The sequence below is a fragment of the Doryrhamphus excisus genome, linkage group LG3, assembly GCF_037039965.1.
Source record: "Doryrhamphus excisus strain RoL-2023G ecotype Guam linkage group LG3, RoL_Dexc_Guam_v1.1, whole genome shotgun sequence".
NCBI lineage: Eukaryota > Metazoa > Chordata > Actinopteri > Syngnathiformes > Syngnathidae > Doryrhamphus > Doryrhamphus excisus.
In genome coordinates, this window is record NC_136359.1 from 7,653,334 (window position 1) to 7,783,314 (window position 129,981).

At 45.2% G+C, this 129,981-nt stretch overlaps 8 protein-coding genes and 1 long non-coding RNA gene across 13 annotated transcripts; 4 read left to right on the plus strand and 5 right to left on the minus strand.

Annotated features, from left to right (window-relative positions):
• The first annotated feature begins 4,484 nt into the window (after positions 1-4,484).
• Positions 4,485-7,974, plus strand: LOC131127616 (uncharacterized). Its single transcript, XM_058069676.2, has 2 exons — positions 4,485-4,744; positions 6,239-7,974. Exons 1-2 carry the CDS (start codon positions 4,567-4,569, stop codon positions 7,105-7,107), a joined length of 1,047 nt encoding a protein of 348 aa, XP_057925659.2. The 5' UTR covers positions 4,485-4,566; the 3' UTR covers positions 7,108-7,974.
• Positions 7,975-17,091: 9,117 nt separating this feature from the next.
• LOC131127580 (uncharacterized) lies at positions 17,092-20,950 on the plus strand. Of its 2 annotated transcripts, none has more exons than XM_058069622.2 (4): positions 17,092-17,557; positions 18,439-18,554; positions 19,100-19,148; positions 19,227-20,950. In XM_058069622.2, exons 1-4 carry the CDS (start codon positions 17,308-17,310, stop codon positions 20,870-20,872), a joined length of 2,061 nt encoding a protein of 686 aa, XP_057925605.2. In that variant the 5' UTR covers positions 17,092-17,307; the 3' UTR covers positions 20,873-20,950. The 2 variants fall into 2 exon arrangements, with proteins under 2 accessions (XP_057925605.2, XP_057925606.2); XM_058069623.2 differs by having other exon boundaries at positions 17,093-17,557; positions 19,230-20,950.
• LOC131127776 (uncharacterized) lies at positions 17,582-26,831 on the minus strand. The gene is made up of 6 exons (XM_078789577.1): positions 26,594-26,831; positions 22,611-24,660; positions 22,423-22,481; positions 21,179-22,215; positions 19,074-19,271; positions 17,582-18,944 (listed from the first exon to the last, which is right to left on the minus strand). The coding sequence occupies exons 1-2, from the start codon at positions 26,769-26,771 to the stop codon at positions 23,804-23,806; spliced, it is 1,035 nt and encodes a 344-aa protein (XP_078645703.1). The 5' UTR covers positions 26,772-26,831; the 3' UTR covers positions 17,582-18,944; positions 19,074-19,271; positions 21,179-22,215; positions 22,423-22,481; positions 22,611-23,803.
• Positions 26,832-26,987: 156 nt separating this feature from the next.
• LOC131127584 (uncharacterized) lies at positions 26,988-32,586 on the minus strand. 2 transcript variants are annotated; one of them, XM_078789566.1, is made up of 3 exons: positions 32,307-32,586; positions 29,927-30,562; positions 26,988-27,639 (listed from the first exon to the last, which is right to left on the minus strand). In XM_078789566.1, exons 1-3 carry the CDS (start codon positions 32,419-32,421, stop codon positions 27,629-27,631), a joined length of 762 nt encoding a protein of 253 aa, XP_078645692.1. In that variant the 5' UTR covers positions 32,422-32,586; the 3' UTR covers positions 26,988-27,628. The 2 variants fall into 2 exon arrangements, with proteins under 2 accessions (XP_078645692.1, XP_078645691.1); XM_078789565.1 differs by having other exon boundaries at positions 26,988-30,562.
• A 9,095-nt stretch (positions 32,587-41,681) lies between these two features.
• Positions 41,682-42,939, plus strand: LOC144898266 (uncharacterized). Its single transcript, XR_013627169.1, has 2 exons — positions 41,682-42,100; positions 42,750-42,939. It is a non-coding gene; the product is annotated as an uncharacterized LOC144898266 (long non-coding RNA).
• An 18,079-nt stretch (positions 42,940-61,018) lies between these two features.
• LOC131127582 (uncharacterized) lies at positions 61,019-75,588 on the minus strand. The gene is made up of 4 exons (XM_078789267.1): positions 75,086-75,588; positions 71,328-72,310; positions 66,020-66,200; positions 61,019-64,360 (listed from the first exon to the last, which is right to left on the minus strand). Exons 1-4 carry the CDS (start codon positions 75,261-75,263, stop codon positions 62,616-62,618), a joined length of 3,087 nt encoding a protein of 1,028 aa, XP_078645393.1. The 5' UTR covers positions 75,264-75,588; the 3' UTR covers positions 61,019-62,615.
• Positions 75,589-86,450: 10,862 nt separating this feature from the next.
• On the minus strand, positions 86,451-95,331 carry LOC131127626 (uncharacterized). 2 transcript variants are annotated; one of them, XR_013627167.1, is made up of 4 exons: positions 92,352-95,331; positions 91,245-91,681; positions 87,956-88,610; positions 87,835-87,846 (listed from the first exon to the last, which is right to left on the minus strand). XR_013627167.1 is itself a non-coding variant. In XM_058069693.2 (3 exons), the coding sequence occupies exons 1-3, from the start codon at positions 92,527-92,529 to the stop codon at positions 88,563-88,565; spliced, it is 663 nt and encodes a 220-aa protein (XP_057925676.2). In that variant the 5' UTR covers positions 92,530-95,331; the 3' UTR covers positions 86,451-88,562. The 2 variants fall into 2 exon arrangements, 1 of the variants encoding a protein (XP_057925676.2); XM_058069693.2 differs by having other exon boundaries at positions 86,451-88,610.
• Positions 95,332-95,544: 213 nt separating this feature from the next.
• On the minus strand, positions 95,545-98,644 carry LOC131127589 (uncharacterized). Its single transcript, XM_058069638.2, has 3 exons — positions 98,317-98,644; positions 97,295-97,750; positions 95,545-97,189 (listed from the first exon to the last, which is right to left on the minus strand). Exons 1-3 carry the CDS (start codon positions 98,627-98,629, stop codon positions 96,246-96,248), a joined length of 1,713 nt encoding a protein of 570 aa, XP_057925621.2. The 5' UTR covers positions 98,630-98,644; the 3' UTR covers positions 95,545-96,245.
• Positions 98,645-116,852: 18,208 nt separating this feature from the next.
• On the plus strand, positions 116,853-119,935 carry LOC131127585 (uncharacterized). 2 transcript variants are annotated; one of them, XM_058069629.2, is made up of 2 exons: positions 116,853-117,419; positions 117,818-119,935. In XM_058069629.2, the coding sequence occupies exons 1-2, from the start codon at positions 117,344-117,346 to the stop codon at positions 119,164-119,166; spliced, it is 1,425 nt and encodes a 474-aa protein (XP_057925612.2). In that variant the 5' UTR covers positions 116,853-117,343; the 3' UTR covers positions 119,167-119,935. The 2 variants fall into 2 exon arrangements, with proteins under 2 accessions (XP_057925612.2, XP_057925613.2); XM_058069630.2 differs by having other exon boundaries at positions 116,855-117,293.
• Positions 119,936-129,981: the final 10,046 nt, after the last annotated feature.

Consider the following 129,981-nt stretch of genomic DNA (forward strand, 5'->3'; position numbering starts at 1 on the left):
GTCAGAGAGGTAAGGGGGGGCAAGGTTATGGATGGACTTGTAGGTGTACAGAAGGATTTTGTAGTTGATTCTTTGCGTCACGGGGAGCCAGTGAAGTTGCTGCAGGATGGGGGTGATGTGGTGGAATGAGGGGGTCCTGGTGATGATCCAGGCAGCAGAGTTCTGAACCAGTTGAAAATGGTAAATATGAATCACTGAGGCTGATATTCAAAAACAGAAAAGCACTGAAAATACAGACATTGGAGAACTTTCTAAAAACAATTCATATGAAGAACAAGCTTAAGTGACATGTTTTCTATTATTTTTATTTTGTTGTTCTTATTTTCGATATCCCTCGCACATTCTGTCACGGTTCGGCATGCGGGTGTTGCGATGCAACCCCAGGATGCAGAGATGAAGCGAATGGTGCAGGAAAAAGCTTAGCTTTTATTTTTGAAATACGGCGAATGCAGCACTGGCATACGACACGTAGCAAAGAACAAACAATGCACCAACAAAAGGCAGACGCGCCCGGCTGAACTAAATATAGCAATCAAATTAGAAACAGGTGCGCGTAGCAGAGGGTGTAAATGTAACGGAACACAGGGCAGACCAACACAGAAAAAACTACAAAATAAGAGCATGAAAGCAGGAACTAAGGCAAACAACGTGACACAAGGCAAACACAAAACTGTCACACAGGAGGCGATGCGGATTGTGACACATTCCTTTCTTTGTTATTTATCCATCCATCCATCCATCCATCCATCCATTTTCCTCCGCTTATCCGGGTCCGGGTCGCAGGGGCAGCAGTCTTAGAAGGGAAGCCCAGACTTTCCGGTCCCCGGCCACCTCCTCCAGCTCCACCGGGAGGACACCAAGGCGTTCCCAGGCCAGCTGTGAGACATAGTCCCTCCAGCGTGTCCTAGGTCTGCCCCGGGGCCTTTTCCCGGCTGGGCATGCCTGGAACACCTCACCAGGGAGGCGTCCGGGAGGCATCCGGACTAGATGCCCGAGCCACCTCAACTGACTCCTCTCGATGTGAAGGAGAAGCGGCTCTACTCTGAGCCCCTCCCGGATGGCTGAGCTCCTCACCCTATCTCTTAGGGTGAGTCCAGCTACCCTACGGAGGAAACTCATTTCAGCCGCCTGTATCCGCGATCTCATTCTTTCGGTCATGACCCAAAGCTCATGACCATAGGTGAGGGTGGGAACACTCAGCTCTCTTTTCACCACGACGGTCCGGTACAGCGACCGCATTACTGCCGAGGCTGCACCGATCCGTCTGTCGACCTCACGCTCCCACTTTCCCTCACTCGTGAACAAGACCTCGAGATACTTAAACTCCTCCACCTGGGGCAGGACCTCATTACCAATCCGGAGGGAGCACTCCACCCTTTTCCGACTGAGAACCATGGCCTCTGATTTGGAGGTACTGAGTCTCATCCCAGAAGCTTCACACTCATGCAGACCGTCCCAGTAAACGCTGAAGGTCGCAGCCCGAAGAAGCCATAAGAACCACATCATCTGCAAATAGCAGAGATGAGATTCTAAGGCCCCCGAACTGGACTCCCTCAACACCTTGGCTGCACCTAGAAATTCTGTCCATGAAAATTGTGAACAGAATCGGTGACAAAGGGCAGCCTTGGCGGAGGCCAACGTTTACCGGAAACAGGCTCGACTTACTACTGGCAATGCGAACCAGACTCCTGCCCCGTTTGTACAAGGACCGGATAGCACGTAGTAGCGCGCCACCAATCCCGTACTCCCGGAGCACCCCCCAAAGGACGCCACGAGGGACACGGTCGAATGCCTTTTCCAGGTCCACAAAGCACATGTAGACTGGTTGGGCAAACTCCCATGCACCCTCAAGCACCCTCGTGAGGGTGTAGAGCTGGTCCAGTGTTCCACGACCAGGACGAAAACCGCATTGGACCTCCTGTATCAGAGGTTCGGCCAACGGTCGTACCCTTCTCTCCAGCACCCTGGAATGGACTTTCCCAGGGAGGCTGAGGAGTGTGATCCCCCTGTAGTTGGAACACACCCTCCGGTCACCCTTCTTGAAAAGGGGGACCACCACCCCGGTCTCAAAGTATTCCTTCCACCGCCCGACTACATCCCCAGTTGAGGTCAGCAGGCCCCCGTCTCCACTGTAAACAGTGTGGACTGGGCACTGCTTCCCTTTTCTGAGGCGCCGGATGGTTTGCCAGAACCTCTTTGAGGCCGACCGAAAGTCGTGCTCCATGGCCTCACCGAATTCCTCCCACACCCGAGTTTTTGCCTCGACAACCGCCGAAGCCGCAAACCGTTTGGCCTGACGGTACCTGTCAGCTGCTTCCGGAGTCCCACAAGCCATCAAGGCTCAATAGGACTCCTTCTTCAGCTTGACGGCAGCCCTGACCTCTGGTGTCCACCATCGGGTTTGGGGCCTGCCGCCGCGACTGGCACCGACCGCCTTGCGGCCGCAGCTCCGGTCAGCTGCCTCAGCAATGGAGGCACGGAATATGGCCCATTCGGACTCAATATCCCGGTCCTCCCCCGGGATGCAGGTGAAGCTCTGCCGGAGGTGAGAGTTGAAGACTCGACGAACGGGAGACTCTGCCAGACGTTCCCAGCACACCCTCACTACTCGTTTGGGTCTACCAGGTCTGTCCAGCATCCTCCCCCGCCATCTAATCCAACTCACCACCAGGTGGTGATCAGTTGACAGATCAGCCCCTCTCTTCACCCGTGTGTCCAGAACATGCGGACGCAGGTCTGATGATACGACTACAAAGTCGATCATAGACCTGCGGCCTAGGGTGTCCTGGTGCCAAGTGCACTTATGGACATCCCTATGTTCGAACATGGTGTTAGTTATGGACAAACTGTGGTTCGCACAGAAGTCCAATAACATCACACCGCACGGGTTCAGATCAGGGAGGCCGTTCCTCCCAATCACGCCCCTCCAGGTCACACTGTCATTGCCCACATGGGCGTTGAAGTCTCCCAGTAGAACGACGGAGTCACCAGCTGGGGTGCTCTCCAGCACCCCTCTGATGGACTCCAAGAAGGCTGGGTACTCCGAACTGCCATTTGGTGCGTACGCACAAATGACAGTCAGGACCCTTTCCCCAGCCCGAAGGCGTAGGGAAATGACCCTCTCGTTCACCGGGGCTGACTCCAACACAGAGGCACCAAGCCGGGGGGCTATTAATAAGCCCACACCAGCTCGCCGCCTCTCCCCTGCAGCAACTCCAGAGTAGAACAAGGTCCAGCCCCTCTCGAGGAGTTTGGTTCCGGAACCCAAACTGTGGGTCGAGGTGAGTCCGACTATGTCTAGTCGGAATGTCTCAACCTCTCGCACAAGTTCAGGTTCCTTCCCCACCAGTGAAGTGACATTCCATGTCCCAAGAACCAGATTTGGCCGCCGAAGACCAGGTCGCCTACACACCCGCCCGTGACCGCCACCAAACACACATCGCACCGGACCCTTATGCTTGCCCCCGTAGGTGGTGGGTCTACAAGGGGGAGAGCCCGTGTGGCTTCTTCGGGCTGGGCCCGGCCGGGCTCCACGGGTGAAGGCCCGACCACCAGGCGCTCGCCTGCGAGCCCCTCCCCCGGGCCTGGCTCCAGGGTGAGGCCCCGGTATCCCACATCCAGACGAGGTACTTTGTCTCCTCTCGTTCTTGCTCATATGGGTCTTCTGAATCACTCTTGGTCTGTCCCGTCACCTTGGACCTGTTTGCCTTGGGAGACCCTACCAGGGGCATATAGCCCCAGACAACATAGCTCTTCGGATCACTCGGGCACTCAAACCCGTCCACCACGATAAGGTGGTGATTCCCGGAGAGGTCTTTGTTATTTAATTTATTTTATTTATGTTGATATTGTTCTGTAGAATTGCACTTTTATGTTCCTGTAATTCTGTTTATACTGTTTTATAGTGCTTTGTAATTGAAGATTGTAATAGAAATATATATATAAAAAAATATATATGTCTCAACTCATAAAAATGGCTAAATTTTTGTTCATGATATACTTTATTCTGCCTAAGAGGGCTGTTTCTATGTTAATATCTTCGGTACTTGACTTCACTGTATTGTAATGTCATTCTGTTTATAAAAAAGAATAAAGTTTGCTCCTGAACTCCCGTTCTTCTCGGCTTCACGGTGTTTTAGCTTTTAAGCCCTTACTTGGAGATGAATCTCCTCAAGGTCATTGTCCTTTTATTCATTGCTACTTCACGTTTTCAGGTTTAAACTGTTATGACAGGTTCATTCATTCATTCATTTTCTACCGCTTTTCCTCAGGGTCGCGGGGGTGCTGGAGCCTATCCCAGCGGTCTTCGGGCGAGAGGCGGGGTACACCCTGGACTGGTCGCCAGCCAATCACAGGCCACATATAGACAAACGTTATGACAGGTTTTATTTCATTTTTTAGCCTCAGAATTCCGAACGTGATGTACGAGGGTGGCGCTGTTGCACAAGCGTATTTTGCGTCGACCCTTAAAACATAACGAAGAAGAAGAAGACGAAGAAAAAAAGCAAGGCGACCGGAGGCAAAGCGTCTGCTGGACGGACTGAAATCGAGTTAAAACTCACCAGAATGTTGAAAGAGTTGGTGAAGGAGCGACTGATGGCGGCGGTCGATGAAATATTGGCGCTGTTTGAAAGAACCATAGCGTCGTACGAGGAGGAACTTTGTCGGACGAGAGAGGAGAAAGAGCAGTATCGACAACAACTGGAAGCTGTTAGCAAGACTGGAACGATGCTACACGTTGGTGGTATGTTTACATGTTCGCTAACCGTCGCCTTAAAAAGTTCAACACACTGGCTTTAGCTAATAGCTAGCTACGTTGTAACCACGTGACTGCATGACATCAAGGCATTTTTTCCCTGCCGCAAGAACATCGAGGCGTGTGGGTTGACGTGTACCGTTGGTATTGATCTATATCGGTATTTTCCACTTCACTGCTATATTTTATTTTCACTAATTGTAATGTTTCCGAGTTCCATCATGTGGTGGTACGGTACTAGTCCTTTTGTACACGCAGTGTTTATTTACCCCACAAGAGGGCGCCAACGTCAGTGTTCACATTCAAGGTGGCTGCACGGACACAAACGTAAACAATTGTGACGAAAGGCTGCTTTGCTACGTGATGCAGGGTAGTAATTTTATTATTTACTTGGTAGTTTGTCTTACATTGTTGTACTGCAAGATAGAAATGAAGTGTTTCTTTGAAATCTATTTCCGGAATCAGGAAAAAGCCGGAAGAAACCAGCAAAACTTCAGCGAGAGCCATATTATGTTTTGACATTAATGTGTGCGTTTTTAACAGTTTTGGAATATAACCCGCCTCTGAATGTATTCTTTTAAATAATGTTAATTTAACAATAATAAAATACTTCTTAGCATTAATGCAACTTCTGGTGCTGCATGGTTTTGCACCTCACTCCTCATCGTCTTCCTTTTCGGCCATCTTCTTGGTCAAAAGGCTTGGCCATGCAGAATTAGCGAACTGACTATTTGACCCAGCGAGGCTACCAAATTATCCAGTAATGATACAGTTGTCGTGTCTGACCCAGAAACTATCGGAAGGACAGCTAGCATTGGTTCTGTAGGGTCTGCATTGCTACCACACTATGTGTTTCTATGAGTTCTACTTATGTATAAAGATGGATCACAGAGTTTGATAGCATGAAGTGTCTGCGCATGTTAGTACCCATTAACCGGGCAAAAAATGCTACTATGCTAATGTTAGCATGGAACATGATGGCAGGAAGTGTCTGCGTATGTTGATATTCATTAAAAAATTTAAATGGAAATATGCAAATTTTGGCATGCTACCATACTCATTGGAATGCCAGGATGATAGTGTTAAGTGTCTGTGCATGTTAATACATATGAAAACGTATGTATGTAATACATAATGTATATACTTGTGACAATGTGGGAAAAAATGCTACTACGCTAACATTAGCCTGCTAACATGGTAGTGCTAAGTGTGTGTGTATGCTAATACCTTTTAAAAAATGTTTTAAAATGCTATTATGTTAACACGGTAGTGTCGTGTTAATACTCAGCAAAATGCATAGGTGTCATGTTTGGGAATCGAGCGAAGCGGAAGTGAAATTGGTGATGATTCAACATGATTTTATTTTTTAAAATGTTTTATTTTCAAAATGCTGACATCTGCGATACTGGCAGTGGAATAGATACCAAAGGTAGCAAACTGGCGTGAATGGGCGATATCATATTCAACCTTTTTGTCATGCAGCTGCCCAGCGGGCCGCCCACGTGAAAGAGGAAGAGGAGGAGCTCTGGATCACGGAGGAGGAAGAGTGTCTTCTGGCGCCGGAGGAGGCGGATCTGATCGTCGTCTCCGTAAAGACTGAAGACGACGAACCACACGCAGACGAGCTCTTGGCTCCGCTGTCCGATAGCGAGCACACAACACCACGGTCTACCGGAGGCAAAGACGGGGACCGCAGTCAAGATGCCCCGAGCAACGATACGGATGGCGAAGGCGAGTGGAGGACTCACACCGCTACAAAGAAGATGGCTGAAAAACGTCTGACCTGCTCCGTTTGTCCAAAAAGCTTCTCCAGTAAGCGTCACTTGACTCGACACATGCTGACGCACACGGGGGAAAAACCGTTTCGATGTTCAGTTTGCGGCAAAAGTTGCTCTCAGAAGACAAACGTTCTATCACACATGAGAACGCACACGGGAGAAAGACCTTTCAGTTGCTCAGTTTGTGGAGAAAGATTCTCCTACAAGTGCAATTTGACTCGACACATGCAGACGCACGCAGGAGGAAAACCGGTTCTCGCTTCCGTGTGCAGGACAAAATTCTCGGAAAATTCAATGGCGGCAACGCAGGAGGGAGAGAAACTGTTCAGTTGCTCCACCTGCGGTGAAAGCTTTTCTTACAAGTGCAATTTGACTCGACATATGCAGATGCACACGGGGGAAAAACCCTTTGGTTGCTCTGTGTGCGGTAAAAGATTCACGCAGAAGGTGAACATGGCATCGCACATGACCACGCACACAGGAGAAAAACCCTTCAGTTGCTCAGCCTGTGGCAAGAGTTATTCTCATAAGAAAAGTTTGACGGGGCACATGCTGACACACGAGCAAGAATAAATGTAATCACGTCTTCCTCTGTCTTCATGTGCTGCCCAAATCACATTGACCGGTCAACTTGACAATATCCTAGATGGCCGGACATCGATGGAAGAAAAGGTTCCTGTGCATCACATCATCTCAACGCTGGTGTCACTGTAATAAATGCTCCTCTTTGTAGGAAAGCCAGTTTACTTACATGTTCTCTACTTCAGATTACTTCCTATTCTCTACTTCAGGTTACTTCCTTTTCTCTACTTTAGGTTACTTCCTGTTCTCTACTTTAGGTTACTTCCTGTTCTCTACTTCAGTTTACTTCCTGTTCAATGCTTCTTCCCCGGACACATCTGGGTCCCGTCTGTCTTCACTTCCTTATTCTTGTTCGTTATGAGCAGCAGACTGGCAGCCATCTTGGACGATTCTGGGATTTCGATCCAGCACAGTTCCACCAACAAGGTTAAATATGAATATTGTATTAAATATTATATATATTATATCATCACAAGGTTTAGGAAGTTGTGATATTTTGAGAATAATCAATTCTGAGGAAAAAGTGGCCATTGAGGAGAGTAGGATGCTAAATTGTCTGATTTATGGAATAAAGTAGGACATGATGGTCAGCGTATGACACACGTTGGCCAAGATTCCCACCAGGGTTGGCGTGTCCAAGACGAAACCGGCCAGACCTCTAGGACCCCGTGGAGGAAAGAACGGTCTTCATCTGAAGTCCAGCAGAGCAGGGAAGGCATCATGTTGGGAATCATGCTCCCAGGTGACGCTGACACTGGTGGTCCGCCGACTTTATTCATCATCCTGACACCAAGCACCTGCCCAATCGAAGCACGGTGCTACGCAGCGTTTGCCCACACACAAGGAACTGACAAGCCCCCCCCCCCCCCCACAGACACACTCCCACTTTGACAAGGTGGCAGCAAAACACTTTCATTTAGCATTGAAATTTAGCTAGCTAGCCTTTCTCACTTCCTCCTTCCTGACCCCTGCGATCATCAGACATCCGTCGTTTTGGTTCGGATTTCCACGCATGTCCATTTGAAGTTATAGGTATTATTTTTTATTTATGTCACTTTTAATTGAGTGGATTTTTAGTCATTTACAGAGCTTTGTTTATCATCAATGAATGATTCTCATCATTTAGTCGTTTGTATTGATTTTGTACAATTTCATTTTGTCTTTAACACTTTTATTGTAGTCATCTTATCATTTCTTATCTTATTATCTTATCATTTCATACACTTATTAAAGTCATTTTAATGGTCACTTTCCTTTATGTGACTTTTCTTTTATTGTTGTTTAGCCTTTGACTTCGGTCACCGTTATGCAGTATTTGAAGATGATTTAGTATTTATTTAATAACTTGCATTTGTGCTGGTGTCATTTGGCCGCCATCTTGGATTTCACGTTTTGTGCCTTCAAATAAATCAATTTCATGTTGTATCACTGACTACGTACATTAGCCGCACAAAAGATCATCTAGAACAGGGGTGCTCACACTTTTTCAGCATGCGAGCTACTTTTAAAATGACCGAGTCAAAATGATCTACCCACTACAAAAATGCAAAACATCTATTTATTTTCAAATGTATTGAGGATTATTTGTACGTACAATGTATGTTGATGTGCCTTACATAACCAAATGAGCCAATATTGCAAAACACACATAATTAACTATTAACATTTTTTGTAATTACCTGAGTTTACTTTGATGACTTGCACTGAATTGAATCAGCCAGGGATGCATAGTCCGGACAGTAGCTGCTGATAGCCAGGTTAGCCAGGCAAACGCACTTCGAAAAAGACATTGTGGAAAAAAAAAGTCCACTTCCCATTCCGTATGGAAGTGATATGTTTTTGCCTTTTTAGTTGGTCCAGCTACTTCACTCATTTTAGTGACCATAAACTTTAGCGAGGGCTTAAAATCTGACGCAATTCGCCGACTAGCTTAGCACTTTGCATCGTTGTTTACGCATGAGCGGTGACCTAAAGGTCAAAATTCAGTTGTCATCTGATTGGTTGTCCTGTATGTCAATCAAGTAACGGGGATGGATGATAGGCTGACATCGTAAGTTCTGCTGCACTTAGAGGCGTTGTTTGATTTGATTGGTCACCCGAAGGGCAACATTCAGTTGTCATCTGAATGGCTGCCCTGTACATCAATCAAGTGACGGCTTGATGCTAGGATGATATTTTTTTAATGTCACGCCGCGATCGACCAGCGATCGACCAGTACCACCTTCGCGATCGACCGGTAGATCGCGATCGACTTAATGAGCACCCCTGATCTAGGAGGTTAGTAAACATGGCATACCGTCATTATGTAACGGAAAGTCAGTGCTGCTAACAGCTTCCAATTGTCGTCGATGTCGCTCCTTCTCTCTCGTTCGAGAAATTTCCTCCTCGTAGGACGCTATGGCTCTTTCAAACAGCGCCAATATTTCATCGGCCGCCGCCATCAGTCGCTCCTTCACCAACTCTTCCAGCATTTTGAGTGCTTTTTGGTTGTTTTGAGTAGATTCAACGCCGCCAGGCAGTCGCTTTGTCTCGGGCTGTCTTGCTAACGTCCGCCTTTTTCTTCTTCCGTTGAAGTTTTACGAGAGTCAAGTCTCCCTGGCGGCTGCTGCCATCTGACGGCGGCATTGAAGACTGCAGCTGCATGTTGTAAATATATATTTTCAAGAAGTGCACTTAAAGTGTCATAAAGATTGAAGTGTGTGAAGTGTCATAGAAAGAAGTGTCATAAAACTGAAAAAGCCTACTATTAATATCAACCTCACTCTTTGCTCTTTTAATTCCCAATATTTCCATTTTCCTGTCAAATCCTCTCCATCTGGTAATTTTATTTGAATCTTCATTCTCCTGTGTGTTATATCTGAACATGAGTTCCAGGAGTTCCAGGAGTTCCGGCTCCATCTCTCTTCAATTGCCATTGTGCTGTGGTGCCGAAGGACGCCAACCAGCTCAATGCTTGGGAAAGAAGCCTGATCCAATGGGAAGGCCGACGTGCGCCTTATGGTCCCGGAAGTATAGGATGCACTTGCCACCGGTGGCATCATGACAGACGCTCCGTAGGCGCGGCGCAGCCTTCGGCCTGGCCATCAGGACACCGCGACGACTTCGCCGCCATCTCCTGCTAAGGCAATGTGAAGAATAAATGACATTCATTCATTTTCTACTGCTTATCCTCACAAGGGTGGGGGTATGCTGGAGCCTATCCCAACTGTCTTTGGGGAGAGGCGGGGTCCACCCTGGACTGGTGGCCACATAGACAAACAACCATTCACACTCACATCCATACCTATGGACAATTTGAAGGGGGCTGTTGTGGAAATTTTCATCATCCTAAGTAGGATAGAGAATGCCTGAAATAAATACATAGCTCTGGCAGTTTTTATTACCTTTGCAAAACAAAGGGGTCAGACAACACACAGTATGCATGGCGGTCTGTAGGTGTCTGGCAAAGAGTGGTCTCTTGGCGGGAACTTTTATAGTCCATAGCATGTAAATGAATTACATTACAATAGAAAAGAGACATTCATGTCACTCCCCCGATGCCACCCTCATGCATGGGGGTTAGCCTACACACCCATTCCTCTGGCACGGTTTGTCACACCCATGTGAGATAACCTCCTAACCTCCAAATAACCAACCATTTGGTGGGACCTCTTGATGTCCCCTGTCCCGTGAAGGTAGAGCTGTGATCAAAGAATGACCTCCTCCGACACTGCCCCTAACCACAGGTTACAGATAGCCTCCTGCTGTGCCACCATCCTTGAAGGAACAGCAGGATGTGCTCGGATGCAAACGTTGAAGCTCTACAAAAGGCCGTAAAGTAATTCACACAATGTGTAACCTATGTTATACCTGTGAAATATAAAATTTTCCATCACAGGGCCAATGAAGTTAACATGTTTTTGGGATGGGGGAGGGCATGCATGCACGGGGAGAGCATGCAAACTCCACACAGAGGGAGGTGAGGGTGGGATTGAACTAGGGTCTCCTAGCTGTGAGGCCTGCCTGCTAACCACTTCTCCACCGTGCAAATAAATGACGTTCTATTCATTTTTCATTCATAACTGTCATTTGCAATCGGATGGGACAATAAAATGGGACATTTTCTGTCAAAATGTAGCATGAAAGATGTTGTGTCTTTGACCTGTTTCAGTTTTATGACTTCACTTGGTGAAATTCTTGTTTATATCTTACATTTTGTATTTATAATGTTCGATCATGGAAAATATTATATACTACTTTTTTCGTTATGTAATTTTTTTCATATTTTAGATTTTATTTTTAGATTTTTTTACAGTGACAACAGGAGAGAGGAGGATCTGCCCCCCTGCAGAGAAATAACCACACCACCAGAACCCTCCTTCCAGTTCAACATCAAAGAGCCCTCCTTGGTAGAAGTCAGGAACACCGTCCGAGCAGCACGGACAAGCGCAGCCCCAGGCCCAAGTGGAGTGCCGTATAAAGTGTACAAACACTGCCCAAGACTCCTAGAGAGGTTGTGGAGACTCATCAAGGTGGTATGGCGGAGAGGTAAGGTCGCCAAGCAGTGGCGTCATGCAGAGGGCGTCTGGATACCAAAGGAGGAAAATGCAAGCAACATCACGCAGTTCCGCACCATCTCCCTACTCAGCGTGGAGGGCAAAATCTTTTTCAAGATTCTCGCCAACCGGCTAACTGAGTACCTCCTGAGGAATTCTTACATAGACTCCACGGTGCAGAAGGGAGGAATTCCAGGCATGCCCGGCTGTTTGGAACACACTGGGGTGGTCACCCAGCTGATTCGGGAGGCAAGAGAAAGCAGAGGAAATCTGGTAGTCCTTTGGCTTGACCTTGCCAATGCCTACGGATCCATTCCACACAAACTGGTAACAACAGCTTGACAACACACCACGTTCCAGAGAAGATCACTGAACTCATACAGGACTACTACAGCAGCTTCAGTCTGAGGTTCACCTCTGGGACAGCAACATCGGCATGGCACCGCCTTGAGAAGGGCATCATTACTGGTTGCACCATATCAGTGACGCTCTTTGCACTGGCGATGAATATGCTTGTCAAGGCAGCAGAAGTGGAGTGTAGGGGCCCCCTGTCCAAATCCGGCATTCGCCAACCTCCGATCCGAGCCTTCATGGACGATCTGACGGTCACAGCAACATCAGTGATCGGGTGCAGGTGGCTTCTCCGTGGACTGGAAAGGAGCATCACTTGGGTGAGGATGATGTTCAAACCAGCCAAGTCCAGGTCCCTGGTCCTGAGGAAGGGGAAAGTTGAGGATAAACACCGCTTCAACTTGAATGGAGTCCCAGTATCCATTGTGGAGGGCTTCGAACGCAACATCAGCCAGTACCTGCGCAGGTGGGCTTGCCAAAGAGTCTAAGCAGCATCGCCCTGTATGGGAATACCAACAAGCTGCAACTCCCCTTTACTGGCCTGACCGAGGAGTTCAAAGTCACCAGAGCCAGAGAGATGCTGCTGTACAGGGACTCAGCCGACACCAGAGTCTCCTCCGCAGGCATCACGGTCAGAACGGGGAGGAAGTGGCGGGCGCAAGAGGCAGTTGACCAGGCTGAGGCAAGACTAAGGCATGGCGTCTTAGTAGGATCAGTGGCTAGTTGGATGAGCTGGTTTTGGTAGCCACACAAGACCACGCTACGACAAGGCCCAGGGACGAGAGAGACGTCAGATGGTGCAGGGAGAGATCCGTGCAGAGGTGGAAGAGGAACGCCGAACCAGGACAGTGGCCATGCGCCAGCAAGGAGCATGGACTAATTGGGACCAGGCATTGGCACGGAAGATCACCTGGTCAGAACTTTGGAAGTCGGAACCAGCCAGACTCAAGTTCCTGATTCAGGCAGTGTAATGTGCTCCCAAGTCCATCAAACCTTCATTGCTGGGGGCTAGCAGAAACCCCAGCATGCCCACTGTGCTCGGCACGGGGTTCCCTGGAGCACATCCTGAGCTGCTGCCCGAAGCCCTGGGAGAGGGGAGATACACGTGGCACCATGACCATGTAGAGAGAGGGGCTGGAGGGCCCGCTGTGAGCCAGTAGAAGTGGGCTGCAGAGGCTTTCCAGGGCAGTCGTTACATTGAGCACTCAAGCTCCTTGGCATCAGAGGGCTGCAAGAAAGAAGGGCCACCAAAAACATCAGCGAGGCAGCCGGAAAAGCCTCGAGGTGGCTGTGGATCAAGAGGGGAGACACATGGAGTAGCACGATGCTTGGACACAAACCGGGGCCTGATCACCCCCGGTTGGGTCGCCTAGGTGAGGGTGTCTGAAGATCAAAGACCCGAAAGACCCAATGACCCTAGGTCCTTCACTGAGGATGTGTCCAAGCCGCACCCTTGAGGTGTTTCATCAATCTAGATTCATCAAAATATATTCAGCAATATGACAATAGTTTTACCAAAATATACAAATTATAAAACAATTAAAATGAAAGAAATGTAAATATACACAAATATTACAAAAACAGGGTTGTTATGTCATGTCTTGAGGGCTCTAATAATGCTAAAAAAAGTGTATTGAGAAGGTGGTCTACTATATTGGCTAATGGGAGTGTAAATGTGTCAGGTTGTTATGTCATGTCCAGAGGCTCCATTCATGTTTAGAAGGTGGTAAAGAGTTTTGGAACGACATAACTACAAAATATTCCAGGTATTCATATCGAATACTACTTAGTGGAAAATCAGTAATGCGGTCGGGCCTCAAAGGAGCAATTCCCAAAAGCGTCAATCAAGCTGAGGAAGAAAGACGAGCTCAAAAGAGGTCACCATCTAAACGCTTTTTATTTGAAAGAACGCGTGATGGCAACAAGGGAAGAAGTGTCTTCTGACGTTGTAAAGAATAGCATGCTAACTTGGTATCGTCCCTTTCCAGACCAAACCGGATGGGGGGGGGGGGGCTTCTATTCTCCGCCGTGCGTCAGCATGTGCGCTGCAAAGGTTTTCTTATAAGAATAGTTTTTCCCACAAACGGAGCAACTAAAGGGTTTTTCGCTTTTGTGCGTCCGCATGTGCTGAGTCACGCTGTACCTGTGAGAAAAAGTATCACCGCATACTGAGCAACTAAAAGGTTTTTCTCCCGTGTGCATTCTCATGTGGGACACGAGGAGGTGTTGTGAGAGAATCTTTTTGAGCAAACTGAGCATCTAAACGGTCTTTCTCCCGTGTGCGTTGTCATGTGGGACTCCATGTGAACCTTCTGAGTGAATCTTTTGCCACAAAAGGAACACCTGAAGGCTTTTTCTGTGTTGTGCGTCTGCATGTGTGCAAAGTGCTGTTGTAAGAAAAACTTATCACAGACGGAGCAGCTGAAGGTTTTTTCGGCTTTGTGTGTCTGCATGTGTTGCGTCAAGTTGGATCTGAGCTCTCGCTGCAAGTTGAGCAACTAAAGGGTTTTTCCCCAGTGTGCGTCCTCATGTGCGACACCAGAGTTGCATTCTGAGAGAATCTTTTATCGCACACTGAGCAACCGAAGGGTTTTTCACCCGTGTGTATTCTCACGTGCGACACCAGTGTGGCATTCTGAGAGAATCCTTTCCCGCAAACAGAGCACCTAAAGGCTTTTTCCGTTTTGTGGGTCTGCATGTGGGCATTCAAATTACTTTTATAAGAAAACCTCTTCTCACAAACCGAGCACCTAAAGGGTTTCTCTGGTTTGTGTGTCTGCATGTGTGCACTCAAATTGCCCTTGTATGAAAAGTTCTTGGCGCAGAGTAAACATGGAAAGGGTTTCTCTCCCGTGTGCGTTATCATGTGCGACGCCATAGTGGAATGGTAAGAGAATCTTTTGTCACAGACTGAGCATTTAAAGGGTTTCTCTCCGGTGTGCGTGCTGTGTGTCGACCTCTGAGCAAACTGAGACGGTAGTCTTGCATGTGCAGACGCACACCGGAGAAAAACCATTTAGCTGCGCAGTTTGTGGCGACAAGTTTGCTCAGAGGTCGACACAGAAAAGCAGCAACGGCTTCACCAAACATTTTCACGTCAGCCGATGCCCTGCCCCCCCCCCCCCCCCAACGTCGCGCCACGGACCACTAGATTAGCGAAATAGTGGGTGGGTGGAGTGGGTGAGTGACACAGTGTGTCACGTGCGGTGTGTTCATTTATTCCTGAATGGGTTCGATCAGGCCATCATCATTTCATCAGGAACTAATGGAAGATTCTGAATCTTCTTTTGTGGTTTAATAACAGCAATAAAAAAATCCAAAATGATCTTCAAAGTACCAACCAAAGTCCTGTCACGTGACCTACGAGCCTATTGGTTGGTGGGAAAGCCAAAATGGCTGCCATTTGCGTCACTCCGGGTCACGACAAACCTTTCGGGATGATACCCTATTAGCAAGTGTTGATGAGCAAACCGAGGCGTGCTAACACGAGAACAGCCAACGTGTTAAGTTACCTTGACCTGCTTGGACACTTCCGGTCTCGCTCACCGAGTCCAGTTGTTGTCGTTGTCGCTCGTTCTCCTCTCTTGTCCGACAAAGTTCCTCCTCGTACGCGGCGATCGTTCTTTCAAACATCCCGAATATTTCATCGGCTGTCGCCATTAGTCTCTCCCTTATCAGATTTTTCAACATTTAAAAAAAACCTCGATTAGCCGTCTTCGTCGCCTTCGCTCTTTGTCCCGATTCCTGAAACGTTGCTGCTTCCGCTTTTTTCTTCTTCTGTGGTTCTACGGCCGAGAAGGCACCCGTGATTTACGCTGGTGCCATCTTGCGGCGAGATTGAAAATGACTCCAGACGAGAGCGGGGGAAGAAAGCGTCCATTTGTGACGTGCAGATTATCATCTATAACAGATTATCATCCATGGTATGCAGATTATCATCCATGGTGTCCTCAGCCAATCACACTGTAAAATGATACTTTGATATATTTATAAGATACATACGATATTTTTGAATAAAATTATAGTATTATTGATTATATACTCAACTCCTGACAAGCACTTCATGATCAACACATACGGGGGTCCCGAGGGGACATGGAGGGAAAAATTGATTGATCTGGTAGCAGCATCATTTCATTTCCATCTGCAGCATGATGGTTGCAATAAAAGGCTAACATCCGGGAAGGAAGTACATCGTTTAGCATACGTGGGCTCCTTCCGCTTTTGGGAACGACTTGTCCAACAAGTCAGCACGTCTGCTCTTAATTGGAACTTTCAACGTCGTGTTCCCCCAAGGGACAGTCAATCTGATACACACTGGCCGCCATCTTGGATTGTATATTTACGTTCCTACGATGTATAACGTAAAACTAAGAGCCAACTCGCCATGTAAAGTCTTGGAAGCGGTCGCGTTGGTCACTCAACGTGTCACACGCGTGCTCTTGGAGAACGTTCCTCCTCCTACGACGCCATCTTTCTTTCAGCCGCCGCCATCGTCGCTCCATCGCCAACCCTTTGAGCATTCCTTTGAGCATTCCCGTTAAAACCGTCAAGTAGGCGCTTTGTCGATATGTCGTCTTGCTAACTTTCGCCCATTGTCTTCTTCGACGGACGCTAAAGTTCGGTCAGCCTGCCGTGACGTCACATGTCGGCACTGAAGTGGTGGGCGCTTCACTTTCATGAGTCATACAAAAACAAACACGTGTATGAATAATAACGGGTCAATCGTGAATCAAGAAGAGTTTATGAAACGATGACCTGGTCTTGAGCAAATAAGCGGACAACTCGGGACAAAACTACAAGAAAACGGGTGTTGATGATTGACATTGTTCGACATGGTAGCATCCGATCATCCGTCACTTGAATGAGTCACTCGACTCGCAGGCGAACGCCACGGCTCTTGGAACATTCAAAGTGGTGATGGGAAACTCGATTCATTTTACCGAATCGAATTCTTATGGGTCACTGGCACTTGTGAGTCGGGTGCTCAATTCCCTCGAATCACTCGTCACGGAGCGTATGGACAACAACCCGCGTCGGTCCGGTACTCGCTTCACTGCGACCACTGGATTTCCTTTTTAAAACGAGCCGGAGTGAGCGGACGGGTTGACAGAGATCAATACCCGTGAGTCCCAATCCATTGAACACTTGCGCGTATCGAACGGCTCGTTCAGTAGTCGCGCATCGCGATCACAAAGCGGGGACGGTTTGAGGAAGCCATGTTGATGCCGCATTTGGACTAAGCTGTAAATTCTGCTCCAACGCGGGCTCCTTGTCGCCAAGCGTGTAAGACGAGCACCCTACGATGTCAGCGGACGACTTCCAGACCAAGTACGCCTCCTTTATGGAGGGCATAGTGAAGGGTACGGTCGCGGAAACTACTAAACTTTTTGAAACTATGGTCGACGAATTAAAGGCGGAATTATCCAAGGTCAAGATGGAGAACGAGGTCCTCAAAACGACACGCAGAGAAAAAGAAAATGGTCAAAGCTCGTCGATCAGCGAGTCCTGCCAAAGCGTGGGCCCGGAGATGCGTGACACGGCGGTTCAATGCGGTGAGCCCAACCACAAACCCCCCACACACCGGGAGTCGCCAAAGGCTCACGGAGCCTCTTGGATTTGGCAAAGTTAGCAAGTGGAATTGCGTTCGGGATCAGGGGGGCGGGACTTACGTAACGTTACGTTGCTGCCGTGTGTTTCCCACACGGCAAGACTCCTACACCATTTTCTAGATGGAAGATCCCATCCACGTCACGAACCTGCTTCCATGGCACCACAGGCGTCGTGAAGGCAAATATTCCTTCTTTAGTGGAAGATGAAGCCTGTAATTCCACTTCCGGTAGCAAAGCTTTGTGTCGCGTGAAGGCCGCACCCCTTCCTGTCCGATGACGCCAAGTCTCGCGAGAGAAACCGAGCATCAGCCAGGATTCCTACATGATAGAGGTTCTTTTCTATTCAGCTAATGTAACGCCGCGACTGTTGGTATTTTAGCTTTCATTTTATTTGCCAAACATTTCTACCATCTTATGATGTCACCTTCCTATTGTCTTATCGTAGCGTTATTCCCGTCCTTTTCTAACTTCCTCCCCGACCCGTTTTTCCAGAAGTTGGCTCCCTTTCTTGCCTGTTTCTGCTGGCATCATGGTGTGTCTTTTTACTCCTAAGATATTCCTTTCCCTGACAATGGAACAACTTTATTGGTGGGGCATTGCCACTTTGTTGTGGTGAGAATACGAGATCTTTCTCAGTGTTTGGACTTTATTCCAAACTATTTTATACTATACTACCAAATAATTTATTTATGGACTTTATTATGAACCTTTCCTGCTAGCCATTCTCCTTGTGTTTATCGTATTAGCACTTTAGGAAGACTCTTGACTGTTTCATGTACGCTAGGAAAGCCTTCCCATAATTTTGTGTGTGTTGACGTGTGCAGACATCCTTCCCGGCCCCCCCCTGCTGGCTGGGCTGGACCAAGCCGCCGATCAGGAGGAGATGCCTTTCACGCTGCTGCTGGACCAGGATGACGACGAGCAACCGGACAAAGCCGAGGTGCGTTTCATCACACTGACTCCACTAGCCGTTTTCCTTGGCCCCATGGCAGGTTGTCTGGCCCTGGCACGGACGGGGGTCAGCCATACGTTGTCACAGGGCGGGGGTGTCCACACTTGGTACCGCTGCATATTTCCTCCCTGGCAACGCCTCTTCCCAGACTTGTTTAAAATGTGCTCAGTGGGACCATCAGGTCCAAATAGGCGCCGGCAGGACCACCAGGAGGGCCGGCAGGTACTAGTAGCCGTAAGTCACATAGTGTTGTCTTGATAGGTCTAGAATGCAATATGTGGCACTAAAGGAGGAGATCAAATGGACGTGCCTCGGTTAGCGTCATTAATCCCTTCCAGAAGATCCAACTTAATCCGAGGCAGGTCCCCCATAGAAGACCTTTAGGACAGAGCACATATTGAGGATACGTTCTAGAAGATGATGCGAAAGGAACGAAAAGGAGCATTGAACACGACTTTAGCAAAGAGGTGATGAAATAAGTCGATGACTGAACTGATTATTGATCACCTTACTTCTCCACTGTGACCTTGAAGGTGTGTGAGCCCACAGTCGGCGGCGGGGAGGTCTGGTGTGCCACTGCAGGTAAGAAGTCCACATGCTGCGAGTCACACATCCGTCAGGCGCTGGTCGGCGTTTACCCGCCACTCTCGTCTCGTTCAGCAGCAGAGGACGCCCGGCCGGAGCAGCGATGTTCACCTGGAGTTCCTGCAGGAAGCACGCCGCGTGACCACGGTTCCCATGAGACACGGACACACTCGGCCCAGTCGCTCGCCACGCCCGCGGCACGGCTCCAAAGTCATGTACCGTTGGCGGGTGAAAGCGAGCCAGCAGGCGTCGCCGTGCAGCAGTGCGGCGGTCTTCGTCTTCCACAGCATCTGCAAGTTGATACGCCAGCCAAGGAAAAGAGCAAAGAGCCCTCCAGAAAGGTGAAGCTCCTGCAAAGGACTGCGAGAAGGACGGCGGTGCTTTCACCCTCCAGTGCAGGACACGCCGAGGGGGGGACATCTCTTGGCGAGGAGGAAATGTGTCTGAGGTCAAGTACAAAGACCACACCCCCGCCTGGCAGTCGTAAGCGGCGTATCTCCACTCAGGATATTGACGCACGCTACAAAAAGAGCCTGAGAAAGGATCCCCGCCGGGACGGGGCCGCCCATAGAAGGCACCAGTCCTCCAGGACGAGGCTGAGTGGACGTTTAGCGTCCGTCAGTCGCAAGGAGTCCACTCTGGTGAGAGTTGCCGCCAGACCCAGAAGGCCTTGCAGTTCCACCTTTGCTGAAGAGGAGCACACCCCCCGGCACTTGAAAAGACCGTCCCACCATTCCCTGTTGGAGAAGACCGCCCCCTCAGCGACCCATTGGGTCAAACTGCCTCAAGGCGCTACCAAGCCTGGAGAATCTGCTGCCAAGACATCCAGACTCAAACCCAATTTTAGCATCTCCGAGAACGTGAAGCTCCGCAGTGGCCAGAGATTAGCTCAAGCGAAGATTAGCAAGGTGAAGAAAAGCAACTGTGCTGGCGATGAGGTGGCTGCATCAGCTCCTCCAACGCCAGCCGGAGAGGAGTCCTCCTTGAGGAGAACAAGGTCTTCCTTTTCACCGGCACTGTCCCTGAGATCCCAGAACCATGGCGTGGTCTTTCCCCCCGATCCTCCTCGGCACCCGGCTATGGGCTCAGCACTGCTGCCTTTGCCCGTCACGGGGGGCTCCCTGCTCAAGAACCAGTGCGGGGAATGTGGGCGCGTCCTCAGCAGCGGCGCCGCCCTGGAGAGCCACCTCAGTCTCCACAAAGGCCACAGACCGTTCTCCTGCACGGTCTGCAGGAAGAGCTTCCCTGACGCCAAGGGTCTCAGGCGGCACGATAGAGTGCACCGCAACGGCAGGATCCACACCTGCCAGCAGTGCGGGAAGGGTTTCGTCTATGTGTATGGTCTCACCAAACATCTCCAGATGGTCCATGTAAAGTTTAAACCCTTCGTCTGCCAGATCTGCAACAAGGCATTCTTCACGAAGGGCGACGTGGAAGACCACATACGTCTGCACACGGGGGAGAAACCATTCCACTGCCACTTGTGTGAAAAGAAGTTTGCGAAGAAAGTGGAACTGAAGGTGCACCTGAAGTGGCACAATGGAGAGAAGAGACACTGGTGTCCGTACTGCGGCAAAGGCTTTTTCGACTACAACAACTGGAAAAGACACAAGTACATCCACACCGGAGAGAAACCGCATTCTTGCCCACACTGCCCCAAACACTTTAAGCAGTCCAGCCACCTGAAGAAGCACGTTAGGAATGTACATAAAATCCAATGAGAATTTCTACACGTCGTTACGTCATCACATGTTTTTCCTCAGCATGAGAAAATGTCTTCAATAAAAAATAGAAAACCATCATCTTGCTTCTCTTTGCTTTCTTTTCTTTGTGCCTCGTGCGGCCGCGTTAAGACTACCACATTCTCTTTTATTTAGCACTTCGGATATGAACTTCGTACCATTCTGGACCTGTCTGGACCATCGAAATCTACAATGTATGCACCCTGACTGTTAACTTGTGGAAAGGTTCCCTTAACGTTTTCTTTCTTTCAAATCAGAGAAACTACATTTATGCTCTTCTCTCACCTGGATTCTTTTTGCCAGCTGCATGGAAGCCTTCCCATCCGGGCCACACAGGGAAGGCCCGATCACCAGGCCACCACGCCGGTCTTCTCGACCAGTCTTTGGCCCATGGCCCAGGATCTGCCAAATGCCGCGAGTCGAGCACGCCCTCCTTCAACCACGTCTCTGTGACCACAAGCAGGCCTAGCGTTGGCTCTGAGGTCCTCGTCCGTGTTGACGTTTCCTCCTTTCACTCCCACCGCCAGGCTGGCAGCAGCAGTTCAAGAGCATCCTTTAGACTTCCCTGACGGGGCCAGTGTTTGGGGAAAGGGCCCAAGCCTCAACCATGTCAGACTGGTTGGCGCCATGTAGGACCGGGAGAGAACTTCTACATACGGTATAGCGACAGCAGAGAGGGAAACCGAGTGTGTGTGAAGATGACAGATGAAGACATTGTTGCTGTGGATAGAGCAGATGTAGTACAGATGTGAGGCAAGCCACTCCCCCAAATGACTTCTGAGTCATCCCATCTCCAGACCGGAGGAACACAGTTTGAGAAACAAAGCATAAGTTTCTCCAGGAATGGGACCTGGGTGAGAAGAACTACTGACAGTGGGACTAACCTCACCTGGAACAGTGCCATAGGTCAGCTTTGTAGCCCCAAAATCCTGATACATGCCAAGGTCCACGTCCTCCAACCCCAGCGCCATGGCGGCCTTCGGTCAACATCCATGTCAGGAAAGAAGCCAACTTGGCGAGGACTTGGCGAGTCCTCCATAGACAGGATGACACCACAGACAGTGCAGCGGCCCGGAACACCTCCACCAGACCCCCCAGGTACCAGTATCATATCATACCCACCCAAACGTCTGCTGCTTCAGGTCCATCCAAACCTTACCTGGATGGAACACCGTAGGTCCCAATGACCCAGTGTGAAATGGGTCCGCTGTGTTGGCCCCCTTTAGTTCCCTCGGCACGACGTGGTACTGTCCTTACTCCCACCTTTGGACGGCCTGGTGTGGTCACCTTTGATCATTGGCGTGACGAGTGGTCTTTGGTGCCTGTGAGGGAAATACTTTGGCATGATTCTGTTGAGGGACGCGTCTGGACTGGTATCTGGCACGCTGACTCCAGCTGCATCGGAAGCCAGCCTACGTTCTGCTGCCTTCTTGAATGGAGGCCATGTTTGATGATACTCAAGCCCGGCTTCATGATCAGGTTAGCCGGGTGGTCCCAAACCAATCCAGAGGGGTCAGATGGCATCTTACCTAAAGAAATGCTGACTCGTTGACTGATCTTCCTGCTCTGGAACACTCCTTAGAAGTTCCTGGCAATATGAGCAGGCAGTGTCAGCAGCAGAAGGACTGACGGCTGATTAGATTTTCACAGCGACTTGGGCCACCATCATCCATCGTACAACTGCTTTCCAGAAAAGCAACCAGGCGTACACACATACCTCTTCTGGAGATGTAGTTTGTCCGCGGACAGCTGACCCCCGGGATGGGTGAGAGGCCGCACCCCAAGAGAGCCTGGCCCAAATATTGCTACGTCGGTTTGATGAAAGTGCTCTGGGCTGCCGGTCTAACATTGTCATTATCACTGACATACTACCACTACTACTTCTAGTAGTACTGCTACTAACAGACGGAAGGTGATGGTACACGTGGTGGTCAGGCTTGGCGTTACAAGCGCACCTCCGACTGAATCAGAAGCCGTTTAAGACACTTTTACTTACAAGCTAATCCTGCTAAGCCACTTGGTTACGTCAGTACTGTATGTTCTATGTATCCATGTACATGCTCTACCAGCACTAACCATTATCCCCTAGTCCTCTTATTTCTAGCGAGCCATTGGCTTGGTCTGCAACAAAGCGTCCATCAGCAGGTGAATATTTTGTTGCAGCTAAAACACAACGCTAACAGCTGGGCTTCCATGGACGAGCAAGCAAATTCAATGAGGTTGACATGACATGAAAAACACCCATGGTCCAACGCCGTAGATAATGGATGAATTGCCGCAGCGCTACAGATTTAGGAGTTGCTATCAACTTCAGCCTGACTTCCACAAGTAATGAAAGATGGCGGTGGACCAGACACAGGAAGTTTACAGCAATTGCATGAAACTTTTACAACATTGGATTTAAGATTAGTGGCCTTCAGATGTGAATGTCTGGAGTTCAATTATTCTTTGAAGTCGGCCTTTATATGAGTATAAAGGACAACAGAACAGAACTGCAGGGGTGCATCCATCTGTCTCTCATTTGTCCATTGTTGTCTTAAAGCTTCCTCTTTTGGAAAAGAACCATCCATAACTGGGGTACCATGAACATCCAGCAGCAATACAACATCTTGTCATGACTGCTATTTGGATGACAAATATCCTGAGGCGAGTCGTTGTTCTCTCTGCTTTAGCTGAGATTAGCTGATGACCACTCAGCATGTGCCCTGCCTCTCGTCAGCTGGGATAGGCTCCCGCACACCCACAACCCTAGTAAGGACATGCTGCAGAGAAGATGGACGGATGGTATCACCCACTTCCGGAAAGGAGAGTCAAGTGGAATCTGGCGGTGCGGTGTTCCCTGTTGTAGTCTGTGTTGCCACGCTGTCATGGGGTCATTAGTACCACTTTGCCCACAAGCATGAGGAGCATCTAGAAGGTTTTCTCCCCCCCATGCGTGCTCATGTGTGATTCCATGTTGGACTTTCGGGCAAACTCTCGACCACAAACTGAGCAACAAAAAGACTTCTGTCGCGTGTGCGTTTTAGTGTGTTTCCCCATATTGGTTTTGTCAGAGAATCTCTTCCCACACACAGAACAACTATAAGGTTTCTCTCCGGTGTGTGTTCTCATGTGAGACAGCATGGATTCCTTTCGAGAGAATCGTTCGCCACAAACTGAGCAACTAAAAGGTTTTTCTCCTGTGTGCGTTCTCATGTGGAATATCACTTGCACCTTCTGGGAGAATTTTTTATCACAAACTGAGCAACTGAACGGTTTTTCCCCCGTGTGTGTTCGCATGTGCCGTGTCAAATGGCTCTTCTGAGTAAAGTTCTTTGGACAAAGCGGGCATGTAAAATGTTCTCCTGTGTGTGTTCTCATGTGTCCAGTCAAGGTGCTCCTTTTTGCATAACTTTTATCACAAACGGAGCAGCTCAGCGCTTTTTGACTTGGCTTCTTTTCTGAGCAAATCCTCCTGCCACCTTCGCAGCTCAAAGGTTCTTGGGTGCGGCCGCCGTCTTCATCCTCAGGAGAGTGTGGCGCGGTGTCGTCTTTGTCAGACAGCGGCGCCAAGAGGCTGCACGCTTGCGGTTTGTCTTGGTGGTCTTCAATCTTCACAGAGACCACCGTCAGCGGCAACGTGGTGAGATCAGCCTCCTCCGACCCGAGAGGACGCTCTCCCTCCTGAGTGATCCACAGTTCCTCCTCTTCCTCTTTCACGTGGAGGGGGCGAGGATCCCCCTGCGGCTGAGGGGGGCGTTCTTGACGACAAATTATCTGCTGCTGGTCTGCGGGACACAAACACACTCCAGCTCAGACATGTCTTTTATTCTCATAGTGCTTTTTACTCATCATTAGCTAAAGGGGCTACGCTACATTTCCAACATCTCAGACGCAAACGGAATAAACAGCATGAAGAGCATGAGTCCATCGCTGACTGAAAGCCTTAAAGGAGTTACGGGTGGTCTTGAATGCTTCATCACGCACAAGAAAGATGACAGACGCCAGGCTGGTGGCGGTTCTGCTGCATGAACAAGCGTGTGCGTCTGATGGTCAGATGGTGCATTCATAGTGCTTCCATCATGAAGACGTGATGATTATCATGTGCTAAGTCAGCTCTGCTGTGGCTAACACACACTTCTATCTTTCTGACTGGATGGCACTATGCTATTTCTCCATGGAGAGAGTGAATATTCATGCAGTAGAAGCGTAAATTCCACTACACTCACATATACGGTATAATCATACGTGGACGATTCCAATTATTAGGAATGAAATATGTTCATATTTGTGGCACAGACAACCTGTCTATCACATTCTAAATAATTTTTTAGCATCCCAAGAGCCCTCTAGACACAAAATAACACCCCTATTGTCATCTTTACACCGCTATTACCCAATACAATAAAGATTTTTTAATACAGTTTACCTTGTTGGGGGGCAGAATGGGTGGCTGACAGGATGTGACATGGGGGTGGGGGTGGGGGGGGGGGGGTGTCAGAGTTAAGTTTTAGCTTTTCATGGGTTACGGCCACCAGAGTACTCCATGACATGATGATGATGATGATTATGATGCATCCATCCATTTTCTATGCTGCTTATCCCCACTAGGCTGAAGCCTATCCCAGCTAACTTAATAGCTTACATTTCATTCGGAACTGCGTGGTTGACTACATATTTTCTGAACGAGCACAGGCATTACAGGAAGTGTTTGCAGTGGCTGGCACACCATTAGAAAGGTTAGCCAAGTCACTAACACTTAGCATAATAGTGCAAGTGTTTGTATAAGTGCCAACCTCTGAAAATGCTAAAAATGTTAGTATACATACAAACACTTAGCATAATAGCATCTACCTATGAAAATTGGCTGAAAATGCTAGGCATGCTAACACCTCGCACGTCTGTGCTAGTGTTTATACGTGTCTACCCATGAAAACGGCTAAAAATACGACTATACTGGTATTAGCATGCTATTCTAACGTTAGCATGCTAACACCTAGCATGATAATGCTAAGTGTTGTGTGTACCCATGAAAACGGATAACATACTACTATGCTAGTATTAGCAGGCTAGCAATAACCTGCTAACGTTAGCATGCTAACCCCATGACAGTGCTAAGTGTTCCTACATGTCTACCCATGAAAACGGCTAAAAATACTATGCTAGTGTTAGCAGGCCAGCAATACTAACATTAGCATGCTAACCTCAGTACCATAGTGAAGTGTTTATACGTGTTTACCCATGAAAACGGTTAAAAATACTAAGTGTTTACATACTGTGTGAATCATACTCGCATTAGTATGCCATACAATATTACATTCATGAAAAGTGGTCTCAATGTAGTAGTATCGGTACAAATGGGATGGGGTCTGAAGTACGTATGCGACGTGAGTCCCGATGCGCCAGCCGTATGGAGACGTATCCACCACAGCCAATGCTGGGCCGGCAGCCCAAGGTGCATCCACTACTTACGGAATAGCGATGTGTAAAAGCCTGTTTTTGACGTGACATTTCCTTCTTTTCCTGCTAAAAATCCAAACTACGGTGAGCGTGGCAGCATTCATGAAGCCACAAAGGCTGCCTATCGAGGCTGTACATCGACCGCCATCTTGGATGATACACCAGGGCACCGGGATTTTAAACGGTCGTGCTAGCTCACCGGATCCTTGTTTTGCCGACATAAAGTACTTCCTAACGGTCGTAGAGGGTTTGTGAGCATACCTTCGACGTGTAACATAATGTGCGTCTTGTAAACAGCTTGCAGTTGTTGTCGATGTAGCTCGTTCTCCTCTCTCGTTCGGGAAAGTTCCTCCTCGTAAGCCGCTATGGTTCTTTCAAACAGCGCCAATATTTCGTCGGCCGCCGCCATCAGTCGCTCTTTCACCAACTCTCTCAACATTTTGATGGGGTCTCGTAGCGAGTGAAAGGGACAATCCAGCGGCCGTGCTGCTCTTCTTCTTCGATGTCACGACGTTACACGACTGCCCCCTGGCGACCGTGTTGAAGACACAGGATGACAGCGGTTGCCTGTGTTGATGCTGACATGAACTCAACATGAACGATTAAAAACAACTAAATAATGAGAAAATAACTGGATCAAATGTGATGGAAAGAATGCCAATTTTGGAAAAAATGGCCCATGGTTTTATTCAAAATGTAGTATGCCGTTAGAAATGTTTAATCCCACATTTGGCCGGTCCTTGAACGCACCATCTAACTTGTGTGGTGAAGCTAATGCATTGGGGTATCAGTGCTAATGTATTTGTCCAGGCTGGTACTGTTGAATGCCGGCTCTGGGTTCTTTTCCTGTGCATGACACCAGCCCCCAAAGGGGGGGGGGATACTTTGGTTCCAGACTTTGCTTCCAAGGACATTCCAACATCCAGTAGTAGCACATATAGGAATAACACGTGAGATGATATCATGAGGGCTGCCCTGTGAAAAAGTAGTTAGCATGCAGGCCACACAGCTAGGAAACCCAGGTTCGATTCCCCACTCTGGCATATGTGTGGGGTTTGCATGTTCTCCCCATGCGTGCGTGGGTTTTCTTCATCATTCTCGTCTTCAGCAAGACACCCCAATTATTATCATCATCATCATCATATTCTCATCTTGGATGGTTTCTTTAGTCTCCCTTGGATTCCTCTCAGCAGGGTAGATGTCTAGGAAGTACAGATCATCTTTCTCATCCCAGTAGATGTCTAGGAAGTACAGATCATCTTTCTCATCCCAGTAGATGCAGTTTTTACCATTTTTTTATTGGAGCCCTGAAGACAGGAAAAAACATCATCTTGAACATGTTAGCATTGACAGCATACTTCCTGGTGGCCGGGTTAGAGTTACATTACAAAAGGACAACAGGAGGATAGGACTCAAAAAGCAAACCAAAGGCAGAACTTCGTCTTTTTCCGTAAAGGAGGAAAAGCCGTCTCCGCTCCTTTTATTAACTGGGTCAAGTTTGGCGTTTCCATTCCAAAAAGCATAAGGACATTTGTCATGAGATTGTCTTGCCTGCCCAGGTGTTGGTTCAGTAGATTACACAATAGCTAAGGAATACATGCCTTTGGTGTGATAACTTTGGAGATTTTTCCATCCTACTGCCACCTAGAGAAGCTGGAGAAGAATACTCTGGCCATGCCCCGCACTGGCTTCATGCCAAGCAGAGAAGACACACAGGAGCTGCTGTCTGCCGCTCTCTGCAGTGTTACCCTGCCCCTAGTGCTCGGATAACAGTCAACTCTCGCCAGTTGACGTCACTTCCCAGACCTGGCTTGTTAAAGGGGCGCTATTGTGGCATGACGAGGAGCTGGGGGGATAGTGTAGCTGATGTAAGATAGGCCTGGGACCCTGCCCAAGGCAGACACGGTCATTGGAAGACATTTACTGTACGTACAGGGCAGAGACAAGAGTTACTATTGAGAAAAGATACCATTTACTGCTGTCAGCTTTTCTACACACAATGTTCTTAAAATACAAGAAAGGATGGATGAGCACAGAAACTAAATGCAAACCAGCACTTCCTACATTGTAAACAAGAACAATGATAAATACATAAAAAAACAGCAGCTGGGGGAGGAGTCATGCCAACCGTGGCCAGCGATTGGCTGCCTGGAAGTGAAGTGCCCAGCCAACGCGGGAGGTGCAGCTGGGTAACCGCGGAAAGGTTCTCCAGACCCAACAGCACAGTAGCAACAACAATAATGAAACCTCAACTCTGAACTTGGCATCACTTCCTGTCCTCCATGGCTTCCTTTCGCTGCTCATATCTCATATACGGACCATGCTTCACTGGCTGATACAAATGTAAAGGTGACCATTTCCTGCCGAGTTGTGTTCAACACCGTTGTAAAGACAAAAATACTCAATTTCTAAAGAAGGAATTCGACTTGGGGGAAATGGACACCAACCGCCATCAACGCTCTCGCCATCCTCCCTTTTGCCAGGCTGACTTGTGTTTGTGTCCAGTGCCGTGAATACTTTCCCATTTCATCATCACCTGGGACTGTCAGAAAGACCATTCGAAGCCTTTCTGGTTCCAGTAATGCTTGGGCTGACCACGTGGGGCTGCCCCCTGCCCCTCTTGACCAGCTCTAGAGGGGTTCGTACCCACCTGCCTCCCAGTCAGACGCTCTCCTGCGTGTTTCCGCGTGTGATAAGCCAAGCTGGGTTTGGAGAAATACTTTTTACCACACACCGAGCAGCTAAAGGGTTTTTCTCCTGTGTGCCTTCTCATGTGTGATCCCAGGAGTGACTTTCGAGTGAATCTTTGGCCACAAACAGAGCAACCAAAAGGTTTTTCTCCAGTGTGTTTCAGCATGTGAAAAGACAAATACTGCTTGGAGCAAAAATGTCTACCACACACCGAGCAACCAAAGGGTCTTTCTCCTGTGTGCTTTCTCATGTGCGATACCAGTTGGGAGTTCAGAGGGAACCTTTCACCACAAACGGAACAGCCAAAGGGTGTCTCCCCTGTGTGTTTCCGTGTGTGATAAATCAAACTGGATTTGTAAGGAAATTTTTTACCACATACCGAGCAACCAAAGGGTCTTTCTCCAGTGTGCTTTCTCATGTGAGATACCAGTACTGACTTTTGAGGGAATCGTTGACCACACACAGAACAACCAAAAGGTATTTCTCCTGTGTGTTTCATCATGTGAAAAGTCAAATACTGCTTGGAACTGAAGTTTTTACCACAGACTGAGCAACCAAAGGGGTGTTCTCCTGTGTGCTTGGTCATGTGTGACACCATTTGTGACTTTACAGGAAACCTTTGACTACAAACAGAACAACCAAAATGTTTTTCTGAGTGTTTCAGCATATGATAAGCAAAACTGTTTTTGTGAGAATAGCTTTTACCACAAACTGAGCAACTAAAGGGTTTTTCTCCTGTGTGCATTGTCACATGTGACTCCATGTACGACTTTTGAGTGAATCTTTGCCCACAGACATAACAACCAAAAGGTTTTTCTCCTGTGTGCGTCCGCATGTGTTGGGTCAAATAGCACTTAAAAGTAAATCTTTTAGCACAAACTGAGCAGGTGAAACGTTTCTTACCCGTCTTCTTTTCGGAGCATTCAGAGCGTTTATTGTCAGTCGTATCTCCTTCACAGTTCGGATTGCTGCTCGGAGTTTCTTCATCCTCAGGAGAGTGTGACGTCGTGTGAGCGCTATCTGACAGCGGAGCCAGGAGCTCGTCTGCTTGGGATCGTCCACTGCTGCCTGGAGGCTCCGCCCCTCCGTTCTCCTCACCGGGACTGTGATGACGCCGTGAGGACTCGGGTGGTTTGTCTTCATGCTCTTCAGTCTTCACCTTGGTGAGATCCGCCTCCTCGCTCTCCTGAGTGATCCAGAGTTCCTCCTCTTCCTCCTTAACGTGGGGCAGCTGTGGGTCCTCCTGCTTCCAAGTGGAGCTCCCCCCCTGCTGTTGAGGACCAATCATGTGCTGGACGTCTGAAGAAGACGAGCAACGCAAGGACTCAGTTGGTGTGCCTTCATGCTCTCCAGTCTTCACAGAGACACTAGTCAGAGGCACCTTGCTGAGAGCCGCCTCCCCGCCCTCCCGAGTGATCCAGAGTTCCTCCTCTTCTTCTTTAGCGTGAGGGGGCCGGGGCTCCTCCTGCTTCAAAGTGGGGCTCCACCCCTGCGGATGAGGCGGAAGTCCTCCCTGACGACCAATCAGCTGCTGGACATCTGCAGGACGCAAACGACACACACTTGAGACTCGCTGCACACGTTCCATGTAGCGCATGCGTGTGTTGTGGATGTCCATCATCGGCCTGTATCACAAATCTCCGACATTGGAGCGTCGACAAAAGCAGTGGATTCCAGATTCCCCCCAGCCGTCCATCCAGCAGTGCTGGCGTTTGCTAGCATGCTAACAGTAGTGGGAGGGATATCAGACGTGTGGCGACGCAGAACGGAGGAGGTTTGACTGCGGACTGTTGGCGGTCCAAAATATGCTATGTTACATTTAGTGGCTGAGAGGGGGGGGTGCTTCTTGCGCGGAAAGAAACAACCATCCCAGGTGGAGTGACTGTTTTGTCATCTTCTACTTTCCTCCTTGCTAACACTGAGAATGGCTTATGCCTGGGAGGTGTAACAGTCAAAGGGGCGTCTCTCACCGAGTCTGCAACGGAGCGATGGCAAAATGACACAGTATAAGTGTCTTATAAATATAAGTGGGAATGGAATTTTAATAGTGATCATTCTACTGTCTTGTCATCTCTGCTGGAATCTCTGATTGACTGATATGAGAAATGTAAGAATATTACCTTAATACCTTTGTAACTATAAATTGTTAGAGGTACCTAGGCTAACATGCATAAATATAGAGGTAGTGATTATCATTATTATTATCATTAATTATTATTATTACTTTACAAAAAATTGTAATAATGGACAGCAAGACATCATTGCTTCAAAAATTGGTTTGAGCACAGACCTAAAACCTTGCTTCCTAATGCACAAGACTAGACACACACAAACTAATAAACACGTCTAAAAACCTCAGGTAGGGTTTAACAAGAAGAAACTGATGTTTGGGTTGGTCACCTGTCCAGACACAGTCTCAAGTTCTTGTTTTTTAATGCACAAGATTAGACACAGGCAATCCAGAAAATAAGTAAAAAAAAAAGTGGGCTAATAAATTGACACACAAAGACTGTAGATTTCTGAAAATAACAGATGAAATTTCTACACTCTACAAGAAGCAATGAAGTCTGTAAAATTAAATAATTAAAAATAAAAAATCTCAAAATTTTCAACTACAATGATGAAAATGGTAATATTAATATTAATGATGGTTATAATGATGGCAATAATGATAAAGATTATAACAATAATGATAATAATAATAATATTACAATGATAATAATAACAGGGGAAACAAGACAGTGGCATGAACATGATTATATCTTGCAAAAAGGGGTAGGCATTTTTAAGCTTTTGCTTCAGCCTACTCCTTTTGGGCTTGGGATCAGATAGTTGAATACAAATGTAAATAATGGAAAGTTATATTTTGATTGATGTGGGAAATGCACTGTTGTGATTCATATATTTGCCCAAATAAAGGGGAAAAAATGTTCCGAAAATCAACATATGCTGACAGAATGTACATGGTGGTGTACTGATGAGGTGAATCTGCTTACGTTCGTCGTGCTAGCATTCTTTCACTCTAGCCACAGAAAGAGATAAATGTGTGCTCATGTCCCACTAGGACTATGGACACAAAAGTTTTACTTGGTAACCTTTTGCTTTTCCAGTGTTTTCATTTGTTCAGTCAAATTCTTTGTGAAAAGCTCCGCCGCCTCCGTCAAACTAACCATCATGGCGGCTCTTTGTTTACGTTTGTCAGCAAGGTCGGCTAATTATCACGACGCTCCTGTGGCCTTTAAGGTGAAACTTCCAAAAAGAGGCTGTTGTTCAAGTCGCTCACCGTCATGTGGCGTTTGGGGCTTTTTGTCCGTTGATGGTTTGCTGGGAGTCGGTGGCTCTGATTGTCTTTGACTAGACGTCGCCATGTTACCATAGCAGTTAGCATCGCTCCACATGCTGTCTCGTCTTCACTTCTATCTTGTCTAGCACTCAAACGCTCTACTGTCAACTTCTAGTGTTACGGTCGCCGTGAAACTATACAACTGTTGAATCGCACATTTTAAACGTCTGTCTGGCGCCTCGGAAAGGGACATCCGCTCAGGTCGCCTTGTGCCGCATGATCCCTCTGCGCATGTGCAAAACACGGCGCCAGCCGGCCAGCTCGTACTATGCATGTGCAAAGTATTCAGTCCTGCTATTGATTGGTTTCAGGTGACGTCACATCCGTTGTTTGTCAGCCTCGCCTCAAATGAAGACAAATACATAAGCTAGTTACAAATATTTGTAAGTAGAAGACAAATCAGAGCAGAAATACTTCACACGTGTTTTTATAAAACCAAACTACTAACGGAGAAAAAAAACACTATGGCCAGCTATTTTTGTTGTCATTAGAATAGTAAAAACAAAAGTACCTCTGGTTGTGGCAAAGTCAAGAAATGAAGTGAAGAATCAGGCTGGTCGGATTCAGACACAGACCCTCGTTGGGGCGCAAATTTTGAATGTATCATCATTCTGGGAACATGTTTTATTCATAAATGCCGATTTGCCTCAAATATAGTCCACTATATAGTCTGGTCAGATACAATTAGTGGGAACCCCTAGTTAAGTTATTTATTATTTATTTCCCCTCCCTTATTTGTATTTTGTTACTTTAATTCCCTTTTATCCTTTTGTCTTTTACAATAGCCTACCTTGTCTTTATTCTGGAATTAGTATGTAGATACTCAAGTGCTACCTGACTCCACACGATCTCAGTCACACGGCGGAGGAAGCTCTTATTAGCTGGGTCTGCGAGAAGGTAAACATGGCGGAAGATCGCTGGGTTTGGGCTAAAGGTTCTTCTTATCAGAAAAGCTTGACGCCACGCATGTGAACCCACAAGAGAGAATGAGGCCCTTCCTCCTCCTGGAGTCCAAGGCTCCTCTGTCTTCCTCTGTCCTTTTAGTCAGTGACACCTTGCTCATGGGGGACTTTCTAGCATAGGAGCCACCTCCTCTCCAACGGAAGGACCCCCCTCCGGATGACCAGCGCCTCATCCTAGATTTTATAAATACAGTTTTTCATGACGACTGACCTAACAAGCTTAGATTCCCATACAAACTGTGTTTATGTGTTGTCTTCAATACTCACGTGTTGTCTTCAATACCGCCGCAAGATGGCGGAAGTGTGACGTCACTGACGCTGTAGCTACCGCAAAGCTTCCATGGAAGAAGAAAAGGCTTTAAGATGGAAGGGAGGATAAAGGACATGTCATCGTGGCAGTGAATGCATCACCTTGGGCCACGCGTGAACGGCCTGAAGCATTTATTTGGTTGGATCCACACCTTGCTGCTTCTGGATGAGATGATATCTCGCAAGCAAAGGAGAAGCTCTGCCCCTCACCCCCAGGAATGATGACCTGATAAAACTGGTGAGATAAGATGATATCTCGCAAGCAAAGGAGAAGCTCTGCCCCTTACCCCCAGGAATGATGACCTGATAAAACTGGTGAGATAAAAACCTGATCTCAGCAAAGTGCCATTGATTGGTGTCTCTGTGAAGACTGAAGACCATGAAGACAAACCAGCTGAGTCCTCACCACTTCATCACAGCCCAGGTGAAGACGATGGAGGGGCGGAGCCTCCAGGCATGCCACTCAGCACAGCACGACCACAGAAGCTGATGGAGACCACCAAGGAGGATCCCCAGCAGACAAGCCTATAGCTCCGCTATCCGATAGCAACGACGTAACGTCACACTCTCCGAGGATGGACAAGCTCTGAACAGCGATCCGGACTGTGAAGGTGATACAAGGACTCCCGCTTGCAACAGACGCTCCACAGCGAGGACAAGGAAGAAGGTCACACGCTTCTCAGGTTGCTCTTCTAAAAGGCGCACTTTGACTCAACACAGGTCCGGGCATTTAGGAGAGAAACATTTTGTTTGCTCAGCTTGCGGTAGAAGCTTTTCTAAAAAGGAAACTTTGACCATGCACGTGAGAACGCACACCGGAGAGAAATCTTTCACTTGCTCCGTGTGCGGCCACATGTTTGCTCATCGGGCGACTTTGATGACACACATTAGCACACACGGCGCAGACAAATTGTTCACCTGCTCAGCTTGTGGTGATCCGTTTGCGAGGAGGTGGCGTTTGATGCGGCAAGACACAGCGGAGAAAAACCTTTCGGTTGCTCCGTGTGCGATACGACGTTTGCTCACAGGGCGACTTTGACCAAACACACGACAACACACACTGGAGAGAAAAACTTCACTTGCTCTGTCTGTGATAAAAGATTCTCTCAAAAGGTTGGAATCACGTTGCACATGAGAACGCACGCTGGCGTGAAACCATTTAGCTGCTCCATCTGCACCAAAAGTTTCTCTTATAAGCAACATCTGACTCGCCACATGGGGACACACACCGTCAAAAAATCTTTTGAGTGCTCAGTTTGTGGTCAGAGGTTCTCTCAGAAGTCTCATAAGGCGGTACACATGAGGACGCACACGGGAGAGAAACCTTTTGGCTGCTCAGTTTGCGGCCATACATTTGCCATACGGCGCTGAGGTCCACTTTGACAAAACACCTGAGGATGCACACTGGAGAGAAACCTTTCAGGTGTTTTGTTTGCGGTAAAGGATTCTCTCACAGGGCGAATATAGTATCACACATGAGAACGCACACCAGAGAGGAAACCCTTCAGCTGCTCAGCTTGCGGGAAGCGTTTTTCTTGAAGTTTCAGCATTCACATGCGGACGCACGACAGTGCCCGGTCTGTGCTGAGGGGGTGTCGGGATTCGCTGGTGAGTTGTACTTGGCGTGTTGCCAAGACCAGCAACTCAAGTCGTCTGTGAGCAGTACGTCAAGGAGACTGACAACGTGTGTGACTTTTTCATATGATCTGTTTCTGCTTTTATGCTGAGAGGAGGTCATCGCTCTATCCGGGTGTAGGACAAGCCACGTGGTCTGCCAGTGCAACGCGAAGCCCAGCTTCAAACGTCACACTAAGCTGGACTAGTTCCGCATGTTGGGAGACCACACGGCCAGACTGACCAATAAAAAGGCTTCTACGTCGCACAGAGGAGGCCCCGCCCTCAGCCTGTATATTCCAATGCGTATGGAGACACGCTAAAAATGACTTTGCATCCAAACAGAGAGAGTTGCAAACTAAATAAATCAATAAATGTAATCGATGTGAAAATAAAAGACGACGAGAAGTTCAAAGTTCATCTCTTTATGATCTTCTCAAAGGACTCTGGTAACAAAAGTATCCATATTTTCAATTCAGACTTGATTGCGGCTGTGAAGAGATGGTATGGGAAGTATTGACATTTCCGTATCGATCCTCTTTTTGGCTGGACTCACTAAAAAAAAGCTCCCAAATTACTCCTCCTTTCCCACCTTTCTGACCGATGAATGTAGTTAGAATGTTGGATTCTGGGGGCAAACCATGCCAAAAGTTCATCAGGAGGTTTGGGCATTTGGAAGTGAGCCCTGAAAGAAGTTTGGGATGGCTCTGAACGCTCGCTTTCAGGGGGGGGGGGGGGGGGGGGGGGGCAACAGGGGGACTATAACACAATATTGCAATAAATAATGTGTAATATATGGTTTCTATCTTTCTGTGTTTTTATATTTCATCTCATATTACATGACATTATATTATAAACAGTGCTACACTCAACCCACAGCAGTGGAGGCGCCAATTTCCCAGAGGGAACCCCAAAGGGAGTCATCAAGTATTCCGTCCAAAGAACCAACATGAGCATCTTGGGTCCCCCTGAAGTGAATCTAGGAGCAAATGATGTTATTGGGCTAAATGAACGACCCTTGTAAAAATCCATATCAAATGTTTACGGCTGAAACCTCAGAGCTACAACACGTTAGAAGGGAAAGAAAGGAGAAAAGGGATGAGTAGCTCACTCACCAACCAATCGGCTCAGAGAGAAAGAGAATGGGGTTGTAGTCAAGATTTGATTTATGACCCCCAGGTGGGACCACTTTTTTGGGACCTTTTGGGACCTTTTGACCCCTGGCATGTTTTTCCCACCGGAAACCTCTTGACCTTTTGATCCCGCCCACCCGGCATCCGGAAACCACTTGACCTTTTGACCCTGGTATGTTTCAAGCTTGTACAAGGGAGGAAACCTAGGCACGGTTTCAGCTATGGTAAACAATTCATTTGTAAAACTCTGCCCGTATTTCTTGTCAAATACACCTCTCACTTTAGAGATTCTCACCAGATCCCCTTTTTTGAAATTAAAATGTAACTGTTTTTGACACCTGAGGGGAAAGGTTCCGTAAAGATTTAGAAAAACCTGGAAAGTATTTTCTGAATTAACTTGATTCGGTTTCATTTTTATACTACTATGGTAGGCATCATTGTAGCTATTGACTAAATCCTAGACTATATCTATGTATCTCTGCGTATTGTTAGCTATGAAAAATTTAGCCATCCTGGTCTTAAGACTTCTGTTGAAACGTTCAATAACTGATGCTTTCAGATCGCTGGCTGTGGAGAAATGAACGATGCCGTGCTTTTTCAGCAAAGCCGCTAACTGTTTATTGAAAAATTATTTGTCTAGATCTGTTTGCAGCTTCTTAGGTATTTGGCTTTCTAAAAATATGGACTGAAAAGCTTCCACAACTTCAGCAGCTGTCCTGTCTCTCAGCACGCGCACACAGGCTTTTTTTGAAAACACATCTTGAATAAATATTTCTAGCCGTCGTTGTGATCAGCGAGCGCGTGCATATCGCAAAGATCCGCTTGAAATTGATTTAAAGGTCTTGGTACAAACACTTTGTTCCTGGGAAAGTGAACTCTGGCCGGTTTGTGCAGAGTATACGCATCTTGCTTGGATAAAAAATCTTTCACTTTGTCAAGTTTCACATTGTGACCCACTTCATTCTGCAAAGCTTGATGTAAGCGGTTCACCCCTGCTATTTTGTGCATGCGGCTATCACTTATAGTGGCGATGATAGTGAATGACGTGGTTCGGCTTTAACATCCTAATTTACAGGCAGAGTGAGACACACACACACACACACACGCACGCACAGCCCACACCAGAGGAGCAGACGGGGGTTGGAAGAGGTGGGGGCTACAGTGGTCACACGGTAACAAGTATGTAAAAATGTATATTTTATTCAAACAACCCCTTATTTATTGATTGTGTGATAAATGCACGGCTACATCTGTGCAATAAAAATGAACGGACACATCTGTGTGAGACAATGTGTATATTTTATTACATGGTCACAAAGACATACATGGATTGAATACAATGACAAAACATACATGGATTGAATACAATGACAAAACATACATGGATTGAATACAATAACCATACAATAACAGGAGCCATGCACTCACGGGTAAAACCCGGGGGGGCGGTGTTTGCATCTATACTAATAACAGTTGGTGTAACAACGCTATCCTGGTCTCCAGTCACTGTTGTGTGGACATTGAGTTCATGATTGTGAGATGCAGACCTTTCTACCTTCCCTGAGAATTCACCAGCGTCACCATTGTTGCCGTCTACATTCCGCCTGATGCTAACTGCAAGCAAGCCCTGAATGTACTCTACCTTGCCATCAGCGACATGCAAACCACACACCCGGACAGCGTGTTTATTGTTGCCAGAGACTTTACCCAGGCCAACATGAAGACGGTGCTTCCGAATTTCTACCAACATGTGGATTTTGCTACTAGAGGTGAGAATACTTTGGACTTGACTTACACAAACATCAAGGAAGCATTCAAAGCCGTCCCCCGCCCACACCTTGGCTCCTCAGATCACAGATCTGTTATGCTAATCCCAGCATACCAGCCCCTGCTCACCAGGGGAAAGCCTGCTGTGAAGAAGGTGAGGGTGTGGCCAGAGGGAGCTATGTCTGCACTGCAAGACTGTTTTGAGTGCACCGAATGGGACATGTTCAGAGAAGCTGCAACATACAACCAACACACCAATGTGGGGGAGTATGCTGCATCTGTAACAGGCTACATACAGTGGTGCATGGAGGAGGTTACAGTCACCAAGACGACCATCACACGGGCCAACCAGAAACCTTGGATGACTCAGGAGGTGCGTGAAAGACTAAGAGAACGCAATGCTGCGTTTAAATCTGGTGACGTGATGGCACTCAGATCAGCAAGGGCAAATCTGAACCGTGCCATCAGAGTGGCAAAGCGTGCCCACAGCCGGAAGATCCAAAGCTTCTTCCAGGACCCCGGCAACACCAGACAACTGTGGCAGGGCATCCAGACTGTCACTGACTACAAAGCCAGACCTGCACCCTGCCAGAATGACATCAGCTTCCTCAATGAGCTAAATAACTTCTTCGGAAGGTTTGAGGCTCTGAACAATAACCCTGCGAGGAAGGCTACCCCCCACCCCGATGAACAGGCAGTCAAGTTTGATACTGCTGCTGTGTGGAGAGTCCTGAGGAAGGTCAATGTGCGGAAAGCTGCAGGCCCAGACGCCATTCCAGGACGGTGATCAAGGAATGTGCAGACCAGCTGGCCCACGTGCTCACAGACATCTTCAACACCTCACTGGCCCAAGCTGTAGTCCCCCCGTGTTTCAAGACCGCCACAATAATTCCAGTGCCCAAGAAACCATCTATTACATGTCTGAACGACTTTCAGCCCGTTGCACTCACATCAACCATTGTGAAATGTTTCGAGAGGGTGGTTAAGGACCATATCACCTCCATACTCCCCCCATCACTCGACCCCTTCCAATTCGTGTACCAGCCAAACCGCTCCACTGAAGACGCCATCTCCACTGCTCTCCACCTGAGCCTGGAGCACCTGGAGAAGAAAAACACCCATGTACGGATGCTGTTCCTAGACTTCAGCTCAGCATTCAACACGATCATCCCCCAGGACCTGGTACGCAAGTTGGAGCCACTGGGCCTCAAGACCTCCCTGTGCAACTGGCTGCTTGACTTCCTCACAGATAGAACCCAGTATGTCAGAGTGGGCAACAACACATCCAGTGTCATCTCCCTGAACACCGGCTCACCCCAGGGATGTGTTCTGAGCCCCCTGTTGTTTACCCTAATGACCCATGACTGTCGCCCCAAGTACAGCAGCAACCATATCCTGAAGTACGCGGACGACACAACAGTTGTGGGCCTCATTCAGGATAACAACGAACTGGCTTACAGGGAGGAAGTGCGACACCTTGTGGATTGGTGCAAGGCGAACAACCTGATCCTGAATGTTGACAAAACAAAGGAGATCATCGTCGACTTCAGGAGATCCAGACCCAGCCACACTCCACTCAGCATCAACAGCACAGCCGTAGAAGTTGTGAACACAACCAAGTACTTGGGGGTGCATATCACGGACAACCTCGGCTGGTCACTCCACACCTCCGCTCTGGCGAAGAAGGCACAGCAGCGACTGCACTTCCTGCGGCGGATGAGAAGAGCCTCCCTCTCCCCTCCTATCCTTACCACCTTCTACAGAGGGACCATCGAGAGCCTGCTGACCAACTGCATCTCCGTCTGGTCTGGGAGCTGCAAGGCCTCGGACTGGACGTTACTGCAGAGAGTGGTGAGGACAGCGGAGAAGATCATCGGGACCCAGCTCCCCCCCATTAAGGACATAGCAAACAGCCGGTGTGTATCTAGAGCCCATCGGATCTGCTCTGACCCCACACACCCCCAGCATGGACTGTTCTCTCGCCTGGCATCGGGGAGAAGGCTCTGCAGCATCCGCTGTAGGACGACCAGGTTCAGAGACAGCTACTTCCCCCTGGCCATCAGACTGCTGAATGCCAAATAAGCCCCACTACCTTTACTTACATTATTATTATTTCAGGGCTCTACATTAAAAACCAAAATGACTTGCCCATAGGGAATCCTTAAGGTGAGAACTACTTGCCCGAACTTGCCCCATGTAAAATGAAAAGACTGCCATAATGATATCATGTCATTTTTTGTGGCATTACATGAGAATCTCAAATAAATAAAATAATAAAATAAATAATACCTTACACATCGTAGTCGTAGTAAGCAGTGATATTTATAAGTTGTGCACCACAATGAAACATTGAATAGACACATTTGTGTACTAGTAATGTGTTTTTAATCCAGAAAAAAAGCTCAATGGTCAAACAATAATTTGTGAAGCAAAGGTGAGAAAAATCCACAGAGAAATGGAAGCGCTAGATTTTGTAGCTTGTGCAAAATCAGCACTTGGTATTGGATCTAATGGGTGGTGTTTCATTGTGACCACTTCAAATTGTCACAGCAATGTGATTCACTCACCTGTGCCATCATTTGATTTAATAAAATACTTGTTTTGGAGGCACTGGTTCATCACTTTTTGCTGTTTTCCTTCAGAATTAGACGATGTTGGCAGCGACGCCATGATGGATGTTTTCGTCGTCAAACGATCGCTGATTGGTTGATCGCGAACAACGGGTGTGGGTAAAACGCGGACTGTGGATTACGGACCGCGGTCTAAATAAACGATTCTGATTGGTCCATTTCAAGATTTGCAAGGATTGGTTTGCAAATTACCACCGGAATTACGCAGTCCGTGTTTTACCAACACCCAACAAGAACCGCTTTAAAAAAAACTCTTGGCAGTATGGCATGCCAAAGTGCACTTGCCCGACGGGAATATCACTGATTAGATTTACTTGCCCGAATTTTGTTGTAACTTGCCCCGGGCCATCGGTACATCGTTATTGTCGAGCCCTGTATTTATTTAAATTATTTAAATTATTTGGGCAATTTACTGTTCACGCTGCACTTTACATTATGTTGTTCATATTCTATCTATTTATTCTCCACATTATTATTATTATTATTTATTATTACTTATCTTCTTTTGTGTCTGTTATTATATGGGAGCCAGGCAACGACATTTCGTTGGCAATTTCACGACTGTGTTTTTGTGCAATGACAATAAAGGGAGTCTATGTCTATGTCTATGTTAAAGGCCACAGGAGAGTCATGAGAGGTTAGGAGCCACCATGATGGTTAGCTTGACCAAGTTCTCAGTACACTCCAAAGACTTTTTTTCTTGTTTCTTTATTGGGCCTTTGGTTCTCTAACTGTAACTGTTGTCCTTTGTCTTGGATCTATGTACGTGAACAGGCACAGGAGACGTTTACAGGTTTTAGAACTTCATCTTTGATGATTATGTTTATATTATTTGACTTTGTTGTCTGTGTGTACCGTCATAAGTTTGTGCTTCACACATTCTTTGCCGTTAAAGATTGTCAGCTAATGGCAGCGTCCTCCTCCGCTGTTGTCTTCGATACCGCTGCAAGATGGCGGCGGTGTGACGCCATGCGTGCCGCTAGTCAATACCGCTCCAAGATGGCGATGTGACGTCACGACTACCGTAAAGCCTTCCGTCGAAAAAAGGAAAAGGCGGAAGTTAGCAATAGCTTCCAAAACAAAGCGAGCACGTGACTGACGGGAATTTATTTCACCAAGCGCAACGTTAATACAAATGTCCTTCACCAAAGAATTTGTACGGGAGCGGTTGATGATGGCTGCTGACGACATATCCGACATGTTTGAAAGCACGAAAGCGTCGTACGAGGAGGAACTTTGTCGAACGAGAGAGGAGAACGAGCGACTTCGACAACAATTGGAAGCTGTTAGCAAGACTGGAACCGTGCAACACAGCAAAGGTTGTTTTGGTATTTGGATTTGGACATATTTGCCATCCATTGCAGTGATGGAAACAATACTGCGGTTTTAGCCGGAAACAAACGTTTGATGTCAGTAATTCAGTCCTGCAGATCAGTAGCAATGTGATCATGAAATTATTTATCGGGAAAACATCAACTGCAAACATGGAATATTCTAATATTCCAAAATAAGATGCAGACGTGCTGGAGAGAGATGCATCCCTTCTTTAATTTACTCTCCAGAATTTGGGAGGTTTTCTGTTTTTCCCATAGTCTTCTTTTGCTACTTAGCAACCATCTCTAGTGACTATTTGGCAGCTTGACATTTTACAGCATTCTCTAAGTCTTGATGGCAGCTGGAAAGAACATGTCTTCCGTTCCGTAAGTGGTTATGAAAGGTCACCTGGTGTCTAGACAGGACAGAGATGTGGTTCCAAGTGTCACGGCAAAGATAACAGGCCACCTAGGAGGATGGTGCCGGGTCATGAAGGTGTTGTTTCTGCCAAAATGCTGGACTAGAGTCCACGGACCGGACCGGTGGTCAGCCAGTACCCGATAGCTCCAGTCAAGCTAACATGCTATTATGTTTTTGGTCTCCTGACAGTATGGCCGCTGTGCTAACTCACCTGACGTGTCTTGTGTGCCACAGGTGTCCAGCTGATTGGCGGTCAAGATGAAGGTCCCGCTCGGTCGCAGGGGGGGCCGCAGCCCCGCCACATTAAAGAGGAAGAACTGTGACCCGCTGGGAGGGGGGGTGCTGCTTAGTTTAGGCTTCTGATGCATGGATCCACGGTCCTCCTGTATGGGTGTGTTTGGAATAAACGCCATTTTGTAGTTCCCTCCTTGCGCTCCTCTCTCGTCTTAGTCATCTTTGGTTCGGCCTCGGGCCAAATGCCAGGCTGGCGACGGCCTTCAGCACCTTCGGCCCCACCCAGGTACGGCAGCAGGTTCCCTCTCCACGCTTGGCTCCACCACAGAACCTGGACAACGCAGCGGGGGGCGCTGAGCCAAAGGCCACGCAAGGTGGGACTTGGACTACAAATTCAGGGTACAGTCCTCCCTTGCTTATTGTGGTTCCAGCCTGGACAGTACAACTACCGATGCCTGCAATGAGCGGACCACCACTCCAGACGACCTCAAGATGTCCTTCCATGCTAAGCCAGGGAAACTATGCCAGCAAAAAGGATCAACCACTGAACCTCCAGGCATCACTTCCTGCCAACAGATGGGGGGGGTCATGCTGATGTTAGCATGCTAGCAATGCTAACACCTAAAAAAAAAAAACTAATGTCAGGTGGATGGCTCCTCCCACAAATCTGACAAGTCCCTGTCCTCCATAAACCCCAACCCTCCGCCGTGGTCAAGTTTAGTCATAATAATTAAAGTTCATGATATTCATTGTTGAAGGGTAATATATGATAATAAAAACAATTGTAAAATAAAATATGAATTTTACAGTAAAATGATACAATAAATAAGCTGTGTATGATGTGTTCTGCAGTTGACAGCAGAAGATGCCCAGTCACGTGACCCACACGTCATTGTCCTATTGGATAGTTGTTGTGGCGGCCGTCCGTCTGACTCAAGGTCACAAACTACATCTTCTTCCTCTTTGGGCTTTTCTCTCCAGGGGTCGCCACAGCAAACCAATCTCCTCCATCCAAGCCTGTCTTCTACACCAACTTCCCTCATGTCCTCCTTCACTACATCCAGAAACCTCCTCTTTGGTCTTCCTCTACGCCTCCTACCTGGCAGCATCCTTCTACCAATATTTTGACTTTCTCTCCTCTGGACATGTCCCAACCATCTCAGCCTGGCCTAAAGGACTTTATCTCCAAGGCCTCTAACATGGAACGTCCCTCTGATGTACTCCTTCCTGATCCTATCCATCCTGGTCACTCTCAATGAGAACCTCAGCATCCTCATCTCTGCTACCTCTAGTTCTGCTTCCTGTCTCTGGACCAAACAACATGGCTGGTCTCCCCACACTTTTGTATACCTTTCCTTTAGCTGAAACTTTTCTATCACATCACGCCTGACACTTTTCTCCACCCGTTCCATCCTGCCGGCACACGCTTCCTCACCTCCTTTTCACCATCTTCATTGTCGCCTCAATGGAGTACAAGCCTTGTACGAGCCTTGTTGTGCCAGTCCCAAGCAACCTAAACATTTTGCCAACACTATGCAAACAACGTTTTCACCCATAGTAATGGAATAAACTGCTGAAAGGAGCGGGATAGTGAAAAATAAATATAAAATAAGAGTTGTTGTAAAACTCCACTCTTGTAAACGGCTTCCAGTTGTTGTCCAAGTCGCTCCTCCTCCCTGTGGTTCTTTCCAACAGTGGCAATATTTCATTAAAGTGGCTCCTTCAACAGCTTAAATTTTTTAATAATAAATAATATTTTTTAATAATAAATAACATTAGGGGAGTGCCGCCAAGTGACGGCCACACACACACAACACTTCCGTGCTTCAAAATAAAAGCACATCCCGTGGGGCACAAAATCAGGACGTCACAGAATGTAGCTCACAAGAGTCCCATTCTCCATCTCAGCACACATTGATCTACAACCTCGCCAAACGGGTAGTCCTATCCTAAAATAATTTTCCAATGTTACCTTTTATTAGATGAACGCTGGAAGAAACTTTCCTTCTCCCTTGACAGTCCTGATGGCTTCCAAACGTTCCCACCTGAGATCACACCATCATCATCATCACCCTTCAATGGAACAACAGAGCTTCAGGTTCGTGACCGAAGGCCCTGGTCTTGACAAAGGGCTTCTTCCAGAGGAATAAGCCAACTCTTTTGGACCATCCCGCGTCTTCCCTCACCTCCATCCATTGGATCCAAGATCCAACTGTGCCATTTTGATGAGGAGTGACAGCATTAAGGATCTGTGGCGTTGATGGACGTCAGAAAGACCACTCAAAGTGTTTCTGGTTCCAATAATGTTTGGGCTGAACACGCAAGGCCGACGCCAAGCCTTCTTCACCAGCTTTTCCTCTGTGGTGGGTTCTCATGTGAGCCACCACGTTGGAGCTGACAGAGAATCGCCGACCACAAACCGAACAGCTAAATGGTTTTTCTCCTGTGTGGGTTCTCATGTGCGATGCCATGTTTGACCTTTGAGTGAATCTTCTACTACAAATGGAGCAACTGTCAGGTTTTTTCTCCTGTGTGGATTCTCAGATGCTGCATCAAAGCGGATCTGACGGCAAAATTTCTGCCACAAAACTAAACTAAAATGTTTTTGTCCTGTGCTCTTCTTTTTGGAGCGTTTGCTGTCCGCTTCTTCATCCTCAGGGGAGTCCGACAGCTCGTCGGCTTGGGGTTCGTCTTCACGTTCTTCTGTGTTGACTCGGTGAGACCAGCCTCCCCACCCTCCTCTTCCTCTTTAAAGTGGGGGGGCTGCTTCACAGTGGCACACTGAGGGAGAAGGTCTTCTTGACAGCCAATCAACTGCTGGACGTCTGAAGGACACAGCCCACGTGAGAATTCTGGTGGTTTGTCTTCACAATCTTCAGTCTTCACAGAGACACCTTGGTGTCAGTAGCACCTTGGTGACACCAGCCTCCCCCCCAAGAGATACAGAGCTCCTCCTCTTCCTCTTTCACGTGAGGGTGCGGGGGTTGTCCTGCTTCAACGTGGAGCTGCGCCCCTGCGACTCATGTGAACATTCTTCCTCATGACCAATCATCTGCTGGACGTCTGCAGGACACAAACACATGGCTTATATGTAGATGATCTAAGTCAAGACCAAGACGACTAAGTCACGCTAGGCTGTATAGATACATATCCATACATATGGATATACAGTATGTATATACCGTCACGATACATGATTCACGTTTGAACCACTACATGGTGCTGGGATATAGTGGGCCAGAGTGAAGCACATTAGCTGAAAACAGGAAGTGCCTGTTGTTACAAGCTGAGATCAGCAGAAGAAGTTCGTGTTTTTTCTGTGTAGCACTTTGTGATTCTGAAGAATGAAAAGGGCATTATAAATTGAATCCATTATTATCACCAAAAGAAAAAAATACAAATGTAATTGAATACGAAAAATACGAGAAATCACATGGGAGAAAACTTGTGCAAAAGTAAAGCAGCCACAAAGCCGAAACGAAGTTGTCCTATTGGTTGGTTGCTTAATCAACATGGCGGCCGTCCGTCTAGGTTGCTAAAAACGACATCTTCGCCCACACTGATAAGTTACTTGCTAAGTAAAATGGCCTAAAAGAAGCAGTACATTGAACATACCTCTGAGTTGTAGCAAAGCTCCAGTCTTGCTAACAGCTTCCAGTTGGTGTCGAAGCCGCTCCTTCTCTCTCGTTCGAGAAAGTTCCTCCTCGTAGAACGCTATCATTCTCTCAAACAGCGCCAATATTTCATCGGCCGCCGCCATTAGTCGCTCCTTCACCAACTCTTTCAACATTTTGTTTCCTCGAAGCCATTAGGCAACTGAAATGTTTCCGCTTCGCCTCTCGTCCCCTTGAAGATTGGCCAATAACCTGCTTTTTCGACTTGGAAAGTGGTTTTACGGAAGCTAAGCCGTAAAGCATCCATGATGTCACACCGCCGCCATTTTAGGGCTGCCCAATTTTTTAAAAATATTTTATTTCAAACTTCAATTGTACAAAACAAAAGTGCAATTCTACAGAACTATATCAACATAAATAAAATAAATTAAATAACAAAAAAAGGAATGTGCGAGGGATATTGAAAATAAGAACAACAAAATAAAAATAGAAAACATGTCACTTAGGCTTGTTCTTCATATGAATTGTTTTTAGAACGTTCTCCAATGTATGAAAGGTTTTCACTGCTTTTCTGTTTTTGAATATCAGCTTCAGTGATTCATATATTTTCAGTTAAGAAGAAAACTGTTGAATATTTGGCTTGCATAACATAACTCTAGATTTGTGAATATGGAATTTTCCTAATAAACACAGTCACAGCATTCTGTAAATCTTTATGAAGGTTGCATTGTAGAAATAAGACCATTTCCATGTTGATGTCAATGAGTATATTCAAAGACAAAAAGTAAAATAGAAAGTTTGGTCCAAAACACTTGAGAAATCGGACTTTCGTAGAATAAATGCCTTATTGATTCCTCTTCTATTTTGCATGATGTTAGAATAAAATGTAAATTCAATTATTATAGTGTTAAGTTATCACCCTTATATCCGTTTGCTTAGACAATAGACAACAGTCTTGAGTGTCAAAGGCAGGAACATTCTGTGACCCTGACCAGCAACTCCCAACACCACTAATCTTGCAGGTGCCTGGGAATGCCAGCAGCAACCTTGAAAAGTTTCATCATGCAAAATGTGCCAAGACAAGAACACATGCACAAAAACTAATTATTCTCACATACACACACACACACACATAGACAACAAGTACAGCTTGTGCAACTGCTTGCTTCCCCCTCCCCTTTGAGTTGCACGACCATGTATTAGGGACCTCCTAAAGAAAATTAAAAGAGAGGAGCATGAAAAGCATACTCAGAGTGGAGCGGCATTGGGTATGTTGTTTCACTCTCCTCGCTGCGAGAAACTTTGAAGATTGTTGTCTGTCTCTTCTGTAATTAAGTATTTTTACAAGTGTCACAGGAGTTTGAACCTGACACATGAGCATTGTGACGAGACCCCCTCCATGAATTTGGCTAAACGTGAGTTGCAAGATAAAAATTGTGGATTGTTTTAATGTGAAGTTCTTTCACTTTGTTTGGAATAAAAAACTGATTGTGTTCATTCCATATCTTTTCAAAGGGGATGTGAGGAAAGGAGTTTCTCCAAAATACAAGAGCCGTGGGAGGGAAACCTCTATCTAAACTAAGCGTGTTCCTTATGTGTTTGTTATCACATTTACTGGCAAGAATGTTCCTTCCACGAATCATTAAACTTGGAGAAACTCCTTCCACCAGCCCACCCCGGAGAGATGATTTAAACAGTTGCAAAAGCTGGGCTGGGATTCCCTTAGTCACTCGTTCATAATCAACAGGATCCATGTCGATATTATGTTTTTGAGCAAACATGTTATAGTTGTATGATGTTCCATTTCTGTCAAAGAAATCAGAGAAAAAAAATGATGTTTCTTTCCAGGCATTGTTTGTGGAACATGGACTTGTTTCTGTGCAAGATGTATTGGTTATTCCACATAATCCATTTGTGAGGAGAGAAGTTGTGTTTGAAGGCCAACTTCCATGAATCCAGGGCTTGCTTGTGAAAAAGGGATAACTTAAAAGGTAACTTAGAACATTTAAAGTTACAAGTCAGCAGGAACTTGAGGCCACCACATTTTTCAAAAAAAAAAGTTGGGAAAAACAAACCAATGACTTGTCACACATCAGACATTTTTTTGACCAATTTGATTTTGAACACATGGCTGAGCGTTTCAAAGTCAACGGCATTGAATCCTCCTTCAGAATAATTTCTAATCATTGTGTTCCTCTTAATATACTCGGTTTTATTTCTCCATAAGAATTTAAATAATGTAGTGTGGCAGTGGTAGAGAGTGGAAGAATACTGGCTTACACCAAAGATTTTCGAGGACCAGACAACGCCACCCTGGGAATTTCACCCAGAGAGTCAATTTCTTTTTCTTTTCCCTCTTAAAGCATACACAGGTTCATTATACTCATGAGGCTGGAGACATGGTTCACATTATAAAAAAATTAATAGATTTTATTAACAAGTCTTAACATCTTTTTAAAATACCACACACACAAGAAGGGGAAGAGGGAAACCTAATCAGGTGCTGAGGCTTACCAGGTGGACAATGGTGCGGTTACGACCTATGTTAATAACCCTACATACCTTCTCAGCAGACACATAGGCACATGAAAAGGAGCGAGGGAGGGAGTACACCCAGGCGGCTATGGCGTCTCACCTATGACCACACTAGCATTAGCAAGCTACGAGCATGCACAGCAACCGAGAGAGAGGGAGAGATAACACTCACCACAATACGACGCCGAAAGACACGTATACCCCAGCAGCACACCGATCACTCTGTCTCTGGATATACTCCTATGCTGCTACATTCTACCCCCCCTTCTTGCATCGTCGCCCCGACGATGAACAAAATGAGGGAGACACTACAAACTAGCTCCAAGGTCTAAACAAAGCAGACACTCCATTCGAAACAGAAACAGAAGGGTTGGCAACTTGTGGGTTTCTAGCTGGCCGTGGGAGGTGATACACATTAGTGTGGTGGCCAGCAGTTGACCGAAGGGCCCGACGAGGAGCCATGTGATCCGAACCGGCCTGACCAGCTAAGAGAACAGCCAAAGATGTTGAGGCTTCCTCTGGTGAAGCACTTGAGGGACGACGCCCAGGGGGGTCTGAGTTGGGCGGTGGCACTAAAATCTGGGGTGTGGGACAAGTCATTGTCACTAACCTGGTGGTGGGCATGGCAGCGGGTACCTCAGGAGTCTGGTGTCCCAAAACAAGCAAATCATACTCAAATGAGCACTCATCTTCAACAGGTGGCTCTTCAACAGGGAGAGAGTTATGGGAAGAGGCACGACCGGAGAAGTCTACTCCAACCACGGCCTTCAACATAGTACGATGTACCTGTCTGACCTTAGTCAGGTCGTCTACTGGCCCGATTGTGTACACTGAACCCCCTTGGCCTGGTGCCCTCAACACTTGATACTTTACCGAACTCCACCTATCACGGGTCTTATGAGGCCCCCTAGCGCTAAAGTCCCGCAAAAACACCAACTGACCCTCACCTAACGGTAGATGTCTCACATGCTGGTCATGGGCTCGTCGTCTGCGATCAGCGGCCTGTTGCAAGCGCTCCTTTGCACCTTCAAATGCCACCTGCAGTCGAGCTTGGTGCTCCTGAACCCACTCGTGAACCGAGCCACCAACAGGACTCTCAACTCGACCCAACAGGAAATCTATCGCCAGTCGAGGGTCTTGGCCGAACATCAGGAAAATGGGCGACTCACCCGTGGCCTGATGGGGAGTAGTGTTGTAACAGTAGAGGACCTGGGGCAAACAGGCATTCCAATCCCTCTTCCTGGAGACTGGCAGGGTGCGCAACAGATTGTGGAGTGTACGGTTGAACCGCTCACACTGACCATTTCCTTGCGGATGGTAGGGAGTGGTACGAGATTTCACAATGCCGTACAAGTTACACAACTGCTGGATGAGGGAGCTTTCAAAATTACGACCCTGGTCAGAATGCAACCGAGAAGGAACACCAAATTTGTAGAACCACTCGAACACCAGAACCTTGGCCACCGTGGCAGCACGCTGATCATGGGTCGGGATAGCTACGGTGTACTTACTAAACACATCTGTCATCACCAAGATGTTCTCTACACCATTCTGGGCAGACTCCAGGGTGGTGTAATCAATGGCAAGGATTTCATTGGGGCGTGACGCCAACAAATGCCCCATAAAGCCGCTAGCTTTGGGGTGTACATCCTTGGCAACCTGACATCTCTCACATGTCTGACACCATCGGGTCACGTCTGCAGACATGCTGGGCCAGTAACATCGGGACCGTAGGAGCGCCAACGTTCGCTCCACTCCCTGGTGCCCGTGCTCCTGATGGACTTTGGTCAGGACTTCTTTACACAGCGCACTCGGCAGCAACAACTGAAGCATAGCTTCAGCACCATCGGGGCGGAACACCTGGCGATACAGCACCCCATCCTTTTCAACCAGTCTGTCCCACTGACGAAGCAAGGCCAGTGCAGACTGAGACAGCTGTGCCCGCTCCTACCGAGTGGGACGCTGCTTTCTTTGCCAGAATTCTAGCAATTCCTGGATGACAGGATCAGCCTGTTGAAGGGCATGAAGTTCAGGGGCAGAGCGCTGTGGCATGACAGCGACAGAAGCTTGAGTTACCTCCACCTTTCTCAACCTCAGGGCTTGTTCCAAGGGCTGAGGCATGGCGGTGCCGGGAAGCATCGTTTCCACATCTTGAGGGCCAGGCGGGTGCTGACGGGAGAGCGCGTCTGCATTCCTGTTGCTTCTGCCAGAACGATACTTGAGCTCAAAGTCAAAAGAGGCCAGCTGAGCTGCCCACCTCTGCTCAGTGGCAGCCAGTTTAGCCGAAGACAAATGACCAAGAGGGTTGTTGTCAGTATAAACCACACACTTATTACCCAATAAGTACTCCCTGAACTTTTCCGTCATGGCCCACTTAAGGGCCAAGAACTCCAATTTCATGGAACTGTAGTTAGCCATGTTCCCTTCTGTGGGCTTCAGACCTCGACTAGCGTAGGCTATCGGTCTTACCTTACCTGCCTGCTCCTGAGAGAGCACCGTGCCCAAGCCGCCATGGCTTGCATCCACCTCGAGGACAAAAGGAAGGGAGAAATCAGCATAAGCCAACACAGGTGCAGTGGTGAGCCTAGCTTTCAATGCCTCAAAGCTCTGTTGGCACTGGTCAGTCCAACACCTGATAACACCACGGTCAGACCTCCTACCAGCCCTAGTGTTGCTACACTCAGCTACAACTTTGTGCAGAGGGGCTGCCAGCTTGGCAAAACCCTCCACAAACCGCCTGTAATAACTGGCGAACCCGAGAAAAAAGCGTAACTCCGAGACAGTAGTGGGAATTGGCCAGTTGGCGACCACTTCAATTTTGCTCGGATCGGTGGAGACACCCTCACCAGAAATCACATGGCCTAAGTAACTCACTTCTCTCTGGAAGAAGGAGCACTTACTGAGCTTTGCCTTGAGGCCCTCCTGCTGTAATCGGCCTAGGACCAACTTCAGCCTCTCCAGGTGTTGTTCTATAGTGGAGGAGAACACAACGATATCATACAGATACAACAATAATGACTGACACTGCTGATCACCAAAGATACGCTGCACTAACCTCTGAAAGGTACTGGGGGCGTTACAGAGCCCAAAGGGCATTCTGTTCCACTCAAACAGGCCGAAGGGTGTGCAAAAGGCAGTCTTGGCCCGATCTGCCTCAGTAACTGGGACTTGGTTGTAACCACTAGCCAAGTCCAGGGTCAAGAACCAGCGAGCACCACACAGAGCATCCAGGGACTCCTCTATGCGTGGTAGAGGGAAGGCATCCTTATGGGTTTTACTGTTGAGCTGCCTGTAGTCAACACACATGCGAATTGAACCATCTTTCTTCCTCACTAACACGATAGGAGACGCATAGGGGCCACTGCTCTCCCGAATGACCTGGGATGACAGCAGCTGGTTAATGTGCTCCTTTACGACCTCATACTCAGAGGGTGGAATACGCCTGTAGCGCTGCCGGACCGGGACATTATCAACCAGAGGAATGTCGTGGGAGATGAGGTTGGTACACCCATGGTCTCCCTCGTGGGCTGAAAATACAGGGGTGTACTGCTGAAGCACAGACCTCACCCTACCTTGCTCCTCAGCGGACAATGAGGACAGGTCCATGTCTCCCAGCTGCTGTTGCACACTGGGAACAGCTGTCTGGGAGGACAGAGTGGCCACACCTGATGGCACCTCGGTGACCCCTGCAGGCAGACTGACCACATTCACAAAGTCCAGCGTGCCAACAGCTGTACGGGGATGCAACAACACCTCGGTGGTGCCCACATTAACAACAGGTATGTAGGCTGTACCTCTGACTACTCGGACCAGGGCAGGGGACGCAAGCAACCCAGCAGGCAAACCAGAATCAGAGGGCTCAAAGAGGACAGTGGAACCAGCGTACTGCGCTGAACAGGTGGCAGTCACAACTTTCATGGCTCCGCCAGGGATCCGCCAGGTTCTCTTACCTCTGATCTTTACTTGTCCTGGAACGTCACGAGGGGTCCGAGTGCTGTCAACGTGGCACTGCTGTAGGGCCTGCATAACAGGCCTGGGGGCCTCCAAAACACAAGGCTGCGAAAACAAAGTAGCGCCATGTTGCACAAAAAGCTCGTGGTAACACTTGCGCATCACATTCATCCCTAAAACACCAGGCACCCGGGCAGGTGCACCATCAGGGGGGTCCCTTCCCACCAACACTCCACAGTGGGGCATCAACTTACCACAAAGCTCCACCTCAAGCTCTAGGTAGCCAAGATAGGGGATAGCCAAACCATTAGCAGCCTTGAGCTCCAACCAGTGACACGACCGCAGGCGCTCCTGACCCCAAGGCTCGAAATACTGGCAGAAAAAGCCCTCAGAAATCGTGGTGACCATGGAACCCGTGTCTACCAAACAGGGAACCTTAACTCCACCCATGTCCACATCTAGATGGGGACAAGATGAAATCAGCTTAGAAGACTCAAAGCTATCTGAAACCTCCTGTGGCGGCCCCACCCAAACTGTGGCTCTGCAGTTCGGTGGGCACTAGTTTTCCGACACCGGAGCGTTGTGGGACTGCCTACCAGGGGTAGGAGGGGGTCGGGAGGGGACCTGTGAGCGGGAAGAAACACGCGTTCCGTCACAATGTCGGGCAATATGACCAGGCTGATTACAGCGCAAGCACACTATGGGACCAGTACGAGGTGGGCGGTTGTACTGCTGGGGATTCTGCAGCCGAGCAAGGCTCTCAGTGAGCTGATTGAGCTGCTCTTGCTGATGTTTTAGCATTTCTTTCATCTCACTCATCTCTGATACGGAAGACGAGGGGACAGACACCTGAGGACCACCATGAACCCCATACTGAACACCAAACATTAGGGGGACGGAGTAACTACGGCCTCTTGCGCCACCAGGCAACCCTTCGCGCCCCCACTGGATCGCCTCTGCCCTAACATCAAGCAAGGTGGAATTAGGCTGTCTACGCACCAACTGCTTCAGCTCACGACACAGGGAACTGTTGAACACCTGCTCAACAAACTGGTCCCTCAGGAGGACTTCAGAGTTCAACATACCGGCCGGGGCACGTTGCTTCACCCTCTCCATGAGACCCATCAAAGCGAGGGAAAACTCTTGAATAGTCTCCCCCTCTGTCTGCTTCCTATAGAAGAAAGCCTCCTGCAGTGCAACATAAGAATCTGAACACCCGTACAGCTCCTGTAAAATGGCAAGTATGCGATCAGGATCCTCTCTCTCCGCGCTAGAGCGATACTTTATCTCATCTCTAGCCTCACCCTCTAAGTGATCAAACAGGAAGAATGCCTGGTCAGACCGGGATAGATGCCGGGCTCTCATACACGCCTGCATCTCCTCTTTCCACTCACTCAAACCTATACCTACCTTTCCCCTAAAGACTGGACACTTCCTATCTCTAGGCACAAAAATGAGTCTCTCTGGTACAGAGACACGAGACGTGGAGGGGACAGAAGGTGGCGCAGAAGTAGAAGGAGGAGCACTAGGCCCAGCCTGTTCCTGTCGCAACCGCTCATTGTCAGCTTTTAACTGTGCAATTACATTTCTGAGTTCCTGAATCTCTTCCTCCATAACTACAGCAAAATCAGTATACTACAGGTAGTTAGTATGGCGCAACAGTACCACAAAAAAAAAAAAAAACCTGCTGAAACAGAGTCTCACCAGGACTGTCACAGGGATCCGCTGTGAATTACCGCTGCTTTGTCTCCAAGCTCTCCAATCTGTCAGGACCAAAAACAAACAAAATCAATACACAAGACAATCAGAAAGTAAAAAAAAACAAAAACAAAAGGAACACACGTCTCAGCCTTGCAATTGAGTAGATCCTGCCGACAACGCCAAGTTTGTGGCAGTGGTAGGGAGTGGAAGAATACTGGCTTACACCAGAGATTTTCGAGGACCAGACAACGCCACCCTGGGAATTTCACCCAGAGAGTCAATTTCTTTTTCTTTTCCCTCTTAAAGCATACACAGGTTCATTATACTCATGAGGCTGGAGACACGGTTCACATTATAAAAAAATTAATAGATTTTATTAACAAGTCTTAACATCTTTTTAAAATACCACACACACAAGAAGGGGAAGAGGGAAACCTAATCAGGTGCTGAGGCTTACCAGGTGGACAATGGTGCGGTTACGACCTATGTTAATAACCCTACATACCTTCTCAGCAGACACACAGGCACATGAAAAGGAGCGAGGGAGGTAGTAAACCCAGGCGGCTACGGGCGTCTCACCTATGACCACACTAGCATTAGCAAGCTATGAGCATGCACAGCAACGGAGAGAGAGGGAGAGATAACACTCACCACAATAGGACGCCGAAAGACACGTATACCCCAGCAGCACACCGATCACTCTGTCTCAGTTGGACACTTGACCCGGAAGTACACAGACGGAAGTGCAAAGGAAGAAGCAGTGAGAGGAGCGCTGCTTAAATACTCTCCACCTACACAATGATTGGCCAGCAGTGAGCTCTGTTTAACGGAACACGCTGCATAGGGAGATATGGATATACTCCTATGCTGCTACAGTAGTGTTGATGGCGGAGGATGTTTTTCTGTCAACATATAGTGATAGGGCAGGATAAACCATTCTAGAAATCCCATCAGCCTTGGAGAGCATTATCCTTCCTTGTAAGGTGAGGTCCTTCTGAAGCCAACAGCTGAATATAGAATATATATATTTCCACTTTTGGAGAGAAGTTCTCAGTTAGCCGCTCACTTGTAGACCTATGGATTGCAACACCAAGATGCCGAAGAGAGTTTTTAACAGTAATTCCACAGACCGATTGCTTGTCTGTCTCATGAATGAACAAAATTTCACATTTCTTTCTATTGATGACTAAACCAGAAGTCTTGGAAAAAGCATCCAAACCCTCCAAGGCTGATGGGATCTGCTGATCATTTCTTAGAAATATACACGCATCCTCTGCTAGTTGACTAATTAATAATGAGTGCTCTCCAATACTGATCCCTTGCACATGAATACAGTTTACAATGTGTAGGTTCAACATCTCAGCTGCAATTAAAAACAAAAAAGGAGAAATTGGGCAACCTTGTCTTATACCTCGATTAAGTACAAATCTTCGGGAGGAACCTTCAGATAAAGTGACACTACTATCAATACCTATATACTATATATATAGTCTGGACCATTTTTTAAAGCCACCTCCAAACCCCAGGTGGCCCAGAGCTGTATACAGTGCATCCGGAAAGTATTCACAGCGCTTCACTTTTTCTACATTTTGTCATGTTACAGCCTCATTCCAAACTGTATTAAATTAATCTCTTACCTCAAAATTCTACACAAAATACTCCATTATGACAATGTGAAAAGGTTTTTTTTTTTACTTTTTTGAATTTATTAAAAATAGAAAATAAAAAAATCACATTTACATAAGTATTCACAGCCTTTGCCATGAAGCTCAAAATTGAGCTCAGGTGCATCTTTTTTCCTCTGATCATCCTTGAGATCTTTCTACAGCTTAATTGGAGTCCACCTGCAGTAAATTCAGTTGATTGGACGTGATTTGGAAATATAATAACTGTCTATATAAGGTCCCACAGTTGACTGTGCATGTCAGAGCACAAACACCAAGCATGAAGTCAAAAGAACTGTCTGTAGACCTGCGAGACAGGATTGTCTTGAGGCACAAATCTGGGGAAGGATACAGAAAAATGTCTGCTGCTTTGAAGGTCCCAATGAGCACAGTGGCCTCCATTATTCGTAAATGGAAGACGTTTGGAACCACCAGGACTCTTCCTTCAGACGTCAAAAGCCGTCAGACCAGAGAATTTTGTTTCTCATGGTCTGAGTCATTCAGGTGCTTTTTGGCAAATTCCAGACGGGCTGCCATGTTCCTTTTACTAAGGAGTGGCTTTCGTCTGGCCACTCTACCATACAGGCCTGATTGGTGGATTGCTGCAGAGATGGTTGTCCTTCTGGAAGGCTCTCCTCTCTCCACAGGGGAACGCTGGAGCTCTGACAGAGTGACCATCGGGGCCTTGGTCACCTCCCTGACTAAGGCCCTTCTTCCCCGATCGCTCAGTTTAGAAGGCCGGCCAGCTCTAGGAAGAGTCCTGGTGGTTCCAAACATCTTCCATTTACAAATGGAGGCCACTGTGCTCATTGGGACCTTCAAAGCAGCAGACATTTTTCTGTATCCTTCCCCAGATTTGTGCCTCAAGACAATCCTGTCTCGCAGGTCTACAGACAGTTCTTTTGACTTCATGCTTGGTGTTTGTGCTCTGACATGCACAGTCAACTGTGGGACCTTATATAGACAGTTATTATATTTCCAAATCACGTCCAATCAACTGAATTTACTGCAGGTGGACTCCAATTAAGCTGTAGAAAGATCTCAAGGATGATCAGAGGAAAAAAGATGCACCTGAGCTCAATTTTGAGCTTCATGGCAAAGGCTGTGAATACTTATGTAAATTTTTTGTTTTCTATTTTTAATAAATTCAAAACATGTAAAAAAAAACTTTTTTCACATTGTCATAATGGAGTATTTTGTGTAGAATTTTGAGGTAAGAGATTAATTTAATTCAGTTTGGAATGAGGCTGTAACATGACAAAATGTAGAAAAAGTGAAGCGCTGTGAATACTTTCCGGATGCACTGTATATGAACTCATGTTCCACAGAGTCAAATGCCTTGTAAAAATCTAAAAACAGAATGAGTGCTCCATCATCAACACGATGTGAATAATCTATCATATCCAGCACTAGACGGACATTGTCAGGTATGTGACGGCCTTTCATGAAACCTGACTGTGTAACTGAGATGATCTCTTCCCAACGAGGTCGTAGTCTTTTAGCATATAGGGACGTCAAAATGTTGTAGTCTGAATTCAGCAAAGTAATGGGTCTCCAATTTTCAATATCGAGAATATCCTTATTGGGTTTCGGCAAAACAGTGATGATGCCCTGTTTCACTGTTTCTGGTAATTGGCCTCTAGTTAGAGCTTCATTAAAGACACACAAAAGCAAATCTTTGATCTCATTCCAAAACGTTATGTAGAATTCAAAAGGTAAACCATCAGGGCCAGGACTTTTATTAAGGGGTGCTTTGTTTACAATGTTATCCATTTCATTTATTGTTATGGGGCTGTCACATTTGGCAGAGTTATAAGCAGATATTTCTGGTATGAAGGGATGAATTGTATGAAAAATCATTTACATTCCTCACTATCAAAAGATGAGGAGTACAGATTTTGACAAAAGTTTGACACGTATGTTTTAATTGCTTTGTTATCAGAAATAAGAACATCATTTATGTAAGGTTTATCAATTCTTTTAGTAGACCCACGTTTCTTCTCCAAGCTATAAAAATAAGACTGCTGTTTATCCCTCTCAGAATCTCTTCATATTCTTTAGCAAGATCTTTACTAAAGGCAATAGAAAAAACTCTCCATTCATGTTTCAACAATTCCCACTTCTGAGTGAAGGTAATTATTTTGTGAATGGACTGACAGTACGACTTATTGTTGTTATTGTTGTAATAGGGTACAGTTTAGTTTCCAGTATTACATCTAATCTGTTTGGATTGTGACAGTAGTAAGTAAATCCCAGCATGATCAGTCAGAGGTGCTGTTGCCATGCCACATGAGTGCAGGACATCATGCAAGGAGTCTGAAATCAGCCAAAGGTCAATCCTTGACTTCCTTGTCATATCCTTTTGGAACCATGTAAATGCAGTACCTGTATCTGGATGAAGAATCCTAAAGGGGTCTAGCAAAGACAAGTTACTGCAGAAGGTGTAGATTATTGGATTCATGGTATTATCATTTCTCTGTGGAAATCGGTCAAGTTTGGTGCTTCGTTAAGGTCTCCTCCAATAATAAATGAGGCTGTAATAAATTGTTTGCTAACATGCAATATTTTTTGGGCTATTTTGTCAAAGAGCTTCACATTTGCAACTGAGGTGTTGTAACATTACAAAGAAGAACATACGTGTCATTCTGTTGTATTATTGTTATGATCCACCTGCCCTCCAAACAAAAATGAGTGTCAACAATGTTTCCCTGAAAATTTCTGTCAAACAAAATGGCAACCCCACCAGAGTGATTAGAGCCATGGCTAAAAAGAACTTTACCACCCCACTGTTGTTTCCAAAAAGCTTCATCCTTTTTACCCGAGTGTTTCTTGAAGAAAGTAGACATCTTTCTTCTGAGACTGACAAAACAAAAACAATGCTTTCTTTTTAGAGATGTCACGTATCCCTCATCTCGCATTAAGAGAAAAAAGAGATAGAACCATAAAAAAGAAAAAATGAAAGATTAATAGTACAATGTAATCAGGTTAAAGACCGTTTCTTGAAAAGAGTGCAAAACCACAGTGCACTTTGACATTAGCTTTAAGGTGCAAACATTGCATCAGTAACCATGTGCATCATAATAGTCAATCAAAATAGTAATTATTCCTCAGGAATCTTGGAGTCTGTAACGTCAACATCACACATAATGAAGGATATACAGTGAAGAAAATAAGTATTTGAACACCCTGCTATTTTGCTATTTCTCCCACTTAGAAATCATGGAGGGGTCTGAAATTTTCATCGTAGGTGCATGTCCACTGTGAGAGAGATAAACTAAAAAGAAAAATCCAGAAATCACAATGCATGATTTTTTAACAATTTATTTGTGTGATACAGCTGCTAATAAGTATTTGAACACCTGAGAAAATGAATGTTAATATTTGGTACAGTAGCCTTTGTTTGCTATTACAGAGGTCAAACGTTTCCTGTAGTTTTTCACCAGGTTTGCACACACTGCAGGAGGGATCTTGGCCCACTCCTCCACACAGATCTTCTCTAGATCAGTCAGGTTTCTGGGCTGTCGCTGAGAAACACGGAGTTTGAGCTCCCTCCAAAGATTTTCGATTGGGTTCAGGTCTGGAGACTGGCTGGGCCATGCTAGAACCTTGATATGCTTCTTACGGAGCCACTCCTTGGTTTTCCTGGCTGTGTGCTTCGGGTCGTTGTCGTGTTGGAAGACCCAGCCACGACCCATCTTCAATGCTCTGACAGAGGGAAGGAGGTTGTTCCCCAAAATCTCACAATACACGGCCCCAGTCATCCTCTCTTTAATGCAGTGCACTCGTCCTGTCCCATGTGCAGAAAAACACCCCCAAAGCATGATGCTACCACCCCCATGCTTCACAGTAGGGATGGTGTTCTTCGGATTGTACTCTTCATTCTTCTTCCTCCAAACACGCTTATTGGAATTATGACCAAAAAGTTCTATTTTGGTCTCATCTGACCATAAAACTTTCTCCCATGACTCCTCTGTATCATCCAAATGGTCATATGCAAACTTAAGACGGGCCTTGACATGTGCTGGTTTAAGCAGGGGAACCTTTCGTGCCATGCATGATTTCACATCATGACGTCTTAGTGTATTACCTACAGTAACCTTGGAAACGGTGGTCCCAGCTCTTTTCAGGTCATTGACCAAGTCCTGTCGTGTAGTTCTGGGCTGATTCCTCACCTTTCTTAGAATCATTGAGACCCCACGAGGTGATATCTTGCATGGGGCTCCACTCCGATTGAGATTGACCGTCATGTTTAGCTTCTTCCATTTTCTAATGATAGCTCCAACAGTGGACCTTTTTTCACCAAGCTGCTTGGTAATTGCTCCGTAGCCCTTTCCAGCCTTGTGGAGGTGTACAATTTTGTCTCTGGTGTCTTTGGACAGCTCTTTGGTCTTCGCCATGTTACAAGTTAAAGTCTTACTGATTGTATGGGGTGGACAGGTGTCTTTATGCAGCTAACAACCTCAAACAGGTGCATCTGATTCAGGATGATACATGGAGTGCAGGTGGACTTCTAATGGGCAGACTAACAGGTCTTTCAGGGTCAGAATTCTAGATGATACACAGGTGTTCAAATACTTATTTGCAGCTGTATCACACAAATAAATTGTTAAAAAATCATGCATTGTGATTTCTGGATTTTTCTTTTTAGTTTATCTCTCTCACAGTGGACATGCACCTACGATGAAAATTTCAGACCCCTCCATGATTTCTAAGTGGGAGAAATAGCAAAATAGCAGGGTGTTCAAATACTTATTTTCTTCACTGTATAATAAAGAGTTTCGGTGTGACACTTATTTCAGGTCATCAGCAGAGAACCTCTTTCCATCAATGAAGGCGAAAGCTCCTCTGAATCCAGCTTTCTTCATCTGTCTCCGTGCTTCCTCCACAAGGGGCCACAGCTTGGCTCTTGCTTTTCTGTCGTGCTTCAGCCTTCGCTGATTTTTATCTTCTTCTGCTTGAGGATTTCAGAATTTTTGATATTTTCTGTTCTGCTTCATCCAGCTTCAGCTCCATATTTTGTACTTTGATGTTAATCTCCTCTATTGAAGTTGACAAGTTTTGAATGTACTTGGTATTTTCACTTACGTATTCCACTTTCCATTTTGATGACCTTCTGTAGCATGTATTGTTGTGTATACCCAATCTTATTTATGGCCGCTAGTAGGGTCTGGTTGGAGGTTCGACGCTCTCCCTGAGAACAACTTTCTTCATTGGGCTGTTGGCTGGAGACCCGGACCTTCCTGCAGCATCCCAAATGTGGCTTGGCATCGTCATGGGCTGGAAGCTCTCGATGCTTAGTCGAATGCAGACGATAGTATTTACTTCCAAGGCCCTACCTTCTTGATGCTGTTGTTGGTTCAGTTTTCACTAGTTCCTCGGTGGGGATGTCATAAAAAGTTTACACACCTTATTTCTTCTTATTAGTGCGGCTGTGGAGTGAAAAGTGCGACTAACACCGACGCCATCTTGGCCCGGACGTCCAGACTGCCCAAGATGAAGAGCCGATGAAGCAGGAGAGGCTGTAGTGGAGATTATGCTTCATATTTGTAGAGAAAAGCACGTCATACGTGGCGAGGTCGTGTCAACTCAACAAGGAAGTATCGATAGAGAAAACACGGACAGCACCACTCGCAAACTTAGGAACGCCATTCATCCGTTAGAACGAAGCATCAATGTGTCTACAGTTCACGTTGTGAAGTGCTCTAAAAGTAGCGGGACATTGAACATACCTCCAAGTTGTAGCAAAGCTCCAGTCTTGCTAGCAGCTTCCAGTTGTTGTCGAAGCCGCTCCTTCTCTCGTCATCAAAAAAGTTCCTCCTCGTAGGACACTACGGTTCTTTCAACCAGCCGTCGCCGTGGGTTCCCTCACCAACTCTTTCAGCATTTTCAATGTTTTTTCCTCGATTACACTTAGTCGGCATCACCTTTTGTCTCGCGTCTTCTTTGGGTTTCAGAGCATCTGTGACGTCACACTGCTGCCCTCTTGCTTTAAAAAGCCATCACAGAGATTATAGCTCCTTTTTCTTAACAAAGGCATGTAGTAGTGTTGCTAAACTGCCCAAATCCTGCTAAATAGACAAAAAGAGCCCATAAATATACACTCCTAATCCTGGTTGAATTTATTTGGAACACGCACACAGTTGGCATGGAATTGATCATGGTCCGGTTAACAAAAGAAGCAGGGGAAGCACAGATCGTTCTAAAAGCAAATGAATAGTCTCTGGAAGTGGACTTTATAAGAAAGCTCCATCATAGGAATATTTACAAAGAAAGCTTTGAGAAAAACAGTTTCTTTGTCCCAAACAAGGAGAACTCTCTTGCCAAGGAGAATGGCACAAAGGAGAGCACACCCCCCCCCCCCTTTAGCGGTAGATGGTGACGGCGTGGGTCGTCTATGCACGTCAGAAAGACCACTCAAAGTCCTTCTGGTTCCAGTAATGTTTGGGCTGACTGCCAGATGAAGCTACGTCCTCCAAGTCCTTCTCATCCCGGGCTGAGCCCAACCCTTCCGGACAAGCGTTCTCTCCTCGGTGTGTCCGCATGTGGTAGACCATGTTTGACCTTTTAGAAAACCTTTTAGCGCAAACTGAGCAACTGAAGGGTTTTTCTCCTGTGTGGGTTCTCATGTGTGATGCCATGCTTGACCTCTGAGAGAATCGTCGACCGCAAACTGAGCAACTAAAGGGTTTTTCTCCTGTGTGGGTTCTCATGTGTAAGGCCATACTTGACCTTTCGGAAAATCCTTTCGCACAAACCGAACAACTATAAGGTTTTTCTCCGGTGTGGGTTCTCATGTGCGATGTCATATTAGACCGATGAGAGAATCCTTTACCACAAACTAAACAACTAAAAGGTTTTTCTCCAGTGTGCGTTTTCATGTGTGACGCCAAATATGACCTGAGGGGGAATTTTTTACAACAAACTGAGCAACTAAATGGTTTTTCACCCGTGTGGCCACTCATGTGGAGTGCCATGGTTGACCTTTCAGAGAATCCTTTCCCACAAATCAAACAATGAAAAGGCTTTTCTCCCGTGTGGGTTCTGGTGTGTGATGTCATATTAGACCTGTGAGAGAATCCTTTCCCACAAATTGAACAACTAAAAGGTTTTTCTCCTGTGTGGGTTCTCATGTGTGATGCCAAATATGACTTTAGAGAGAAACGTTTTCCACAACATGAACAACTAAAACGTTTTTCACCGTTGTGCGTCGCCATGTGCTGCATCAAAGTGGACCTGAGCGCAAATTTACAGTCACAAACTGAACAACAGAAAGGTTTTTCTCCTGTGTGCGTTCTCATGTGTCGCATTAAAGTGAACCTTGTAGCAAATGTACCGCCGCAGACTGAGCAGCAGAAAGGTTTTTCTCCAGTGTGCGTCGCCATGTGTTGCATCAAAGTGGACCTCAGAGCAAATTTACTCTTGCAAACTGAACAACTAAAAGGTTTTTGTCCACTGTGCGTTCTCATGTGTTGCATCAGCGTGAACCTGATGGCAAATGTTCGGCCACAAAAAGAACAACTCAAGGGTGTTTGTCCTGCGTGTTGGCGTACATGTTCCGTCAAGCGGCTTTTGAAAGAAAAGCTTTTATCACAAACTGAGCAGGCAAAGCCTTTCTTACCCGTCTTCTGGTCTGGATCACCGCTCAGAGCGTCCTCCTCCTCGGGTGAGTGTGACGTTACGTCATCGCCGTCTGATAGCGGAGCTAAGAGCTTCTCTGCTTGAGGCTCATCTTCCTGCTCTTCAGTCTTCACGGAGACACCAGTCAGAGGCGCCGTGGTGAGACCAGCCTCCTCTCCTTCCTGAGTGATCCGCAGTTCCTCCTCTTCCTCTTTCGCAAGGAGGGGTGGGGGTCCTCCTGCTTCAGAGTGGAGCTCACCCCCTGTAGTTCTCCTTGACGACCAATCATCTGCTGGACGTTTGATGGATACAAATAAGGACTCGGGTGGTTGGTCTTCCTGGTCTTCAGCCTTCACGGAGACACCAGTCAGTCGCGCCGTGATGAGACCAACCTCCTCTCCTTCCTGAGTGATCCACAGTTCTTCCTCTTTCAGGTGGTGGGGGCAGGGCTCCTCCTGCTTCAGACTGGAGCCACCCTCCTTTGGCTGAGGGGAACGTTCTTCTTGACAACCAATCAGCTGCTCGATGTCTGCAGGACACAAAGAGACTATAGCTCAGACACAATCCCTGAGATGTTTCTCCTGGAAGTCCATGCACACGTCCATGCGTTCATCACTCAGACATGCAAGTACAATGAAAAATATATTGATCGTCCACTCCATCATCATTGATTGGGTCATTCTTATGTCGGCCCGCCCCTGGAGTGTACATTCTATGGACAAATAAACTACACACACACAGTGAAGATGAGGAAAGGATGGCCTGGTTGGAATCTGTCTATATTGTCCCTACTCCAAAATAGGCATTATCTAGTTTGTGAGCAGCACTGTTGAGGTGTATGAAAAATGATTTTCCTTTCAAAGCCCGTCCTCACAGAACAAGGCCATAGCAGACCGGAGGTTCCAGTAGAGAGAACTGGCATGGGGGCCAAGACGCCCTGGGTCATAGTAGTTCTAATAAGAAAGACCTTCAAGTGAATGATTTGTTCATTATGTAACGTTAGAAAATAAAAACAAGGAACACTACGTGACAGTTTGTGCATCTGTAAAGACAGGGGTCTCAAACTCGTGGCCCTTGGGCAAACGCTAGTTTGTGGCCCCCGCCTTGATATGAAAGTTCAATGTTTGCTATGGATGCTGTATGGTATCATGGACCCAGAAATTACACAATTGACACCACTTGGCCCCGCCCATACGCAAGGGAGCCCACCTGTTTTGCTTTTTCCCTCATCATCCATGACTGAGATCACCACCGTCACTGCGCTGTACTGCTCTGGAAGTCCGAAGCTCCGCTGTCATTTCTGGGTACGATACCCTCTGGAGGTTCCTAGAGCTCGGCTGGTTCCAACGCTTCTTACTGGAGCTCCGCCTGGTCCACGCAGCTTCCAGTGGCACTTCAGGCTCAGTTGGAGGACCCGCTAGCTCGGGTTTGCGCCATGATTTCCGGGTAGGAAACCAACGCCAGGCGCTTTATTTCAGCTGCTAAGTGCCTGTCCACCTGTCTCTGGTGAGTATAGTGTGTTTGTTGTGTCCAAATCAATAAATAAGGCAATGCTGTCAATGCTATCTTGTCCAACAACTCCAACATCGGATTAGCAGTCAAGATACTGGCTTATGGCCCTGGCTAAGAATAAATGCAGGAAATATTTGAAATAAAAGTGTGAACACAAGTCACAAGATAAAGCAGCCCATCAAACATGTGGTTCAAGTTCCGACGCTGCTAACTGATGGAGCTGAGTGGATGCTAACTTGCTCATTGACTCAAAGGATGACGTTTCATTCATGTTCATGTTAAAGGTTAAATAACTTAATACTGTTCATTTGAATCTGAAAACAACCATTTCTCTACCCACCAACTGTATGTGGTTTCCTAAGTTGTTCTTATTTGCTGTTTTACTATTATTTGATTTATTTATTTATTACCGATTGATTGGAAAACCAGAACCAAAACACTGCCAACGTGCATAATTTTTTTTTTGAAAACCTGATGCGGCCCAGCCTCAACCGAGCTCCAGTGGCCCCCGGGTAAATGGAGTTTGAGACCCCTGTCCTGTTGCTTGGTTGCTGAATCAACATGGCGGCCGTCCGCCTCACTCCAGGTCGCTAAAAACGACATCTTCGTCATCGCTGCCAGGTCACTAGCAGGTCACAAGTAGAATGCCCCAAAAGAAGCAGGACATTGAACATACCTCCGAGTTGTAGCAGAGCTCCAGTCTTGCTAACAGCTTCCAGTTGTTGTCGAAGCCGCTCCTTCTCCTCTCTCGTTCGAGAAAGTTCCTCCTCGTAGGACGCTATCATTCTCTCAAACAGCGCCAATATGTCATCGGCCGCCGCCATTAGTCGTTCCTTCACCAACTCTTTCAGCATTTTGTTTCATCGAAGCCAGTAGGCAACTGAAACGTTTCCGCCTCGCTTCGCTTCGCCTCGCCTCGCCTCTCCTCCCCTTGAAGATTGGCGAACTCTCTGCTTTTACGACTTCCAAGGTGGTTTTACGGCGGCTCAGCCGTAAAGCATCCACGACGTCACAATGCCGCCATCTTTTTTAAAGTTTTGAATTTGTATTTTTTATTGAACAGAACACATACGTTGAACATACAAAATTGGCAGCAATGTCAAAGAAATTCCAGAATAAAGTCAATAAAGGAATAAAGGCTATTGTGGAAGACAAAGGTAGACGATAAATAAAAGGCAATTCATGGAAGCATCAATACTACAGTTCAGTACCCACAAACATATCCTGATACACTGCTGCTACCAAAGTCCGGGCCAAGATGGCGTCGGTGTAAGTCGCACTTTTCACTCCGCAGCCGCACTACTTTGCAAAACCAAGTGCACAGCTTTTAATATCAAGAAATAAGTTGCGTAAACTTTTTATGACATCCCCACCGAGGAACTAGTGAAAACTGAACCAACAACAGCATCAAGAAGGTAGGGTCTTGGAAGTAAATACTATCGTCGGCATTCGACTAAGCATCTAGAGCAGGGGTGCTCATTAAGTCGATCGTGATCTACCGGTCGATCGCGGAGGTGGTACTGGTCGATCGCGGCGTGACATTAAAAAAATATCATCCTCGCATCAATGCCGTCACTTGATTGATATACAGGGCAGCCATTCAGATGACAACTGAATGTTGCCCTTCGGGTGACCAATCAAATCAAACAACGTCTCTAAGTGCAGCAGAACTTACCATGTCAGCCTATCATCCATCCCCGTTACTTGATTGACATACAGGACAACCAATCAGATGACAACTGAATTTTGACCTTTAGGTCACCGCTCATGCGTAAACAACGATGCAAAGTGCTAAGCTAGTCGGCGAATTGCGTCAGATTTTAAGCCCTCGCTAAAGTTTATGGTCACTAAAATGAGTGAAGTAGCTGGACCAAGTAAAAAGGCAAAAACATATCACTTCCATACGGAATGGGAGGTGGACTTTTTTTTTCTCCACAATGTCTTTTTCGAAGTGCGTTTGCCTGGCTAACCTGGCTATCAGCAGCTACTGTCCGGACTATGCATCCCTGGCTGATTCAATTCAGTGCAAGTCATCAAAGTAAACTCAGGTAATTACAAAAAATGTTAATAGTTAATTATGTGTGTTTTGCAATATTGGCTCATTTGGTTATGTAAGGTACATCAACATACATTGTACGTACAAATAATCCTCAATACATTTGAAAATAAATAGATGTTTTGCATTTTTGTAGTGGGTAGATCATTTTGACTCGGTCATTTTAAAAGTAGCTCGCATGCTGAAAAAGTGTGAGCACCCCTGATCTAGAGCTTCTAGCTAGCTTAACGCTAGCTGACGGCCACAAAACACGATGAAGGCAAAACAAAAAAGCACAAGAGAGTCCTCAAAGACGTCCTCTTCAATGGACATTGATATTACAAATATCAAACTAGCCCATGACGATGCCAAGCCACATTTGGGATGCTGCAGGAAGGTCCGGGTCTCCAGCCAACAGCCCAATGAAGAAAGTTGTTCTCCGGGAGAGCGTCGAAGATGTCTCCAACCAGACCCTACTAGCGGCTATAAATAAGATCGGGGATACACAACAATACATGCTGCAGAAGATCATCAAAATGGAAAGTGGAATAAGTGAAAATACCAAGTACATTCAAAACTTGTCAACTTCAATGGAGGAGATTAACATCAAAGTACAAAATATGGAGCTGAAGATGGATGAAGCAGAACAGAAAATATCTGCTATGACAAAGGAGAATAAAGAGCTTGGTTCCACGTTGAATGACCTGGAAGCTTATCAGCGCCGCTGGAACCTCAAGATATCTGGAATTCCAGAACAAGATGATGAAAATGTCAAGAAAACCGCAACTGAGCTCTTCTCAAGCATCTCCCCGAACTTGGCCAACATTTTACAAAGCTCAGTGGACATAGCACACAGATTGGATCCAAAGAAACGGAAAGGCACTGGCGATGTCTCTGGGCACCCTCGTTGCACCACTGCGCAGTTTGTGTCACGCTCGGTTCGGGATCGTATTTGGGTGGATGCCAAAAATTCTGAAATCCTCAAGCAGAAGAAGATAAAAATCAGCGAAGACCTGACACAACACGACAGAAAAGCAAGAGCCAAGCTGTGGCCCCTTGTGGAGGAAGCACAGAGACAAATGAAGAAAGCTGGATTCAGAGGAGCTTTCACCTTCATTGATGGAAGGAGGTTCTCTGCTGATGACCTGAAATAAGTATCACACCGAAACTCTTTATTATATATCCTTCATTATGTGTGATGTTGACGTTACAGACTCCAAGATTCCTGAGGAATAATTACTATTTTGATTGACTATTATGATCCACATGGTTACTGATGCAATGTTTGCACCTTAAAGCTAATGTCAAAGTGCACTGTGGTTTTGCACTTTTTTCAAGAAACGGTCTTTAACCTGATTACATTGTACTATTAATTTTTCTTTTTTTTAATGGTTCTATCTCTTTTTTCTCTTAATGCGCGAGGGATACGTGACATCTCTAAAAAGAAAGCATTGTTTTTGTTTTGTCAGTCTCAGAAGAAAGATGTCTACTTTCTTCAAGAAACACACTCGGGTAAAAAGGATGAAGCTTTTTGGAAACAACAGTGGGGTGGTAAAGTTCTTTTTAGCCATGGCTCTAATCACTCTGGTGGGGTCGCCATTTTGTTTGACAGACATTTTCAGGGAAACATTGTTGACACTCATTTTTGTTTGGAGGGCAGGTGGATCATAACAATAATACAACAGAATGACACGTATTTTCTTCTTTGTAATGTTACAACATCTCAGTGGCAAATGTGAAGCTCTTTGACAAAATAGCCCAAAAAATATTGCATGTTAGCAAACAATTTATTACAGCCTCATTTATTATTGGAGGAGACTTTAACGAAGCACCAAACTCCAACCTTGACCGATTTCCACAGAGAAATGATAATACCATGAATCCAATAGTCTACACCTTCTGCAATAACTTGTCTTTGCTAGACCCTTTTAGGATTCTTCATCCAGATACAGGTACTGCATTTACATGGTTCCAAAAGGATATGACAAGGAAGTCAAGGATTGACCTTTGGCTGATTTCAGACTCCTTGCATGATGTCCTGCACTCATGTGGCATGGCAACAGCACCTCTGACTGATCATGCTGGGATTTACTTACTACTGTCACAATCCAAACAGATTAGATGTAATACTGGATACTGGAAACTAAACTGTGCCCTATTACAACAATAAGTCGTACTGTCAGTCCATTCACAAAATAATTACCTTCACTCAGAAGTGGGAATTGTTGAAACATGAATGGAGAGTTTTTTCTATTGTCTTTAGTAAAGATCTTGCTAAAAAGAAAGCTAAAGAATATGAAGAGATTCTGAGAGGGATAAACAGCAGTCTTGGGAAAAGTGTTCTAAGTGAAAGTGAAAAATTTATATTAAACGAACTCAGAGATAAACTAGATAAGATATTCATTGAAAGGCTAGAAGGGCTTTTATAGATCAAGAGTCAAATGGTTGGAACACGGGGAGAAAAATTCTAATTATTTTTATAGCTTGGAGAAGAAACGTGGGTCTACTAAAAGAATTGATAAACTTTACATAAATGATGTTCTTATTTCTGATAACGAAGCAATTAAAACATACGTGTCAAACTTTTGTCAAAATCTGTACTCATCTTTTGATAGTGAGGAATGTAAATGATTTTTCATACAATTCATCCCTTCATACCAGAAATATCTGCTTATAACTCTGCCAAATGTGACAGCCCCATAACAATAAATGAAATGGATAACATTGTTAAAATGTTGATAAAAATGTTAATAAAAGTCCTGGCCCTGATGGTTTACCTTTTGAATTCTACAACACGTTTTGGAATGAGATTAAAAGATTTGCTTTTGTGTGTCTTTAATGAAGCTCTAACTAGAGGCCAATTACCAGAAACAATGAAACAGGGCATCATCACTGTTTTGCCGAAACCCAATAAGGATATTCTCGATATTGAAAATTGGAGACCCATTACTTTGCTGAATTCAGACTACAACATTTTGACGTCCCTATATGCTAAAAGACTACGACCTTGTTTGGAAGAGATCATCTCAGTTACACAGTCAGGTTTCATGAAAGGCCGTCACATACCCGACAATGTCCGTCTAGTGCTGGATATGATTATTCACATCTTGTTGATGATGGAGCACTCATTCTGTTTTTAGATTTTTACAAGGCATTTGCCTCTGTGGAACATGAGTTCATATATACAGCTCTGGGCCACCTGGGCTTTGGAGGTGGCTTTAAAAAATGGTCCAGACTATATACATAGGTATTGATAGTAGTGTCGCTTTATCTGAAGGTTCCTCCTGAAGATTTGTACTTAATCGAGGTATAAGACAAGGTTGCCGAATTTCTCTTTAATGCTCTCCAAGGTTGATGGGATTTCTAGAATGGTTTATCAGCTTTATCAGTTTATTAGCTTTCTCATATTCACTAATTTTCCGGTGCGAGGATGCACAGAAAAGGGAAAGAAATTAAGAATTGGGAATGCTGGGCAGTGCAGTTCCCATTTAAAGCTGAGCACTTGCCTCTGCCCGCCCACTTGGTCCAGATCCTCCCAGCAAATCCCAAAGGGGTTCACAGGCGAGGAACCTGGGTCTTCCCGAGGCCCCCCACCGGTCAGACTAGCCCATCCGGGAGGCATCCTGACCAGATGACTGAGCCACCAAAGAGACTTTCCAAGTTTCTAAGAGCTCAGTCAGAAGGAATTAAGTTGGGCTCTCCGGAAAACTTCCCAGCGGCTATCAGGTCACAAACGTACCCCCACCCCCCCAAATCTAGCCTAATAATAGCTGAAGGCAGGTCAGGTCCATGTTAGTTATAGAGTTTTTATTCCAGAGAAAAAATGTTAAAAGATGTTGTGAGTGTACATGACTTGATGATTATGCGTAGTGATCACTTTGCATTATGGGATGCATGGGTGTCAGAGAGACCAGTCACCTTGCAGCAGACAGCTTGTTGAAGGTCACACGTCATCATTCGAGGCGGCCCCCAACCCTTCTGGTCCTTCTCTGTGTCTTCTCATGTGAGAGACCATGTATGACCTTCGAGAGAATTGCTCACCACAAACTGAGCAACAAAAAGGTTTCTCTCCAGTGTGTGTTCTCATGTGGGATGCCATGGTTGACTTTTGAGAGAATGCCTTACCGCAAGCTGAGCAACTAAAAGGTCTTTCTCCAGTGTGGGTGATCATGTGTGAAGCCATGTTGGACCGCTGAGAGAAGTCTTTCCCACAAATGGAGCAACTAAAAGGTTTTTCTCCAGTGTGGGTGATCATGTGTGAAGCCATATTGGACCGCTGAGAGAATCCTTTCCCACAAAGTGAGCAACTAAAAGGTTTCTCTCCTGTGTGGGTTCTCATGTGCGATGCCATGTTAGACCTATGAGAGAAGCCTTTCCCACAAATGGAGCAAATAAAAGGTTTCTCTCCGGTGTGCGTTGTCATGTGTGATGACAAATATGACTTTCGAGAGAACTGTTCATCGCATACTGAACAGCTAAAAGGTTTTTCACCGGTGTGTCCTCTCATGTGCTGAGTCAAAAGGCTCTTAAACGAAAAGCTTTTAGCGCAAACGGAGCAGGTGAAACTTGTCCTTCCTGCCTTCTTCCTCCAGCTCCCGGGAGGCCTCATATTGCCTCCACCGTCTGTATTGCTGCTCAAGGCTTCCTGGGTGCCCTCCCTGTCTTCATCCTGAGCTAGGTGTGACGTCGCATTCTCACCGCGTGAAAGGGGAGACGAGAGCTGATCTGCTTGGGGTCGTTCTTCCCGTTCATCGGTCTTCACGGAGACCACAGTCAGTGGCAGCGTGGTGACGTCAGCCTCCCGGGTGATCCAGAGCTCCTCCTCTTCCACCTTAATGTGGGGGGTCTGGGGGTCCTCCTGCGATAACGTGGAGCTCACCACCTGCGTCTGAGGGGGGCGTTCCTCTTGACCACCAATCAGCTGCTGCATGCCTGCAGGACACAAACACGTTTTATCCTGGAGATGTTTCACTTGGGTCTTGGTACACGCGCCCTCTGGTGTCAAATGACAGGGGCCACTGGGGGGTGTAGTTTTAGGGTCAGGTGGGGGGCCCTTCAAGAAGCCCTCTGGATTTCAGATCATGACAAAAATGTAAATATTAGCCAATTAGCCAAATATTTTCCGTATTATTCTTATCAATTGTTCTTATGATTTGACTGTCCTAATAGTTTGACATTCATGTGGTAAAATGGCAGCTTCTGTCCTCCACATGTAAATATATGAAGATATACTGTATGCGTATGTTAGAATGTGCTGGCCCTTTAAGAAACAGCCCAGCGTGTTCTGCTGCTGACAAGCTGTCAACGTCCTTCCATCATTCATTCATTCATTCATTTTCTACCGCTTTTCCTCACGAGGGTCGCAGGGGTGCTGGAGCTTATCCCCGCTGTCTTTGGGCGAGAGGCGGGGTACACCCTGGACTGGTCGCCAGCCAATCACAGGGCACATATAGACAAACAACCATTCACACTCATAGTCATACCGACAGTGCATCCGGAAAGTATTCACAGCGCTTCACTTTTTCTACATTTTGTCATGTTACAGCCTCATTCCAAACTGAATTAAATTAATCTCTTACCTCAAAATTCTACACAAAATACTCCATTATGACAATGTGAAAAAAGGTTTTTTTGACATGTTTTGAATTTATTAAAAATAGAAAACAAAAAAATCACATTTACATAAGTATTCACAGCCTTTGCTTAATACTTTGTTGATCCACCTTTGGCAGCAATTACAACCTCAAGTCTTTTTGAATATGATCCCACAAGTTTAGCACACCTATCTTTAGGCAGTTTTGCCCATTCTTCTTTGCAATAAGTCTTATGCTCCATCAGGTTGGATGGGAGACGTCTGTGCACAGCCATTTTCAGATCTCTCCAGAGATGTTCAATTGGATTCAAGTCTGGACTCTGGCTGGGCCACTCCAGGACATTCACGGAGTGGTTCTGAAGCCAATCTTTTGAGATCTTGGCTGTGTGCTAATGTCTACTGTCTATATGGTGAAGGTACATGACCAGTCTACTGAGGTCAAGAGCGCTCTGGAGCAGGTTTTCATCCAGGATATCTCTATATATTGCTGCATTCATTTTTCCTTCTATCCTGACTAGTCTGCCAGTTCCTGCTGCTGAAAAACATCCTCACAGCATGATGCTGCCACTACCATGCTTCACTGTAGGGATGGTATTGGCCTGGTGATGAGCAGTGCCTGGTTTCCTCCAAACATGGCGCCTGGCATTCACATCAAAGAGTTCAATCTTTGTCTCATCAGACCAGAGAATTTTGTTTCTCATGGTCTGAGAGTCATTCAGGTGCTTTTTGGCAAATTCCAGACAGGCTGCCATGTTCCTTTTACTAAAGAGTGGCTTTCGTCTGGCCACTCTACCATACAGGCCTGATTGGTGGATTGCTGCAGAGATGGTTGTGTGCTGTCAAACTTTTCTTGTAAGAATACCTTTTCCCACAAAGGGAGCAATGAAAGGGTTTTTCGCCAGTGTGTTTTCTCATGTGTGCTACCATGCCGACCTTTTGAGTGAATCTTTTGGCACAAACCGAGCAGCTAAATGGTTTTTCTCCCGTGTGTGTTCGCATGTGCAGTAGCATAGTTGCACCCAGAGAGAATCTTTTTCTACAAACCGAGCAGCTAAAGGGTTTTTCTCCCGTGTGTGTCCGAATGTGTTGAGTCAAATAGCGCTTATGAGAAAAACATTTCCCACAAACAGAGCAAGTGAAAGGTTTCTCCCCAGTGTGTGTCCTGTTGTGCGACACCAACGTTGCATTGAGGGAAAATCTTTGACTACAAATGGAGCACATGAAGGGTTTTTCTCCCGTGTGCGTCTGTAGGTGTCGAGTCAAATTGGCCTTTTTAGAAAAGCTTTTAGCACAAACGGAGCAGGTCACCTGGTTTTTACCCGCCTTCTTTTTACAGTCTTCATTGCCAGCGGGAGTCCTCGTACCTCCTTCACAGTCCGGATCGCTGCTCAGAGCTTCTCCATCCGTGGTGTGCTCGCCATCTGATGGCGGAGCTAAGAGCTTCTCTGCTTGGGATCCTCCGCTGCTGCCTGGAGGCTCCGCCCCTCCCTTCTCCTCACCTGGACTGTGATGACAACACAAGGACTCGGGTGGTTTGTCTTCATGCTCTTCAGTCTTCACAGAGATAACGTTTAGTGGCAACGTGGCGAGATCAGCCTCCTCTGCCTCCTGAGTGATCCACAGCTCCTCCTCTTCCTCTTTAACGTGGGGGGGCTGGGGATCCTCCTGCCTCAAAGCGGAGCTCCCCCCCTCCCTCACCTGCTGGACGCCTGCAGGACACGAACTGAATTGTTGACGGCATGACTTTTATTTACGTGACCCTTATTATCATTCATATGACCATAAGTAAGCTACAAATGATGATGTGTCCAGCTTAAACTTGCATATTGTGTACATGGGCCGCCATCTTGGATTTGATATTAACTGTACTGTGATTTAACAAGGACATCTCCGGGCTTTTTTTATTTACGTGACCCTTATTATCATTCATATGACCATAAGTAAGCTACAAATGATGATGTGTCCAGCTTAAACTTGCATATTGTGTACATGGGCCGCCATCTTGGATTTGATATTAACTGTACTGTGATTTAACAAGGACATCTCCGGGCTGTGCAAACAAAACATTCAAAGTATGTTTAACGTAGAATGTTGGCCGAGTAAAGTAAACATACCATCAACGTGTAGCATAATCCCAGTCTTGCTAACAGCTTCCAGTTGTTGACGATGTCGCTCCTTCTCCTCTCTCGTTCGAGAAAGTTCCTCCTCGTAGGACGCTATGGTTCTTTCAAACAGCGCCAATATTTCATCGGCCGCCGCCATCAGTCGCTCCTTCACCAACTCTTTCAGCATTTTCGATGTCCTGGAGTCGCTTGCACGTCGTAGCCTTCGCCCTTTGTCTCGCGTCGTTGCTAACTTCCGCCTTTTTCTTCTTCGATTGAGGTTTTCACCGCCGCTCCGCGGGCTTGACGTCACACAGCTGCAAGGTGGCACCAGTGTGACGCTACGGATCCTTGGATGCTCTTACAACCTCCGTCGACGAAGAAAAAGATGGAAGTTCGCAACACAGACGCGGGACAAAGGGCTAAGGCGACCCAGTTTCACCGAATAAACAAACATCAAAATGCTGAAAGAGTTGGTGAAGGAGCGACTGATGGCGGCCGCCGATGAAATATTGGCGCTGTTGGAAAGAACCATAGCGTCCTACGAGGAGGAACTTTCTCGGACGAGAGAGAAGGAGCGACATCGACAACAGGAAGCAGTTAGCAAGACTGCTATTGTGTTACACATTCAATGTATTTTCACTCTCCTTGTCCTTTATAGCACATTGTATACTAATATCAAATGTTCAGTTTGATAGAAAATTTGCTTTTAGTCAGACGGGTGGGCGCCATGTTGCTTATACAACCTACCAATAGGAAAACGACCCGCAGGTCATGTGACGGGACGTGTTTTCAGTTTATGGACGCCATCTTGCTGCTTTGATAGCGTTTTTGTCGACTTCAACAGCTGTCTTTGCCCTCTTTGTTACGTTGCTGTTATTCAAAATCTCTGATCTGTAGTGGCTTATTTAGCTGTCTCACTCCTAAGTGACTAAGCATCGTGAGATTGAGTCTTGCCCATTGAAGGATTGTCTGTGTGTTTGTCTCCTAATTTTTGTGTCTCACTCATATAACTATGCACTACATTTAATCAAGTAGAACCAAGCAGCCTCGGCCAAATCACCGGACACATAATCACTTTCAGGTACATACAGTTCTGGAACTCTCCCACTGTTGGAATTTGACCTCCTGTTCTTTAGGTCAGTGATCCCAGTGGGTGTCATTTGGAGGCAAGAGATGACAATGAACTTGTCAGTTATATGGTTTACTCTCAGACCAGTCAGATTACACAGAGCTCCAGGCTCATAAGTCTTCCCTTAACACCTGCAGAGACGTAGGCTTTACTTACAGGTCAGAACAAATGAGACAAACAGACATGAGACAAACACACATGAGACACAAAAAATAGGAGACAAACACACAGGCAATCCTTCACCACACATCCACAATTTTGACTACAGATAACGGGAGTACATGACATATGCAGCCGCGGCCTGTCGATAACGGCTGGCTGCACCCAGCCCGCCCTGCGTTGGTGAGAGGACGTCTGCTGAGGAGAGGAGGGGGGCCACCTGTGATGCGCCAGAGATCTACCGAGCCGGGCAGGGACAGTTAGCTGCACTCATTTGTTCTGACCTGTAAGTAAAGCCTACGTAACTACGTAACGGTGTTAGTGGAAAGACTTATGAGCCCGGAGCTCCATGTAATCTGACTGGTCTGAGAGTAAACCATATAACTGACGCAAGTCCTCACAGCTTCATCTTCATCACAGAGTGAGGAAAATGGTGGGGCGGAGCCTCCAAGCAGCAGCGACTCACCACAGCACATGACCACAGAAGCTGGTGGAGACCACCATGGAGGATCCCAAGCAAACTAGCTCTTAGCTCCGCTATCTGATAGTCACAACGTAACGTCCCACTCTCCTGGGGATGAAGGAGCTCTGAGCAGCCATCCAGACTGTGAAGGAGATACGAGGACTCGAGGCTGGCAACAACCACTGTAATAGGAAGGCGGGTAAAAAAAGGTCTGACCTGCTCGGTTTGTACTAAAAGCTTTTCTTATCAGAGCCTTTTAATGCAACACATGAGAACACGGGAGAAAAACCTTTTAGTTGCTCAGTGTGTGACAATACATTTACTCAGAGGTCCACCATGATGCGACACATGGCAACTCACACGGGAGAAAAACCTTTTAATTGTTCAGTTTGTGTGAAAAGATTCTCCCAAAATTCATAGACTGACACACAACAACGCACACTGGAGAGAAACCTTACAGTTGTTCAGTATGTGGCGATAAGTTTTCTGTAAGGTCCTATTTGACAAGGTACATGACGACCCACGCAGAGAAACCTTTTAGTTGCTCTGTTTGTGATAAACATTTCTTTCGAAGGTCCTACTTGGTATTTGTTAGAATAAAATGTAGATACAAGTATTAATTTGCTAGTTATCACCCTTACATCCATTTTGTGCCTGGATGCACCAACAGCGACTCTGCAGATGCTCATGTTAATCCTGCAAGAATGTGTCAAGATAAGAACTCATAAAACATTAAAAGTAGTTGCTCTCACATACACACACACATAGACAAACAAATACAGCTCGTGCAACTGCCCCCCCCCCCTCCTTAGAGTTGCACAACCATGTAGTAGGGACCCCCGAAAGAGAATAAAAGGAGAGGAGTGTGAACTGCATATTCAGAGTGGAGCGGCATGTCACTGGGTATGTGGTTTCACTCTCCTCGCTGCGAGTATCTTTGAATATTGTTGTCTGTCTCTTCTGTATTTCTGTATTTAAGTGTTTTTACAAGTGTCACAGGAGTTTGAACCTGACATTTACTTGGTCCTTCGAGCCGGATCCCAAGATACCTGAGGAGTCCAGTTGTGGAGCGGACAAGACAGAAAGACCGTGGCCACGGCAGACAAAACCCTTTGATGGGCTGTCTTCTCAGCTCAACAACTGGAAGCTGAAGGTTGACGGGATACCGACGGACGAGAAGACAACAAACAGTAAGACACTTTTGATCAGAGTGTGAGTCCCTTTGTTTTAAAGCAGGGGTGGGCAAACTGAGACCTGGGGTCCGCATGCAGCCCGCTAAGTGTTTTTGACCCTTAGAGCTGAGTGCGGCCCGCAGGTCAATAAGGTTTGTCACCCAGTGCTAAAAGCCTTGTGTATACTAGTCGCTGGCAAGCAAAAGATACGGACTCAACAGTCTTCTGTAGGAAGACGAGCTGGCAGTCTTTTGTGATGAGACGGACTTGCAGTCTTTTTGCAATAAGACGGACCCGGCAGTGTTCTGACTGTAGAAAGGAGTTGTCTTGTGTAATAAGACGGACCCACAGTGTTCCTGCCATAGAAAGGAGTTGTCTTGTGTGATCAGACGGAGTTGGCAGTTTTTTGTATTAAGACGGAGTTGGCAGTCTTTCACAATAAGACAGAGTTGGCAGTTTTTGTACAAAGACGGAGTTGACGGTCATGTCGGAGAAAGGCCTTTTCGAGGTTTGAATGTGAAAACGTTTTCAAAGTACGAATGAGTGTGTGAATGGGAGATTTTGTCACTAGACAGGTCTTCATATTAAAGGGTGAGAAAAAGAGTAAGTCTTTGAGGAAGCAGAGGCAAGAATTCTCCGCCCTCACCGGGGTAGAAGCTTGAGAATTACCTCAAAGAAAAGTTCATTACTCTCTCACTGACAAACAACCCTGTTGTTAGTTTTCCCTTGGAAGCTCATCACAACAGGGACCAAAATATTCCCAAGATGGGAAATAAAAGTGGGAAACCACAAGTCAAAAGGGAGGAACTGAATTGCAAGGATTGGTGTTACGTGTTTCAACACCAACCAACCAAAATAAAACATCTAGAAATATGGATTAACAAGTATGGTTTTGACGGACAATTATCGATCCCTAAATTAATTAAATTGCAACAGGATATTGCGAAAAAGAACAAGAATCAAACCAATAAAATGCAAAAGGAAGGGTATGATGACTTATCATATTGGAAGGAGTTGGCAGAAAAAAGACAGAAAGGCCAGGCTAAAATGAAGAATGAAAGGAAGGCGAGAGAAAGAGCAGAAAGCGAACGTTGTAAAAAGGAAGAGTTACAAAATACAGTAAGGGAAGTTTTACTTCAGGAGTATCAAAAAGATGAAGGAAAAGTAAGTGAGGAGAAAGACTCAGACACATTTTTTACACGAAAGGAAGGTAACGAAAGTAGGGTTATGCCAACTAAAGGAGTGAGCAATAGTAGTCAAAAGGATGGTGTAGTAAGTAGAAAATCACGATTGTATCCACAGTTCGCTGAACCCCCACATTATGACAACCATGATGTCAGACCATCAGCGCCATACCCACCACAAACAAGAGCTAAACCTTTTTCTGTTGAGTGGTCAAAACAGATGGGAGAAGTATTTTCTCCTAAATCACCACCTAGGGTTTCACCGGAAACCGATGCGTTTCCAATGATAGAAGTACCGAATCCTAATGTAGCCAATGATGAACGTCCCACAATCCTTGTGTATCGTACATGGACACAGGATGATGTAAAGAAGGCCTTAGATAGTGTCACACCTGTAAAAGAGGACGCTGTAAGATTTATTACAGACATGAACAACTTGAGAATGTCATACCACCTGAACGGAATAGAAGTACAACAAGTGTGGATGACAGCCTTAGGGCCAGAGTGGTGTCTGTGTAAAGGAAATTGGAGCCCCACATATGGCAATGGCCAACCTGTGGCCCATGATGACCCCACATTGGAGCAAAGAATCAATCAGTTGGAAGAGAGAGTCCTAGCAAAGTTCAGGAAAAGAGCTAATTACACAACAATAGGACAATGCAAACAAAAGCATGATGAATCATTTGATGAGTATAGAGTGCGTATGATTACGGTATTTAAACAAAATAGCGGCCTTGTTGAAGATGATGAACCTACAGGCCCATACCAACAACAGTTAAAGAACGCAATACATGCTAATTCAAATCCTGGCATAAAAGGGTGGTTTGATAAACATTTCATCGGAATGCCATCAGCAACTATGGCAGACTATATCACGTATGCGCAGCATGCAGAAAAGGTGTTAAATAACAAAAATAAGATGCAAAAAACAGACACCTTTGTTATAGATGACGGAGAAATCCTCTTCCAAAGTCAAGGGAGAGTCAGAGGAAAAGGTAGAGGTAGAGGAACAGGTAGACAGAATGTGCGAAGTTACCCCAACACTACTGGATGTTGGAATTGCGGTGAAGAAGGTCACTTCTCCCGTGATTGTGACAAAGGCCAGTTCAAAAGGAACCAAAAGCCATATTCAGCATGACTAGGCGTGTCTAAACAAATACAACCAGAACGAAATGATGAACCAGTAGTAGAATTAAATCTACAAGAGATATTTGCCTTTGAACATCCCCGACCGGAAGTCACATTGGAAGTGAATGGTAATCCAATCAGATTCCTTTGTGACTCGGGAGCATGTAGAACAACTTGCAGGGCAGAATTTCCACATTTCAGATCTGCAGGCAATACATGGCTCAGGACAGCAGGAGGAGATTTGACAATAGCAATCAACTCCCTACCAGCAACTATTAGAGACCCGCAAGGGGGGACATGTAAACTATCCATCCTCCTAGCCCCACAATGTCCAGCAAATTTACTAGGAAGAGACGCAATGGGAGCATTGGGTCTTGCCCTAGTTCCCACAGACAAGGGCCAACTGGTAGTGAGGCGAAAACACGAATTACAAAGTAGCTTCGTGTTGCAAGGGAAAGGGGAACCAAGGTATATCTATTCCCTGGACATCCCAAACAAGCCTCCCTCACTAGCCTCCTTCAGGAAGCGTTACCATTGCTTCAAATAGTACAGGATCAAATGCCACCAGATGAACTGCATGTAACCATTAATTTAAGACAAGACAGCGGACCCGACCTAAACTATGAGAAGAGATTAGAAAAAGCTACACGTGCAAAAATAGTCCTTACACATTTGTATACTGATGGAGTAAGTACTGCAGCAGTGGCCGTGACATTAAAAGAACTTGACCCATTGTATTATGGGTGGACGAAGCCACATGTATCACTCTACAAAGAGTCGGATGACAAATGGGAAGACACAGGGCAGATAATACAAATTGGGATGAATGCCAAAGACTGGACTGTAGACCCACAGGGGTATGAAGTCAGTGAATCCACAGGACTATTGAGAAAACCATTGTTCTGGACAATTCAGGTTAATTTTGGCACTGTGGCACTTAATTTTGACACATAATAGATTCAGCTTGATGAACTTATGTTTTGACCGAAGAGGAAGAAAACAAATTAAAAAACATACCAACAATATTGTGGTCTCTAGATACATCAGACGTAGGACTAATTAAAAGAGCCCAACCTGTACAAATTAAAGCTAAAAATGATTACAGGTCATGTGTTAGGCAATACCCAATAAAACCAGATACATATGAAGGAATAAAACCAGTGACAGAAGATTGTTAAAAGCTAAAGCCTTAGTAGAATGTAACAACTTAAAATGGAACATCTTTATTTTTTCAGTGGGAAAAATCACCACTCTCTGTGGGATGGAGAATGATACAGGACAAGTTGTAAATCAAGCTGTGGTGGCAAGAGCACCTTGTGTGCCTGACCCACACACATTGTTAAATTCTTTACCAACAGATGTCACATAGTTCACCATAGTAGACATCAGTAATGCATTCTTCTACATTCCAATAGAGAAAGAAGGTTTAGGTTTGCAGGAAAAATATACATACACACGCTTACCACAAGGATATTGTGAAAGCCCGACGATTTATTCACAAGCAATGATAGCCATTATGTCTATGTTTAACCCCCAAATGAAAGCCAGATATTACTATATGTAGATGACATCCCACTAGCGTCACCAGATAGGAGATCATGTGAGGAAGACATAATAGCCTTGTTGCATCAATTAGAAAAAGAAGGCCATAAAAGTGGGTAAAACAAATGATGTCCTTTTAGGACTCACTAATTAGATGTAGATGTTGGATTCAGCATTACTAGAAGCAGTGCAATTACCAAAACAAATTGCTGTATGTAAATGCACAGCACATACAAATAATACTAATACTGATACCCTTAGGAAATGCATTTGCTGATAAAATGGTAAAACAAGCGGCACTAAAGGAACTGAACCATCTTGAAACTGAAAAATTACAAGTAGACTTTGAGATATTGGCTGATATGCAACAATAAGTGCAAAACAGGAAATTGACCACTGGCTTAGGAATAAAGCAACCCTGGACAAAAAAAGTTTATATGTCGACAGATAAGAAACCAATCTTGCCAAAAAAGTGTAAAAGTGGGCTGATATTTTGAGCCATGGTGTAACACATGTCTCAACAGGAGGGATGTGTCACACTATTAACACCCACTTTAATTCGTATTTAAAAAATCGTATTAAAAAAATTTTTGTAGAGCGTTTTTAACGTGTGCAAAACACAACGTCCAGGACAACTTGTGACCGAGGCATGGCCAATTTCCAAAACCACAATATTAAGTTCAAGTAATACACATGGACTTTATTGCGCTAAATAAAAGTGAAGGAAAATAAGCCCTGATTCTTGCATCCCAGAGCTGTTGTAGATTGGCTTCAGATGGGATGGAGTAGGGGGTATGTGTGTAAGACGGACCAGGATCCTGTTTCTGGACCAGGATCCTGTTCCTGGACCAGATACTTGCTCCTTCGCCCCATTATCTTTATTACCTCCTGAGTTTAGTTCTCCAATGAGTGAATGGCCATAAATGCCTGAGACCATCCTGGCTTTTTGGTTCTCCCACAATGATCTCTGGAAAGATAACACGAGACGCAGCAGCACAGGATGCTGTGTCCTGACCTTCTACTAACTTTACTAGTGGTTGACAGGTACTGATCACAGTTTAACATGGTATTCATCTAATCTGCATGGAATATATTTTCAATGAAACAGAATTAGACTACAGCAGTCACTTTGTAAATTAACTTGTAAAAAGAAAAGAAAAAAAGGAAAGGAAAACAGGAACAATGTTCCACATGGACTTAAAGAACCATAGCACGTGCCATCCCCAAAGTGGAGGACTAGTAGAACAAAGAATGCATGGAAGAAACAAAGCGTCCAAGGACACAATGTTTAGATCTTGTTAAATTACACATAAACATGACGGCACAAATGGTTTGAGTCCATATGAAACATTGTTTGTTACACCTCATAGGTTGACACAGTCCGAAAATGTGTAGGAAACTGATGACGATTCCACTTTGATAGAAGACATGAGTCTGACACCAGGAGACCAAGTTTTGAGTAAAAGTGGAGAAAGAAAACGCTGGCGCTCTCCCAAGTGGGAAGGGCCTTATCAAGTACTGTTAACGACACCAACAGCATTAAGAATTGCAGAAAGAAGTACTTGGGTACATCAAACGCATTGTAAAGTAGTCATTGTTCAGGAGTCTGACGAGGAAGGTAAAGACCAGTCTGTGATGCAGGGGACTTCAGAGTCCTAGACTCTGAGGCATCGTGCTGAGCAGTGAAGATTATAGCACATACCCTTGGCCAGAAAACCGAACAATGCATCCTAGTTCTAAGATCACTATTGTAACAGGATTGGTATTCCTAACAAGTTGCAGTGTCTTCGTCTTTCCCATACAGTGCCTCAATGTCTCGGAGTGGACCATGATCTTGATCGCACACCTCCACCCTTGCTCTGCCAACATACTGACAACAACATCCTGATTCAACAACATGCATGCATGAGTCCTCTCATCTCATCAGCCATGCCATAGTGTCCAGTTTTATCTTCACCATGACCTGAAGAAGATCCATCACATGAACTGTGGTCTGACAGCAAACAATCACCGCCAGACATGCATTGTGACTCACTTTCCAAGACTACTGAAGAGTTCAGAAGACATTTGCTGACATGGTATTTATGGTGACGACAATCACATCACCAGCCACTAAAGTGGAATGTGGCCGATTTAGAACTGGACAGGATCACACCTGTGATGCAAGGACAAGCCAAGCACCAGAATCTAGAAGTGGCAACAAATGGCCACCTGCAAGGAGGACATCCAGAGGAGAGACTGGAACAGCAATATGACCATGGCATGTGCAGCAAAGGAGACTTTGGACCAAAGACTTGATGGAGGACTTTCTTAACAAGCAAGGTGGAAGGAAGCAAGGAGGTGGGGTGTGATGGGATCATGCCTACTCTGACTCATCTGATGCTAAAGATGACAATGAGGTTGACAGAAACGCACACACACACACACACACACACACACACAAACACACACATGCACACACACAAACAGTACGAGAGAGCAGACGTGTGGTGTTGATGTAGAGACAAATACCACTATGACATCGTATATAACATGAGCGGAACATGTGCAGTAGTGACATAACTGATTCCAGTATCCATTTACCCTATGAGTGTTGACATGTTACTAAATGCTATCTTTGAAGCAGATGAACATCACCTCCCAAACTACTTCCAAACAAAAAGGGAGGTTCCAGACACCGACTAGATGACGCAAGACAATCCCACTTACATCAATGCCATCAGCGTGCCACGAGGGGTACGACCAGAAAAAGACTAGTAAATCAGATTGCATCAGGTTTGGAGGAAAGTATTATCCCATGGATAAGTTGACAAAAATGTGGATAGGATTAACTACCTCCACTATGACATACAAAAGCTTGGGAACTACACCGAGGCCGGACTCACAGCAATTCGAGAACAACTCCATGCCACGTCACTCATGGACTTCCAGAATCGCATCGCCTTGGATGGACTGCTGGCACATCAGCAAGGAGTGTGCGCCATGTTTGGCGACCAATGTTGCATGTCCATCCCCAACAATACAGATTCCACAGGAATACTGATGCGTGCGATCTCTGGCTTAGAGGCGCTAAACACCAAGATGAAGGAACACTGGTGTTAACACTGAGGTGTTTGGTGACTGGTGGAGAGCATTTTGGAGACAATGGTCTCCTTACGTGATGTCCGTGCTTATTGCACTCGCTGTTGCCCTTCTTTTGTGTGCCTTATGTGGATGTTGTATCCTATCTTGAAGGTTACAATCACATGGACTGTGAATTTAACCATGGCACTAGTACAACAAGGTAAATGAAATGTACCCCCTACTGGTGGCAGGTGGCAGCGATGACAGTGATGATGACTAGGACAGCCATTATAGATATGCTCCTGACGTGTTTCTGACTTGTACTTTGACTCAGATGACGAGAACACTTCCGTTTAAATGTAAGCACATTTTCTGACAAAGATGACCTGCGAGGAAAAAACCGAGAGGAGACCCAAGGAACAACAGCAAACAGATAAAAGTGTGATAAACAGGAGGGAAATGTTAGAATAAAATGTAGATACAAGTATTAATTTGCTAGTTATCACCCTTATATCCATTTGCTTAGACAATAGAAAGTGTTTGAATGTGCTGAAGAAGGAATGTACCCGTGACCCTGATCAGAGACCCCCCAGTGACCCCCAGGTCCTGGAGGTGCCTGGATGCACCAACAGCGACTCTGCAGATGCTCATGTTAATCCTGCAAGAATGTGTCAAGATAAGAACTCATAAAACATTAAAAGTAGTTGCTCTCACATACACACACACATAGACAAACAAATACAGCTCGTGCAACTGCCTTCTCCCCCCCTCCTTAGAGTTGCACGACCATGTAGTAGGGACCCCTGAAAGAGAATAAAAGGAGAGGAGTGTGAACTGCATATTCAGAGTGGAGCGGCATGTCACTGGGTATGTGGTTTCACTCTCCTCGCTGCGAGTATCTTTGAATATTGTTGTCTGTCTCTTCTGTATTTCTGTATTTAAGTGTTTTTACAAGTGTCACAGGAGTTTGAACCTGACAGTATTACACGAGAACGCACACAGGAGAAAAACCTTTAGTTGCTCAGTGTGCGACCAAACTAGATGATTTAAGAAGACACAGAGACAGAGAGGACGGCTCGGGCTCGGCCTCAGCTCAGAAGATCAGCTATGACGTGTGAAATTCAAGCAACGGTCGAGACAAACATTATTCAGCCACAAAACCTGGGATGCTCTTCCTGACATCACCTGGTTTCTCATTCAGGCCCACGGTACTGTAATCCTTATTTACTGCCATGTTATCAATATCCAGGCATTGTTGTGTTGTTGTCTTTTCAAAGAGAAACAAAATGACACTGAGTTGGCAATTTGGGCTCAATGTTTTATGGCCATCGTCCTGCTGCATTGTGACAAATATGTCATCATAATCCTTCCTAAATATAACATGAAGACGTGTGAGAGAGTTCTCGGCGGGGTGATGTCATGTCAGGTCTAAGCACCTTAACAATGAAACGGAAGAAAGAAGGCAACAGTTATCAATTTTACTCGCGAGGAGAACGGTTGAGATGTACTCGGCATAAAATCTCCAAATGCTCTGAGTACACTCTCCGTTGCCTCCCTTTTTATTTTCGTGGGGTGTTCCTTAAGTTACAAAGTTGCAATGCAGCCCTGAAGGACAGGGAAGTGGTTGTTGCAATGTGATGTGATCAAGCTTACACAAGCAAAACGGTTGATTGCATTGAGATGTATGATAGGTAAAGTAAGGTAAGGTAATATATGGTAAGAAAACAATTGGTGGACTTAGTCGTGCCTCTGTGGTCAGATGTTTTCTGTTTCCTCTTCACAATCTTGAGTGTCTTGAAGTCTTTTATTCCACATGCACACTCAGCCGAAGGTCAGCAGAATACAGGGCACATAGATATATTTAAATGTGTTCACAGTCAAATATATGATAACTTCAAGGAACATGAACCTATCAGGTCGTCTCCAAGGATGCCCCGTCGGAGCGTCAAAGACGGCAGGTTGTCCTGTTTGGTGGATCTATTTCAGTCAGAGCTGCTCAACTTTATGCTGTGCTCCTCCAACAGCGCACAGTACATAGAATACAAAGTACACACAATACAAGATCAGTACAGTCATTCCACAAGCTGTTAGAATAAAATGTAAATTCAATTATTATAGTGTTAAGTTATCACCCTTATATCCGTTTGCTTAGACAATAGACAATAGTCTTGAGTGTCAAAGGCAGGAACATTCCGTAACCCTGACCAGCAACTCCCAACAACCACTAATCTTGCAGGTGCCTGGGAATGCCAGCAGCAACCTTGAAGAAGTTTCATCATGCAAAACGTGCCAATATAAGAACACATGCACAAAAAGTAATTATTCTCACATACACACACACACACATAGACAACAAGTACAGCTTGTGCAACTGCTTGCGTCCCCCTCCCCTTAGAGTTGCACGACCATGTATTAGGGACCTCCTAAAGAAATAAAAAGAGAGGAGCATGAATGGCATACTCAGAGTGGAGCGGCATGTCACTGGGTATGTTGTTTCACTCTCTTTGCTGCGAGAAACTTTGAATTTTGTTGTCTGTCTCTTCTGTAATTAAGTGTTTTTACAAGTGTCACAGGAGTTTGAACCTGACACAAGCATATTGATCAACCAGTACAGACATCGACAAGGAAAGGAAATAAATAAGACGCTAATGAGTCAGTGAATGTTGAATGTTGGTGTCAGCACCAATGAACAAAAGAGTAAAAGGAGCAGAGACAACTTACACCGCTCAGAGAAGCCGTGAACAGTACACCTCAACCATCAGACACATGCCACTGCGGTGCATTTACTGACCGCCGAACACAATGGGACAAGGCAATGCCTGGAGCTTAACATTATCAATTACACTCACTCACATTTTACATTCTAGATGTGTTTGACAGTTTACCTGCTTTTAGTTCCTTTTGACTTCTTGACCTCACTGTATAACCTTCTTTTTAGAATGAGGGATTACTTTTTGTCTCGTTTACTTTAGAAATTTTCAAATGGAGCAAATACGTTTGCTTTTAGGGCCTTTTGACTTCTTGACCTCATCATATAACCTTTTTAGAATGAGGGATTACTTTTTGTCTCGTTTACTTTAGAAATTTTCAAATGGAGCAAATACGTTCTTTCGGTTTTCCCAACATCAACAGGATTCTTCATTTAAGAAGTGCTAAAGGACAACTTTATCTGTCAATGACTACATTAAAACAAATGCCTGAGCGCCATGCTAATGTTCTGGCTAGCTAGACGCTAATATCGCATTGGCAATTAGCATTGGCGTTTTACATGGCAAACACCTCCAAATATGGCAACTAATTCCACATTGAAATGTGCGTTCCACTTGAAAACATGCATAATCCACATCTTAGCAAGAGCCAGAACACAGCTAGCTACTTCCCGACTACGGCAACACCCTGAGGTGGGCCGAAAGGCGGCTTTTGTGTAAATGGATGAGAGTCAGCCTTCCTTTATCAGGTCTCCTACCATGGTTGATCCACATGGAAGACACGCTGTCCTGGCGTCCAGTTGTCTGATGACTTTGATGAGCTGTAGAGCTGCCTTCTACTGGAGTGGATCCCAGACGATCAGAAGAGCCATCTGCCGCCCTCCCCCCACATGCAGCGTGAACGTGTGACGGGATGATGGGACCATCTTGCTTCAACCTCACTGATGCCTGAACAGCTTGCAGTCTGCTGCCTTGTTGATGATACACTGGAGGGAGTAGGACAAAGTACTACTCCTGGTAGTACTGCATATAAACTAAGATGCGACATGGATGACATGGTTTCAGAGGTCATTCATGGGTACTCGGAAATAAAGCACGGCGTGGTGAAGATGTGGTTGCCAAGGGTTACGGTGTGGTTGGCACATTAAAAGACTGTGTGGCCAACACGCTAACCACTGGTCCACCGTGCCACCCTGTTTCAGATGCTATCGTTCTAAATCAACCACTCTAAATGTATGACCTTGCTTCCTCAGTAACTACTCTACTCATCACTTCATCCTTAATTCCTCAGTCACTACTCAATACTGAATCAGCAGTTCATCAATAGTTCCTCAGTAGTAACTACTCAATACTTAATCATTAGTCCTCAGTAACCACTCATTGCTTAATCATTAGTTCCCCAGTAGTAACTACTCAATACTTCATCCTTAGTCCTCAGTAACTACTCATTACTTCATCCATAGTTCCTCAGTAATTACTCTATGTACTGTATGTTTAGTACTACTAAATGTATGTTCATGTATGACATTGCAGAGACGGAAAGCGCTGTAAAAAGTGTTGTATCTATGTGCTCCCGTAATGCGGGGCGTGTAAATAAGCCTTGGTGGCTTCAGTAACAAGCTAGCTAAGCTAGCCAAGCTAGCTGGCTGAGGTTATGTCTGTGGTGGGGATACTGAACTTGTCGTTTGCAATGACTGCCAAGCGTATGGTTACATGAGGCAGAACCAAGATGCTTCCTCCAACACGTCCAGTTCCCAGCCATCAATGGGGCCATCAATGGAGCGTATCCAACCCAAGAGTCACCAGTCTCATGGAGTTCCTGGAGCCAGTCGCCCATGTTTTACTGTAGCTCATCTTAAAATGATCAATGTCCGTATCCCTTCATATAACAACATTTGTCTTAGCCTGTTATGTTCTGTTAGCATGTCATGTTAAAGGATATTTGTCTCAGCATGTTATGTTTTGTTAGCATGTCATGTTAAAGGGCATTTGTTTTAGCATGTTGTGTTCTGTTAGCATGTCATGTTAAAGGACGTTTGTCTCAACATGTTATGTTCTGTTAGCATGTCATGTTAAGGAACATTTGTATTACCATATTATGTTTTGTTAGCATGTCATGTTAAGGAACATTTCTTTTAGCATGTTATGAACTGTTAGCATGTCATGTTTTAGCATGTTGTGTTCTGTTAGCATGTCATGTTAAAGGACGTTTGTCTCAACATGTTATGTTCTGTTAGCATGTCATGTTAAGGAACATTTGTATTACCATATTATGTTTTGTTAGCATGTCATGTTAAGGAACATTTCTTTTAGCATGTTATGAACTGTTAGCATGTCATGTTTTAGCATGTTGTGTTCTGTTAGCATGTCATGTTAAAGGACATTTGTCTTAGCATGTTGGCATGTTAGCAGGTTTGTCTTACATTTTGTTAGCATGTGACTGTTACCATGTAAGTGGTAAAGTCAGGAGTAAGGAGTAAATTGGAGAAGAAATGGGGTAGACAAGGTTAGCTTGTTCGCTAACAAGGAGCAGCAAGGCAACCATCTGTAGCTCTGCCAAGCTTGTGTTTTATGTGCATTGGCAGCCGTGGAGGGGAGACATCAAGTAGTCAACACAAGCGTCTTTTTCCATCATGTTAATTAGATGACAGGATAGAAGGTGGATCAGGTGTTGGAGGATAGGAGGACCAGCGTAACGGCGGCACCTCATCAAGGTCTTCCTAAGGTTCCATCCAGTCCATGACCACATGTACAGTATACTTTCACATGCTGATATCAGCACACATCACTAACCATAGGACAACTCCACACTCTCTGGATTACATCTGCAATGTGGTATCGCACACCCATTATATCCTCACTGGAGTGATGATACGGTGCTGGTATAGTACGTTGATGCTTGATATCATCTATGACAGCTGGTAATACGGTGGTGACTGCTATCGTATATGATGCCTACCGATACGATGATGGCTGCTATTGTATATGATGGCGGGTGATATGGTGACGGCTATCATATATGATGCCAGGTGATACGGTGACGGCTGCTATCGTATATGATACCGGGTGATACGTGACGGCTGCTATCATATATGATACCGGGTGATACGGTGACGGCTATCGTATATGATGCCGGGTATTACGGTGACTGCTATCGTATACTATGATGCCGGGAGATACGGTGACGGCTGCTATCATATATGATACCGGGTGATACGGTGACAGCTATCGTATATGATGCCGGGTATTACGGTGACTGCTATCGTATATGATGCCGGGAGATACGGTGACGGCTGCTATCGTATATGATAAGTGATACAGTGACGGCTATCGTATAAGATGCTGGGTGATACGATGACGGCTATCATAAATGATGCCGGGTGATACGTGACGGCTGCCATTGTGTATGATGCCGTGTGATACAGAGGTGATATTGTGTGATATTGGGTGAGTGAGAGTTTGAGCAGCCAATGAAGAAGAGGAGGAATATGTAGTTATTGTGTGTTGTGTATGCGCATGTGTACAGCCAAGGTTTGCTTATATGAATAAATTTTGCCACAAAGTGAGCATCTAAAAGGTTTTTCTCCAGTGTGCGTTCTCATGTGTGACGCCATGTTTACCTTTTGAGTGAATCTTTTTCCGCAAACAGAACAGCTGAATGGTTTTTCTCCGGTGTGTGTCAGCATGTGTCGAGTCAGATGACCGGAATTAGAGAAGCTTTTATCACAAACGGAGCAGGTCACACGTCGTTTACCCGCCTTCTTTTGGTGCTCTTTGTGGTCAGCGGGAGTCCTCCTGTCACCTTCATCGCCTGAATCGCTGCTGAGACCTTCATCATGCTCACTGTCTGACAGCGGCGCCAACAGCTTATCTGCTTCTTCTTCACCTTCGGTCTTCAGAGAGACCACAGAGATGGGAACCTTGGTGAGATCCGCCTCCTCCGATCCGACGAGACACTCTGCCTCTCCTTCCTGATCACTCCACAGTTCCTCCTCTTCCTCTTTGACGCGGGGGGGCCAGGGGTCCTCTTGCTTCAAGGCAGAGCTCCCCTGGACGTCTGCAGGACACATACACACTTTGGCTAAGCCGTCCAGAAGCAGGGAGATGCTTTCAGCGTGGGAGTCATGGGTGATGTCCAATAATACTGGCCCACCCATATCATCAGAATCAGAATCAGAAAAGGTTCGCCCCAATATTAAAATATCAAAATGTATATTGCTCAATATGGGCATGGGTTTGACATGTAAGATGGAACTCCATAGATGACCCCAACGATCCCACCCCGACCAAGAGCCACAAAAGCAGGAGTTCCCAAGCGCGGCTCGGGGACTCATTTGTCCTTGCTTCACTGCAGGAACAAAATAAAAGTTCTCCAAAAGGTTGGTGATCCCAAAGAGCTCATACTCCGCTATACTGCTTTTGTAAGCAACCTAACATAGCCTAACATAATCATAACATAACCCAACCTAGCCATAACATAACCTAACATAGCTATAACATAACCTAACCATGACCTAACATCGCCGTAACATAAGCTAACATAACTCATTACACATAATACGAAAGCTCTACGGGACAAAACAATCAAGCTAAAAGACAATAAAAATGCCGTGAGTTCACTCTGATGTTGCCCCTGATAAACATTGAAATGATTTGAGTAAAGGTTGTGACGTTCGGTCAGCTAAAGAAAATGTTTGAACATTGAAGTAGTTACCATGTAAGCATACCATCAACGTGGAACGCGACCCTCGTCTTGCTAACAGCTTCCAGTTGTCGTCGATGTCGCTCCTTGTCCTCTCTCGTCCGAGAAAGTTCCTCCTCGTAGGACGCTATAGTTCTTTCAAACAGCGCCAATATTTCATCGGCCGCCGCCATCAGTCGCTCCTTCACCAACTCTTTCAACATTTTGATGATTTTGAAGTCGATTCCACTCCTTCAAGACGGCGCTTTTGTCTCGACTCGTCGAGCTAACTTACGCACTTTCTTCTTCTTTACGGGCAGCAGAAGCATGTATGACGTCACACTGCCATCTCGCGGCGACATTGCAGACTGCTCAACATGAATGGCGGGGAAGAAAGAAGCGGAAAAAGCGATTGACAGCCTATCACAATAACAGTCCTAGCTATGAAAACAAGAGAATACATTACACTTTCATTTTTATAATTTTTCAAAAAGTACAATTTAATAAGAATAATAATCTTCTTTCTCTTTGGGCTTTTCCCTCCAGGGGTCGCCACAGCAACCCAATCTCCTCCATCCAAACCTGTCTTCCACACCAACTTCCTTCATGTCCTCCTTCACTACATCCATAAACCTCCTCTTTAGTCTTCCTCTGCGTCTCCTACCTGGCAGCATCCTTCTACCAATATATTGACTATCTCTCCTCTGCACATGTCCCAACCACTTTATCTCCAAGGCCTCTAACATGGAATGTCCCTCTGTTGTCCCTGTTCCCACACATATACTCTGTCTTACTGCGGCTAATCTTCCTTCGTCTCCTTTCCAGGGCAAACCTCCACTCTTCTAGCATCTTCTCCACCTGTTCCCTACTCTTACTACAAACGCCAATGTCATCTGCAAACATCATAGTCCATGGGGATTCTTGTCTCAGCTCATCTGTCAGCCTGTCCATCACCATAGCAAACAAGAAGGGTTCAGAGCTGATCCCTGATGCAGTCCCACCTCCAGCACATCTTACCCGTCTTCCAGTCCTCATACATGTCCTGCACCACTTGAACATACTTCTCTGTCACTCCAGACTTCCTCATACAATACCACAGTTCCTCTCTAGGCACCCTGTCCTAGGCTTTCTCCACATCTACAAAGACCTTCTCTGTACTTCTCTATGAACATTCTTAAAGCAAATACTGCATCTGGAGTACTCTTTGTTGGCATGAAACCATACTGCTGCTCTACTACTGCTAGCTTCAACTACTCTTTCCATAACTTCATGGTATGGTTCATTAGCTTTATACCTCTGGAGTTGCCACAGCTCTGCACATCACCCTTGTTCTTCAAAATGGCCACCAACACACTTCTCCTCCATTCCTGGGGCATCTTCTCACCACCTAAGATCCTATTGTTCCGGTCAGGAACTCTACTGCTACCTCTCCTAGACACTTCCATACCTCCACAGGTATACCATCAGGACCAAGTGCTTTCCCACGTTTCATCCTTTTCAATGCTCTTCTCACTTCCTGTTTACCAATATTTGCTACTTTCTGGTCCACAGCAGACATCGCTTCTACTCTTCCTTCTCTCTGGTTTTCCTCATTTATCACCTCTTTAAAATACTCTTTCCATCTTCCCATCCCACTACTGGCATCTGTCAGTTCCTTCCATTCTTATCCTTGACCACCCTAACCTGCTGCATGTCCTTCCCATCTGTCTCTCTGCCTTGCCAACCTGTAGAGATCTATCTCTCCCTCCTTACTGTTCAACCTAGAGTCATCATAGACCTCTTATTTGGCCTTTGCGTCCTCTACTTTCACCTTACCATTCATCTCTCTGTACTCCTGTCTACTCTCTTCAGTCCTCTCCATGTCCCACTTAATCTTAGATAACCTTTTTGGCTGTATACACTCCTGCACCTCCTCATTCCACCACCAAGCCTCTTTGTCTGCTTTCTTTCCAGATGACACCCCATCCTTCAGATGACAGCGTATACACAAGATGTAGTCTACCTGGAAGAACGTATTCACTACAGCCATTTTCATCCTTTTGGCAAAGTCAACCACCATCTGTCCTTCTGTGTTCCTCTCCTGAATACCAAGCCTGTCAATCACCTCTTCATCATCTCTATTTCCCGCACCAACATGCCCATTCAAGTCAGCCTCAATGACAACTCTTTCCCTTCCAGGGATGCTCTGCATCACTTCATCAAGGTCCTTTTTCCTCCAACTCCCATCCTACTTGTGGGGCATACCCACTAACAACATTGAACATCACACCTTCTATTTCTATCTTCAGACTCGTCACCCTATCTGACACTCTTTTTTACCTCCAGGACCTTCTTAACCAACTCCTCTCCTCCATTTCTCTTACAAGTTGAACCCAAAACTTCTACTATCCTAAACCTCTAGCCTTGCTACCTTTCCACCTGGTCTCCTGTACACACAGTATGTCTACCTTCCTCCTCTGCATCATGCCAACCAACTCTACCTTTTCCTGTCATAGTTTCAACATTCAAGGTCCATACTCTCAGTTCTAGGCGCTTGGCGCTCCTCTTCTCGCTCTTCTTATGGACACATCTTCTCCACGCCTTCTTTGACCGACAGTAACCCAATTTCCACGGGCACCCTGTAGGTGAACAGCACCGATGGCGGTCGTTGTTAACCCAGGCCTTGACCAATCCGGTATGGAAGTCGTGTTGTGATTTGCATATTTGGTTTGACAAAATGTTTACATGGGATGCTCTTCCTGACACAACCTCTGTATTTATCCAGGCTTGGGGAAAAAATAGAGTCCTATGGGCAGGATTAAAGAATTATTACAACCATAGAGAAAATTGCTACTTTTCATAGTAAAACTATCAAAATGCTCCAGGAATAAAGTCAACATGTTCCAGGAATAAAGTCAACACGTTCCAGGAATAGTCAACACGGTCACAGGAATAAAGTCAAAATGGACACAGGATTAAAGTCAACACGCTCCAGGAATAAAGTCAATACGTTCCAGGGAAAAAGTCAATACATTCCAGGAATAAAGTCAACAAGTTCCAGGAATAAAGTCAACAAGTTCCAGGAATAAGTCAAAATGGTCACAGGAATAAAGTCAATAAGTTCCAGGAATAAAGTCAGTAAGTTCCAGTAACAAAGTCAATAAGTTCCAAGAATAAAGTGAATAAGTTCCAAGAATAAAGTCAATAAGTTCCAGGGATAAAGTCAATAGATCGAGAGCGTAGAAAACAGAAAATTCTTCTTCGATGGTCTTTAAACGGTCGGCCACTTTTGGTGTGCATTAGCACCACCTTCTGAAGTCAAGTGGGGATGGCGACGTGAATTCAATTCTTTGAATTCAGCCTGGAGAAGTTTAATTGATTGATATCTTCATCTTCCTCTCCCTGCTTCATCCACGAGGGAGGAAGGTCTCGCACCCCCTAGGGAATGAGGGTTTAAAGCCTCAGACTGGGAGGTCCCACCCACACAGGGGCGGTACCCTTGCCCTCTGTGGATCGAACTGGCTCGAGCTCATGCCAATCAAGTGCGGCACGGCCCAGTGGTAGAGATCCATCCTCTGTGATGATGTGGAAGTATCCTTGAGCAAGGCAGTGAAGCCCAGGTGCTCCTGCGTCATCCGTCGCTAAACATTGCCAAAGCGCTCTCAGCGCCATGTAGGTGGAAGAGTGCTATCTGGCGTGTGCGTGAGCGCTATCCACTCGTGGCTTTGAGAAGGTTCCCAGCAGAGCGCCCTCAAGGTACCTTCACATACTCTTTCTATCCCCGAGTATTTCCTGAAGTCTTTATTAGCTGGCAAGATAAACCACAGCAACCGAGGCTAAAAAAGTACATGAAGTTGCCGTCCAGATGGACGGACATGCCGCACGACAATAATTGCACGGACACATCAGGTGTTGCATTCAATGTCGGCAGTCAAACCGGGCATCACCAAGATGCCAGCCATCAGTGGCTCTGCATGTGTCTGTTCAAAGACGACTTCCGAGAAAATTCATCACCGCATGCAGAGCATCTGAAAGGTTTTTCTCCTGTGTGCGTTCTCATGTGTGTTCTTATGTGGGCCTGATGAGAGAAAGCTTTCCCGCAGTCTGAGCAACTGAAAGGTTTTTCTCTCGTGTGCGTTCTCATGTGTGAGAGCATGTTGACTTTCTGGGTGAAGCTCTTTCCGCAGTCCGAGCAGCTGAATGGCTTTTCCCCCGTGTGCGTTCTCATGTGCGACAGCATGTGAACCTTCTGGAAGAACTTCTTACCGCAGTCCGAACAACTGAAGAGTTTCTCCTCAGTGTGCGTTCTCATGTGCGCCAGCATGTTCACCTTTTGAGTGAAGCTTTTACCACAGTCTGAGCAACTGAAAGGTTTTTCTCCTGTGTGCGTTCTCATGTGTAATAGCATGTGGACCTTCTGGAAGAACTTCTTACCACAGTCTGAGCAACTGAAGAGTTTTTCATTAGTATGCCTTCTCGTGTGCGAGAGCATGTTTCTTTTGACTGAGAATCTTTTATCGCAAACGGAGCAACTAAAAGGCTTTTCTCCTGTGCGCGTTGGCACGCGTGACATGGTGTGCTCGCCATCTGATAGCGGAGCTAAGCACTTGTCTGCTGGGGATCCTCCACGGTGGTCTCCATCGCTATCTGATAGCGGAGCTAAGCGCTTGTCTGCTGGGGATCCTCCACAGTGGTCTCCATGAGGGTGTGAAGACCGAGGTGGTTTGTCTTCATGCTCTTCGGTCTTCACAGAGATGACGGTCAGTGGCAATGTGGCGAGATCAGCCTCCTCCCCCTCCTGAGTGACCCACTGCTCCTCCTCTTCGTCTTTCAAATGGGGGGGCTGGGGCTCCTCCTGCTTTGGAAGGGGAGAGTCTTCTTGACAACCAATGATCTGCTGGACGTCTGCAGGAAACAAAGGGAACTTGATTCGCTGTCATGTAGGCTTCTTGTTTGGAATTAGACACAGGAAGGGTGTTCAATGACGAAGAGGTCGGTGAGAAAACATACCTTCACCATGGAACACAACGAGAGTCTTGCTAGCGGCTTCCTGTTGTCGCCCATGTCGCTCCTTCTCCTCTCTCGTTGGAGGAAGTTCATCCTCGTAGGAGGCAAAGGTTCTTTCCAACAGCGCCAATATTTCATTGGCCGCCACCATCAATCGCTCCTTCACCAACTCTTTCAGCGTTTTTAGCGCTGATCCTCCACCGTGGTTTCTGCCTGGAGGCTCCGCCTCTCTTTTCTCCTCACCTAGACTGTGATGAAGCTGTGAGAACTCGGGTGGCTTGTCTTCATGGTCTTCAATGCTGTCAGGGATGCCAGCCCCCCCCTCTTCCTGAGTGACCCAGAGCTCCTCCTCTTCCTCTTTCACATGGGGGGGCTGGTGGTCCTCCTGCTTCAACGTGGACCTCCCTCCATGCCGCTCAATGGGGGGTTCTTCTTGATGACCAATCAGCTGCTGGAAGTCTGCGGGAGAAGTAGAATTATTTCTACTTTTGCTTGAGTCCATAGTATTCCACCCTCGGGTTGGGCTTTATACTTGGTAGAGCTCCATAGAGTCTCCCCAAAATAACAAAATGGCTTCTGCTGGTAGAAATCATCACAGAAACAAGAGCTGATGGAGGATACATAAGATGAATGAAATGCTATAAGTATTTACTCTGCGGACCGCTCAATCATTCTAAAGACCGAACCCCCCCCCCCCCCCCCCCCTGTGATTGGCTGGCCACAAGTCCAGTGTGTAAACCGCCTCTCTACCAAGACAGCTGGGATAGACTCCAGCACCCCCGCGACTCTCGTGAGGATAAGCGGTAGAAAATGAATGAATGAGTTAATGTCTGACATGAAGCTTCATTTCAACACCATGAACCAACATTCACTTATTACACAGTAACCTCTAACACATAGTACTACCGTGTACTTGGGCCGCCATCTTGAATAGTATGTACGGCATTGTGATTTCATAAGTAAAACTGCTTTTCGTTGTCATCTGAACGTTGAAGGGGTGTTTAATGATGAACATGTAAACATACCTTCGCCGTGGAACACAACGTGAGTCTTGCCAACAGCTTCCTGTTGTCGTCCGTGTCGCCCCTTCTCCTCTCTCGTTGGAGGAAGTTCCTCCTCGTAGGACGACATGGTTCTTTCCAACAGCGCCAATATTTCATCGGCCACCGCCACCAGTCGCTCCTTCACCAACTCTTCCAGCATTTTCAGTCTTTTCACTCGATTGCACCTCACCTCGTCCTCCCTTTTGTCTACAAGCGTTGCTAACTTCCGCCTTATCCGTCTTTCACGGGAGTTTCCCCGCGGCTCCAGCTGCTGTGTGCGTCCCACTGTCGCCATCTTGCGGCGCTGCGGAGGAAGTGCTGAAGGCGAGGCCCGAGGAAAGATGAGACAGCGGGGCTGCAAAGATGTTGACATCCAACTCGTCTTTATTTGCACAGAACGTTGGCAAGGCAAATATACAAAGTACAAGAAGAATACTTCCTCCTAACCTCTTATTTGGAGCCATGGAGTGTTCAAAGACACAGTGGAACTTATTATAGGAGCCATGGAGTGTTCGAAGACACCATGGAACTTCTTGAGCAATGGAGGGTTGCGTTCAAAGACACCGTGTAACTTCTTATTAGCAGCCATGGTGGGTGGCATTCAAAGACACCGTGTAACTTTTGTTAGAAGCCATGGAGGGTTGCGTTCAGAGACACTGTAACTATCACAGGGAGGGTAGACATCATGACTCTGCCGGCGACATGTGTGATTTGATGACCCTGGGATGCCAAGCGGGCAGGAAAAGGCTTATTCTGCGTCGTGCGTCTCCATGTGTGACGTCAGAGTTCTCTTGTAGGAATAGCTTTTACCACAAACCGAGCAACTAAAGGGTTTTTCTCCCGTGTACGATCTCGAGTGTCGAACCAAATCGCTCTTCAGAGAGAACTTTTTGACACAAACGGAGCACTCGCAGGCTTTTTCTCCCGTGTGTGTCGCCATGTGACATAACATGGTGGACTTATGCGCGAATCTTTTCCCACATACAGAGCAACTAAAAGGTTTTTCTCCTGTGTGCGTTCTCATGTCTTGTCAAAGTGTGCCGCTGAACAAATTTTTAACCACAATCTAAACAACTGCAAGGTTTTTCCCCCGTGTGCCTTCGCATGTGTTGACTCAGCAAACGCTTATAAGAATAGCTTTTAGCGCACACTGAGCAGCTAACGGGTTTTTCTTCCGTGTGTGTCCGCATGTGCGCCGTCAAATAACGCTTTTGGCTAAATATTTTACCGCACACGGAGCACGTACAAGCTTTCTCTCCTGTGTGGGTCCTGTGTGTCTCGTCGAAGTGGGCCTCTGAGTATACTCCTGCGTGCGTCAGCATGTGTTGCGTCAAATGGCACTTGAAAGAAAAGCTTTCAGCACAGACAGAGCAGGGCCAACATTTTACAGCTGCCTTTTTTCTACAATGTTTGTTGTCACCGTGAGTCCCTGTGTCGCCTTCGTGGTCGCTGCTCAGAGCTTCTTCATCCTCAGGAGAGCGTGACGTGGCGTGCTCGCCTGCTCGGGGTTCCTCTACATGCTCTTCCGTCTTCACGGACACGACAGTTAGTGGCAACGTGGTGACATCCGCCTCCTCTTTAAGGTGGGGATTGGGGGGGCTGTGGCTTGACGTCTGCGGATAGACATGACAGTAAATGATCTTGTCCTGTACCTCTGGTCCATGACTTTTGAGGCATTGCAAGTATCATACTAACCCTAACCAGGAAAGAGAATGTCTGAAATAGAGAACGTTGGCGGTTTTTATTACCTTTGAAAAACAAAGGGGTCAGACAACACCTTTATTCGGTATTCATGGCGGTCTGTGGGTGTCTGGCCAAGAGCGGCCTCTTGGCGAGAACTCTTATCCTCCATAGCATGCAAATGAATGACGTTACAATAGAAAGGGAGACATTCTTGTCACTCCCCCCGATGCCGCCCTCATGTATGGGGTTAGCCTGCACCCATTCTTCTGGCATGGTTTGTCGGGACTTCCTGATGCCCCCTTGTCCTGGGAGGGGAGCTTTATTCGTCACCCCAAGATAGCCCCCTGCTGGGCCCACTATCCTTGGAGGGACAGCGGGATGTGCTAGGATACAGTGCATCCGGAAAGTATTCACAGCGCTTCACTTTTTCCACATTTTGTCATGTTACAGCCTCATTCCAAATTGTATTAATTTAATCTCTTACCTCAAAATTCTACACAAAATACTCCATTATGACAATGTGAAAAAGTTTTTTTTTTTTACTTTTTTTGAATTTATTAAAAATAGAAAACTAAGAAATCACATTTACATAAGTATTCACAGCCTTTGCCATGAAGCTCAAAATTGAGCTCAGGTGCATCTTTTTTCCACTGATCATCCTTGAGATCTTTCTACAGCTTAATTGGAGTCCACCTGCAGTAAATTCAGTTGATTGGACATGATTTGGAAAGGCACACACCTGTCTAAGGTCCCACAGTTGACTGTGCATGTCAGAGCACAAACACCAAGCATGAAGTCAAAAGAACTGTCTGTAGACCTGCGAGACAGGATTGTCTTGAGGCACAAATCTGGGGAAGGATACAGAAAAATTTCTGCTGCTTTCAAGGTCCCAATGAGCACAGTGGCCTCCATTATTCGTAAATGGAAGACGTTTGGAACCACCAGGACTCTTCCTAGAGCTGTCCAGCCTTCTAAACTGAGCGATCAGGGAAGAAGGGCCTTAGTCAGGGAGGTGACCAAGGCCCCGATGGTCACTCTGTCAGAGCTCCAGCGTTCCTCTGTGGAGAGAGGAGAGCCTTCCAGAAGGACAACCATCTCTGCAGCAATCCACCAATCAGGCCTGTATGGTAGAGTGGCCAGACGAAAGCCACTCCTTAGTAAAAGGAACATGGCAGCCTGTCTGGAATTTGCCAAAAAGCACCTGAATGACTCTCAGACCATGAGAAACAAAATTCTCTGGTCTGATGAGACAAAGATTGAACTCTTTGGTGAATTACAATTGACATATACAACGTGTCATACTGAAAATCACCAGTAAATGTCAGTGTAGGGTCATATGAAAAACCCAAACCCAAACCAAACTGAAACATCCCCGGTAGTTACCGATCCGGTCAGTCTGTCACGCTAGCATACAGTACAATAGCAGCCCCAAAGAGCAACTGCTACACGGCCAATAAACAACGACGGAAATAAACAAACGCACGGCCGTTCACGTTCCACAAGGCTCTGCAAACGTGCTACATGGTAAGCTACACCTTGAGCTTATTAACCTGGTAATATCAACAACTCTCATTATGTACAAAGTACAAGCATCTGCTTGTCATAAACTTACATCATCACCAACGCACACTGTCATACTGTACAAAGGGATGAAGGAGAGCGTTGTCTATCGGCGAGGTGCTACTCAACTGACTAAACACCGAAAGTTACTGAACATATATTGCGCATGTGCAGAACAGTCTATAATGTATGCATAGGGCAGCTTGCTGTGACGTAGGCTCCTCACAGCAGGGAATTCACAACAATCTCTGTGTGGAGTTTGCATGTTCTCCCCCCTGCATGCGTGGCTTCCCCCATTGCAAAAACATGTTAGCTTCATTGGCCACTCCAAATTGTCCATAGGTATGAATGTGAGTGTGAATGGTTGTTTGTCTATATGTGCCCTGTGATTGGCTGGCCACAAGTCCAGTGTGTAAACCGCCTCTCTACCAAGACAGCTGGGATAGACTCCAGCACCCCCGCGACTCTCATGAGGATAAGCGGTAGAAAATGAATGAATGAGTTAATGTCTGACATGAAGCTTCATTTCAACACCATGAACCAACATTCACTTATTACACAGTAACCTCTAACACATAGTACTACAGTGTACTTGGGACGCCATCTTGAATAGTATAGTGTTAACAGTTAGTTAACAGTTAACAGTGAGACAAAGATTGAACTCTTTGGTGTGAATGCCAGGCGCCATGTTTGGAGGAAAACAGGCACTGCTCATCACCAGGCCAATACCATCCCTACAGTGAAGCATGGTGGTGGCAGCATCATGCTGTGGGGATGTTTTTCAGCAGCAGGAACTGGCAGACTAGTCAGGATAGAAGGAAAAATGAATGCAGCAATATATAGAGATATCCTGGATGAAAACCTGCTCCAGAGCGCTCTTGACCTCAGGCTGGGGCGAAGGTTCATTTTTCAGCAGGACAACAACCCGAAGCACACAGCCAAGATCTCAAAAGATTGGCTTCAGAACCACTCCGTGAATGTCCTGGAGTGGCCCAGCCAGAGTCCAGAATCTGATCGAACATCTCTGGAGAGATCTGAAAATGGCTGTGCACAGACGTCTCCCATCCAACCTGATGGCGCTTGAGACTTATTGCAAAGAAGACTGGGCAAAACTGCCTAAAGATAGGTGTACTAAACTTGTGGGATCATATTCAAAAAGACTTGAGGCTGTAATTGCTGCCAAAGGTGGATCAACAAAGTATTAAGCAAAGGCTGTGAATACTTATGTAAATGTGATTTTTTTGTTTTCTATTTTTAATAATTTCAAAACATGTCAAAAAACCTTTTTTCACATTGTCATAATGGAGTATTTTGTGTAGAATTTTGAGGTAAGAGATTAATTTAATACAGTTTGGAATGAGGCTGTAACATGACAAAATGTAGAAAAAGTGAAGCGCTGTGAATACTTTCCGGATGCACTGTACAAAAGGTGTCAGGTTTAAACCCCAACACTTGTAAAAAACACTGCCTGTACAAAAGAAGACACAGAGAGATGAGTTTCTTTTTACTTGCAAGGAGAGTGATCAGGAACCGTTCAGTAACAATTCGCCACCTCACTCTGAAGCAGCTCCTGCCCTCTTGCCTTTTTATTGAAGGAAGGCCCTGGTTACAATCAGTTTTCTGAGGGAAGGGGGGTTTAATTATTCCAGTTGAAACCAGTTTCTTTGTACAACATGTTATCCATAATGTGTGGACACCTCATCCTTGACATGTGATTCTCTGGTGATACATACACACACACATACACCTTGAGGTCATATCTACTTCTGACCCGTGCCTATGTCCCACGAGGGTGTTAAAACTATCTGCTGAGGAATGTTCTGTCATGTTCTGTTTTCCCTTAATCATGATGTACACCACAAGTGCAGGCGTCACAGCGTTAATCTTACATTGTTATGTGAGTGATATGAAGCACATGTACAGCGTTAATCTTACTTTGTTATGTGAGTGATACGAAATGTTTGTAGGTCATAAAGAAAAATAGGTCATAAGAATATAGTAAAAATAGGTCATAAGAATATAGTAAAAATAGAATAACTTTATGTACAATTATTCCAACATTTCCCTCCTGTTTATTCATTTTGCAATATATTCTCCCATCCTCCGTTGACCTCTTCTTTTTAGATTTTCAGTCCTGGCAAGTCCGAAAAATGCCATGATGTTTCATCATTTATCTCTTCAGTTTCGGTGTCTTCATTGTCGCTGTCTTCTTGGGGCTCCCCTTTTGGAGTAAGGAGCGCATATATTTCTGACACCTCTTGCTTAATTGGTTGGATAGCAGTGGTGATTAGCCTGGTGCACAAAAACTCTAATGCAGGGAATGCAACAACATCCACATAAGGTGAGAATAGCTGCAAATACAGCGATTAACATTAAAACTGACATTATCAGTTGTTTATATTTGCCAAATACGTCTCCAAAACCATCCCACATTGACGTGTCAACTCCAGAATGGTCTTTCATCTTGCTGTTAAGGGACCTTAGACCTTCTAAGGCCTTGGTGAGACTCCCGTCCGCTGCCGTGTTGTTCAGAATGAACGTGCAGCACTGATCACCAAAAATGGCACATACTCCGCCCTTCTCCACCAGGAGCATGTCAACAGCAATTCTGTTTTGGAAAGCCATGAGGGAGGTAGCTGACAGTTGTTCATGGATGGCGGAGAACCCTCTTTCAGTGTTGTTTCCTAATTTCTGCACGTTATAGTGGATGTAGTTGATTTGTCTACATTTTTGTTAATTGTGCACCACCAGCAAATTGATGATTCGAAACCTGCTGCTATCTGGTTGACTAATTTGTATTCATCAGGGACTCCTCTCGGAACTCCAATACTGTCTATGTAGGTGGGATCATTTTTATCCCACCCTGACACTGATCTCTTTGATTCTGGGTTTGAATGTTATGTCTGCCATCTCTATTGATTGACACTCTGTATCATTCAATCTTCCTAATTTGATTCCAACACCTGTTCCGTTTATGCATGAGAAATTTCCTACAGCTACCTTCAATTTTCCTAATTTGATTCCAACACCTGTTCTGTTTATGCAAGAGAAGTTTCCTATAGCTACCTTTTTAGAAAATACTGTTTTTGTTTTTCAGTGGAAGTAAGAGGATAGACCTTATCCCATTGTGAACAATTTATTTATTTTTTTTTCTTCTTCTTTCTTATGCAATGGTTTTATTCATTACTTCGATCAAACAATCTATTCCCATAGTTGAAGGCACTACTTGTAACAGTGGTCTGGCTCCTATACATACTACACAATCTCCTTGATTTGACATTTTTGCTGCCTGTTCCACTAGCAGCAGCCAGTTATTACTTTGTTGTGAAATGCCCGTAGTGGCATGAAACCAATCATCTGTATTTCGAATTACGGCTATTTTAACTCCAGCGTGACGTGTGTAGTTATTTGTGATTGGCAGTTCAACAGGGGTCATGGTTTGATTTTCACAAATAATTATAGGAAAGTAGGGATCTACCCCAGAAGAGTAGGCCCATAAAAGGAAACCCCAACACGGGGTATTTAAAGTAGTGCCCAATGGTCGGTCATATGGGTTGAGTTTAGCTGAGCTAAAAGCAAATGTCATACTTAATATGGCCCCATGTTTCTTTAACATAATTTTATTATGGAAATGCCTGGCTTCTAATGTGGTACCGGGTGCCCAGTAATCACCTTCCTGGGTGGTAATCAATGTGTCCCAACTTAAATCTAACACGTGTCCAGTAACATATCACCAATAACTAGCATATGTCTCCCCTGACACCTGACGTCTGTTTGTAAATCCTTTCAATGATGATATGGGTATTTGGAGTTCGGTAGTCGAATTTGGGGCTATGGTCATACATCTGGAGTTGTTGTATGCCCACCTAATTATCCAAGGTGTTTTAAGGGTCCCCACCCTTCTTTTCTGCATGTTAAGATTTTTTTTATTTTTATTTTTTCCATAGTGGCAGTGACATCACTATTATTGCTCCGATCAGTCCTCCTACTGCTGCTAATTAATTATTTTTATTTTTTATTTTTTTATTTTTATGCGTCTGAGTGATCATCTTACCAGCAGGCTTGCAACCCCTCCTAATAACGCAACAGAGTTGTGGACAATCTTCACCGGTTTGAGACGACTGCAAACTAGAATTACAGCCCCCTTTGTAGCCGGACTTCCTCTGAAGGTTGTTGAGGAGCTACAAATCTACAGCAGATACCACCATGCTATTATCATGACGCAAACAGGTATAGTTAGGGTAAATACTAAGATGGAGATGGATAATTTAGTCATAGTTTATCACTGTAAATGTTTTCTGGAATACCATAGCGTGGAATTATGTCTTTGCATAGAGCTTTAGCTAGTGTTAGTGCATCTGGATGTTTTGTAGGAAACAGTTCTATCCATTTTGAAAATGAGTCTATTATCACTAAACAGAATTTTTTCCCTTCACTGTTGTTGAGTTCAATGAAGTCCATGTGTATTTCTTGAAATAAGTATTGTGGTTCTTTGAAATTGGCCACGCCGAGGTCGCAAGCTGCCCTGGGCATTGTGTTTTGCACACGCTAAACATGCTCTACAAAAATTTTCTTTTTTGAATAAGAATTCAATCCCTACGTAGTAAAGTGGGTGTTAATAGCCCACTATTGTGCCACAGCACATCCCTCCTGTTGAGACATGTGTAAAACCATGGCTCAAAATAGCGTCCCACTTATGCAATTTTTTGGCAAGATTGTTTTATTATCTGTCGACATATTAACATTTTTGTCCAGGATTGCTTTATTCCTTAGCCAGTGGTCAATTTCTTGCTTTGGACTCTGTTGTTGCATGTCTGCCAGGATCTCAAAGTGTACTTGTAATTTTTTCTGTGTTAAGAAGGTTCAGTTCCTTTAGTGTCGCTTGTTTTACCATTTTATCAGCGAACATATTTCCTAAAGATATTGGATCCGTATTATTAGTATGTGCCGTGCATTTACATACAGCAATTTGTTTTGGCAATTGCACTGCTTCTAGTAAAGTTGTTAATAATCATGCATGAGTTACTGGTTTTCCCGTTGATGTTATCATACCTCTGTTTTGCCAATATTGTGCAAAGATATGTACTGTTGAATATAATATTGGCTATCAGTATAAATTGTCACCTTTTGACCTTTCATTAATTTGCATGCTTCTGCAAGCGCTATGACTGCATAGCCTGTTATTGTTTTTCCCAAATAATTTTTGTTTGAGGAACCATCTATAAAATCACCCCTTTTTTTGTTAGTGTCTGATCTAATAAGTCTGGTCTATACTTTGCAGTTTGTGTTGTTAGCTCATAACAATCACGTGGTTGGCCTTCCTCAGGGAGTGGTAGAAGGGTAGCTGGGTTGAGCGTGGTGCATCGCTCAAGTGTTAAATGTGGTTTAGCTTCATTTAAGATTGCTTGTTTTCTATCTGTTAGAATGGTTCGCCCTTGTCCTGTCAACTGATGGCCTAAATACTTCACTGATTGTTTACAAAATTGTAGTTTGCCTTTACTCACTTTATGGCCCTCTTTCGCTAAATGGTGCAATAAGGCTATTGTGTCTTCTTCACATGACTTCCTACAGGAGGGATGTCATCTACATATAATAATTTCTGGCTTCCATTTGGGGGTTCAAACGTGGACATACTGGCCATCATTGCTTGTGAATAAATTGTCGGGCGTTCACAATATTCTTGTGGTAAGCGTGTATATGTATATATATATATTATTTATTTATGTATTTATTTATTTTTTTCTCTTTACTGCAAACGTAAATGCGAACCTGAACTTCCTTTCTCTATTGGAATGGAGAAGAATGCCTGATGTCTACTACGGTGAACCATGTGACATCTGTTGGTAAAGAATTTAACAATGTGTGTGGGTCAGGCATACAAGGTGCTCTCGCCACCACAGCTTGATTTACAACTTGTCCTATATCATTCTCCATCCTACAGAGAGTGGCACTTTTCTCACTGGGCAAATAGGGATGTTACATGGTGGGTTATCGCATTCTACTAAGACTTAAGTTTTTAACAAATCTTCTATTGCTGGTTTTATTCCTTCATTACTTTTTAGTTTTATTTGGTGTACTTGTAATTATACTACTGGTTCATCAATTGGTTCTGGTTGTATTTGTTAAGACAAGCCTAGTCGTGCTGAATATAGCTTTTGGATTTAGCGAATTCAGCAGCGTGTGTGGATCTGCAACACACGGAGATCTTTGGATTACTGCGTTGTTTACTGCTATTAAGTCCTGAACCATCCTCCACCCTGTTGATGGAGGTGCCTTTTTCACAGGAAATATTGGTATGTTTACTGGGGAGTCAGCACATTTTATTAGTACACCTGTCTTCTTTAGATCTTCAATCACTGGCTCTATTCCTGCCATTGCATCTGATTTTAGAGGGTATTGTTTTATCCTGGGACGATGCTCTGTTTTGGGTCTAATTATGACAGGTGCTGCTCCTTTCGCTAATCCTACGTCTGTCATTTGAGGTGTACACTGCAGGGGTTGCCCTCCTAATTCTTCATTTGGTGCTGATGCTCCCACTGGCTGTTCCAATTGTTGCCTCAACACGTTGTAAGGACCTGAATATTCATTATCTTCCTTCCTGTGAAACATTATGGGTTTTTCTTTACTTTCCTTTTCTTTTTGTTCATTTTCTTTTTCTTTCTGCTGTCTCTCCTTCTCCTGCTTTTTCTTTTCTTCTCTTTCCTGCCTTGCCCTTCTTTCACCTTCCTCTCGTTGTCCTGCTATTTTCATCCAGACTTGTGTCTGCTCATAGCCTTCTTTTTTCATTTTCTTCTCGTTAAGTAAAATATCTTTTTTATGTTTTGTTGTAACTCCCTAATACATGCCGTAGATAATTTTCCGTTGAATTTGTGCTGTTTTATCCAATAATATAGGGGTCTACTGCTAGACTATCCTCTTTTTCAACTACCTTCCAGTCCTTGCACGGAAGTTCTTCAAGGACTTTTTGTTTTTCTTTACTTTGTCCCTTCCCCCTTTTGAACTAAATTTGGACCCAGTGGTTCTTAACACCTGTCGTGTTCTAACACTGGGGTTATCTTCAACAAGATGGTGATCAACAACCTTTTGTGGTAAAATTCTCTTCAACCTTTTCAGGTGGAATTTTCTTGCCTACAAGCATCCACAAAGGCTCACCATTTGCTTCTTGTTGGTTTGGTATAAAACACAGTTACCTAGTGGTAATTGTATTTTCATTCATACATTCACATTCACACTTTGCGCGCGTTATTTTCCAGCCCAGAGGACTCCGCATATCCTATGTAGAGTTTAACTAGTCTGTTTCAACTAGGGGCGTCTACTCCACCTACGGAATTTAACTGTCGGACCTGATAGAGCCTAGAATTGTCAGGGTTTGTTATTTTACTTTTTTTTCCACAGTCACACTTTGCGCGTTTTTATTTTTCCAGCCCAGAGGACTCCGGCATCCTGTAGAGTTTAACTAGTCTGTTTCAACTAGGGGAGTCTACCCTCCACGGAATTTAACTGTCTGACCTGATAGAGTCTAGTATTGTCAGGGTTTGTACTTCGCGTTTTTATTTTTTCTCTTCTTCTTCTATTTTACTCTTCTTCTTCTTCTAACCTGCAGGGTTTGTCTTCTATTTTACTTTTCTTACATTCATTCCTTTTAAACAAAATTTGTACTCACAGTCTCTGCGTCTCTGGATTTCCTTCAACCTTCCGATCCCAGCCCGCAAGAGAGGGACCAGTCCCGGAAAGGGTCTTGATGCTGTGGCCACAGTCTTGCCTGGATCTCGCTTGCCCGCTGGGATCGTCAGGTGTCTTGGAATCCGGCTCGAAGGACCAATAAAATGTCAGGTTTAAACCCCAACACTTGTAAAAAACACTGCCTGTACAAAAGAAGACACAGAGAGATGAGTTTCTTTTTACTTGCAAGGAGAGTGATCAGGAACCGTTCAGTAACAATTCGCCACCTCACTCTGAAGCAGCTCCTGCCCTCTTGCCTTTTTATTGAAGGAAGGCCCTGGTTACAATCAGTTTTCTGAGGGAAGGGGGGTTTAATTATTCCAGTTGAAACCAGTTTCTTTGTACAACATGTTATCCATAATGTGTGGACACCTCATCCTTGACATGTGATTCTCTGGTGATACATATACACACACACATACACCTTGAGGTCATATCTACTTCTGACCCGTGCCTATGTCCCACGAGGGTGTTAAAACTATCTGCTGAGGAATGTTCTGTCATGTTCTGTTTTCCCTTAATCATGATGTACACCACAAGTGCAGGCGTCACAGCGTTAATCTTACATTGTTATGTGAGTGATATGAAGCACATGTACAGCGTTAATCTTACTTTGTTATGTGAGTGATACGAAATGTTTGTAGGTCATAAAGAAAAATAGGTCATAAGAATATAGTAAAAATAGGTCATAAGAATATAGTAAAAATAGAATAACTTTATGTACAATTATTCCAACAAAAGGTGAAGCTCTACAAAAGGCTATAAAGTCATTCACATAAAAAGATAATGTGTTACCTATGTTATACCTGTAAAATATACATTTTCCATCACATAAGGCTTCAAGTTGACATGATGTGTAACAAATACACCCCGTATCATATGAACACATGACATTTTTAAATACGTCCGCACATCATGGCTAAAATATGACTTTTGGAACATCGCTAAATAACGTAGTACAAGCTCATAGGCCGCCATCTGGACGATGTCCTTCTGGTAGGGAGACGGTGATTGGCAAGTTTCTCACCCGCCTCTCATACTGGTGACAGAAAGTATTTTAAAAGATGAAGTAGAAGGTCAGTGCACATGTAAACATACCATCGAGGTGTAGCATCATCCCAGTCTGGCAAACAGCTTCCAGTTGCTGTCGAAGTTGCTCCTTCTCGTCTCTCGTTCGAGAAAGTTCCTCCTCGTAGGACGATATGGTTCTTTCAAACAGCGCCAATATGTCATCAACTGCCGCCATCAGTCGCTCCCTTATCAACATTTTTAACATTTTGTGGCGGTATCGCCTCTCGAGACGCTAACTTCCGCCTTTTTCGACTTCCAAAGCGGTTTTACGGCAGAGAAGCCATTTTACGGCAGAGAAGTCGCAAAGCCGCCAGGGTGACGTTACGCTGCTGCCACCTTGCGGCTGCATTGGAGAGGAAGACTAATCATGCCATGTGGCCTTTAACAAGAAAAAGGCATAACAAAGAAAACACGGTTAAAGTGGACGTATTAAATACATTGGAATATGCCTGGATCAGAAAGACACAAAGAAAAGTCTGTAGAAAAGGTAGTAGATGAACGTAAAAAGCTGTTACTGGTAAAGAATGCGGAGCAGATCATCTTCAATCATTGATGTGCATACATACAGTATGGAGAGCTTGGAGGCTTGGAGAAGAGCAACCATAGATTATGGAAGTTCTGCGTATGGCGCTGCAGCTAAAAGACATTTATTGAAAATAGGAAGAAATATACACAAGGCATTCAGGATGGGCAATTGGACCAATGCTGATGGAAGCAGTGCAGATCGAGGTCGGGAAGGTACCATACCACCTGAGAAGACACCAACTTGCTAGCATACTGGAGTAGACGGAAGGATGTAGCCATGGGATTTGGGACTGCTGGGAGTGCAGAAATGATGGCAAGCTGTATGGGAAACTATTGGGAATACATTTCAATGGAGAATGTTAAAAATAGAACTAAGGCTGTGCTGGGTGCCTGTACATTGTTAAAGGGGGGACACTACTCATGTAGCTATGTACTTACCAAATGTGTCCTCCTGCTCCATTGAGAAGAAGTCTGCATTCCCACCAACCCTTCTGGCCCATCATATCCCAGCATCCTTTGCACGCTTCCGTCTTGCCCTTCAAAAAAGTCAACATTACGGTGCAAAAGTCACAGAATTGAGCATGAGTATTGATGAATGAATAAGTATTCGTTTGTTCGTAAATGTAAGTATTGATTTATTTGGTGCTGCACGGTGCGCAAGTCATTAGCACGCAGGCCTCACAGCTAGGAGATCAGATTTCGATTCCACCCTCGGTCATCTTTGTGTGGAACTTGCATGTTCTCCCCGTGCGTGGGTTTTCTCCAGGTACTCCAGTTTTCTCCCACACTGGGCTAATTGACGACTCCATAGGATTGAATGGGAATGGTTGTTTGTCCATATCTGCCCTGTGATTGGCTGGCTACCAGTCCAGGGTGCCTCTCGCCCCAAGATAGCTGGGATAGGCTCCAGCACTCTGCGACCCTCGTGAATGAATGATGATGAATTGGGTGAGTAGAGTTTGATGTAAGCAGCGTTTGAACATAAAGTCGTTCTTCAAAGAGAGATTTGACATTATGTAAATACATAACACTTCATATTATGAACATAAATGGAACTAGATTGTCATTAATTGTGTACATCACATACATGTTTTATTGGCAAAATTCTGTGTCTTATCTTTTATGAATGGAAAACTTAAAACTTGTGTTGCTGCTGATCAGTGTTGTAGAAATGAAGGAAGGAGCCAAAAAGTAACCACTAAATAAAAAAAGCTGTCAGGTTTAGCTGTGACGTGGAGATACAGCTGTAGAAGGATAACATTTCTTCTCTCTCCTGTCTACCGTACTGGGTAATAGGAAAGTAAAAGTGACTATAGGGGTGTTGTTTCATCTGCACAGAGCTCTAATCATGTTAAAAGCGTATTTAGAAGCTGCCTAACTGGTTTATTATGTTATTTCCTTTTATGTTGACTAAATCGGGTAGTAAGGGTGTAAGGGTGACTATAGGGGTGTTATTTCATGGTCACAGAGCTCTTATCATGTTAAAAGAGTATTTAGAAGCTGCTTATCGGGTTTATTATGTGTTATTTCCTTTTAATATGTTGACTATATCGAGTACAAAGCGTGTAAGGGTGACTATAGGGGTTTTATTCCATGGTCACAGAGCTCTAATCATGTTAAAGGTGTATTTAGAAGCTGCTGAACTGGTTTATTGTGTGTTATTTCCTTTTATTATGTTGACTAAATCAGGTAGTAAGGGTATCAGGGTGACTATAGGGGTGTTCTTTAATGGTCACAGAGCTCTAATCATGTTAAAAGTGTATTTAAACGCTGCTTAACAAGTTTATTATGTGTTATTTTCTTTTATTATGTTGGCTATATCGGGTACTAAGAGTGTAAGGGTGACTATATGGGGTGTTATTCCATGGTCACAGAGCTCTAATCATGTTAAATGTATGTATTTAGAAGCTGGTTAACGGGTTTTGTTTGTTTCTTTTGGCTTTTTCCTGATTACGGAGTCGCCACAGCAGATCTTTTTGATCCTTTATTATGTGGTATTTCCTTTTATTGTTTCCTATATGTGACATCAAGCATGCATGACGTCACTCCGCCGCCACCTTGTGGCGGTGTTGAAGAACACTCAAGATGAGAACTGAGGGAGAAAGAAGAGCTGCAAGTTGAGAATCCTCTGCCTGGTCATGAAACCAAGAAGGTTCCTGGTGCATGAGCATGAAGATGGTCTTTATTGCAAAGCACGTGGGTAACATGGAATGAAGGAATAAACTAGAATCCTTCCTGTCTTATTACAATACAATAAAACACAAACACACTTTCACTATCACTGATATACTCACAGTATGACCTGTAGTATTACTACAAGCACACCTACTAATAGTTGAGCACAAAGTGAGCAGGACTACTGTCTGTCATGCGTGCGCAAGTGTGCAGTCAAATTGCCCTGCCGTGTGAATGTTTTACAACAGAGTGAGCAGGAATATGGTTTTTCTCCGGTGTGCGTTTTCATGTGTTGAGTGAAATTGTGCTTATGAGAAAAGCTTTTAGTGCAAACCAAGCATCTGAAAGGTTTCTCTCCAGTGTGTGTTTTCATGTGCGATGCCATACTTGACCCTTGAGTGAATCCTTTCCCACAAACTGAACAAATGAAATGTTTTTCTCCAGTGTGGATTCTCATGTGTGATACCATATGAGACTTGCGAGAGAATCGTTCAAAGCAAACCGAACAACTAAAAGGTTTCCCCGGTGTGTGTTGTCATGTGTCGCACCAAAGTCGACCTCAAAGCAAATTTCTTGCCACAAACTGAGCAACTAAAGGGTTTCTCTCCCGTGTGTGTTCTCATGTGTTCAGTCAGAAGGCTCGGGAAAGAAAAGCTTTTCACACAAACCGAGCAGGTCAAACCTTTTTTACCCGTCTTCTTTTCAGAGTGTTTTCCGTCAGCGTGACGACTGGTGTCACCTTCACAGTCGGCATCGCTGCTCAAGGCTTCTCCATCCCCAGGAGAGTGAGACGCTGTGCGCTCGCTATCTGACAGCGGAGGAAGGTCTTTGTGGTCTTCAGTGTTCACAGAGACCACAGTCAGGGGCGGCGTGGCGAGATCGGCCCCCTCCCCCTCCTGAGTGACCCACAGCTCCTCCTCTTCCTTTTTAGGGGGGGGGGGGGGGGGGGGGGGGGGGCTGGGGATCCTCCTGCCTCAAAGAGGAGCCCGCCCCCCTGTGGCTGAGGGGGACGTTCTTCTTGATCCATCATCTGCTGGACATCTGCAGCACACAAATGGCACAAAGTCCGGAAGCCCCGGTTTACACGCACGCCACGTAACGCCACCGTGGGTCTCACGTTAGTGCCTTCAGCTAAAGGATGCTATATCACAGGCACAGAAAACACGCCATTGTTAGCGCTTCAGCAATTTGAAAACCGACTTGGTTTCCTTTATCACACACAATTTCATACCTGAATTTCCTTTGAAATGCACTATTAACACGCTAGCTTGGTGAGGAAAAACAGTTGTGGTGGCGGAACACATTTTCATGGTTTATTCCTGACAGGCCAACCAAAAACACACATTAGATTTCTAAAAGACGTAATAAGATTAAATCAAAGAAAAACAATTTTCCAGCTGTCACATAAGAATGTTAGAAGAACAAGTTCAACTCCCTTCTTGTTGGGCAAAGGAACATTGTTATTGCTTCTTATGATACTTAGCATACTCTATATTGGGTAATAGAAGTGTAAAGGTGACTATAGGGGCGTTATTTCATGTCTAGAAGGCTCTAATCATATTCAAATGCCTATTTAGAAGGTGGTAAACAGGATTTCTATATGTCTACTATCTTGGGTAATAGGAGTGTACTATAGGAGTTGACTATAGGGGTGTTATATCATATCTAGAGGGCTCTCATGATGCCAGAGTGTATTTACAAGATGGTTACCTATGAAAACATTGCATCCTACTGGGTGGAAATGGAGTCATCGTGGTGGAGCGCCATGAAGGAGGGAAGACTGTAGACCTGGTCAACGTGATGTGCAGGTTGGTGTGTTTATACATTTCATAAGTGGTTTTATTTTGATGTCCCTGCCAATTCTAGTGAACAATGTTTGGAACATCCCTTTTAAGGGCTTTTTCAATTCTGCCAGCAGTGAAAGGAGTGTAGGAGTCTTGAGGACGTGAAGTGATTCACGTGCAGAATCTCTCCAATGTTGGACAGAACAGGAAGGTTGGAGGTCGGTCTTATTAGCTGAGAATTCCCTTATTTTCACGTGTAAATGTGGACAGGTACAAGAGTTGACAAAGCAGAAACAAAGTCCCGTCACATGACCTCGGTGTCGTTTTCCCATTGGTTGGTAGTTAAATCAAGATGGCGGTCGCCCAGCTCAGCTCAGTGCATAAAAAGGCCATTTGTGGACATTTTCGGCCACATAGAGCCTTCCTTGCAAGCTAGAGTGTGCCAAAAGGATAAAGAGCATGAAAATACCTTCAAGTTGTAGCAAAACTCCAGTCTTGCTAACAGCTTCCAGTTGTTGTCAAAGTCGCTCCTTCTCCTCTCTCGTTCGAGAAAGTTCCTCCTCGTAGGATGCGCCAATATTTCATCAGCTGCCGCCATTAGTCGCGTCTTCACCAACTCTTTCAACATCTTCAATCTTTTTATCCTCGATTATAATCAGCAGCCCTCGTCCTTTCTCTCGCGTCTGCCCCGAAACGGTGTTACTCGTCCGCCATTTTCTTTCCTCCCCGGGGGTTTCGGCCAAGCCTCCTTGACGTTATGTGGCCGCCTTATTGTGGCGGTGGCGACGACAGCTGAAATTAAAGATCCGACGTACCGTAACAAAATGGCAGATTCTTGCTCATCCGGTTTGACCATAATCCTAATCCGTTATTCCGTAAATTAATATTATGACAAGATGTGGAACTATCAGACACCATTACTGTGTTGAATCTAATGGGAACCCCCAGTTAGTTACTTTTATTTCTTTATTTGTTTTCTTTTCTTTAATATATGTGTTTTGCTACCTTTACTTTATCCTTTTCTTTTTTCATTCTGGAATTAAGTTGAAGTTCTTGCCAATGTTGTGTGTCCATAGTCTTTTTATGTTCATTTTATGTGTTCTGTTCTACTTTTAAAAAAAAATCAATATGATGAGATAAAAAATATATGTCATCAACAGTCTTCATTGTGCGGTAGGAAAGGTATAATTAAGAGATGAAATACATAATTACGATATTTAAATCAATAATTGGGAGATAAACGGCATAATTACGACATTTAAATCAACAATTAGCCGATAAAAGTCACAATTACGACATTTAAATCAATAATTAGGAGATAAATTGCATAATCACGACATTTAAATCAATAATTAGGAGATAAACGGCATAATTACGACATTTAAATCAACAATTAGCCGATAAAAGTCATAATTACGACATTTAAATCAATAATTAGGAGACAAAGGAGGCATAATTCTGACATTAAAAGTAGTTATGAGATAATTAAAGATAATTACTTTCATTCATTAATTTTCTACCGCTTATCCTCACGAAGCCTATCCCATCGGTCCTCTGGCGAAAAGGCGGGGTCTACCCTGGACTGGTGGCCAGCCAATCACAGGGCACATATAGACAAACTACCATTCCCATTCATACCTATGGACAATTTGGAGTCGCCAATTAACAGAGCATGATTTTGGAATGTGGGAGGAAACCGGAGTACCCAGAGAAAAGCCACGCATGCACGGGGAGAACATGCAAACTCCACACAGAGATGGCCGAGGGTGGAATTGAACCCTTGCTGTGAGGTCTGCGCACTAACTACTCGACCGCAGTGCAGCCCTGAGATAATTACTATAATTATGAAATAAAAAGTCCTAATTATGAGATTAAAGGTTATAATTACGATAAGAAAGTCATAATTAAGAGATAAACGTGGAAAGGATGAGTCAGAAACTGAGCATGGACCGTAATGCATCCCATAATATTAACATAGCGTCGGGCTATCCAGAACCTGCCGGGGTTCCCTTCTTTCCAATTTGGGCAGTTTTCCATACCTCCGCAAGATAGCAGTAGTGTGACGTCACGGATGAGCCTAAAACCTCAATCAAAGACGAAGAGAAGCACCAGACGCGAGACAAAGGGGGAAGGCGACGAGCTCCAAAACCTCGGAAATGTGGAAGGAGTTGGTGAAGGAACGACTAATGGCGGCGGCTGATGAAGTATTTGCAAGGTTCCAGAGAACGACGGCCTCGTACGAAGGGGAACCTTCTCGAACGAGAGTGAAAGAGTTGGTGAAGGAGCGACTAATGGCGGCGGCCGAGGAGATATTGGCGCTGTTTGAAAGAACCGTAGCGTCCTACGAGGGGGAACTTTCTGGAACCAGAGACGAGAAGGAGCGACTTCGACAACAACTGGAAGCTGTTAGCAAGGATGGAAGTGTGCCACGACTTGAAGGTATTTCCTTCCTGTCGGGAAGATCCCGTAGCAGCACGGAATAATCTAAAATGTCACTTATGGTCCCGGAGACGCAGACGGACGGCCGCCATGTTGATTTCACCTCAACAGCCAATGGGAATATGAGTGGGCGGTCTTCTTCTTCTTCTTTTTCTTGCTGTTTTAACGGTGGATGCAATAACGCCACCCTCCGGATGTGTGCGTTCTGGACGATATTGGTGATATCACGTCCATACATATTTTTTATGTGACTTCATTCCCCTAATTCCTCCCTTTTAATATTTCACCTCTGCCACTAAAATGAGTGAGTTTATTCTGGAAAAATTGGGACTGCTTTTCATTGCAGTCTGACTTTTTTCCCTTTATTGTTGTAAAATGATTTCCATGTTTATTGTTGACATGTTTGCTGCTGTTCTCATGCACCACAATGACCTGGGTCTTTCTTGTGTTCTGCCTGAGCCCCTACCTGACCTGACACATTCCTGCACCCTAACCTCTGATTAAAGTGTCTTTGTGTTCTGCAGACGTCCAACAGCTGGTTGGCCGTCAAGAAGAACGGGTGGGGTGCTGCACCTTGATTAAAGAGGAACAGGAGGATCTGTGGGTCACTCAGCAGGAGGAGGAGGCCGATCTCACCAGGTTGCCTCTGACCGTCATCCCTGTGAAGACTGAAGAGCCACCCGAGTCCTCACGTCGGTCGTGTGCTTCAGATGTGCACCGGCTAATTGGTCATCGAGAAGAACGTCTATCTCAGCCGCAGTGTGGGTGCTCCGCCTTGAAGCAGGAAGATGTCAAGCCTCCCCACGTCCCTGTGAAGATAGAAGATGATGGAGAAGAACCACTCTCAGTCAAGCTCTCAGCTTTGCTGTCAGATAGCAAACACACGTCACACTCTCCTGAGGATGAGGAAGCTCTGAGCGGCGATCCAGAATGTGAAGGAGAAACGAGGACTCACGCTGACAACAAACACTCGAAAAAGAAGATGGGTAAAACGTGTTTGAACTGCTCGGTTTGTGCTAACAACTTTTTTCACCCGAGCAAACTGACTCGGCACATGCGAAAACACACCGGGGACAAACCCTTTAGCTGCTCCTTTTGTGGCTCAAAATTTGCCATGAGGTCCACTTTGATGCGACACATGAGAACACACACTGGAGAAAAACCTTTCAGTTGCTCCGTTTGTGACAGTAAATTTGCTCACAGGTTCACACTGACGACACACATGCAAACACACACTGGAGAAAAAGCCTTTATTTGCTCCGTTTGTGGTGAAGACTTCGCTCGAAAGTCACTTCTGGACTCACATGTGAGAATGCACACAGGAGAAAAACCTTTCAGTTGTTCCGTTTGTGGTAAAGGATTCTCTCATAGGTCAAATATGGCATCACACATGAGGACCCACACCGGAGAGAAACCTTTTAGTTGCTCAGTTTGTGAGGACCGATTCACTCGAAAGTCGTGCTTGGTATCACACATGACTAAACACACTGGAGAAAAACCTTTTAGTTGTTCCATTTGTGGGAAAGGATTCTCTGAAAGGTCAAACATAGCGTCACACATGAGGACTCATACGGGAGAAAAACCCTTTCATTGTTCAGTTTGTGATAAAGTGTTCTCGGAACGGTCAAACATGGCGTCACACATGAGGACACACACTGGGGAAAAACCCTTCAGCTGCTCAGTTTGTGGTAAGAGATTTTCTCAGAGGTCCACCATGGCATCACACATGACAACGCACACAGGAGAAAAACCCTTTTTTTGCTCCAAGTGTGGCAAAAGATTCTCTCACAGGTCAGGCCTTGTGTATCACATGAGGTCGCACGCAGGGGGATCGGCCTCAGACAAGGACGATCATCTCCCTGATGATGCGTGAACCTCCAGCATGACACCAGAACGTTGGCATGAAATGTGCGTAGATGGCACGGGTATTGTAAGCGACACGCAGTGTGTTGGTTCCTCCTTTGCTTTGTCGTATGAAAGGTTGGATGGAGAGAGCGTTTGTTGCTCATCGGCAACCTGCAGCCACCGTCGATGCTGCACTCAATATATCCTTCATGCCGCCGATAGCGCTCATGTCCTCATGCATTCCATACTTCGACATCTACCGTCTTGTTGACCTGGCCGTGACGTTAAAAGGCATCTGGCGGTGAGGCGTCAAACAGGGAGGTGGAGTTACCCATCATCGTCATATTCATTAGTTCCCCAGTAACTACTCATTAGTTCCCAGTCACTACTCATTAGTTCCACAGTAAGCACTCATTAGTTCCCCAGTAACTATTCAGTAGTTCCCCAATAACTACTCATTAGTTCCCCAGTAACTACTCATTAGTTCCTCAGTAACTATTCAGTAGTTCCCAATAACTATTCATTAGTTCCCTAGCATCAGTAGCTACTCATTAGTTCTTCAGTAACTACTCATTAATTTCTCAGAAACTGTTCATTAGTTCCCCAGTAACTACTCAATAGTACATCTACTGTAATGACTGGGTTAGTCCCAAGAGCGGAGGCTTTGTAGTACAGTAATGTACATGTAATGCATGAGTATATTGTGTATGGATAGTGTTACAACAGAAATGATGTATTTGAATGGCCAGAATGTGTTTCTTTTTGGAAGTAAAAGCTGTTGATCATGTTCTATGCGAGCCGACTTGTGGAAAGTTGTTATTTCTGTTGGTTCGTCTCGGAAAGGGTGGCGGTAGGGCCCCACCCGATGGTGGACACCAGAGGTTGGGCTGCCATCAGGCTGAAGAAGGAGTCCTATGGAGCATGGATGGCGTGTGGGACCCTCATCAACATTGCATGGAAGTCCGGAGCAGTACCTCTGGATTGGCAGACTGGGCTGGTGGTGAGCGGAGAGTGTTTTCCGACTACAGACGGGTCACACTCCTCAGCCACCTTCCGTGGAAAAGTCAGTTCCATGGTGCTGGCCGACAGGAGGTGCAATGGACCAGCTCTACAGACTCACCACACAGAGCCAGCAGGCGTACTGTAACGTTACCGGTGCGTTTGAAGGCATCATCACACAAACAGCAGGGCTGCACCGGCGGGGGTGGTGGGGGGGTCATGGTGTAGGCCAGTGTGGGCCATGAGAGGTCATTAAAAATATGATTAATTTTTGCTAATATTTTTAAAATTATTTTCATTGGAAAATATTTATTGCACGATTGAAAAAATGTATAGGCCTAACTAATAACCTATTGAGTGTTATTGACCTGTCACAATATTTCAGGAACCTTATACAGTTTATGATTGGAACGTAGCTCTCTGGTCATCATGCCAGTCTAGAATGAGAATTAATTCTGTCTTGTGTGTACACCACAGATTAAAAGTTTGAGCTCCCTTTATTCCCCCTGCTTTAATTTAATCCTAAATCTTAATAATAATAATAATAATAATATTAACTAGAAAATTCCCGCGGAAATTTTGATGGACTGGCCACCTGTGCTGTGAACCTCGGGCCCGGTGTGCCAACAGCTACCACGGTAGCACCCAGCAAGAAAGCCTCAAGTATGGAAAAGGTTGATGCAGTCCCATAGTGTCCCCACATCATGCCAAGTGTGTATTTGCCTTTAAACTTGAGTAAATTAGCTAAAATGCTAACATGATAACGGCTACCGTGCTAACACGTAGCAAAACAGCCTCAGGTCCTGAAAAGTTTGGGGCAGTCTTACAGTGTCCCCACATCATGCCATGTGTGTATTTTCCTTTAGACATGAGTAAATTAGGTAAAATGCTAACATGCTAACAGTCATCTTGCTAGCACCTAGCAAGAGGGCCTCAAGTTTAGAAAGTACCAAGGTTGTCCTATAACCTCCCCACATCATGACATGTGCTTAGTAGCCTTTAGGCATGAGTAAATTAGCTTAAATGCTAACATGCTAACAGTCATCATGCTAGCACTTAGCAAGAGAGCCTTACGTTAAAAAAGTGCCTGGGTTGTCCTGTAACCTCCCTAAATCATGCCATGTGTGTATTATCCTTTAGACATGAGTAAATTAGCTTAAATGCTAACATGCTAATGGCTACCCTGCTAGCACCTAGCAAGATGGCCTCAAGTTTAGAAACTACAAAGGTTGTCCTATAACCTCCCTAAATCATGCCATGTGTGTATTTGCCTTTAAACGTGAGTAAATTAGCTTAAATGCTAACATGCTAACAGTTATCATGCTAGCACCTAGCAAAAGAGCCCCAAGTTTAGAAAGTGCCAAGGTTGTCCTATAACCTCCCGACATCATGCCATGTATGTATTTGCCTTCAGACATGAGTAAATTAGTTTAAATGCTAACATGCAAACGGCTACCATGCTAGCACCTAGCAAGAGAGCCTCAAGTTTAGAAAGTGCCAAGGTTGTCCTATAACCTCCCGACATCATGCCATGTGTGTATTTGCCTTCAGACATGAGTAAATTAGTTTAAATGCTAACAGCTACCATGCTAGCACCTAGCAAGAGGGTTTCAAGTTTAGAAAGTGCCAAGGTTGTCCTATAACCTCCCTATATCATGCCATGTGTGTATTAGCCTTTAGACATGAGTAAATTAGCTTAAATGCTAACATGCTAACGGCTACCATGCTAGCACCTAGCAAGAGGGCCTCAAGTTTAGAAACTGCCAAGGTTGTCCTATAACCTCCCTGCATCATGCCATGTGCGTATTTGTCTCTAAACATGAGTGAATTAGCTTAAATGCTAACATGCTAACAGTTATCATGCTAGCACCTAGCAAGAGAGCCTCAAGTTTAGAAAGTGCCAAGGTTGTCCTATAACCTCCCTACATCATGCCATGTGTGTATTTGCCTTTAAACGTGAGTAAATTAGCTGAAATGCTAACATGCTAACAGTCATGCTAGCTCCTAGCAAGAGAGCCTCGAGGTTAGAAAGTGCCAAGGTTGTCCTATAACCTCCCTACACCATGCCATGTGTGTATTATCCTTTAGACATGAGTAATCTAGCTTAAATGCTAACATGCTAACGGCTACCATGCTAGCACCTAGCAAGAGGGCCTCAAGTTCAGAAACTGCCGAGGTTGTCCTATAACCTTCCTGCATTATGCCATGTGTGTATTTGCCTTTAGACATGAGTAAATTAGCTTAAACGCTAACATGCTAACAGTCATTATGCTCGCACCTAGCAAGAAAGCCTCAAGTTTAGAAAGTGCCAAGGTTGTCCTATAACCTCCCTTCTTCATGCCATGTGTGTATTTGCCTTTAGAGATGAGTAAATTAGCTTAAATGCTAACATGCTAACAGTCATCATGCTAGCACCTAGCAAGAGAGCCTCAAGTTTAGAAAGTGCCAAGGTTGTCCTATAACCTCCCCACATCATGTCATGTGTGTATTTGCCTTTAGACATGAGTAAATTAGCTTAATTGCTAACATGCTAGCAATTAGCATTTAGCCACACAGAGAGTTCAGAAGTTTATCTCAAAAATTAGCCATCAATCACGTTTCTGTGCGGCCGTATGGCTGAGCTACAAGGCTGTGAAATGTCTGTAAATTCTCAGTTTTTCTCTGCCATGTGCTGTTCTAAAAATAGAACAGGGTATACCTAATCTAGTGGCCCATTTTTTAACGTTTCGGTTAATAGCGTCGCCATGGTTACACAAAACGTTCCAAAAACTAAATACCGCTGTAGTCCCGAGCGCCACGATTCCGGCGGTGTAACATGTGTGGGGGTCCTTCTTGCGGTTTTGGCCGCATTACGCGCGCAAAAAAGGGAAGATTAAGATATACGGAATAATAATAACTAAACAGGAATAACAATATGGGCTGGCTGCTACTGCAAGTAGCAGTCTATGGGCTGGCTCAGTAGCCAGCCCATAGACTGCTAGAAAATTCCCACGGAAATTTTGATGGACTGGCCACCTGTGCTGTGAACTTCAGGCCCGGTGTGCCAACGGCTACCGCGGTAGCAACTAGCAAGAAAGCCTCAAGTACGGAAAACGTTGATGCAGTCCCATAGTGTCCCCACATCATTCCAAGTGTGTATTTGCCTTTAAACTTGAGTAAATTAGCTATAATGCTAACATGCTAACAGTCATCATGCTAGCACCTAGCAAGAGAGTCTCAAGTTTAGAAAGGGCCAAGGTTGTCCTATAACATCCCTACATCATGCCATGTGTGTATTTGCCTTTAGACATGAGTAAATTAGCTTAAATGCTAACATGCTACCATGCTAGTACCCAGCAAGAGGGCCTCAAGTTTAGAAACTGCCAAGGTTGTCCTGTAACCTCCCTACACTATGCCATGTGTGTATTTGCCTGTAGACATTAGTTAATTAGCTTAAATGCTAACATGCTAACGGCTAACATGCTAGCAACTAGCAAGACAGCCTCAAGTTTAGAAACTGCCAAGGATGTCCTATAACGTCCCTGCATCATGCATGTGTGTATTTGCCTTTAAACATGAGCAAATTAGCTTAAATGCTAACATGCTAACAGTCATCATGCTAGCACCTAGCAAGAGAACATCAACTTTAGAAAGTGCCAAGGTTGTCCTGTAACATCCCTACACTATGCCATGTGTGTATTTGCCTGTAGACATGAATTAATTAGCTTAAATGCAAATATGCTAACGGCTACCATGCTAGCACCTAGCAAGAGGGCCTCAAGTTTAGAAACTGCCAAGGTTGTCCTATAACCTCCCTATATCATGCCATGTGTGTATTTGCCTTTAAACGTGAGTAAATTAGCTTAAATGCTAACATGCTAACAGTCATCATGCTAGCACCTAGCAAGAGAGTCCCAAGTTTAGAAAGTGCCAAGGTTGTCCTATAACCTCCCTACATCATGCCATGTGTGTATTTGCCTTTAGACATGAGTAATTTAGCTTAAATGTTAACATGCTAATGGCTAACATGCTAGCACCTAGCAAGACAGCCTCAAGTTTAGAAACTGCCAAGAATGTCCTATAACGTCCCTGCATCATGCATGTGTGTATTTACCTTTAAAAATGAGCAAATTAGCTTAAATGCTAACATCCTAACAGTCATCATGCTAGCACCTAGCAAGAGAGTCCCAAGTTTAGAAAATGCCAAGGTTGTCCTATAACCTCCCTACATCATGCCATGTGTGTATTTGCCTTTAGACATGAGTAAATTAGCTTACATGCTAACATGCTAACGGCTAACATGCTAGCACCTAGCAAGACAGCCTCAAGTTTAGAAACTGCCAAGGACGTCCTATAACGTCCCTGCATCATGCATGTGTGTATTTGCCTTTAAACATGAGCAAATTAGCTTAAATGCTAACATGCTAACAGTCATCATGCTAGCACCTAGCAAAAAAGTCCCAAGTTTAGAAAGTGCCAAGGTTGTCCTATAACCTCCCGACATCATGCCATGTGTATATTTGCCTTTAGACATGAGTAAAGTAGCTTAAATGCTAACATGCTAACAGTCGTCATGCTAGCACCTAGCAAGAGAGCCTCAAGTTCAGAAAGTGCCAAGGATGTCCTATAACCTCCCTACATCATGCTATGTGTGTATTTGCCTTTAGACATGAGTAAATTAGCTTAAATGCTAACATGCTAACGACTACCATGCTAGCACCTAGCAAGAGGGTTTCAAGTTTAGAAAGTGCAAAGGTTGTCCTATAACCTCCCGACATCATGCCATGTGTGTATTTGCTTTTAGACATGAGTAAATTAGCTTAAATGCTAACATGCTAACGACTACCATGCTAGAACCTAGCAAGAGGGTTTCAAGTTTAGAAAGTGCAAAGGTTGTCCTATAACCTCCCGACATCATGCCATGTGTGTATTTGCTTTTAGACATGAGTAAATTAGCTTAAATGCTAACATGCTAACAGTCGTCATGCTAGCACCTAGCAAGAGAGTCCCAAGTTTAGAAAAGTGCCAAGGTTGTCCTATAACCTCCCTACATCATGCCATGTGTGTATTTGCCTTTAGACATGAGTAACTTAGCTTAAATGTTAACATGCTAACGGCTAACATGCTAGCACCTAGCAAGACAGCCTCAAGTTTAGAAACTGCCAAGGATGTCCTATAACGTCCCTGCATCATGCATGTGTGTATTTGCCTTTAAACATGAGCAAATTAGCTTAAATGCTAACATGCTAACAGTCATCATGCTAGCACCTAGCAAGAGAGTCCCAAGTTTAGAAAATGCAAAGGTTGTCCTACAACCCCCCGACATCATGCCATGTGTGTATTTGCCTTTAGACATGAGTAAATTAGCTTAAATGCTAACATGCTAACAGTCGTCATGCTAGCACCTAGCAAGAGAGTCCCAAGTTTAGAAAGTGCCAAGGTTGTCCTATAACCTCCCTACATCATGCCATGCGTGTATTTGCCTTTAGACATGAGTAATTTAGCTTAAATGTTAACATGCTAACGGCTAACATGCTAGCACCTAGCAAGACAGCCTCAAGTTTAGAAACTGCCAAGGATGTCCTATAACGTCCCTGCATCATGCATGTGTGTATTTGCCTTTAAACAAGAGCAAATTAGCTTAAATGCTAACATGCTAACAGTCATCATGCTGGCACATAGCAAGAGAGTCCCAAGTTTAGAAAATGCCAAGGTTGTCCTATAACCTCCCTACATCATGCCATGTGTGTATTTGCCTTTAGACATGAGTAAATTAGCTTAAATGCTAACATGCTAACGGGTACCATGCTAGCACCTAGCGAGAGTCCCAAGTTTAGAAAGTGCCAAGTTTGTCCTATAAACTCCCTACATCATGTCATGTGTGTATTTGCCTTTAGACATGAGTAAATTAGCTTAAATGCTAACATGCTAACGGCTAACATGCTACCACCTAGCAAGACAGCCTCAAGTTTAGAAAGTGCCAAGGTTGTCCTATGACCTCCCTACATCATGCCATGTGTGTATTTGCCTTTAGACATGAGTAAATTAGCTTAAATGCTAACATGCTAACATGCTAGCAATTAGCATTTAGCCACAGAGAGAGTTCGGAAGTTTATCCAAAAAATGAGCCATCAATCACGTTTCTACGTGGCCGTATGGCTGAGCTACAAGGGGGTGAATAGTATGTAAATTCTCGTTTTCTCTGGAATGCGGCTGTTCTAAAAATAGAACAGGTATACCTAATCTACTGGCCCATTTTTGAACGTTTCGGTTAATAGCATCGCTGGCTACTCAGCTACTTGCAGTATTACAAGCATATTGTTATTCCTGTTTAGCTATTAGCTATGGCTCAGTAGCCAGCCCATAGACTGCTACTGCAAGTAGCAGTCTAAGCCAGAACCGGCCAAAACCGCGGGAAGGATCCCCACACATGTTACACCGCCGGAAACGTGGCACTTGGGACTACAGCGGTATTTATTTTTTGGAACGTTTTGTGTAACCATGGCGACGCTATTCGCGTTTGAAAAACGCAAAAATCAATGGTTCAAAAAATTAGGTATGTTTGGGCTATTTTTAGAACAGCTCATCCCAGTGAAAAGAATGAGAATTTACAGACTTTTCACAGCCTTGTAGCTCAGCCATACGGCCACGTAGAAACGTGATTGATGGCTAATTTTTGAGATAAACTTCTGAAGTCTCTCTGTGGCTAAATGCTAATTGCTAGCATGTTAGCATGTTAGCATTTAAGCTAATTTACGCACATCTAAAGGCAAATACACACATGGCATGATTTAGGGAGGTTATAGGACAACCTTGGCACTTTCTAAACTTGAGGCTCTCTTGCTAGGTGCTAGCATAATGATTGTTAGCATGTTAGCATTCAAGCTAATTTACTCACGTTAAAAGGCAAATACACACATGACAGGATGTGGGGAGGTTATAGGACAACCTTGGCAGTTTCTAAACTTGAGGCTGTCTTGCTAGGTGCTAGCATGTTAGCCGTTAGCATGTTAGCATTTAAGCTAATTTACTCATGTCTAAAGGCAAATACACACATGGCATGATGTCGGGAGGTTATAGGACAACCTTGGCACTTTCTAAACTTGGGACTCTCTTGCTAGGTGCTAGCATGATGACTGTTAGCATGTTAGCATTTAAGCTAATTTACTCATGTTTAAAGGCAAATACACTCATGGCATGATGCAGGGAGGTTATAGGACAACCTTGGCAGTTTCTAAACTTGAGGCCCTCTTGCTAGGTGCGAGCATGGTAGCCGTTAGCATGTTAGCATTTAAGCTAATTTAGTCATGTCTAACGGCAAATACACACATGGCATGATGTCGGGAGGTTATAGGACAACCTTGGCACTTTCTAATCTTGAGGCTCTCTTGCTAGGTGCTAGCATGATAACTGTTAGCATGTTAGCATTTAAGCTAATTTACTCACGTTTAAAGGCAAATACACACATGGCATGATATAGGGAGGTTATAGGTCAACCTTGGCACTTTCTTAACTTGAAACCCTCTTGCTAGGTGCTAGCATGGTAGCCGTTAGCATGTTAGCATTTAAGCTAATTTACTCATGTCTAAAGGCAAATACACACATAACACAATGTAGGGAGGTTATAGGACAACCTTGGCACTTTCTAAAGTTGAGGCTCTCTTGCTAGGTGCTAGCATGATGACTGTTAGCATGTTAGCATTTAAGCTAATTTCATTCACATTTAAAGGCAAATACACACATGGCATGATGTAGGGAGGTTATAGGACAACCTTGGCACTTTCTAAACTTGAGGCTCTCTTGCTAGGTGCTAGCATGGTAGCCGTTAGCATGTTAGCATTTAAGCTAATTTACTCATGTCTAAAGGCAAATACACACATGGCATGATGTAGGGAGGTTATAGGACAACCTTGTCACTTTCTAAACTTGAGGCTCTCTTGCTAGGTGCTAGCATGATAACTGTTAGCATGTTAGCATTTAAGCTAATTTACTCACATTTCAAATACACACATGGCATGATATAGGGAGGTTATAGGACAACCTTTGTAGTTTCTAAACTTGAGGCCATCTTGCTAGGTGCTAGCAGGGTAGCCGTTAGCATGTTAGCATTTAAGCTAATTTACTCATGTCTATACGATAATACACACATGGCATGATTTCGGGAGGTTACAGGACCACCCAGGCACTTTTTTAACGTAAGGCTCTCTTGCTAAGTGCTAGCATGATGACTGTTAGCATGTTAGCATTTAAGCTAATTTACTCATGCCTAAAGGCTACTAAGCACATGTCATGATGTGGGGAGGTTATAGGACAACCTTGGTACTTTCTAAACTTGAGGCCCTCTTGCTAGGTACTAGCATGATGGCACTGTAGGACTGCCCCAAACTTTTCAGGACCTGAGGCTGTTTTGCTACGTGTTAGCACTGTAGCCGTTATGATGTTAGCATTTTAGCATTTTAGCTAATTTACTCAATTTGCTCATGTTTAAAGGCAAATACACACATGCATGATGCAGGGACGTTATAGGACATCCTTGGCAGTTTCTAAACTTGAGGCTGTCTTGCTAGGTGCTAGCATGTTAGCCGTTAGCATTTAAGCTAATTTACTCATGTCTAAAGGCAAATACACACATGGCATGATGTAGGGAGGTTATAGTACAACCTTGGCACTTTCTAAACTTGGGACTCTCTTGCTAGGTGCTAGCATGATGACTGTTAGCATGTTAGCATTTAAGCTAATTTGCTCATGTTTAAAGGTAAATACATGCATGATGCAGGGACGTTATAGGACATCCTTGGCACTTTCTAAACTTGAGGCTGTCTTGCTAGGTGCTAGCATGTTAGCCGTTAGCATGTTAGCATTTAAGCTAATTTACTCATGTCTAAAGGAAAATACACACATGGCATGATGTAGGGAGGTTATAGGACAACCTTGGCATTTTCTAAACTTGGGACTCTCTTGCTAGGTGCTAGCATGATGACTGTTAGCATGTAAGCTAATTTGCTCATGTTTAAAGGCAAATACATGCATGATGCAGGGACGTTATAGGACATCCTTGGCACTTTCTAAACTTGAGGCTGTCTTGCTAGGTGCTAGCATGTTAGCCGTTAGCAAGTTAGCATTTAAGCTAATTTACTCATGTCTAAAGGCAAATACACACATGGCATGATGTAGGGAGGTTATAGGACAACCTTGGCACTTTCTAAACTTGGGACTCTCTTGCTAGGTGCTAGCATGATGACTGTTAGCTTGTTAGCATTTAAGCTAATTTACTCACGTTTAAAGGCAAATACACATATGGCATGATGTAGGGAGGTTATAGGACAACCTTGGCACTTTCTAAACTTGAGGCTCTCTTGCTAGGTGCGAGCATGGTAGCCGTTAGCATGTTAGCATTTAAGCTAATTTACTCATGTCTAAAGGCAAATACACACATGGCATGATGTCGGGAGGTTATAGGACAACCTTGGCACTTTTTCAACTTGAAACCCTCTGGCTAGGTGCTAGCATGGTAGCCGTTAGCATGTAAGCTAATTTACTCATGTCTAAAGGCAAATACACACATGGCATGATGTCGGGAGGTTATAGGACAACCTTGGCACTTTCTAAACTTGAGGCTCTCTTGCTAGGTGCTAGCATGATGACTGTTAGCATGTTAGCATTTAAGCTAATTTACTCATGTCTAAAGGCAAATACACACATGGCATGATGTAAGTATGTTATAGGACAACCTTGGCAGTTTCTAAACTTGAGGCCCTCTTGCTAGGTGCTAGCATGATGACTGTTAGCATGTTAGCATTTAAGCTAATTTACTCATGTCTAAAGGCAAATACACACATGGCATGATGTAAGTATGTTATAGGAC

Excerpts from the sequence above, each read along its gene's own strand:
- LOC131127616 (XM_058069676.2), top strand. The coding sequence starts at position 4,567 with ATGTTGAAAGAGTTGGTGAAGGAGCGACTGATGGCGGCGGTCGATGAA. Across the intron at positions 4,745-6,238 it reads AACGATGCTACACGTTGGTG|CTGCCCAGCGGGCCGCCCAC; the intron begins GTATGTTTACAT and ends TTTGTCATGCAG.
- LOC131127580 (XM_058069622.2), top strand. The coding sequence starts at position 17,308 with ATGTCAGCGGACGACTTCCAGACCAAGTACGCCTCCTTTATGGAGGGC. Across the intron at positions 17,558-18,438 it reads TGACACGGCGGTTCAATGCG|ACATCCTTCCCGGCCCCCCC; the intron begins GTGAGCCCAACC and ends TGACGTGTGCAG. Across the intron at positions 18,555-19,099 it reads AGCAACCGGACAAAGCCGAG|GTGTGTGAGCCCACAGTCGG; the intron begins GTGCGTTTCATC and ends GTGACCTTGAAG.
- LOC131127626 (XM_058069693.2), bottom strand. The coding sequence starts at position 92,529 with ATGTTGAAAGAGTTGGTGAAGGAGCGACTGATGGCGGCGGCCGATGAA. Across the intron at positions 91,682-92,351 it reads GGTCGCGTTCCACGTTGATG|ACGTCCAGGGGAGCTCTGCC; the intron begins GTATGCTTACAT and ends TGTGTCCTGCAG. Across the intron at positions 88,611-91,244 it reads GAAAAAGATTCACTCAAAAG|TGTATCATCAACAAGGCAGC; the intron begins GTAAACATGGCG and ends TACTCCCTCCAG.
- LOC131127776 (XM_078789577.1), bottom strand. The coding sequence starts at position 26,771 with ATGTTGAGAGAGTTGGTGAAAGAGCGACTGATGGCGGCGGCCGACGAA. Across the intron at positions 24,661-26,593 it reads CATTATGTTACACGTCGAAG|ACCAGCAGCAGATAATTTGT; the intron begins GTATGCTCACAA and ends TGTGTCCCGCAG.
- LOC131127584 (XM_078789565.1), bottom strand. The coding sequence starts at position 32,421 with ATGTGGAGCGATGCTAACTGCTATGGTAACATGGCGACGTCTAGTCAA. Across the intron at positions 30,563-32,306 it reads GCCCCAAACGCCACATGACG|ATGTCCAGCAGCTGATTGGT; the intron begins GTGAGCGACTTG and ends TGCGTCCTGCAG.
- LOC131127585 (XM_058069630.2), top strand. The coding sequence starts at position 117,011 with ATGTGGAAGGAGTTGGTGAAGGAACGACTAATGGCGGCGGCTGATGAA. Across the intron at positions 117,294-117,817 it reads AAGTGTGCCACGACTTGAAG|ACGTCCAACAGCTGGTTGGC; the intron begins GTATTTCCTTCC and ends TGTGTTCTGCAG.
- LOC131127589 (XM_058069638.2), bottom strand. The coding sequence starts at position 98,629 with ATGGCGACAGTGGGACGCACACAGCAGCTGGAGCCGCGGGGAAACTCC. Across the intron at positions 97,751-98,316 it reads CGTTGTGTTCCACGGCGAAG|ACTTCCAGCAGCTGATTGGT; the intron begins GTATGTTTACAT and ends CTTCTCCCGCAG. Across the intron at positions 97,190-97,294 it reads CGTTGTGTTCCATGGTGAAG|ACGTCCAGCAGATCATTGGT; the intron begins GTATGTTTTCTC and ends TGTTTCCTGCAG.
- LOC131127582 (XM_078789267.1), bottom strand. The coding sequence starts at position 75,263 with ATGCTGAAAGAGTTGGTGAAGGAGCGACTGATGGCGGCGGCCGATGAA. Across the intron at positions 72,311-75,085 it reads GATTATGCTACACGTTGATG|GCATGCAGCAGCTGATTGGT; the intron begins GTATGTTTACTT and ends TGTGTCCTGCAG. Across the intron at positions 66,201-71,327 it reads GGGCCGCCTCGAATGATGAC|AAAATGCTGAAAGAGTTGGT; the intron begins GTGTGACCTTCA and ends CTTCGATGAAAC.